This window comes from Mustela erminea, chromosome 19, assembly GCF_009829155.1.
Source record: "Mustela erminea isolate mMusErm1 chromosome 19, mMusErm1.Pri, whole genome shotgun sequence".
NCBI lineage: Eukaryota > Metazoa > Chordata > Mammalia > Carnivora > Mustelidae > Mustela > Mustela erminea.
In genome coordinates this window covers 28,523,898-28,665,719 of record NC_045632.1, presented here as the reverse complement: position 1 = coordinate 28,665,719, position 141,822 = coordinate 28,523,898, and the positions used below count along the sequence as shown (strand labels likewise).

The window sequence follows — 141,822 nt, the reverse complement described above, 5'->3', positions numbered from 1 at the left end:
GGGTGCACGTAAGCTCTAAGAGACACTGAGTTTTCCAGGTAGGGAGATAGGAGGTGGCATTTAAGACAGAAGGAGTAGCACGTGCAAGCAAAAGCAGGAAATGTGGAAAAGGAGATGAGAGATCGGGGAGGGGCCCACCGCGCGGAGCCAGGAGCCCCGCATTCTCAGTAGCTCCCTCCACTGGTAGCTGATGCGTGTGCTCAGTCCCCAACCCCCACCACTGTGTCAGTGCCCTAGGAAGTACAGAAAGGAACAAGCCACCATCCCTGCTTTTCAGGAGCATGGGTCTCACAGTGGCCAATCTGCAGGCCGGAAGTGGATGGTGCAACACACGCGTCTGCGTGTCGCAATGGAGAAACCAGCTGGGGAACGCGGGGCTATTTCAGGTTGCCGGCGGTGGGATGGCTGCAGCCGGGTTTGCGGGAACCAGAGTCTGGGTGGGCGGGGCCGGGGAGGAGGCGAGGCACAGCGCTTCCAGATTCGGACTTCCCATCCCCGACAGACCCAGTCATGTCCCCAGACCCTTGTCCCCAAAGCGCCCTGACCTGGTGCAAGGGCTGACGCGTGCCGTCCCTCCAGACGCTCCCGGCAGCCCCAGCCCCAACTCCAGCATGACCACCCGGGAGCTGCAGGAGTACTGGCGGAAGGAGAAACGCTGTTGGAGGCGCATCAAGCTGCTCTTCGAGGTCGCGTCCGCCCGCATCGAGGAGAGAAAAGTCTCCAAGTTTGTGGTAAGCTGAGATAGGGCAGGGAGGGCGAGTCTTTCACCACTTCCTTCCAGGCCCTGGGCCTCAACTTGCCGCACTGTGAAATGGGCCGATGCAGTCTGACCAACAGAATTCTAAGGAAGACAACAGTCAAAAAGCAAGATTGTGCGCGCGCTGGGTATGGTGTTAAGCATTGTGAGAACTGGAGAGCAGTGAATCACGATCCACGATCCCCGATCCCGAGAAAGAACTAGCCCAGATTTATTCCATGTCAGCCAGAACCAGCCATCTGCGTCCTTTCAACAGTTTTGATATCCCCAATCATTAATTATATATTGCATAAAATGATAGGTAATAACAATTAACCTCGTTTTCTATAAATCAGATCGCTTTCTAAAAACACGAAGTCAGTATCTTCCAAAGGGAAATCAGTATCACGTAGCACAAAGAAAAGGTAATTCTGAAAGTAAATACAAGGAAAGCTAAGTGCTGTCGGTTAGATTCTAGCTGGTTGTGCCAGGGCCCACCGCAACCTCTGGGCTTGGGGGCGCCACTCTCTGCTAAAATGGGATTTGAGCCTGCGGTGGGGGCGGTGTTCAGGTCCAAGTAGGAGCCAGGCTCAACCTTAGTTCCCCACCTGGCCCCTTAACTGGAACCAGAATGCCAACAGTGGGTGCTAAAGTGCTGACTGCAGGTTGAACCCAATCCGTCATGGGTGCCCAGTGTTAACCCATTCTATCCTCACCCAGCGAGGGAAGTGCCATGACTACCCTCTCATTTCATGGATGGGCACACTGAGGTCCCCAATGGTGCAATTACCCGCCTAAGATCGCACAGCTAGATCGCAGCAGGGCCGGAATTATAACCCAAGGAACCGAAACACTTCATCAGGATTCTCTAACTGAAAGAGACCTGAAAACCAATCATTTCCTTACCATAGAACTTCACCGCCCGCCTACGGCCCCAAACCATCTCTCACCGGTCGTTTGCTGGGGAAACACAGCTCCCCGAGTCAGAGACCCGAGGCCCCATTTTGACGATGGAAAGCCCAGAGCACCCCCCGAGGCCCCCCGTGCCACCTGCTTCGGTGCTCCTGGTCCCACAAGATGCCTCTGAGCCACTGGGTTTGTTATTCTCAGGTGGCCTCTTGTCACCGATTGCTTTTATAGCTCCGCAAATGCTGATGGCAATTTATAACAGAATTACATAGAACGATAACCCATTTTCGAGGTCTGCTTTTTTTTTTAAGATTTAATTTATTTATTTGACAGAGAGAGATCACAAGTAGACAGAGAGGCAGGCAGAGAGAGAGAAGGAAGCAGGCTCCCTGCTGAGCAGAGAGCCCGATGCGGGACTCGATCCCAGGACTCTGAGATCATGACCTTAGCAGAAGGCAGCGGCTTAACCCACTGAGCCACCCAGGTGCCCCCGAGGTCTGCTTTAAATGATGTTCATCATCATTTTTATTTGCCAGGGCTCACTCTGCCAGTGAAAAACTTCCCATTAGGATGTAGTCAAATGCTCTCTCGCTCTCTCTCTCTCTCTCGCTCTCTCTCCCCGCAACGCAGATGTACCAAATCGTCGTTATCCAGACAGGGAGTTTTGACAGCAACAAAGCCGTGCTGGAACGGCGCTATTCAGACTTCGAGATGCTCCAGAAAAACCTCCTCAAGACGTTCAGGGAAGAGATCGAAGACATCGCCTTCCCCAAGAAGCATCTGGTAGGCAACTTCACCGAGGAGATGATCTCCGAGCGCAAGCTGGCCTTCAAGGAATACCTGACCCTGCTCTATGCCATCCGCTGCGTGCGGCGCTCCCGCGAGTTCATCGACTTCCTCACGCGGCCCGAGCTCCGGGAGGCATTCGGCTGCCTGCGCGGGGGACAGTACGGCCGGGCCCTGGATATCCTGGTGCGCGTGGTGCCCCTGCAGGAGAAGCTGACGGCCCACTGCCCGGTGATGGTGGTGCCGGCTCTGTGCGCCATGCTCGTGTGCCACCGGGACCTGGAGCGCCCCGCCGAGGCCTTCGCAGCCGGGGAGAGGGCGCTGCAGTGCCTGCAGGCCCGGGAGGGCCACCGCTACTACGCCCCCCTGCTGGACGCCATGATCCGCCTGGCCTACGAGCTGGGCAAGGACTTCGTGTCACTGCAGGAGAAGCTGCAGGAGAGCCAGCTCCGCCAGCCCAGCCCCTGGGGCTTCACGCTGAAGGAGCTCACGGTCCGGGAGTATCTGTACTGAGTCCCACTGACGGGTAGGCTGGAGACTGGGGATCGTGGCCATGGCGGGGTGGTGGGGAGGGGACATGGACTGTTGGGGGGGGGTGTTTAGTGGGAGGAGCCACTTGAGGCTTGAACTTGCTGGGTGACACTTTGGACAAGCCCCTCCTCTGGTCCTCCATGTCTGCATCTGTGTGGATCCCAGGAGCGCTCGCCCTACCCCCCCCCTCCCCCGGGGTCCTCAGAAGCCTCTGCCTGTGTCCTGGGTGCCTTTGATGTCAGACTCACCTCATCTGGAAACCACAAACCCAGCTGCCAAAGTGCTGAGATCCAGCTTTCTGATGCTTTCGGGGTCGCTGGAGGGGGTGGTTTGCATTGCACGCTGTGGACAAAGTTTAAGCCCCTTCCTCCAAACAGTCTCACCAGCTGCCCTGTCTTCCTTCTCTGCTCCTCCTCCCTCGAGATTGCCTGCCAAGATCCCCACCATGGTCCTAACCATTCCAGCTCTTCCTTCTCAGTGTGTAGACCCAACTCAGATAAACAAAAGCTCACCCACGGCTCTTCGAGACCAGCTTTGTCCCTGCAGGTCACCCTTTCAAGGGTGGGAGGACCCTGGGCTAGAACATCATCCTGTCACAAGAGTCTGTGAAACAAGGCGTTGGTAGGAAGGGAATTGGCCAACAATTCTCTGGTCAGGATGCTGTAACTCGGAGTCCAAGTGGGTTTTCATTTATAAGGCACATGGCCCTTGATGAGGCTCCATGAGTTACACAGATGTGGCCCCGAGGGAGGGGAGTGATACCCAGCAGGGTGAGACTGAATGCTTAACACCTCCCCCATTTGAAGAACAATGTTCTTGGAACCTCTCCGATGGGCTGGAATGCCCTTGACTGAGGTCCGCTGTCAGGAAAGGACACCAGGAGCCCAGAGTGGAGGGGAGACCAGACCGATAACCTAGGTTCAACATTGGGCTTGAAGACGATGGTCCAGCCTGGTTTGGGGCAATGTGTGTTTGAGGCTAAAGGTCCTGAAGACCTAAACCATCTGGCTGAGCTTATGAGAGTGAAATAAAGAGGCTGTTGCTCTGCATCTTCGTGTGGGGCACCAGCTTGACCTATGTAGGGATCCAGCTGGACAAAGAGATCACTCTAGAGGTGAACAGGCATTGACCAAACTGCACCAGAATGTGTTCAACAGCGACACCATGTGGCAGCATCTGGAATGGCCCTACCAGGCTCCGCTCTGGAAGCGAGAAACCAACCTGACACTTAGGGACAAAGAAAGCTTCGGGTCTCTCAATTTATTCTGGGAGAAGGACACTTTGCATGGGAGATGTTGGACCTCTTGAGAGAGAAAGTTAAAGTGTTCTGTGGAAAAATAAAAGGCCGTGACTCTCTTTATAATGGTGAAGAAGACGCTCCTGACTATGTAAGTCATTTCATCAGATGTAAAACACCATCGATCTCAGGTGTCCCAAACAGTTGCTCAGAAGGAAAAAGTGCCCAACACAGGCAGTTTAATAGGCGTGTGATATGCGTGCATAATATATAGAGAGAAGTTTTTTTGTGTTTTTGTTTTTGTTTTTTAAAGGTTTTATTTATTTATTTGACAGAGAGAGAGAGAGAGATCACAAGTAGGCAGAGAGGCAGGCAGAGAGGAAGGGAAGCAGGCTCCCTGCTGAGCAGAGAGCACCATGTGGGGCTCGATCCCAGGACCCTGAGATCACGACCCGAGCCGAAGGCAGAGACTTTAACCCACTGAGCCACCCAGGCGCCCCTAGAGAGAAGTTTTTAAAAAGCCTATAATATGGGGTAGAAGGAACCTACAAGGTCATAAGCTCCACCCGTCTTCTCCCCACCCAGGCTTCTTCCCATCCATGTGTCCCCTCCCCAGGGAGCTCCAGGTGGGAGCACCATACCAGCCTCACCCACATCCAGGAACCCCACTCTGGGGACTCATGCCCTAAGCCTAAGGGGGCTTGTTCCCATGAAGGCCTCCTGTAGGCTGGGATCAGATTACCCGGTGAGCCCCTGTGCCTGGGATATGGGTCTCCTGCCTGACCCCAAGCCAGAATGGGAGGAGGGGCACTGCCACAGGCCACCTGTGCATGAAAACCCTGAGCCTCCCAGCACTTTCAGAGCCCAGCTGTGTGTCCCGGGCTTTCCTCATCACTGCTGGCCCAGCTCTGCTCAGGAGATATTCTTATCCCTTCTTACTGATGAAGACACAGACACCCCTGACAGGTGAAGTAACATGCCCAAGGTCCCACAGTTCACCATGGGTAGAATAGGAAATTGAACTCGGGTCAGTGTGACACTGCCCCCCGTGCCTTTCCCACTGAGCCCGACTTTGGAAGGGAGAGGGGAGAGGAGGTACTAAGGGTATGTTCCTGGTCCTCTCATCCTTAAGGGCCCTTCAAGATCATTTCACTTATCTCTGGTCCTAGGTGGAAACAGGCCTGGAGAAGGAACTCCCTCAAGGTCACACGGGAGACAGGGAGAGCTCCAGCACCAGGCCTGGGACGTCCACCTCCAAGTGACATGGTCTGGCAGGCAGGACAGACGGAATAAGGGCTGGAATTCCAAGAGGCCATTGGGGGTCACCCAGGCAGACCTGGGGGTGCTCCCAGAGTCTGGAGACTTGGGCCAGGGCCGCCTGGCCTGGAGGCTCAGTTCAGGGTGGGCTCTGGAAGTTCCTTTGGCTGTAACTCCGCCCCCATGCAGCAAACCCCGTTGCAATCCCACCTGCTAGTGGGGGAGGGGTACTTGCTCAGAGGCTCTCCAGATGCTTCCTGTCCCTCCTGCAGCAACTCAGCCAAGCGCTGCCTTCCCAGCATCCTCCGGCTCAGCCACACGCCCCCTCCCCTTGGGGCCCCACAATGCCGCCACCTGTTCCATCATCCACTTGCCGTTTTTCCTTCCAGCAGTCCCCCTTACGCTTATGGAAATTTCTTTGAAAAAGAAACTTCCGATTACCACTCTAAATGGAAAATCAGAATCACTTGCTATAATTAGAAAGGTAGCTCTAAAATTCAACACAGTGAAACCTATTGCCCTTAGTACATCTCACAGGCCTTTGTCTGCCACGGGCCTTGAACGTGAGGCTGCCAGAGGTTCTTTGTTAAAAGAAACAGAGAGACAGGTGTTAGGGACCCGTCATCACCAAGCTGAGACTTGTCTTTGATTTACTCAGAAGGACTGGAAAATACCACAAGAGGAAACAAGTTTCTGACCATGTGGACTGGATTGTTCACTGTGGTCTGTGCATTCTCCCCTCCTATCTGGGTCTTGCTCCCTGCTGCTGGGCGTGGGGCCCTGGTCCCCCACCGCCCAGCCCTGTATTCAGCCCTTCTGGCTTTCCAGCTCCTCGGTCATGGGCCTGGTTTTGACTTTGACTGACATCCTTGGCTGGCTTGCTTTCTGTCTGTCTGTCTTTCTTTTTTAAGATTTTATTTATTTATTTGACAGAGAGAGAGAGAGAACAAGCAGAGGGAGAGGGAGAAACAGACTCCCCGCTGAGCAAGGAGCCCAATTCCGGACTCCATCTCAGGACCCTGGGATCATGACCTGAGCCTAAGTAAGTGACTGAGCCACCCAGGTGCCCTGACATTCTCGGCTTTCAACACCTCACTTGGGAGGCAAAACCTACACTCCAGCTCCTGGCTTCATAACCGATTTCAGGTCAGAGCCTCCCCCTCCAACTGGAAGGAAAATTCTAGTGAACTTATAGTATGTCCTCTGGTTGGTGTCACTGCATGCCTTGTATGAGCAAGAAAACACTGCTCCCTCACAGAGGTCTTGCACAGAGCCCTACCATCATGGTCTGTACCCAGAATAGTCTCTTGGCCCGTATCCATCTCTCCGTGCATATTCTCATTTTCTCAGTAAATGGTGACTGACGACACTCCTATTATTTTGCTAGATTCTGCCAAGAACTGGGGACACAGTGGTGAATGGCACAGCCCCAGGGCTGACCTCATCGAGGTTAGAAAGGAGTCATTCACCGAGCAAACAGAAGCTGAGACAGAATCTCCCTCAGCAGCCAGGTAGTCAGGGAAGCCTTCTCAGAGGAGGAGGTGTTTAAGGGAGCCACAGGGAAGGCTAAGGGGGCGGCCACTGCAGCACGGAGAGGGGAGAATTTTAGGTAGAGGGAAAATAGAAGCACCCCCAAGGCAGGAGACCCCTCTGTCCCTGGGGACCCTTAGTGGAGGTCCAAGCCCAGAGAGGGGACAGGCCTAGGATGCCTCTTCCCTGATGTGCGCAGGCAATACCCACTGCAAGGAAGGGTTCCAAGTGTTGCCAGATATGCCTGGCAAGCTACATTATGCCATCATCCATCTCCAGTGACTGACTCGTTGCAAAGTGAGCAAGCTGGGAGCTTGTGTTTAGGGAGCACAGACCCTTTTGGTTACAAGCAACAGAAACCCAGGGGAGGAATTTATTATGGGAAAAGTCTAGGAATAGATGAGCTTCAAGCCAAGTTGGATCCGAAGAATCAAACCCTGTCATCTGGTCTCTAACTTTCACTTTCTGGCTTTCTCTGTTCTGCTTCCCTGCTTTGCCTCTTTCTCTCAACAAGCTCTCCTCCTGGTGACAAGATGGCTCTAGCAACACCAGGCTCCTAGGCTCCCTCCTGGGCAACCCCAATCGCTCCCCCTCAAGGGACTTGTGAAGCCCCTGGTCTGCAGGATATATACCGAACGCCCTCATGTCCTTTCCTGAGGGGCCAGGCCAGGCAGATCCTGCCCCCAAAGTGCAGGCACCACTGTTAACTTGACCAGCCTTCAACAGAAAGAAGTCTCAACATATCGTTTTGTAAGCCGCTTTTCAAATTTTAAAATAGACTTTGTGGCTGTTGTTGTTTTTTTTTAGATCAGTTTTCAGTTCACAGAGAAAATTGAGTGGAGGGTATAGAGCTTTCCCTCATAGCTCCTGTCCCCACACAAGCACAGCCTCCCCCATGATCACATCCTTCACCAGCATGAAACATTTGTCACAACTGATGAACCTGCATGGACACGCCATTAGCGCCCAGTGTCCATAGTTTCCATGAGGGCTCACTCTTGGTGTTTCGCTTACCCCCACTGACATGTATCCACCATGATAGTATCATACCGTGGACAATAAAATTAAAGTATGATTCGAGTTTGATTAAATTGTATCTACCATGAGCACTTTCCTGTAATATATAACAATTTCCATATTATCTTTAATTTATTTTAACCATCTTATAATGTAATTTTCCTCATTACAAGAAACACTGCAGCAAATGCCTGGAGATCCAGTGTAGGCTTTTGCTCACTGTTGTTGTACTGAAGGTTATTGAAAGGTTCTTTCTCCCCCTTTGCGTCTGGGAACTTCTGGAAGGAGGCGGGACGGAGGCCGGATCTCACCCCGCAATTTAAAAAGCGGCCGGCAGATGGCGCCGCCACACAGGCGGCTCCTCGAGCTTCCGCGCAATGCTGGAGAAGGGCGGGGGGAGCGCAGGGAAATTGAGCGTTTCTCCAAAAAGGACAAAAAAAAAAAAAAAAAGACTTTGAAAAACCGTTCGAAGGGGTTTGAAATAATACGAAGAAGAAAGTTTTGCTGGGAAGGCGCTGACGTTTCGCTGCGTCCTTTTCTGCCACCCGTCTCCCTCGCTTCCCCACCAGTGTTGGTTGAGGGTCCCCAGGCGACCCTCACTTGGGGTTCAGGACCTCACTTCCTTTTCCTGCTCCGGGGTGCTCTTTCCGCAGCACACAGACCCCAAGGGGCGGAAGGAGGCCCCCTTGTGGCCGCTCCCCGCACCTCCAGGGGCTCTCAGAAGGAAGTGAACGAAACCGCAACTGCTAACAAAATAAGGTCCCTAAAAATATAGGGTGGCCTGCCCTTGCGGTGGGACATTTAACCTGCTGGTTCCTGGGGGCGGGGCTGGAGTAAGCTTCCGCCTGTACAGCGGCAGGGCCCTTTCTCAGGTATGGGGGAGGGGCATAGGCACCCTCAGAAGCCCTACCACAAGGCTTCCCAAGAGGGAGGGTTAGGGTGCAACCTCCGACCTTCTTCGGCCGGGGCTGGTGCTGAGGGGTTCTCATGCATCTGCCTACTGAATCGGGGGAGAATAACCACACACTTTGACTTCTTTTCACCATGAATTAACCTACCCAGGGCCACCTCTAGAGGCTGTTGGTAACCAGTGGCTTGGATGGATAGGGGAATGGAAGGAGGGGAGAGAGAGAGAGGGAGGAGAAAGAAAAAAATCTACCTTGTTTGTTTGAGTGGCAGTGGGTACAAGCACTGGGAAAACCATCTGCTGAAGCTGAGCATAAACTCTTACAGGAGGACCCATCCCGTGCCCTCTTAGGAGCATGTCCTACAGATAGAGAGGCAAGCATGTTCACCAGAAGACACGAACCGGAATTTCTGAGCAGGACTACTCCCCAGGGTATCCCCCAGCTAGAAACAACCCAAATGTCCATCAACAGTGAGACCGTTCCATAGATAGGGGGTATTGACATTCATATTTGTAAGTTGGAATATTATATAGCCATGAAAACAAACTGCCACAATACACCATCTACACATCTACAGTCGAAGCTCACAAGCAAGGCCAAGTGTGAGCAGTCGGACACGAGAGAATAAAGCCTGTGGGATTCCACTGAATGAAGTTCAAGAAGAGGAGACAGGAAATGATGGTTGTTTAAGGATGCTTCCTTAGATTGCAAAACCCCTAAAGGAAAGAAAAAAGCAGAAGGGGTTAATATGAAAGTCGAGATAGCGGTTATTACTTCCAGAGAAGGGGCGATATGGGGGGAACACTGCAGATCTCAGCCTGTTCTTAGTCTTGTGCAGTGGTTACAAGGATATTTGTTTTGTAATAATGGTTCAGCTGTGCACTTGTATTTAGGGGCTGTCTGTTTGCATTATATCTGACGATAAAAATATTTCAGTAAAGGAAGGATGGATGCAGCACGTATGAATTCAGTGTTTCTTGTGCTAACTGTGACACTGTCTATAGATAGCTGTAGGGTCTGGGGCGCTTGCTGGAAGAGGGTCCTGAAAAGAGATGCCTGGGCTGGGAAGTGATCAAAGCCAGTCTGCCCACTACCCCCGCCTTTGCTGGATTCTCATCCAGGTCCCAAGCAGCCTCAACGTCACCATCGCCACTGAGGCTCCTGATGCCTAGTACGCAGAGAGCACCCCTGCCAGGCACCTGGTTTAGCCCCTTCCACTCTTACCCCACTCAACCCTTACAATAGCCCTATGGAGTAGGCGCTCTTACCACACCCCTGCTTTACAGGCAAGAAGGCTGAGGTGAAGAGGTCAGCTGGCCAGCCCAGGGTCAACTGGCTTGTAAGAGGGAGCTGAGATCTGATGTCGGACGGAGCCCACACTTTTCTCTCCTGTGCCATCCTCCTGCCCGTCCCCACCCGCTCCCCTAGGAGCGCTTCCCCAACTGCAGGACGCAGTGCCTCCGGGCTCTCAGGAAGACCACCCGCCTCCCTCTGCTTGCCTTCTCCCGATCCTTAGGGCCGCCCAGTTCCCCAGCAGGAAGATCGTGTTCAGCAGCAATCCTGTCCCAGAAGAACATAGCTCCTGTGGATAAATAAGATGCCAGCTTACAGGAAACAGCAGAGAGGACGCTTTGCAATACCTTCTAAACAGGATGGAGTGTACAGGAACAGAGTTTGTCATTCTGACAGAGAATCTGAGAGTATTTGGGTTGGAGGGGACTCCTGAGCTAATCCGGTTCAGGTTTCAAAGTCTTTTTTTGTTTTTTTGTTTTTTTTCTTTTAAAGCCACAGAGGCTTTTTCAAATGAAATTTGATACAGAAACCCAATACATGAGAAAGACCAAAGCCAAGCTCTTCAGGCTGGGAGGCCAGGGGGCTGTACCTCAGACCCTGGGGTACCCGTGGGGCTCGAAGGAGCACTGTTTGAGAACCACTCTGGTGAACCAGTCAGGTCACTTTGCTGACTGGAAAGAATCTCAAGGTCACAAAGCACTAGCCTAGAAGAGCCAAGACTTGAACTGATTTCCTGCCTCGCATCCCTGGACGTGGTCTTCTGTTCCAAGAATTCAAGAATTTAAAAAAAAAAAAAAAAAAAAAGCATTCATTCCAAAAAGAAAGGCATAAATCTTGATGTTTTTTAACATCCTTTTTTTCAAAATGGTACACTTGGCTTCTCACCTAGTCACTAGGATAGAATTGTTCAAGACCTGTTTATCACTTGGTCGTGTTTAGCTGGGGGTCCACTAGGACCCTGGGCCCTTTTCCTTGGGATCATCTCCCTTGACTCTTATCATCTCACTTTACTGAGCAGCTCTTGTGCAGCCAGCTCTTGCAGAGCAAGTACCTACTAGAGCAGCTTCTCCCTGGTGTCTTTGCAACCACAAGACAGGCTGCAGGGGTCTGCAGATGTGAGAAGATGCTCCAGAATGTTCTGCAGGGTCCAGAGGGAGCACAGAGAGGCCAGGGAAGGAGCTGAGAGTCCAGCATTGGGTGTCTCTGGGTTTTGCCCGTCTGGCTGCTTCTGGAAAACAGAAGCTGGTTATTCTCCTCTGCGGAGGTTCTCCTCCCAGATTGCAGTCCCTGTAGTTTGGGGGAGCTCGAGCGCCAGCTGTCCTCGAGCCCTGGCTGTCCTTGAGCCAGCCCTCCCCTCCACCCCATTTATTCGGCTGCAGTTTCTCTGCTTGTAAGTTGTATCCGTTTCCTCGCGCCGCACCTCACCACACACCCACACACCGGATGGCTAAAACCACAGAAATGAATTCTCTCACAGCTCTGGAGGCCGGAAGTGTGAACTTGACGTGTCAGCAGGACCACGTTCCCTCCGATGTTCCAGGGGGAACCAGCTCCGTGCCCGGCTCCTGGCTTCAGGCGGCACCCCTCCGGCTTCCTCTGTTTCTAGATACATCACTGCCATCTCTGCCTCCATCTTCACGTAGAAGTGTCCCTTCTGCGTACGTCTGTGTCCCAGTTCGCTTCTTCTCAGAAGGACGCCCGTCATTGAATTCGGACGCCTCCCAATCATAGGACCTCATCTTGACTTGATCACGGTTGCAAAGACCCGATTTCCAAACAAGGGCATGCCCCTGGGTACCACGGGTTAGGACGTGAACCTATCTTTACAGGGGACGCAATTCAGCTCCCGACATAAGAGGGTCAGGGGCATACTGGGTAGTGGCATCCCAGGATTTTGTGAAATAAATGTGCAAGGACTGAGCCAAATGACAGCTTACCAGCATCATCCCATCTCGGGCCATCACAGGATCCCACTGCACCCTGCACGGGCCCCCCAAAAGCAAGTGTCTAGTCCTTTGGCTACTCTTTTCAGTGGTGGGGATGGGTCTATCTCCTCCTTGTCCCGCCCTGGGCACCTGGGGCCACTCCTGGGGGCTGAGTGAGCAGACGACAGGCCTTGAATCCATCTGGGACTCCTTGCTGTTTGCCCTCCCCATAGGCCCTGGGCCCCACCCCTTCTCTGCCCCCCAATTCCTGCCTGACCCCAGCTCCCCTTGACAGCTCCGGCACCTGCTGGCTTTTCATGGCCTCCTCCCTTGCTCGCTCCACACTGCACTCAGAGAGAACTTTCCACGCAGAGGTGGATCATCTCACTGCCCATCTCAAAGCCCACCTCTCTGTTTGAGAGGCTCCTGATCTTCCACGTATTTCTTTAATAGCCCGGGGCCCCATGGGACATCATCTTGGGGACACTTGCTCTGGCTGTGAGGGAGTCCCTCTGGGGCACAGCTCATCAGGCACTTGCCCTGGGCACCTCGAGGAGGGTGGGGCAGGGCTGGTGTAATAGAGAGTCGACCTCAGCAATCCCACATGACCCCTCCCCAGAAGGGCCTCGGGCTGGGTGTAAGTCTCCGTTGTCACTGTTGTCACTGTCAGATTTCTCAGTACTTTGTGAACAAGGGTCCCCTATTTTCATTTTGCACCAGGCCTTCTAAGTCACATGGCCTTGCCCGGTGTCTGGTAGATAAAAGGTGCTTGAGGGATAATTACTGAATGGTGTCGCAGGCACCCCTTGTTGGAGAGGAAGCAGATCTTGTGCCCTGCCTCCCGCCCCCTCCCTGCCCACCTCCAATCTCCTTCTGAAAAACCCAGCCTAGACCCTACCCAACCTTAAACGTAGAAGCCCTTGCAGGGGAGGGGAGGGGAAAGGACGGAGCAGGGTAGGACACAAAGTGACCCTGAATCCCTGGCCTCTTTCCCTGGCTCCCTGAAGACACCTCAGAAACAGCAGTAGCAGAGCCCTGCAACCAGGAGGGGCTGTTGGTGGGGATGGGGGGTAGGAGACAAGCTGCAGGAACCTTCCAGATGTCCCCGAGACCCCTCAGGAACCTACAGGATGAACTCACTCCTTCTGCAGGGAGGACCGTTCTGCGCATGTGCATACAGCAGTAGGCGGGGCCTCCCGCTCCTGGGTCAAGTTCATCCCAGACTGGGGTGCAGCCCACCCCGTGAGCTCATTCTTTAAACCGCCTGAACCAGGCGGTGATGTCAGCCCCTTTCTCTCCTTCCTGTCATGGCCAGGAGAAAGCCTCCACCCGAAACCTACCTCCCTCTTGCCCATCCCGGATTTTTACGAAGGGAGCAGCTGTCTGTCTGTCCTCTCGGGGCTTTCCAGTGGGCAACATGACCTAGCTAGGGTTTGATGACATGAGGACATGCTCTTTTCTTGGTTATTTTTCTTTGTATGGACCAGCTATTGTTTCATCCCCCCCCCCCCATTTATGTGGGTGACAGAAATGTTCCTTATTCAATTAAAAGCATTACAGCAAAGGGAATCTTTGTAAATCATAGTAAGGTGGGGTGGATATGGGGGGGCACTTGGGGGGATCCTGAGGGAAAGGGGGCATTTCTGAACTCTGGTCCCAGCACTCATACACAGTAGACACTGAGGCTCAGAGCAGGGAGGGGACATGTCTGAAGTCCCATACAGGGTCTGTGGTGACGCCAGTGCTCTCCTCCAGCTGACAATTCAGCCTTAACATCTGTGGTTCATGACGAATCAAAGCCTGGGCTGCCATTTTGCTTCCAGAAACCCCCCTCCACCAAGTCCGACCCCCCTCCCCTGACTTCGGGGCTCCTTGGCCCATTTAAAAACCCAGGCGGCAGGCAAATCCTCCTTAGCAATCTTCAGACAAGCAAGTCTAGAGGCTGGAAATCATGTTTCTGCTTTGAAAACTGCCACTGACTGCCTTTCCCACCTTCTGCTCAGCAAATCTTCACAGGCCGTGTTTTAAATACTCTTTCTCCTTTTGCTGTGATCAAAGGACTTGCTTGTTCCCCTGATAGGTGACAAAAGATGTCAGAAAGACTAATGAGAGAATGTGGTTGCTGCCACCACCCCCCCTTCCTTTCTCCTAGAAGAAGGAGGATCAGAGGGCAGGGTTTCTTGGGCTGGGTGGCATTTAAGATTTAAGCAGGGGAGAGATAAGGCTAGAGGTTGGAGCAGGGATGGAGGAGGGGGCCTCAGGCAAGCTGATAATTTGGTGCCAGTGGCTGACATCAGTTGGTGGGCCTCCCAGCATGCATTTCCTTCTCTGGGCAGCGCATCCCAATTTTGCTTCGGAATAAACCACCATGCCTCCAGCATCATTTAATTCGGGAGGCATGGCCCCAGCCCCAGCTGTGGGCTGTGTGTGTGACTGAGACTTGCTCCAAGGTAGGTATATGACCCAATCAGAACCATGGAGAAGGAATCTTGGGGCTCTAATTGGACCCAGAGCTAGGAGAGAGGGCAGCACTTCCAACTGGTCTTGGTGGGATGGGGATGTAAGCCTGGAGCTGTTGGAGAGCTTGCCCAAGAGGGACTAAGGAAATAGAGCCAAAGAAAATGGAGGGAGAAATGGTCCACTGAGTCCTGATGATCTTGAGCACCTAGATCAAACCACACCTGTGTACGGATGCAGAAAACACCCTTTTTTTTGCTTCAACTCCTGAGGTTTTTCTTTCGTTCTAACAAAAGATGGCCATTTTTTTTTTGTTTTATTTTATTTACTTATTTGAGAGAGAGAGAGCACAAGCTGTGGGAGATGCAGAGGGAGAGAGAACCAGGCTCCCACTGAGCAGGGAGCCCAATGTGGGGCTCGATCCCAGAACCCTGAGATTATGACTTGAGCTGAAGGCAGACGCTTAACCAACTGAGCCACCAAGATGCCCCACTATCATCCTTTTGACACCTGAACATGTGACTTTAGGTGCCTCGCTCCCTACTATGATCCCTCCTTAACCCCAAGGATTTGACAAATACAATTTCTTCCATCACATTTCAGGCACAATTTCAGTTCCTTCCAGGCTCATCACACACCAATACTGCAAGAGTCTCTGTTGGATGGCACAAGTTCAGATGGGGAAACTGAGGCTCACTCAAGTGCATACCACATAGAGAGTTCCTAAGGTAAGTCACACCTCTGGAGTTCTCTCTGCCTGGATATCTTCCCACCCAAGAGACAGTCTAGAGGAATGGATCAAAAGTCCTCACAGCCCTATGACTCCCACAACCTCTATCACTTTCCCTAACTTAACTGTCCCATTTTATAGGTTCAGAGACTGAGGCAGCAGCAACAAGGAATATGTTCCTCCAACTCTCATCTCCTTATCCTGACACACACTCAGTACTTAATCTTGAAGCTAGGGGAGAGGGAGACTGAGCACTGACAACACTGATTGTGCTCCTGGATCCAGCCATGCCTGAAGGCCCTAGAACTATCTCTTGGATCTTTCAAGAGCCGATAATTCCTCCTTTAAGATTTATTTCAGGATTTTGTTACTTACATCCAAAAGAGTCCTGATTATATAGCTGCATTCAAATCTCTGAGGGGCCATATGTCTAGAACAAAGGGAACAACTCTAGTCAGCCAGCCCTAGAGTTCAGGAAGACCTGTCTTAGAAAGTTCAGGCATTCCATGGACTTCCCCAGTTATCTAGGTGGGTTAGAGCCCCCTAGAAGCAGTGGGAGGGGAGTCTGGCAATGCGGAGACTTGGTGGGAACAAGAGTTCATGGGATGGACACAAATGCCAGGGCAAGGTGACCCCGGGAGAGGGCCTGGTCTTCGAGAAACAGGGCCATAGAAGCCCAGACCAGCAGTTCTCAAAGCATGGTCTCTGGACCAGCATCAGGGTCACCTGGGAACTTGTTAGAAATGCAACCTCTCAGGTTCTGCCTCAGACCTACTGAACCAAAAACTGGGTGTTGGGCCAGCACGTTGTGATTTTCACAAGCCTTATGGGTGATTCTGATGCTGGCTTAGACATTTAGATAAATTAACTCTATGCAGTGAGGAGAGGAAAGTAATGCCTCTCCTCACTGCATAGAGTTAATTTATCTAAATGTCTAAGTGTCTAAGTGAAAGTAATTAAGAAGAGATGTGGGGACCCCAGAGCCCAGCGATTTATCTTTCTGGTTCACAAGTGTGTCAGGGACCTTCAGCAGCTCCAGAAGTTGGTACAGTGACCTCCATGCCTCCCCCATAGGCCCACACCAAGCCAGCTAGCAAGGCCAGGGACAGCCACCACCTCCACGTCCCTCCCGGCTCAGCTGTCTCAGCCCCCTTCTGGGCACGCCACTCAACAGCCTGCCAGGACTGACCCAGAGAAGAGGGAGGGCCCACAGGGTGTGAGTGAGGGCAGAGGTTGACCAGATGAAATTTAACCTGACACTCTAGGGTCATACAGCTCTCTGACTGCACCCCTGCCCTAACTCAAGTTCAGTAACTGTCTCGAGGTAGTAAGGATAAGGCTGCATTTTGCGGCAGTAACAAACTCATCTGACATCTCAGTCAGGAACTGGTGGGTAGAGGGTGGGGTGCTGGAAAATCAGGCAGATCCTCCCAAATGTTCCCCAGACCCATATTTCTATGCCACCATCCTTCCTGACTCATCAACCAAGTCTAGTCAGGTTTCAACCCTTGACAAGGCTCAGTTTTGCCATCTGTACAATGGGCATCATCAATGAACAGAAGCCATCCGATAATAATGAGAAGAGTGAGTCTCAGACTGATGATACCTCACAACCCTGTGCAGTGGGGCCAAGAGTCAAATGCCATCTGTCTGATTCCCATCTTCAGGTCCCCTGCGGGGTCCTTCCTCTTCCTCCCTGGGTGAGTGGCCCCTGCAGAGTGTCCCTCAAACTTTTTTTCTTCTTTTTAAGTAGGCTCCAGGCCCAGTGTGGGGTTCCATCCTGGGGCCCAAACTCATAATTCTGAGATCAAGACCTGAACTAAAATCAAGAGGCAGGCGCTTAACTGGCTGAGTCACCCAGGCGCCTCTAAACCTTTTAAGCTTTCTATAAGAATGAGGGGATCCGACAGCCCAGCCTCCCTGCCACAGCCAACATTAACTAGGCCTGGTCCCCTGAACATAGCTTGAGCCAGACCAGCCTGATCTCTGAGGCATCCTTGGAACTGGTTCCTGGCTCGGGTCATCCCAGGAGGACCAGAGTGGCCCACCTGACACCCAGGATTCGGACAGGGCCGCTCCAAGCCCCTCATCCTGCATCTCCCCCCTCCAGACTTAGATGTCGTTCAAAAGCTTACCACGGGACCCAGCGAGGCCACCACTGCCACCATTAGAAACCTGATCCCGAGTCGCTGATTAAAACCAGGAGGGGGTTTTAATCAGCTGGGGCCATATGCTATTTAACTGAAGATGAAAGTACCAATGATAAGCATCATCTCGGAAAGGATGTCGTTAAAGGAAGAGCAGAACAGCGAGTGGTATCTTTTATCATTACAGCAGCCCCGCGCCAAGCTCTCGTTAGGGGCTTTGAGGACCATCTGGGTCCTGTCTTTATTATGCAGCGTACAGAGTCATTGTGTTTGAGACAGCTCCCGAGCCCACGCCACGCTCAACTTCTAAATATACAATTAATGCCTATTAATTATAGTTTTCAAACCAGCAAAATGATCCTTCATTAACTTAATCGCCTCTTCTATTTTATCAGGAAATTGTACGCTCGCTTTCCATCATCCTTGCATCTGAAGCCCCCCGGGGGCGGGCGGTACGTGATGCCTGACTGGTGAGGGGAAGACCTGCCCGTCCTCTGGCGGGATTGACACCCCTCCCTGCCCTATGCCACCATCCGCCATGAGATGGGAAGCCGTGGAGCCTGGTCAAGCTGGATCCCAGGTCATCAGGAATCAGATTGCAATTAACGTGTGTACATGTGTGTGTGGCAGGGCGGGGTGAGGGGGGCGGGATAGAGAGGCTTACCTTCCTCATCTGTAAAATGGGCATGATGGAAAGCCTATTGCACAAAGTTGGCAGGAGGATCCTATGTGCAGGGTTTTGCCTACAAGGGGATTTTCACACCATGGCTTTGCAGAGTGCCCCGAGCAAGGAACGGGCTGCTTCCGCACCCAGCTCTGTGGGTCCCCAAGCCTGTCTAGACTCTCCTAAAACCCAGTTCCAGCTTTCTATACATTTAAAGCAGCTCCCCGCTTCTCTTGCTCTGTTGTGACTTCATATCCACAGCTTTATTTTAAGTTCTGTCACCTCATCTCATTTGTGCCTTAAAGTGGTTTAGAGCTAAGCAGAAAAGACAAGTAGTTGCACTCCGAGGGATGTGTGGGGAAGCCTGAGAGGGACATCTGCCCCAGGCTTGGGGGTAAGAGAGGACTTCCTGGAGAATCTGGTCTTGAAGGAGGCAGCATAGACCCACAGACCCCTGCTGTTTTGGCCTGCGGTCAGGGACAGCCCCTCAAGCACAGACTCGCCTTGCCCCCCCAGCAGAATCACTTCCCATGCTGTGCCCAGTCTTCCTGCAAGGACCTCAGGCCTTCTCCAGGCCTGTAGAGGCCTGCTTGCAAGCACACAGCCTGCCAGTGGGTGGGGTTGGGAAGCATCAGCACCCATCTGGTGGCTTCTTGGGGAGAAGCCCCCCGAGACCCAGATCAGGAGGCTAGATCGTCCCACAGGTAGACACTCTGGGAGTCCTGGGCTCTACACATCTGTAGAGTTCTGTGCCTCCTCGTGTCAGCTTGTCACCTTGCAGCTCACTCTCCTGTCCCCTCACTGCTCCTGCTGGCATCCCTCTGCCAAAACGTCATCTGCGCTCAAGCTCTTGTCTCAGGCTCCGAGGTAGGGAAGCCAGGCTAAGAGCAGGGGCAAAAGGCTCAGCAGGGAAAGGACAGCTCCCAGGACAGAAGGGGAGCAGAGGACTTGGTTGTTCGAGGACAAGGAGGTACAGTGGAGCAGGGTGGGGAGGGAGTGAGGGAAGGTGAGGCCGGAAGCAGGCAGGAGTGCCTCACGGAGGCCTGGTCGGCTGGGGTGGGAGATAGCTGGCCCCTTGACGTTTACTAAGCGTGAAACAAGTTTTGGGGTAGGATGGCAAGTTTGTTTGGGGGCACGCAGTTGGGATCCCTTGTTAACAGCCTAGAGATGGTCATCAAGGCTATGGCTGTGGATGAGATCCTAGGAAGTCAGGCCATGGAGAAGAAAGGGGGCCAGGATCAAGACTGCAACAATGCTGCCATTTTAGAAACTTTTTATTTTGCCATACTTACAGATTCTGCAGAGACAGTACAGAGAGGTCTCACGTACCCAGTTTCAATGCAGCCATTTTTAAAGGAGGATTCAGCAAAGTGGTCCAAGGTGGCCCTGCTAAATGTGGTCCAGAGGGGCTGGAGAATGTCCAACAGGGCTTGATGTCCAGAAAGTCATTTCGCTGAGAACTCAGTTTGGTTGCAAGAGAAAGTGGCTTAAACAAGTGAAAATTTGGATTTCTTCCTCATTGAATAATCTAAAGGCAGGCATCCAGGTCTGCCAGAGAAGTCCTGTTCCTCAGAAACACAGGCTTCTTCCAGCCACTCCACCCTCTCTAAGGCATTGTCCTTGTCCGCATGGTCCAAAGCGTTGGCTTTCCAGGCAGCAGAATGGAAGAGGGGATGGAGAAGAGGCACACTGGGAATAAACAAGCTAGCTCTTCAAAAAGATCCCCAGGGCTAGTCCTCCTTTGGACTAGAGTTTCGTGGAAAAAACTGAGTTGTATTAGAGTCTGAGAACCATAGCGTTTATTCTTAGAACTCAAAACCAGAGGTTCTACTACCAAGAAGAAAGGGAGCATGTACAGGGGAGCAACAAGCAGCTGGTGCACAGAGTCCATGAGTGGAGGGAGAATATGAAAGGGAGAGACCGTGGTCACCATCGTGAAACACAGCCAACAAGTCAAGAAAGGTGGCTCCTGAAATAGCCACTGGGTTTAGGAATAGAAAAGTCCATGGCAACCTGGTGAGGATAATGACAATTGTCCCTCTGACTCCAGAGCCCTTGATCCTGAGTTCTCTACTTCTCCCAGAGTTGGCTCTTGTCAGGTGGGCAGGGCCGAAAGACAGGGGTGATGGCACTGAAGGTGTTGTAGAGAGAATGGTAGCAATCCAGACCAGGGGCTACTCTAGAGCAAGCAGGAAGTGGAGACCAAGTCCAGAAAAGACACTGGTGTGCTGGGAAGAACCAAGAGGGGCTGTGAGAAGGACAGGAGGGAGGACAGAGGGAGGTGGCAGTTTTTGTGGCTTCTGAGGTGGGGCACTTCTGGGCCCACAAGGAGGCCGGGGAGGGGGGTGGCTAAAGAAGGGGGGGTGGAGGATGTTTGGGGAGAGAGCTGGAGGATACAAAATGCAGGACGTGGGTGTCCACTTGAGAGCTGAAATCCCCCAACGATGCTGCAAGATGTCAGATGAAGGCAGACACTGAGTTTCCTTGGCGTAAACCCAGGCGCCTCCAAAGCCACCCCAACACTTTCACATTCTTAAGGCCCCCGCGGACACCTGCTCCGAACCTTATGTTTGCCCGTGGGTCTCCAGGAGAAGGTCCCAACCCCACTCTTCTTCCTCAAAGACCTTCCGTGATCACTCGGCACGGACCAGACAACCCTAAGGAACAGAGGATGCTGGTGCCCTCAGTTCCCCCCCATGCAAAGCATTTCTGTGTCCGCCAGTCCATTTCCCACCTGCGGCACCTCCCAGGCTTTGCGGAAGGTCGGTCTGCACCAGAGCCTGCTCTGCCCGCCGGCGGAAGCGACCCACGAACGGCGGCGGACAGCAGTGGGTGGATAAACGCCCCGGCGCCCTTGTTGCGTGCGTGTGGAACTCTGACGGGTGTCCTACGTGGGCTCCCGGGGTTCCCAGCAGGATTAAGCCCCTACCGTCCACACGGCCCGGCGTCCCTGCCTCAACTCACTTCCCCCCTGCCGTACCGGCATTTTCCAGGATCACTTCGGAAGAAACGACTTGATCTCAAATCTTCAAATCAAGGAATTTCTCCTGAGAAAAGCCAAGCAGCTGGAGTGTCCATGTTGAGCAGCTGCCAGGTACTGCAGGAGTGATACTCAGCGACGTCCTCCGGGACCGGGGCGCTCTGTCTCTGCTCTGCGGTCTTCGATCACCCCACAAGATGGCTGCCACCATGACATCTCGCAAGCCCGCCCACAGACTTCCCTTCAGATCCCATTGGCCAGAGTAGGGTCACATGACATGTCGTGAGCCAATCATTGGCAAAGAGGATGGCTTTGCCAAGGCGGCTTGGAGAAATAGTAAAATGAATACAGAAGGTCTCCTGCTTCTCTGGAAGTGCTGAAGGAGGAGGAGAAGGAGGAAGAGAGGAGGAGAGGGAGAAGAAAAAAGAGAGCAAAAAAGAACCAAATTTCGTAATGCCCAAAGAACAACTTTAGAAGCTCAGATACTCATATTTGGCTATGTTATAAATATTAAAACGTGAAATAGGGAAAAGACATCCTTGAGCCTTCGAGCCCTCCCTCCCTCCCTTCTTTCCTTCCTTCCTTCTTTCCTTCCAGCATATATTGAGTGTTTACTATGCCCTTGGCCTCAAGGAGCTCACAGCCTACCTGCTGGGGGTCGGGGTGAGCAGACAAGGAAAGCACAGAGTGTGCAAATGACAGGGTGGCAGAGGCGTAACCTACGGATCCCCGGATTCAGCTGTTTTGTCACCTGGTACGCACCTGGCACCCTCGCAGCCATCCAGGATCATGCCTGCTCTGCATAGCCACTCTCCTCCAGGAAGCCTCCCCTGATTTCTCCGGGGTGTCCAGGATCTACCCTGTCCCTGTGCCCCCTCTGAACTTGGATGGACCAGGCGCTGGGCTGACACTGCGTTGGCTGCCTCTGAAGTATCCTTATGTCCATTTGTCCTGTCTTCCTCACTAAAGGTGAGGGCTCCAAGACTGAGGGGGCTGTCTCCCCAGAGCTGACCCACAGCCTAGGCTGACATGCCCTGCCTAGACCCCGCCCTCACACCTGCCTCTGGCCTCCTCCTCTCCCTGTCTCTCTCATCAATTTCTTATTTCATAAAAATCAATTTCTGTCCCGTTTTTGCCATGTACATAAAAGACTGTGGCATCAATTAGCCTTAGTTCTCTCTCTCTCCCCCTCTCTTTTTCCTCCTCGTCTTTTTTGGAAACCTCTTTGTAGGAAAAATCTCATATTTCAGCAATTTGCATTATCCACACACTCAGCTTTGAAGTTCTAAGTTATGGTAAGAAAAGGACCCACTTATCTGCCCATAAAAAATGTTCAAAGCTTATAAATTCCCTGAAACAGATGTACATTATCATTGGATTTGCCTTTCTTTTTGCTAGAGCATGCCTAATAGAGTTTCGGCCGCCCCCTGGCCCCCTTCCCCCGCCCCTGTTAGCATCTTGTCTCCACAGAAGCCCGCTCCCCACTGGGCCAGACTGACTTCAAAGGTCCCAGGCTGTCTGTTAGAAGCAAAGCACAAAGTGGGAACATAGGAGCCTTTTAAATCCCCCGCGTTTAAGTCAATATCATGCCTCCCTTCCTTTCCCCTCTTCTGGTGGAGGGACATAAGTCAGCCATTCCTTTTCTGCCTTCACGAGCACCAATTCAGCAATTACCCCAGAGAGAGGAAAATTGAGGCCTCTTTCTCTCTCAGCCTCCGTCTTTACCGTCTTGTTTTTCCCAACTTTACTTTCTGTTCCTTCACCCACTTAAGAAGATATTGTTCAAAAGCAAGGAAGGTATCGCTGATCCCTGGTATAGACCAACAAGGGGATCTTTAGTACTTTTGCGGGTTAAGAGTGTCACAAGCAGCTTCTGTCTGACAGGTTACCACTGTGTCCTATGATGAGAGCCTACTCTTCAGGCAACTGTTTACAATCTCCACTAAGTGACCAGACAGTCACACCCTAATTGCCCGCCCTGCCCTTGATCTCCCAACTTTTTGATGTGTCCTCACGGTAATGAGCAAACTCTCCATGGTGACCCCCCCCAAGGCCCTGCCCTCCCTGGGCCTCCATCTTGCTGTCTGTGTACAGCCTCACTGGCTTCCATCCGTTCATCTGATAGCCCACACTTTCTCCCACCTCAGGGCCTTGGCACAAGCTGTTTCCTTTAGCTTTTCACCTGGCTATTTCTTCCTTATCCTTGAGGGTCTCCATTTGAACGTGGCTTCCTGGAGAGTCCCTCTCCAACCCTGGTCTCAATCGCATCTCCTCTGTTATTCCCTCATATGTCTCCCCCAGAAAGTGATAACCATGTAATTTTTGTGTGATGGTTGCTCCCCCACTAGATTGAAAGCTCTGTGAAGGGACTGAGGGAGGATGTCTATCCTATTTGGAGCTGAGCATGGCTTCTGGCACATAAGAGTTGATCAGTAAATATTTGAGAGTACAGATGGAAAGAGGAATCTGGAGATGCATTTGGGACAGGTGTGGTCCAGGAAAAAGCCAGCCTCGTCTGAGAGGAGCCTCTCTGAACAGGGAGTACCATGTCTGGGTCCCCCTTTGCTCTGACCAGGCTCAGTTTTGGAGTGGTCAACTCCTAGAGACAGACCTGCAGTAATTAAGTCACACGGCAAGGCAAAGTGAGATACTTGAATGCCACATTCTCCACAATGAAGGAGGGAAGGAAGGAAAGAAGAAATAAGGGAGAGTGGGAGGAAATAAGGTCACGTGGACCGCACTAGACTATTCTGGTTAGGAATTTCTGAACAAATTACAATCAGACATTGCTTTTTGAGGATAGAGTCAGAGGAAATGAAATCAGGTGACCATGGCCATCTGGGGAGGATCTGGCCAAGGGACAGAGCCGCCCTAAGTCACCCAGGTCCCATGTGCCTGGACTATCCTGGGAGCCCACAGGCCAAGGCCAGAGAGAGGAGTTACCCCTCTCTCCCATGTTAGCCAAGCATTCCCAGTACATTCCTGGTTTTGAGTCTATCCAAATGCCACTACCCATCCCCCAGGGCAGAGTCAACATGGTTTTTTGTTTTTAAAGATTTTATTTATTTGACAGAGAGAAAGAGAGATCACAGAGGCAGAGAGGCAGGCAGAGAGTGGGGGGCGGGAAGAAAGCTCCCTGCTGAGCAGAGAACCCCATGCAGGTCTCGATCCCAGGACCCTGAGATCATGACCTGAGCTGAAGTCAGAGGCTTAACCCACTGAGCCACCCAAGCGTCCCCGTGTCAACATGTTAATGAACCTGAGCACAATGCTATGAGCGGAGAGGCTCCCTGCCCACTTGTCCTTTTGAATACCATCAGCAGAGAATCCTGGTGCACTAGAGAGGACCCTATGCCAGCCCAAGCCTAGGCCACGGGCCACGTAGGGAGGCCAAGAGGAACTGTCCTTCAGTGGCTCCAACAAGTGTCTATCTCTGCAGGGCCTTTGGGATTACAAAATAATCTTTGGTGAGTAAGAGCGTGCTTTGGTGGCCATGGACGTTAACTAAATAATCAGAGGCACAAACAAGTATCTAGAGCCAATTCTGATTATTCACAGTGTCTTTATTTATGAGTTTGCCTACTGTCTAAAATGCAGAGATTCGTAACCCCCAAATTGATACTCACAGCGCTTTCACAGTCAATCGTAGTTATGTGTGGAACAGGAAGAAATTTAAGCCACTTAGATGTGCGGGTTTCCGGCTGAAGTCAAACAAGGCAATGTTTTGCCTTCTTGTTTCAGCTCTTGTGCTGTGAACAAGTGTCCTTGCTGTAGTCTGTTTCACGCCCCACTTGTTGTATTTGCGTGCCCTGTGTTGGTGATTTCACCGTTTAAAATGCACCCGAATGTGGTGCCGACATGCTGTCTAGCGTTCCGAGGCACCAGAAAGCTGTGATGTGTCTTACAGAGAAAACGCGTGTTCGATCAGCCTCATTCGGGCAGCACCCTCAGAATCACGTTGCTGTTGGCCGTGAGCTCAATGTTAACGAATCAGCAACAGATCGTCAATCAGGTGTCTTCAAACAGAAACACACACACAACAAGGCGAGGTACTGACTGGTGGACGAAAATGTTACAACCAGAGGCTCACAGGAACCTAACCCTTTACATCCCCTAGGAGCGATGGTTCAGTATGTGCTAATTCACTGTTAGCAATGACGTTACAGAACGTAACAGGACTGGACTGTAATTGTGAACGTGATCAGTACCATGAGGAGGGGGACCAGCAGGGCACCGTCTTGCTGCAGCTGGGGCCTCAGGCTCGGCCAGTGGGCCCACCTCCCAGAGCTTCCCCTTCAGTCACATTTGCCCGAACTTGGCTGGGGTGACGGTAGAGGAGAGGGTAGGACTGGTCTTTGCTCATCTTTGCCCGTGTCCGAAGGCTCCTGGAAAGGGAGAGTCAGGTGGCTAACAGCTAGCCCTCTCCTCAGGTGTCACTCTGTGTGTAACCCTACCACACATTAACTGTGACCTCGGTATAAGTCACTTAGCAGAAGAATCACATGGTTGCTTCGCAAGGGTGTCCTAAGGATGTTGCAAATGCAGGCCGAGCATACAGGAGGGGCTCCACAAATGATAGGTGTGATGATTTAGACTCGTCAGTGATACCGGGGCTCAAGGCCTGAGGACAAGGAGAGTCCCAGATGCAAAGCAGCTAAGAACTGTCCCAGAGACTCCCTGTGTCCCCCACTGGTAGGGGGGGAAGGAACGGCTGGGCATGGCTCTTAGGGTACCAGTCCTACCACTGCCACATCTGGTTAGGGTCTGGAGCTGCCATTCCGAGGCCCAGCTTGTCTGAACCACAGGCAGCCTCATTATGCAAATGAGATTTAAGGCCTGATCGCTGGACGGGGGGGGGGCGGGGGTCTTGCCCAAGTTCACACTGCAGGTCAGTTCTGGAAGGAATGGAGTAACCCCACCAAATGTGGAAAAGAAAAGTAATAGGGCAGGTGGGACAGCCCTCAAGCGTGCAGCTGACCTGTGGGGGCTCTGCAGCGGACCTGGGGGCAGGGCAGCCCTCGAGACTGCACCTCCTTCCCCGGGAGTCCCGGGGGGCCAGATTCTCATAACAGCGGCTGCCATTTCTTAAGGGCCTACTGTGTGCCAGGCTCTGAGCCGAGCACTTTGTAGCCCCTGGATCATTTACTCTGATCCTTACAATACCCCAGGAAAGTGGGTTCTCTGATTAGCCCCATGTTACAGAGAAGGCAACTGAGGCATAGAGCTGTTGGGCCGCTGGGCCCATTGTGGTCCCACTGGTCACACAGTGGGGAAGTGGCAGACCCAGGTCTCAGTTAGGGCCTGCCTGACACCAAAGCCCATACCCTCAACCACCGGAGTAGAGCCCCTGAGCCTGCATTCGGGGGCCTGGCTGCTGGGTCCCGTCACCTCCTCAAATTTCATCCACCAAACCAGAGGTGCAGGCTCTGGGATGTCCCATCTAGAGGCTCTGGAGCCACAGCCTCCTGGGACTGCAGATGGGGAAGGGGTGAATGCCTAACCTGAACGGTAAGATGTAGCCCAGAGAAGCAGGAGTCATGGCCAGTGCCAGGCCTGGACAGGGCAGTGCTGGGCTTCCCCAGGGGCCCAACCTGAGAACCCATCCCTGGTCAACAGCCTTTCTGCCGCCCCCTCCAAGAGACCTGAGCCATGTGGGGATTTGCTCAGGGAATGTCATGTGTAAGAATCTCCCCTTGTATTTCTCCCCTTGCTTACACTTCCGAAGACCCTGGAGCTACAGCGAAGCAGATCCCATTGGGCCCATTCTACAGAAAAGCAAACCAAGTCTCTGAGCAGTGAAATCACAGGTCTGTGGCCAACAGCTCAAAGTAACCCCACCTGATGGAATCCAGCCAGAGTCTTTTGAGTTGGGGTTCTTCCCACCCACTCTGCCTGTTTTCACAGTGACGGGCAGGGTCTCGTGCAGGCTGGCCCGCTCTGCGGGGGCCCCCCAGCCAACCCCAACCCAGCTAAAGGAAATCTAGAACTGGCCCCAAAGATCTCCCCCAAGAACATCCTCTCATGCCTGAAACACCCCCATTAGCATCTAAAACTCTGCCTCGAACAGGCCCAGGTTTTCATGGGCATCGCTGGTCCCCAAAGGTGCTTGAGCATCTTCGGGGACATGAGCTGAGATGCTGCAGGGGCGAGCCAGGGAAGGAGCACGGCCCCCCGGCTGCAGGGGCTCTGGGACAGGGACGGGCATGCGCACCACAGAAGGGGCATCACCGTAGCTCCCGGGGATCGCTGCCATGTTGGGGAAGTAGGCCTGGTGGAATGGCTTTTTTTTTTTTTTTTTTAATCCTTATGAGAAGAGCTCAAAATCTAGATATTTGGATGACATCTTCAGATTTCAGAAATTAATTTAAAATTTTTGAAACCCAAGATGGGTCAATCATGCCATGTTGAGGGGCGTGTGTCGGGTACAGCTGGAGCGATCAGAGGGTAGAGGAGGAAGCCCGGGCAGGCTCAGACTAGGCAGGGGATGGAAAGGAAGGGAGAGTGACAAGCTCTCGGGGCGGGGGGGGGGGGGGGGGGGGGGGGTGTGTGGCTCCGAGTCCCGCACCATGTCCCCTGAGGCACCACAGATGGCTGACCACCGGACCTGCAGTGACAGGCCTCTGTCAGTCTGGCTACAGCCAAGCCTTGTCTATGCAAGCAGGGTCATCAAAATGGCCCCTGCAGAGTCCCTAGCCCGTGACTGAGGCCGTGGAAGCCTTCTCCCCAGACATCACAGAAGCCAGCCCCATCCCCACGTCCCCCAGCAGGCAGCTGAGGCCACAGACTGGAAAGGGGGCCCCGAGAGCTGGCCTGGGACTCAGCTGCAGGAAGGAGTGTCCATATGGACTGCACCTGCCTCCTCCAGACTCAGTTCTCCCATCTTTAAAATGGGGACACTAACTCCTGCCCAACCACTGTGCTGTTAAACGGCTTTTCACAAACACAATGAACATTCTGCCAAATGTTCACTGGTTTGCTGCGGTGGGGGAGGGGGTGGGACACCAACACAGTGAGGGGAGGGGTTGTTCTTTTCCAATAAAGCTCAATTTTTTTCTTTAAACAGTAAAAGACTGCAGTTTTCTTTTCTTTTCTTTTCCATTCTTACTTAACAAAATTAGAAGTCACTGATGCTGTGTTGCTTTCCCGGACTTTTATCTGAACTGTGACTGCTTTGCCCAACTCCACAGTCAAGGATTCCACGGCAGAACACCTGTAAACCCTCCAGGTGCTAAAGGATGCGCAATCCCCTCCTTCCCACCTTCCTTTCTCTGACATTCCTCCTTTTCCTTTTAGTCACCACCTACTGTGTGCATGCTCTGGGGAAGGGCAGTTACAGAAGTCCTTTCTCTGGGCACTGGCTAACTTGGTTCCAAGAACTGAGGTCTCGTTCAAGAAAAGCTAGAGCCAGCTTTGATGAACTTACCCAGAATTTTGTGATGATGAAGAGTTATTTTAGTGGAGCTGGTTCGGGGAGGGTGTAGTCAAAGCTTGGGGTGAAGTAGACAGGTGGGGGTGATAATCCTATTGCAGCGCTCACAGTCCCTTAAGGCCTTCGTCCTGCTCTGCCCCCTGAGATCTTAGTGGTGGCCCGGGGGGGTCTGGGACTGCTCACCTCCTCCAGGACCTCCTCAGACCCCGGCAGTTACTACGTGGCTGGATTCTCATACCCAGATCCTTCTAAATCTCTAATGCCTCTCTCTGCATACTTCTTCCCCCAGACATGGGGGATCAGGAAGGGCTCTCCAAAGGGTCAGCCCAGACATGGTCCCCAGAGCAGACCCTTGGAGGAGCTGGGCAGGGCACTGTAACCTTGACCATAACCAAGCCTGGGGCTACAGCGATGCAAAGAGGATCAGCTGGTGGTTGCACCAAGTCCCCACTCCCGAAGGCTGGCTTTGACCGAGGACAGGGAGCAAGGAAACCAAAATGAAGTGGGAAGACGGAGAAGAGGCCCCTTGCACTCCCTGAAGAGCCAAGGGAGGAAGGTATGTAGTCCACACACCAGGGGTCACTGTGGACTCATCCCTGCTAGAAGACACTCCTGGGACTCTCACTAGAGCTGGCTGTCCTTGGGGGCCTGTGGTTTTACCAGGGGAGGGGCGGGGCGTTATTGAGGTCTAGGTGGCAGGTCAATGAGGAAAAGAACTCGGCCTGCACCAGGAGATTTGTTACTGGATTATCCGGTTTTGCCCTCTGGTGTGGCCATGGCCACTTGCTCCAACATCAGGAGGCTTTTTAGAGGCTCACGGCTCAGTGCACTTACTCCTGAAGGGGAGGTGAGTGTTCCACCCTGCTTGCTCCTAGGCATAGGCCGCTGGGTTTCTGACAATGTGGTCCCTGGGTGCAAGTGCAACAGCACTCCCTGGGTGGGAGGCAGTCAAGGGCACTCGTGCCTGCTGCCATCACGTTCCAGACCCATATGATCTCATTCTCATGGTGGGTGGGGGGGGGGGGGCGGCTAGGTATCTGCATCTTAACATGTTCCCTGGGAGAGGCTTATAGTGCATTGAGGTTAGGGATTTCCCTCGAATGAGGTCGTCTGGAGTAAATGCAAGGCTCAGGGTTCTCAGTCTGGCTCACCGGAAGGACACTGGGAGCAGAGACCTAGCCGCCCCCCCAGGCCAGCATCATGGGAGGCAGGCGGGCCCTGGAACTGGCATTTTTAAAACTTTTAACACTCTCCCCGGGTGACTGTGAAACACTCGGGATGAGAGTTAGAGGCTGTGAACATGCCATTCTGCCCTCCCCACGGTTCCACTCCCCACCACGTGGTCTAAGCCCGAGTCATATCTGGAGGGTCTCCTGTTGAGGTAGAGGCCCTTTTGTCCCCACCAGGCTCACAGGCCGAAAGCACCAGGATTCTTCCCCTTTGGGGAGAGAAAGTGGAGGGGAAGAAAGCCCAGAGGAGGGTCAGCGGGAGTTGGGGGAATCAAGGCCAGGCCCAGGGTCATTTCCTCCTTGAGGTCAGCTTCTGCTACTAGAAATGGGTCTCACACTCATTCCCCGCCTTACTTTAAAGGAAGATGTCGAGGTCAGAAAGTCTTTTGCGGAGACAAAAGATCTGTCTTGATCTGTAAAGTCATTCAAGGGCACAATCTCCTGAGAAGAGGGTGAGGTTCAGCGGCCTTCGGGGTTGGGAGAAGGTGACAAGTCAAAAACCAGATCGGAGCCCCCAACAAGGCAGTGATGAAACTTTAATGAATGGGGATGGGTGCCCTCCGCACGGCTTTTAGGAGTCACTAAAGCGATTAGCTCTGCAAAACACAGCAGGTGCCTTATGGGAAGCCAGGCCATGCCCACGGGATGGGGGATGAAGCCAAGGCAGGGTTGGAAGGGCGGAGGTTGGGCCTGGATTGGACAAGGGCAAGGCTGCTGTGGGGTCTTTTGGGGCATGCCACCCCAGCATGTCTGCTGGGTGCAGCCCTGCTTCAATGAGCAGGTGAAGGCGTTGGAGGGTGTCATGGTCCGCTGACACTGAGCACCTCTCAGGAGTCCCCTTTCATTCCCTGGAGGGCTGAGCGGCCTCCCAGAAGCTGGGGTCATTAGTGGCTGCGACGGACAGAAACGGTATTTGATATTCAGGCAGCCTTCCCCTCCTCCCGCCACCTCCAAGGGTGCCTTCCCTCCGGCCCTATAATGATTTGACATCTAAACGCTGAGCACAAGGAAGGGGAAGCAAAAGAAACTGCTCCTGGCTGTTTCCTTTGCCAGAAAGTGTAATTGGCACGGCTGTGTGGGAAGCGCACGAGACCATCTCCAACTCAGGCTCCCCGACCCCCTACTGCTCCCCAGGAGATGAGAGCAGGGCCTGGCAGCTGCAAGCCTCACGCCTCAGCCCGGCTGGCTGCCTGACACCCCAGACATCCTTGGGACCCAGTGACAGATGAGCAGAAACGAGGCATCCTAGACCCCAGCTAGTGCCTCTGCTCCTGCGAGCACACAAAGCTGGCCAAGTTGAATCCTGTCCCCGCTATACCTTCTCCAGGCCCCAGAGGAGCTCAGAGCTCAGGGTTCTGGAGAAGCAGCCGCGGTTTCTCTGGAAAGGATGTCAGGAGATTTGCAAACAAGCCAAAACCCACCCCTAGCAGCCTGCGGGAAAGTGTGCTCAAAGCCTCACCAAGAAGTGTGGTTGACCCCTTCTAGTTTTCTTTTCTCTCCCTGCTTCTCTCCTTCCTCCCTCCCTTGCTCCTCTTCCTTTTTCTCTCTCTTCTTCCTTCAACGTCTAACTATTTGGTACAGCTTTTAGAGGTCATTTATAATCTACCAACATTGAAATCACACATGGCCTTGAACTCAGCAGCAGTTCCGTGCTGGCACTGTCCCTCTTGCTCCTGCTGGTGGGGACAATTGTACGCAAGGATCCTACATGCCACTGGGATGAGAGACCCACAGGACTGGTAGGAGGGGATGGGGCAAGTCCATGACAGCGCCTCCGAGCAAGAGAAGGCGGAACAGCTGTTGGAGAGAAGGGGGCCAAGCTCTCTAGCCACGGGGTAAGCTCTCCAAACACATGAGGTCACAGAGGAAAGGCCTGAGTATGAATACTATGTTACTCCTCGGGTAAAAATAAAAAAGTGGGGGTGGGAAAGGGATTAAGCAGCATGGCAGTGTTTTCTTTCTTAAAAATAGATCTGAAATAAATATTGTAAACTGTCAGCATGTGTCAAATCTGGGTGGTGAGTTCAGTTACTGTTACCATTTTCTGTTTCAAACCTTGTTTGAAATATTTACTAAAATAACAAAAGGGGCGGTGGAGAGAGGGATGGGTAGGACACAGAGGATTTTTAGGGCAGTGAAAATACTCTGTATGATATTATAACGACAGATACATCATGGTCTATTTGTGCAAACCCACAGAATGCCCGACACCAAGAATGAACCCTGAGCCAAACTATGGACTCTGGGTCATTACTGAGGGTCTACATAGGTTCATCCTTGGTTAAAAAAAAAAAAAAAAAAAAAAGGTACCATTCTGGTGAGACATGCTGATGATGCGGGAGGCTGTGCCCGCGTAGGGTAGAGTATGTGGGAAATCTGTATCTTTCCCTCGATTTTCTCCGAAACCCAAAGCTCCTCTGAAACAAATAAAGGTTTTTCAAAGAATTAACAAAATTTAAACATAGAGGTGTCTTACAGAAATGCATTTATTCTTGTAAGTAACGGCAGCTAACATTTTCGTGGTGCTCCTCCCGGCCAGGCCTATGTTAACTCAGTGAATTTTCCGCGACAACCCTGTGGGGTAGGTCTCTTATGATACTCCTCGACAGAGGGGAAACAGAGGCTTGAGGAGTACCGTGTACCGCTTGAAGCACAGAGCACTGAGGACTCAGAATTTGAAGCCAGGCCCCAGCGTCTGGGCTCACAACCCCCAAGCCTCACTGAATGGCCCAGGAGGGGCCCGGGAAGGTTGGAGTCAGGGATTCTGGAAGGAAGTGTACTTTCTACCGCACACCCATTCTGTACTACCTGAATCTTTAACGTGGGCACAGGTCATGATTTTTCAAAAACGGTATTTTGAATAAATCCCTAAGGAATTAATTCAGGTGCCTTAAGGAATAACTGAATCCTGGCGGGCGAGAGGCTGCGAGAGATGGCGTCGAACCCCCTTTCAGAGGCTGAGGGAACGCTCTAAAGCCACCACCGCTGGGAGACTCCCCGTCGGGACCCAATCCCTGGTTCCTTTCCACCTTGTAGCAATTCTAGCCTCGCACTCTTCCTTCCCTTCCCGCAGACTCCGCCCCCTGGCCCTGGGTTGGACACGTGACTTCAGGTGGGCCCCAGTGATTGGCCCAGGAGTGGGTACCAGAATCCTGCCCTGGACTACCCCTCGCAGAGGATCCTTTTCCATCTGGTTGCGGGGCTCAGAGGGTCCGCAGCCCCCACAGCGTGACAAAGCACTTCGAGGTGAGGTAGACATATAAACCCAGAGAGGGAGGGACAGGGCCCAGCGCCTCTCCGCTTCATCCCACCCCGGCTCCTGGCCTCTGGAGGCCGGCTCCCTCCCTCCCCTCAGTTTGAGCTGGATGCTACGGATAGAAGCCCACAGAGAAGCCCACAACTCAAAACACGGGAAGACCTGACCCAGTGGTTAAGCCCTGAAGTGGTTAGGGGGTGCTGGGGAAGACTAGAAACCCAGCTCTGCCACCTGCTGTGTGATCACTAGCGAATGAGTTAACCTCTTCTAGCCCGATGCGCATCCGCATCCAGAGCTCACTACCAAAAATAACTCCTTTCCAGCCACATCAAATCCAAATCGGAGGCTCTGGGAGAGATGCCATCTGGCAGCCAACCAGCAAGGAGGCCAGCAGCTGGCCACTCTTTGTGTCCCTCCGCTCGCTCCCTGCCTGGAAAGAGCATCCATGTGGCCCTCAACCGGCACCCTGGCCCTGTGGCTTCCTCTGGCTCCCAGGGGCTTCGACAGGAAGGAGTGGCACCAAGAGATGGATTTCCCTGTAAGGTCCCCGCAGGCTGGCCGCGTCCCTGAGGGGTGATGGTCCCTCATGGCTCCTTAGGGTAGCATCCCCCCAACCCCACAGCTCTGCCTGAAGATGACTGCCACGTCTCTGTTCCCCTGCAGGGGCAGAAGTGGCCCCACACATCACGGGCCCCGGATTCTGCACTCTTTCTGGAGGCTTTGCCTATGCTTTGTAAACATCCCCTCAGATTTCCCAGTTGGAGCACGTGTCAAGTTTTCCATGGGACCCCGACTAGTTGACAGTGGTCCTTCTCCTAGTCTCCCCAGGCTCTCATCAGACCAAGTCATGCTCTGTGGAGGACACTGCTCTGGGGCCCCAACTCTTGCCACTGTCTCCACTGCCCTCCCAGCTTCTGGACTCCAGCAGGCCTCTCCAAATCTGTCAGACCCTGAGCCCAGAAAAAGGACCTGCCAAGGAGAGGCAAGCAACCATTTGCATCTGACGGACAGTGGCCCCACCAAGAGGCACACAGGGTGACATCTGGGCTCAGGACATGTCTAGAGAAGCAAGCCACTGATTTCTGCACACCGGAAAATTTACCTGAGAGTGTATATTTATAGAAAGATACATGGAAACGGACAGATAGTGCCCAGCTATAGATACAGGAAGCTCGGGTAGAGAAGCATGTAGGTAGGTATGTATGTATTTGCCAATGGTAGAGAACATGAGGTTTCCACATCTTCCGCCATGACCGACAACACACAAATGCCCGATCTGGGAAAACCACGCTTGTTTTTGTGGTTGTGTTCCCTCTCCAGAGGTTTCCAAAATGAGAAGGCTGGTTGCAGGGGCAGTATTTAAATATGTGTGTGTGTATCTTTCTAAAAAAGAGAGAACAAGGGAAGGGAGGAGGAGACATGTGTTTCCACGTGGTACGCGGCAGAAAAGATGGGACAGGTTTTGGGCAAGGACGTGATCCCACTGGAGAGGCATGAAAGGGAACTCCAGAAAGGACAGCTAGGGTTTCTAGGTTGGGACATAAAAACACAACAGCCAGGAAGGTCACGCGTCTGCGGTCCGCTGAAATCCCTTGTAGCACATTACAATCAGTTAAGGGCCAAAGAAAATCAGAATAATACTAAGAGGTAGCAGCTGTTTATCTTCTCGGAGATTTCGAGGGTCTCTGGAAGCGGGCCAGGTAAGGGTGTTCTCCTGGAAGAGACTGGGGTAGGGCACAGTTCTGGCCGAGGGCTCCCCCAGAGCCGGGAAGGGTATGAGCCAGCCCTGCGTGGAAGCGCCACTCAGGAGCCCCAGAGAGCCTCCACCCCCAACAGGCCACTTGCAAACCCAGAGTCATTTTCTTGGATAAGTTATGCAGTCCTCACAACATATAAATAAAAGTTTAGTTCTGTGTTTCCATATATCTTCTACATGGAGGCTAGCTGAATATTAGTGGAGTAACAATAATTATTAATAACAATAATCATCATAATAACAATAATTAATAGAATAATAATGCCTTGGGGAGAGCCTGGGGAAGGGGGGGGTCCTTCATATGGCCGGGGTGGGGGCTTCCGGGGAGGGGTCTATGTCTGGTAAAAGTGGTGGTAATGGTGGTGGTGTTCGTGGTGGTGGTGATGTTCGTGTCTCTGGACCGCCTGGCCAGCCGGGCTCTCATACACCACCACGGCGGGCAGGTCCCTCGCGCGGTCCCGCCCCAAGACACTGCCGCCCACGGCCAGGGGCGCCTGCAGACCCCGGCAGGCCGGCTGGCTCTCCTTGGCTCGGTGCTTGTGCTTCTTGTGCCCGAGGGGTGCCAGCGTGGGGAGGAGGGATGGGCTGGCGGCCAGGTGGGCGGCTGGGGACACCGCAGGGATGGTGGGGCCCAGAGGGGGTTTGCTTCTCACCCCTCTGGCCACATGGCCCACACCCACGCTCTTGCCCTGGGCCTTGGGGGACCTCACAAAGTGCTTGCTCCCGTCCTGGGCGCCCCGAAGCCGCTGCTGGACCTCCGAGGCCTTGGCGAATGGGGTGTCAAGGAAGTGGAAGGAGCCCGGGTCCGCGCCTTGGGGCTTTCGGTGTGGGACGTGGATGGCTTCTGGCTCATGGGAGCGAGACCGAGTGGGGTTGGAGGTGTGGGGGGGCAGCTCTGACTTCTGGGCCACTGATGGGGAGCCTAGGAACCAATTTAACAGATATTTCATGAGCACCTACTGTGTGCTGGGGCTGCTCTGTGCCCCCAGAAGCCCCCTATGCCCCCCATGCTCCTGGACTGGTAACTGTTCTGAGAGCTCCCCTCCCTACCCTGACCACTCCTCGCTCTCTCTGGAATGGAGCTTGGCTGTCTGTGAAGGGGGAAGCTCTGTTTCTTTGTTAGGTCCTTAAAAATAAGTAACTTCCCTTCCAAGAGAGAGAGGAGAAAGAGACACCAGTCGCTGTCTGAGGTCATGGGAACAGAAATCTACAGGCATATTCCTTAACTTACGATGGTAACTAACCCAGGAATTACATGCAGAAGGAGGAAGGGGAGTAGGGAGTTGAGGGGTATGAAATTAAGTGAGCTACCTCTTCATTTATCTCAGCAGGGGGCGAACAGATATCAACATCTGAGGAAGACAGAGTGGCATTTTGCCGATGGAACAGGGAAGCAGGGTCCGGGGCCGGGGGAGGGGGATGACTGGGGTGGGGCACAGAGCAATGGTTTTCATTGCATGAGAGGCCCTGAGGTACCATTTGATTTTGTTCAACTTGGGGCATGTGCTCATTTTTAAAATGGTTTTAATGTCATCTCCTCCAAGAAGACTCTTTAACCCATCCTGTAAAACCTGCATTTTCCCCCACCCCAGGGGGGTATAATGAACACCACCCCGCATGGACAGCCCAGCCCTCCCCTTGCCCCGCCTCCCGGGTGCACAAGCTCCCTTACCAGGCCCAAACTGAGACGTGTAGTTCTCTATCCCGGCGAGATCTAAGTAGTGGTTTCTCCTCTCAATGTTCTCATCCACGCAGTGGTGGTAGCAGCCAGACTGCTCCAGACGGCTGTCACCCTGGAACCTAGGATAAGAAGGCCAGTGAGGGGGTGGGCACCCGCCCTAGCTGGGGGATAGCTCCACAGTCTCCTGGGAAGCCACCAGGACAATTCCTTCTGGACCCTTCGTTCATCTTCCGGGTCTTGGGAAGGGGCAGGGAGGGGAGGGAGTGGTCATCTCAGCCATCAGTGCCTCTAGTTCCTCTCTGATAGCAGAGATGCAGACCTCTGCTGGCTGCCCTGGGCCTTCTGGGAGGACAGGAGAGGTCCTTGAACAGGTCCAAAGAAACCATCAGAGGTACCTGGTCAAAACTTACAGAAGCCCCAAAGTCAGGCTTCAAACCATGTGCGCCCGTCGCAAACGGGAGACCTCACCCCTGGGCTCGTTCCCAGCAAATGTGGACAGCCGAAGTTGCCCACTGGAGCTGAGGGTGGCAGGCTCTGTAAGCCAAGAATGGAGCGTGCTTCGGGAGGGGGTGGGGAAAGTGGTGCCCCCAGAGGCCACCTTTTTCCCTCTGTGGGAGTCCGGACTCCCTGCCTCTCCCCTGCAAGGCTCTCTGAGCTGCCAACCCCACCCCTCTCATCCGCCCCATTCCCCAACACAGCTAGCCTATGCACCCCTCCCCACACCAAGCTGTGGCCCCTGCAGAGACTGCCTTCTGTCCTTTCCCTATGGGCGGGCGCCTGTCACAATCCGGTCCCTTCCGGTCCCTTCCTTTCCATTCCCCTGGCAGGTTGTGCCATCCAGCCCCTGACTTCCGGCCAAGGATGCTTCCTACATCCTCACGCCTCCTACTTGATCTTCCTGTTTACTCAAAGCCTTTCTTTAAACACACTCTCTTCTTTGTGTCCCTCCCTCCAGTTAAAGAAATAACAGGTGGGAGAGAATCACAGCCTACGATCCCTTAGCCTCCATTCTGAAACCCAAAAAGCCTGAAGGCAAAGATTTTTCATAACCTTTTAGGCAGCCAGGCCTGCCCGAAATGGGTGTGACAGTAGCGGTAGCCTTGGTACCACCTCGAGTGGACATTCCCACGTGTCGTGTGGACATTCCCACGTGTCCGTCAGACGTTTCAGTGTGCGAAATCGCGGGTACTGCCCGGATGCCACGCAGCATAGAGGAGAGATGCACTGGGTATCTCCCTTCTAAAACGCAGCCAATGCTGAATTCCAAAACCTGTCTGGCCCAAAGCGTTCTGGACGAGGGAATGTGGAACGACATTTAGTCCTTTTTTACAAACGGAGCTTGCTTTGTGAGCTTGTCTCCGGAAATCACCGCCCCCTGAAGCGAACACAGACTAGGGCCGCCTGCTCAAAATCCCCTGGGTAAGGGGGTCCACAGCCGGTGCTCAATATGTGTTCAAGGGTCCCGGGCTGTCGTCCATCCCCGCCTCCGCACACACAGCCACTGTACCTGAGTGGGGCTCTCTGCTTCTTCTCCCAGCTGCGCAGCTCCTCGGCAGGCTTGGTCTCTGCTCTGGGCCTCGTGCTCTGCAGGTCTGAGTCCCGCCCGAGAAACAGCCGGGTGAGCGGCGGACGCCTGTGCCCACCAGATTCCTGGCTCTGTGGAGGTTTTCCAAGCTCCCCCATCGCCATGCAGCCTTTGACAACTGGCCCACAGCCGCTCACCATGGCTCTGTGGGAAGGGTTCTCCAAGCCAAGACCACACAGAGGGGTCTCACAGCTACCTGGCCACTTACCTTCTCCCCCACAGACTCCTCATGTGCCATGTCCAAGCCCGGGCTCTGCCTACATAGGGCCTCCCACCTGTAATTCCTTTCTTATCCAAATTCTGCTCTTTCAGGGAGCTTTTCAAATTCCACCTGTCCACAAAGTCGCTCCCAGGGAAAGCCCCCCGGGACTCCCTTCCACTCCTCCCAGGTCAGTGGGGTGTGATCCTTTCTGGGAGCTGGGAGTGGACTGGCCCCTGTGGTCTGGGCGGCCCCCCAGCCTCTCACCGGGGTGATTGAGAAGGATGCCCTTCTTGGCCTGGCTTCCGTCGGGGGCCACCGTGAGCTTCACCCGCAGCGTCTTGCTTGATGTCGGCGAATGGTTGACGGAGGAGTCGACCACCTCGTAGATCGTGTGCAGTAGGCTGGTGATGTCCTGCAGGGAGGGAAGCAGAAAGCCCCCCCGGGGTTCAGCCACATACGCCCACAGCCCTGGGACTCAGAGGGCCTGGTGACACCTGAGGAAGGGAAAGCCGTTGGCTCCCCCAAAGTCAAGTCTAAGGCAGAATTGTGCACATGAGGGGTTCACTTGGGAAGGGATCCTAGGATGCAGGGAGCAGGAGATGACATGAATGAGCAGGTCTGGCCACAGGCAACTGGTTCAGTCACACTTGGGTCCTTAGAGGGACAGTGAGGACCCCACCTCAGAAAAGTCTCATCCCTCCTTAGTGGAGTTACCCTGGGGGGCTGACGCTCCATGGCCAAGGACTTCTGGTATGTCCTGCAAAGGCTGAGCCCGCTCCCACCGGGAAGGGCTCTTATGGTGGGCACTGCCCACCCCAGCAGTCAGTGTGAACTGAGGTAGGTCGGGGAGGCTGCTGGGGTCTGATGAGCTCCTTTTGAATGAAAAATGGGAAAGGAGGTATGTTGCTGAAGATAAACTATTCTGTGAGAACTTGACCCAATCTCGTCCTCTCTCTGGGCCTTAGTTAGCCCCTCAGCCGGACGGAGACGTCCAAACGCATGCTCTGTGAAGCGTTTCAGAGACTTCTGACTGAGGAACGCAGGAATCATATAGCATCTCCCTTTGTTCTGGGCATCTGCTAAGATCGTTTTTCAGAAGGGGAGGCGTCTAGCTTTAAAGGATGTAGAAGCCTCTGGAAAGGTATTTGCTCTCTGTAAGTCGGGCCCACAGATGGCCAATTATCTGGCCTGTGGCTCTTCATAAGCAGACAGACTCAGCCTTCCCTCACCCGATTTCCCCACCCGGAAGCTGCCCAGACAGAGGTGGCAGAGGGGACTCCAAGCACGGCCATGGCCAGGCAGGTAGAAGGATGAGGGACCCGGAGTGGGGAACCCACAGAGGTGGCCCCCACTTGGCACCGTGGCAATGCAGGCTAAGGGAGGGTCATCCCAGAAATCCAGAATCTTCCGCTAAGTCTTCAGAATCTCCGATATGGGAAACCCATTTAATTTTTGACAACTCCCCATCTCCCCAGCCCTGGTGACCACCATGCCACTTTCTGACTCTAGGAATCTAACTATTCCCAGTACCTCATAGAGGTGGAATCACACGGGATTGGTTTTTCCGTGGCTGGCTTGTTGCCCTTAGCGTGTGGTCCGGGAGGGTCTTCCCTATTGTGGCCTCTAGTAGGATTTCCTTTTTTTTAATGGCTAAATTATAGTGCATTGTATGTATATGTTAATCCTCTCAAACATATGTATGTATATGTATGTATATTACATATATATGTAATCCTCTCAAACAACTCCCTGAGACCCTGCTTTGGGCTATAGAGACTCAGAAGTGGGACTGCTGTGTCATGTGGCAATTCTGGGCTTAGCTTTCTGAAGACCCTCCGTGCTGTCTCTTACGGCAGCCGGCAGCCGTAGCTTGGGACATTCCCGCCCACAGCGCACAGGGCTTCTGAGGTCGCCGCTGCCTCAAGGACACTCGTCATTGTCGGTCTATGTGTGTTTTTTTTTTTAATAACAGCCATCTTAACGCATATAAGGTGGGATCCCCTGCAGTTTTGATTTGCATCTCCTGATGATGAGTACCGTTGAGCCCATTTTCATGGGCTTCTTGGCCATTAACTGGTGTATCTTCTTTGGCAAAATGATCCAGTTCTTTGCCCATTTTTTTTTTTACTTGGGTTGTTGGTTTTCCCGTTGCAGACGTGCAATTCTTTTTATATTCTGTATATTCATCTTTTTTTTTTTAAAGATTTTATTTATTTATTTGACAGACAGAGATCACAAGTAGGCAGAGAGGCAGGCAGAGAGAGAGGAAGGGAAGCAGGCTCCCTGCTGAGCAGAGAGCCCGATGTGGGGCTCAATCCCAGGACCCTGGGATCATGACCTGAGCCGAAGGCAGAGGCTTAGCCCACTGAGCCACCCAGGTGCCCCCATATATTCATCTTTGACCAGCTATGTGATTTGCAAATATTTTCTCCCATGCTGCAGGTTGCCTTCCGCTCTGCTGTTGTCCTTTGAGGCACGTTGGTTTTGAATTTTGATAGAGTCACTTCATCTATTTTTACTTTGGTTGCCTGCGATAACTTAATTTTTAACAAAACATTCTGGGGTGGGGAGGGCTGGGCCGGAACATCTCAGGGTTTACGATGGGGTCATGAAGGATGCCCGTGTGAGACCCAGTTTGCAACCCAGATCGGTCACTCAGCGATCTCAGCTCCTCCGGCCAGGCCCGCAGAGGACAGCTCTCCTCCTGGCTTCTTCCCTTGAGCTGCTCTGCACACCCACATTGGCTCCCTCCTCTTCCCATCTTGGGAAGCTCATGCCTGAGGCATCAGTATCTCCATTTCACAGATGAGAAAAGTGAGGTTCATCAGCATCATCGCCCCCAGCGTCCTATCCCAAACCAGGGCTGGGGGGGCCATGACTCAGGGTGTAGGAACAGGCACGCTCTGGCAATCCCAGCTGAGAAATCGGCTCTTGCCTGCATGGGGCGCAGCACACAGAAGTAGGTGCCTGCGAATATTTATTGCACAAATGAACAGGTACTTTCTTCTGAGTTGGGAAGTGAGCCCAGGCGCCCACTCTGGACTGTAGCTGCGTTGAGGTGGGAGCCGATCTGCCCCAGCCCACGGAAACATGCCCACCGACAGCCAGGGAGTGCGCAGGGGACTGGTATTTATAGCCAGCTTTGAGGCGTGGCCTCGGGGCTAAAAATAAACCAAGGGGAAGCACGAGGCTAGGTTCTCCCTGGACTGGAAGCCAGCCCCCTCGCTCCTGGGGGCAGGAAGACACAATCCAGGGATGGCCTTCTTGAGGCCGGACTGGGCCACCCACCTCAGGAACCCTCACTTCCCTGCTCTTCCTCTCATTACCAAGGGTAAAGAAAGGCCCAGTGCAGAACCAGACGGCAGGGTGTGCCCTGCAAGGCCTCCTCCGAGGTAGGGGGCCAGCCCTCTTACGGTCAGCAATTTTCAAAGCAGCAAGGAACGAATGCAGTGGCTCACAGGGGCAGTGGGGTCTTGGCCACCATGCAAGTCAGAAGAGAGGGCAATGCCACCCTCTGCACCCCAGCCCGGTTGTCCGTGTGGCCTTGACAGATGGCCGGGCCACCACCGTTCAGCTCAGCTAACCAAGCTCCCAGACTGCAGAGTGTTTCCCTGGGAAGATAATTACACCACAGCTGCCATTCCCAAACAGGGTGGTGAGGAGGGGCAGCGCTCACTCCAGAAAAACCATAACCTCTCACACAAAGCATCACAGCTGGAGGGGGATAGGGGTTCCTCTAAACCACCCCCTTCCCCGGCTTCCCCAAGGTCTCCAACCAAGAGGCATTTCCACTGCTTCCCAAATACCCAGGCCCCTCTCGGGGCTTTGCCTGCCCAGAACCCATTCCCCCGCCCCTTAAAAACAGTACCTTGATTTTATTTTGTGAGCTGATTACACACCCCCTCTCATTTTCACTCTTTGTGTCTCATGTATCTGGTAACATCTCTCTGCTCCTACAACCCAGAATAGGGCCATCCCAAGCATTGCAAACCCATGGCAAAAATGACACGTGAGGCGGTCAGAGCTCGAGAGATTCCATTCTGGAACTTCTGAATTGAGAGGGTTGCTGAGAGTCCCGGACAGCAGGAAAATGTCAGCCGTCACCTCACTACTGGCCAGGGGAAAGGCTGCCGGACAATGGAGGAACACAGAGGGAACAGAGCCTTGAAGATAGCTAGGCTTGAGGGCACCAAGCCTCTGGATCCAGCCATGCCTGAAGTCAGTGCCCTGGATCACAATACATTCCTTTTTTTTTTTTTTTTTTTTTTTTGTAAACCGAGAGCAGTTTTCTGGGATTCTGTCACTTCTATCCTCAAGAGTCTTGAATGATTAAAAGTCACTCACAGCTTCCCCCACCCTGTTCAAACATTCCTTAAGTCCCAGCCTGAGGAAGAGTTGCCCTTTCCTCACCCAGGCATCCCTTCCAGCAGTTTCTCCTGCACCAAGCCCCAGAAAAAAAAAATCCGTAGCTCTGAACCAGGCAGAGAGAGAAGACAGCAAAGCTTCTCTGGGGACACCCCTGACGCCCTTACGAGCGGGACATGAGGCGGGTATGCAGGCAGCCATGCTGCTCTCAGACCCCTACACCTATCTGAAAACCAGGGCCTCCTGGGGAGGGAGAGGATGTCCCAGGGGGACGGTGGGAAAAGCAGCAAGAAGGCAGAAGGGGTGCCTGGCCCAGGGAAAATGGGAGGCAGAGCTCAGTAGCTCAGACCAGGTCCTACCCCTGCTTCCACCAACCCATCAGTGGCTTCCCTGAGCCCCAGGAACTGAAGCCAGGGCCTGCCCTACCAGCTCTGGCCCTAGCCAGGTCTCCTGGGGAGCAGCCACCACGTGAGTCTCCTCCAGCACCTTAAACACCCCGAGCGCTCCTGCCCTGCGCCTGCTGGGCCTCTCTCCCTCTCAGCTCTGCATGCCATGTTCACTCGGCTCAGCTCCGCAGGGGACAGAGGTATGGCAGGAGGGCTGAGGGGAGAGATGCCAGCATTCTGAGGGAGAAGGGTGGTGACAAACAGGCCTGTGACTGGGCGCAGTGCTCTCGGGAGGCGGGGGGTGCTCCTTCCTGCCTCAGCAGAGGGCGGCCTAGCCTCTAGATGCCCGCCTGGCCCCAGGTCCTGGGCACACTGGCTGAGATGGGAAGCTGCCTGGGGTGGTCACAGCCCTTGCCCCAGCCAGAGCTCTCCAACTCCAAAGAGGAGGCAGCAGGGCAGGACTTTGGTGGGACCTGGGTCCTCCTCCAGGTGGGAGGGGGGCCCTCAGGGCTAATCCCCTGACCTCCCACCTCAGCTGAATGCAAGGGGTCCTGGGCACCCCTTCCTCTGTCCCTGCTGCCCACTCACTGGGCAGCTATAGGACACCCCTCCAGGTCTCCCTAAAGCTCCAGCAGCCTGGATCCCCTCCCTACCTCACCCCTCCTGGCCTCCACCTGGTGGGCTGCCCTGGAGAAGAGGGAGGGGGAAGGGCAGGAGGGCCCAAGGGTGTGGCCAGAGGCAGCGGGCCCTGGCAGGTGCACTCACCTCACGGGTGACCTTGCCATTGTTGTCAAAGTCGTAGAGGGTGAAGGTCCACTCCTGCCGGCTGTCCTCTTCCACGGACACGTCACATTGTAGTTCCTGGACACAGACAACCCACGGGTGTGGCTGGAGTACCCAGAGGCCAGGTCACTGGGCAGCCGCCTCCTCACTGCCCTCCCCAGGCCTTGTGTGAAGGACGATCATAATGAACAAGAGCTGAGGGGCCAGGCAGGGAGGCCAGGCCCGGCAGGGCAGGGCAGGGCAGGTCTGGCCCGGGGAGAGATGCCTGTGGGCGAGCCAGACAGCCTCTAGGTCTTTGAAGGCAAAGGAAACACCAGGGGGCTGTGAGCTGGGGGTCTGAGAGGAAGCTTCATGGCCTCAGGGAGATGGAAACTGGACCAAGGGACAAAAATTACTGGAAGACACGGGGACCAGTAATGGGAAGCTATGGCCGGATGCCCAGGATGGCCACCATATATGGAAGGCAGAAGAGGGTGAACAAGCATTATAGGGTAAAACTCCAGCTCAGGCCCAGGAGATGCCCGTAGTGGCCCTCCATGACTGTGTGACCCTGGGCGTGGCTTCTCTGGAAGTTTCCCCTCATGTAAATTACAGGAAAGGCCAGTACTGATCTCACGAGCCTGTTGGGAGCATGGACGGCCCCACGTCACGAATTCTCGGGCCAGTTCCCGACCTCCCACCTCCAGCAGCCAGCTTCTGTGCCAGAGGAAGCCCTGAAAACCGGGGACTGAATGCCTGGGGCAGCATCAGGCATTCTGCATGGTTCTCAGGGAGTGGGGGGAGGGGGTCCCAGCAAGACTGAGCCCCAGCTGCCTTGGCGCTGGTCCGCCCATTCACCCACTGGTCTTGGCTGCCCTCCTTTGCTGCTCCCTGGGATCACCTGCCAAGTCCTTGCCTTGGGCTCTGCAAAGGGGGACCTGGAAAAAGCGTGGAACTGTTTGGCACCTAGAGAAGTGCAATTAACGATAATAGCTGCCATTGTCTTCGCTGTAACGGTAACAGGATGCATGTAATGTTCACAACGACTTCATGATCATCACTCATGGGACCCGGCTGGGCACCCGAGCTGGGAAGTGATGAGCTCGGTCCTTGGCAGTGTGTACGTAGGAGCCCTTGAACACGAGATAGAAAGTTCGAGAAATGCTGGCCGTTTGGGGAAAGAGGTTTACAAGATTCTATAAAAACCAGCCAAGATGCTCCCAGGCCATTCTGTTCCACATCTTGCCCCAGTTGCCCCCTCCTTTTGCAGGAAGGCAGGCTCAGCACCCCAGAGGGGAGTGACACCCGGCCTCTGCATGCTGGCAGGGATGAGCCTGAGTGCGGCATCCCTGCCCCCAGCCTCTACAGCTCGAAGCCAGTTCCCTCCAGCAGTCCTCGGGCGGCCCACGCGGAGTTCAAAGTCAGCCTTCCCTCAGTTGTGACATGCCCGTCTGATACCTGCCAAGTGCCCGCTCTGCTCTGCGAGGCACCGTTTCATGTAGCACAGCGCTCGCCCCGCACACTTGCCCACACACACATTCATACACACGCACACAGAGTGTTTCTCTGATTCCTTCTCCCCGGCCCTTCTGCGCAGCTCCAAAGACAGCTCAGGGTTCGGTAACTATGCCCTCCCCCGCCCCAAATTCTGTCATCTGCGTCTTTAATCCCTCCACTACCACCTAGGTGTCTCAGGTGAGTCGTCCTCAGGGGCCGTGGATGAGTCCCAGACAGTCAGCCCGGCCCTTCCAGAAATTGGCCCCCTTGGGCCTCCAGGGAAGTGAGAGCTCTGAGTCCGAGCCCTCCCTCTGCTGCAGCACTCGGCCCTCAGCTCTGCCCAACCACCCCTAGAAGACACTCTGGTGGTCTCGGAGAAGCAGCTAGCAACCCCAGCTCCCCAGTGGGATGTTGCCCGCCCCCGTCACCTCCTGCATTCAAGGCCCGTTGGGACCCTATCACACCCTGTCCCGAGTCATCTCCCCGCCACCACCTGCCATCACTATGCCCTATGATGCTGCTTGTTCCCAGACAGCTCGCAACCCTGGCTGACCTCAGGGCCTTTGCTCCTGCTGTTCACTCAGTCGGAAGTGCTCTCCTTATCCCAGAGGCTTCCTGTCCTCACCTCTCCCAACTCCTACTCTGGCACTCAGAGGCTCAATGCAGACTGGTATCCGCCCCATTCTCTGCTTTCCGCCACCACAGTACACAGCATCAAGAACTACCTCCATCACCCAGCTGGCCTCCAGCCTGGCTGTGGCACCCACCTTACTGCGTGCTCCCAGACCCCCCATTACATCCTCAGCTGTGCAGTCACTAGGACTGGGTCTCTCTCCCGCCTCCCCCACTACACTGTGCTCCGGGAGGGCAGGGCCATGCGAACCTCAGCCTGCTAGAGCTCTGCCCCAGTGGTCTCAGGGAGGGAGGCAGAGAACGAAGAAGGGAGAAGGGAGAGCAGAGAGAAGCCAGTAAGCTCTGCGCCGAGAGGCCCAGGTTCTGCTCTCCTGCACCCGGCCCTGCCTGATACACAGAAGGAGCTTAACGTACTGTTTGGGATGGGGCAGGATGGACAGACTGCAAGCTCGAGGAGGACATGTTCCTTTAGTTGTTGACCACACAGGGAATCTGAGTCCCAGATAGGGCCGAGGACCTGCCTAAGGCCTTCTGCCTTGGCATCCAGTCTACCCAAGAACCCTGCCATGTTCCCTAGAACAGCCCCAGGAGTCAAAATCAGAGGCTTCTTCCAGTTACGAGGAAACCGAGGCCCAGAAGAGAAGGCAATGACCTCAGACGGTAATGGCAGCGCCAGGGCCAGCCAATCCCCAGGTCCCCGCTCAGGTCCTCCCCAGAATGCCAGGACACAGCCCAGTGGGATGGCGGTGCTGAGTCCCCGGGGCCCGTGCAGAGCTGGAGCAGCCCCAGACGGGCAGTGGGTCACACAGGAGGTGAAAGGCCTTTGCATCTGCACGGGCTTCAGCTTCCCTCCTTGAAAAGGAGGGAAGTTCTGTTCCCTCCCGCCGAGGAGACAGAAACACTTCTCTCCAGAGCCCAGCGCAGGGAAAGGGTACTTACTTCAAATTTCAGCTGCTTCTTGGAGCCTGGGCAAGATTCGCTCACCTTCTCCCTCTTCTTCTCGTCTCCGCTGGCCAGCCCGTCTGTCTTCTCAGGAGGCAGGGCCACTGCGGGGAGGGCAAGTGAGACAGCGTGAGGACGGTCCCCAGCTGGGCCTTGGGGCCTCCGCCCCCACTGGGGCTTCGTTCTGGGGACTGGACCCCTTCCTGGCCTGCCCATGCACTAAGATCAAAGTCACTTTGCTTTCTGGCCTCGGGGAATGTCCGGGGCTGCCGGAGGGACGCCCCAGAGCCCCCCCAGGTGCACCCATGCCAGCCACTCAGATGACCCCAGGGCGCCTCCAGGCTGCCATTTCCTGCCCCAACTACACAGCCCAGACAAGTAGCCTGCGGTCGGCCAGGGCACTCAGACCAGAGGCAGGTGGACGGGAAGCTCGCAGACCACGGCTACGTTCCACACAGTCTCAGTGCCTCCCCTGCTGACATGTTGGCCTCCTCAAAGGGGCCATGTGCCAGGGCCCAGCGAACGGCATGCCGGGAGTTGGTCAGGAGGCCTGAGGGAAAGCTGGAGCCTCCCTCAGGCGGCCTGAGAAGCACCCATGGTCTCTGCTTGGGTCCTCCTAACAAGCTGTGTGACCCAGGGCAAGTCGTGTAACTTCTCTAGGCATCTCAACTAGTTTGCCCAGCTGTATAACCCGAACCAGAGCAGTCCTCTGGGAGTCCTCTCCTCGGGGAGAGTGGATTCAGTGACCGAGGGCCAAGAGCCCAGGGCCAGCACACAGGGTCCCAGCGGCTGCAAGTGGGCGCAGTCAGGGGAATGAGGTCCCCTCCCCACAAAGTCTCTCGGGAATCAGCACAGTTGGTAGCCAAGTTTCCTCAAAACGGAGGCTTTGGGAATGCAAAAGGCCAGAAACACATCATATCAAACACAGGCAGCGTGGGCTGGGGAACAGGACAGGGAGGGAGATGCCAGATGGTTCACCAGGCCAGATGGGCAGGGACAGGAAGGCCAAGGCCGTAACAGACTGACCTGACTCCAGCCTCAGCTCCCCTCCCAGTGGGACCTGAGTGCCCCCTTCTTTCTCTTCACTCCAGGTACACCCAGAGGGATGCAAGACGACCCCCCCCCCGTCCCATGATGCCCCCACAGCAAGGTGACAACTCCCTTGAGCCGTCAGATATCCAGCTGGAGACCCTGTCTCAGCCAAGGACCCCAGCTCTGTCCCAGAGCTTTCACAGAATGAGGCTAATAAGGACAAACCTAAAAGAAGATCCAACTCCTCAGAGGCCCCCAGGGTGGGGAAAGGTGACTGACGCTGACCACTTTTGATCAAGGGGATAAAACCAGGTCCTGTCCTCCCTGCTCCTCCAAAGCAAACACTGCCAGAGCCAGGAGGCACGCCAGTCCAGTGCAACACTGAGTCCTGGGGCAGGACTCAGGTAGTCAATGAGCCAGTGGCCCAAGGACAGCCAAGCACGCAGCCTGGGCCACCCTGATTCCCCCACCCCAAATCTGCCAGAGTCCCACTGAGCCAGAGCAGCCACCATCATGGAACCTGACGGAGTACCAGGCCCCAAAGCAGTAGGTACTACTGCCACTCCCATTTAGAAGGCCAAAAGGTCTAGAAGCTCATTAGAGCAAGTCAGGGAGCAGGGTCTCTCCTCATGCCCGGCCCTCAGCTCTAGGGGTCCCGAACGTCTCCGGTGGGTGCAGCTGAGCTCGGCGTGAGCATCTGGTTGAGAGGACTGATACTCTGGACCCATATCGTGACCCTGCTCCTGCTGATGGGCTGGACAATGTTGGGCAAGGCACTGGGCTTCTCTGGATCTCAGTCTCCTCGTGGGGAAAGTGGGGATGAGATGGTTTCTTCCTCACAGGGTTACTGGGGTGGGGGAAGGCGATGAGGAGAGTGCCTCCTTAGCACAGTCGCCTGCGTGCAACAGGTGCTCAGTAAAAGCCGGGTTGGCCAAAGATGGAGAGGAGCCACGGTCCCAGCTGATAGCGCAGACCCAGATGGTCGCCCTCACCCCAACACCGCTCCATTGGAGAAACCGTGGTGCTTTCCTGGCCGGCACAGCCCCCCTGCAGGGGTCGGCGGGGGCGGGGGGGGGTGTGGAGAAGAAAGGAAAACAAAGCCCAGTTCCATCTTCAAAGCTGCAGCCTCCCTCCACAGAGGTCCTGGCTGGAGATGTAAGCCAGCCAGGCTTATCGAAACCAAACTTCAAGTTCAAAGAGAAGTTATCAGAAAACCACCTTCAGGTTCAACACTGCCTTTCAAGTTCCACTTGATAAAACCCAAAGAAAAGAAAGCTCTGTCCCTGCTCCCTCCTTCTCTGGAGCACCCCTCCCTACATGCAGGCCCTCCCCGCCTCCCCTCCTTCCTCCTCACCCAACAAGGTAGAAAATGCACCCTCTACCCCGGGCCAATCACCATCTTTCTGTGTCTTCTCTAAAGACCACCATAGTCTGGATTGCCTTCTCTTCACCAAGGGGGTCCCTCATGCCATCCCAGCTCAGAACGCCCACCCCCCAGACACCCATGGGGTCAGCCACAGATGGGTGGTAGGACCAGGAGCTATCCTTCCCCAGGGCCCCGGAGGCCAGGAACAAGGACAGTCAGTGCCCTCCACCCCCACCGAAGAAGGCCCTTCACCCTGTTGCTATTCCCCACCCAATGGCCAGAGGAGGTATCAGAGATGTTGGGAAAGCCTAGCAGAGCCCAGGGCCACAGGCAGGGGCTGGGACTCAGCCCTGTTTGCAAACCCACATGTGAAGCCTCTCAAACAAACATCAACCAGCACCCAGTCCTGCCATCCCTGCACAGCACAACCCCCCCGCCCCCCATCCATCCATCCTTGGGCTCATGGGCAGGCACAGGAAGGGTAAACAGTACCCACTTCGGGCTGCCAAGGTCCCACCCACCAGCAAAGAGAACGGCATTTCTGTCGAGATGAGCTTTGGCACCACATTCTGAGCCCATTCGCACCCTCCTACTCCGGCTCAGCCCAGAGATGATCTTCTGGGGGGCAAAATTTCAGAGGGACTCAACATTCTTTAATCACTCACAGTAACAACAGGAGATGCTGCTAATTTGAAAGAGAAAGGAAAGCAGGAGGAACAGCAGAAAAAGGAAGGGGAGGAATGGAGTGAAGAGGCAAGAAAAGCCTTCAAGTTCAAAGACTCATATTCTTGATTTTATATCCTACATTCACATCACTGCCTGGAACGTACCCTTAGATGACTTAGAACACAAGCTGGCAAGCTATGCCCTGTGAGCCAAACCCAGCCCACCGCACGGCCTGTTTCTGTAAATGAAGTTTTATTGGGACACAGTCACGTTCATATGCACTGTGTATAGCTGCTTCACTCTACAATGGCAAAGTTTGGTAATCACAACAGAGACTATATGGCCCACAAAGCCTAAAAGTTGTACTCTGCTGGCCCTTTTACAAAAGTTTATGAACTGCGCTTAGGTACCCTTCCCACCAGGGTACCCTAATAAACAGGGTGCAGACTGGATTTCACCAGCTGCTCACCTGCATAACTGGAAACTCTTGTGCAGTACACAACCTGCCCAACCATACACAGTAGGCATGGAAGAAAGAAAATGTCAACTCTGATTTCTTCAAACCAGTTCTCAGCTCAGATGAGTCTGGGGGCGGTGTGTAGAGCTCCTTCTCTTTGGAAACTGCTCGCTGTCCCTTCTCACACCACGGCTGCGAGGAGCCTGCTGGCTGTGTTTACCAGATGATGGCTCTCTCCCACATTAGCTCCCAACCTGGCATCTCTCCACCCCCAGCAACTGCCAGATTAAATGCATTACTTGACCATCTTCACCCGGCTCCCTTTGATGTTCCCTTCTCAAGCTTCAAAATACCTTTTGGAGGGAGATCAGACAGCATTAAACAGAATTACTAATTAATTAAGCAAAGTTAAATTTTAAACACTGTTTGTTGTGTTAGCCAAAAGCCTGAACAGAACAGACTTTTTTCCTCCACTGAGATCAAAGACAGTCTCTTCCCTGTCCCTCCCCCAGTTTAAAAAGAAGAGGGGGCTGGGGAGGAAGAGAGGGAAAGAAGAGAGTACAGAGGAGCCCCGAGGAGCAAGGAAAGACCTGAGTGAGGACGGTCGGGTTGGTCGTTGGGGGTGATCACAAGGTCTGACTCCCAGCCCTCACCTCGCACCCACAGTCCCAATGGGAGGCATCAACAGCTCATTTGGGACCACAGGCTGGGAGAGCCCCAGTCACTTCCTCCAGCCTGTTTAGCCTGGCAAATAGCAGTGACCCAGGGAGCAGGATGGCACAGCCCACCCAGCCCGAGCTGCCAACAGCCGAGAAGATGGCTATAAAGTAAAACAGATCTGCCTTTCCGCAGCCCCACCCTCCCTGGCACCCAGGCAGGACCAGCCCCTCAGGGCTCTTCCCAGGGGGGTGAGGGGGTAGACTTAGGGTCATCTGAGAGGCAGGGTGTGCACTGTACAACCCTAGGGGGCACCATTCACAGGCTGGACCTCATATGCTTGTATATTGCCAGTGACATTTTGGGGGACAGATGGCAGAAAGGTGTCTTGAGGTGGGGGTTGGAGGATGGGGGGGGAGCTCCTTTCTCTACTTTGCATGAATCCATTTGTTGCAAGCTGGGTGCGGTCTCTTCCCATCAAGCCCAGCATTTCATTCTGCACAATCTCATCTGGGATCTCCCATTCTTTCCCAGGAGCCTGCCACATCCTTGGTGGCTAGACTGCAAGTCTCCTGAGATCCGGGGTCCCGCTGGCTAGCGCCCCTGGGATGCCCACAGCAGAAGCACAGGGCAGCCAATCCATGCCAGCTGCATAACAAACACACCATAAATTCTGCCTTGATTGACATTGGGACCCTGCGCTAGAAAGGGGGGTGGCTGGAAGCGGCAGGTCTGTTCCTGAATCCCATACTTAGGCTAAAATTCAAACTCTGGATAAGAGGAGCAAACACTGGCATATTTTAACATGATCCAGAAAGGCCTGGTTGATCACAAACTTAGGAAGTAGGGACAAATCTGAAATCCCGTTACGACTATTATCAGTCCCGCCTCCCACCCCTTGAGACCAGAAATGACTAACACACGGATGGGCAGTTCTCTCCGCCCGGTTACCTGCCACATTATTCTCAGTCGTTACGACGTAAGATCTAACACAAGCCAGAGCTTCCTTGCTGGAGTCTGGACACCTGCCCTAATGTCTTCACAGGCTCTTCTCAATTGTCCACATGCAGATTATCTGCTGCAAATATTTTAGTCTCGGGGTGGCTCGCCAGGATGTTTCTGACTCCCCAGCCCTCCATCAGCAGCTGTTAGAGGGAATGCAGATGAATTTTAATATTAGCCTCTGCCAAATATAATTAGGCGGGTAAATGGACTGCCAGCAAAAAGAGAAAGATATCATATGTGCATTCCAGGCCAAATGGTTTCTCGCATCATTTGTGCAAGGCTCTCCTGCGGGAGCGAGGGTCCGAGAGACGCGCAAATCTGTTCATTCACGGGCACAGCAGTGGGCTGGTGAGGTTAGTGGGTATGTGCTTTATTCCCTTAGGGCCTGTTACGGAGACCAGGCCAGGTAAGTTCCTGTTTGTATCTTCCTAAAGAGGAAACTCACCTTAAGAAACAAAACGGATCGAGCCATGTATTTGCCGCTAAAACTGATCTGCCTGCTCCCGTCTCCCGGACCCCTCTCTCCACTGATCCGCTTTTTAGTTTCTGACCCAGCCGTGCTCTCGTGCTGTTATCCCTGCCAAGAACACTCGTCCCGGCTCGCCGGCTCCTGCTTACTCTTCGGGTCCTCAGCTTAGGCCCTCCAACTTCCGAGAAGCTGCCTACAAGCCCCCAGGGGCTAGGTTAGGGTTCCCTACTCAGTGAGTCCATTTTATTCCACATTATCATTTTTCTGTTAATTTGATCTTCCTCAAGTAGCCCCCAAGAGATGGCATAGTGCCTGTCACACCATATCTAGGCACATCAACACTGCCCACATCCTCCTCCTCACCATCATCATCAAAATGAGACAACAGTCAGTAGCACACGTGGGATTTGAACCCGGAAAGTGTAGAAACAGAAGAATGAAAATTCCCGTTTCCTGACTCCCCAGCCCCTGGTCTCTAGTAGACACCTGCTCCCGCGTGTCCTGCCACCCTGGGCCCCCTTCTGAGAAGAGCATTTTGGGTTTCCTCTGGTGGGCCACCCCTCTCCCATCTCAATCCACATAGTTTACCGAGGGCTGACCCCACCCTGGCTTTGGGGATGCACCCAGCCCCTAGCTCCAACACCATGAATTTCATCCTGATGGCCACTCGGGGGGCTCCTAGGTCAGTACCAGAGGGTGCATCCTGAAGCCAGAGATGCAGAGCCCATGGGGCCTTCACTTGCATGGGCCCTGGCCCCCTGTTCCCATAGTCATTGGGTTCTCGGATACTTTCAAAAATTAGGTATTTGAACCTCAACTGGTTACAACCACCATCTTTTTCCATTCTGATGCAAATGTCCTAATGCATCACGCAGTGTCAGGGCGAAGAGGCGTTTCTGTAATTGAGATAAGGGAAGGTTGAGTTGGAGATATATTTATTTAAATTTACCGGATGGAGCTGTCATCTGGTTCAGAGTTATCAAAGAACTGTGTAGACCAGTCAATAAATAAAAGACCCCTGTATTCTTTTCTTAAAGACAGCCCCCAAACAGGATGAAGGTCAGGGGCCATACAACCCAGATCCACCTGGCAAGAAGCAAACTTTTGCAACAAGTACTGAGACTTGGGGGCTGTCCTCCACCTGACGCAGCTGGGCTCAGATGATGGGAGTGCCCAGAGTTGGGTAGCTGCCCTTGGCCACCTTAGTGGGAGAGACAAACACAGGGGCAGAGGGAGAGGTGAGAGAGGGAAGGGGAGAGGGAGGGAGGGAGTGGATATGGGTGTGGATGACATGGTTTGAGCTCCAGGATCCAGCTGGCCCTTTTTAGGCAAGATCTATGCTAGGATTTTTCAAGATCACCAGCCAAAGCTTTGGCACATTTGAGTTGAATGTCCAAAGAACCCCAAGAATCCCAACTTAACTCTGAGCCCCTGCTTATCAAGACAAAAACCACCACCGCCCAAAGAGGAGTTGACCTAATGAGGCAGGATTCCCCAAGGTAGTTTCTGGCACTTTCTACTAGTGGGTGTCTACCCCTTCCTGATTCCAGACATGCCAGCTTGGGTTTTCCTCCTCCACGGTCTTCCCTCCCAGGCTGCATTTTACTGTAGGGAGATCTTATTTAAGGACCAGCTATGACTGAGGGGAGAAAAGAAAGGAAAAAAGAGAAAGAAAGAAAGAAAGAAAAAACCCTTCCCAACAAATAGCATTCTGGCCTTTTCCCTCATCAGAGCCTAAGGTTGATGGCCACTGTGCTTTGAGGTTTGAATCGGGTTGAAACGGAACATCTGTTCAGGGAGGGAGGGGGGAGGGCCGGCAGAGAGGGAGCAGGAAAGAGAAAAAAGCTTTTTTGGGCTAAAAATACCATGTCCCTTCTACTCCCCGCCCAAGTTAAAACATGTGATGAAATTCAACTTTTAAAATCTAACCCCGAGCTACTTGAAACTACTAAAGCCTCCTCGGTATCTGACACGAGTCAGAATTTCCACTGTTCCAGCTGAGCTTTTATGAAAAACAGACTCGAGAGAAGCCGCTGTCACCCGGGCCGCTGGGGGGACTGCCGCCGCCCAGTGGAGTCCGGCTCGCTGAAACTCGCAGGAGGACAGGCTCTGAACTGAAAGCGCATAGCCAGCAGGGTGTGGGCTGCCTGCCCTCCATGGGCAGTGTGGGGGGGGGGGGTCCTGCTGCTCCTTGGTCACCTCCTCCTCCTCTCCGACTTCCAGGGAACCACCGGCCAGCCCCAGTGATTGACAGGACTTTGCAGGGGAGATGTCCTTAGAAGTCCTCCCTCTCCCATGCTCTCGCTGTCTCCCCCCTCCCAGCTGCTCCCCGACCTCCAGACTCAGTGTCCAACCGTCTGTCTACTTGGCATCTCTCCTGGGATGTCCCACAGCCCCCCGACGGTCAGCCCTCACGGTCGCCGGACCAAAACGCCACCTCCCAAGGGGCCCCCGCCTTGCTGTTGGTCCTTAAGCCAGGAGTCCACGGTGGGGGGAGGGGGAGCCCAGGATCCCTTTCTTTCCTTCATCTACCCCCTCCCCCTCCTCCTGTCTCCCACGCCAACCCCCAGGCCCACCCACTTCTCTCCAGCCCTATGTCCGATGCCATCACCCTGGCCCACACGGCTGGAATCCGGTCATTGCCATGGCCTCCTTCCTCCTCCCGCCGCAGGGCCCATCGTTCCAAGAAGCCACAAGTTCTCTGTTAAGCACGGCTTACAAGTATCCAATGCTTTCTCTTCAAAAGCAGCCTACAAGCAGGCACGTGGTCCCCCCTTGCTGACTCGCCGACCCTGGTCCTCGGTGTCCCCTTCTGCTGCATAGGCCCCCCTTCTGTGCTTCCCCAAACCCCAGGTTCTTTCTCCCTTGGGTTTCTGCTTGCTTGCTCCTCCTGGCTGCTCTCCCTTCCCGCCCTCCATGGCTGGCGTCCTTGTGGTGCCTGCATCTCGGCTGACACATCACCTCCTCAGAGGGGGACATGCCACCCTCCACCCTTCACCGGGTTTTACCTCTTGGCCGGGCGCCACTACCAGAAACTTGCACGGCCCCTCCCGCATCCCTCGTGTGACACCCTGCCAGAGGCCTGAGTTCTGTTCTCAGTCTGCTGTGTGACCTTGGGCAGGTCACATCCCCTCTCTGGGCCTCGGTTTTCCAACTACAAATGAGGAGGACCCATGGCCTCCTGAGGGCTCCTCGGGTCTATGAGTGGTGGATACATCACACCTGGGGGCCAGGACAAAGGGACAGGGGCCAAGGGAGAGTATGTGGGACCTGCCCGGAGGGCCCAAAGGAGGGGACTGCATGACTTCAGGGACTTGGTGCTGTTGACTTCATTCTTCCAGGAGTATGTACTGAGCACGTAAAGCACGCCAGACTCTGTGTCACGCACCGGGAGGGGAAGGAGAGGTTCTAATAGGATTAGAGAAGCTTTGAAAATAGGTCTTCTTTGATCTGGACTAGTAAATAATTATAAACACCAGTTGGCTCCTCTTCAAGAAGGGACCCGTGGAACAACAAGACTCCTGCCAGCTCCCGTACGCGGGGCACTTACTCCGTACCGCGATCCTCTCCGTGCTCACGTAAGCCACCTCACCGTCCTCACAGGCACCCTGCACGAGGGCTCTGATGACCCCCAACAAGGAAAATGAAAACCAGAGGCGTGAAGCGATTCACCCAAAGTCACCCAGACAGTGCCGGTTAAAGCCAGGCCACATCCGGGTTCGGACTTGCAAATCCCCCAAGAGCCTGAATAAAGGTAGCAAGGTGCCTCTCGCAGATTCGGAGGCGGTGGTAGGGAGACAAATTTTGGGTGCCATGGGGAGACAGATGGGTCCTGAGGTCAGAGTGGGGGCTACGCAGACCCCCAGGGCCTTAGGCCCCCCCAGCACCACCACCCTGCTTGGCAGGACCCTCTATTCTAATGAATCCATCCAGGGGGCAGGGAAGTGAGGACCCCCAGGGGCCCAGTCAGGCCAAACCCAGGCTGGGGGAAGGGCCTGGGCTCCTAGGGGGAAGTGTCACCTGACTTCAAGCTCTCTGGAGTCAGCTTTCTAGAGATGCCAGACAGACAGCAATGCACCTGCTTCCAGCCCCAAGCGGGGAGGTTGGAGGGTAGGAAACAGACACGGTGTTGGGAGTCTGTGGCCAGAAACCAGAATCAAGCCTCTGGGAGGGATGGGAACATCCCTGAGTGGAAGCGAGAGAGGGGACCCAAAGAGGAGGGACTTGTGGTCATGTATAGGTCTTTCCCTTCTCAAGGGCACAGAGCAAAAGCTGCCCTGAGTGTGGGGAGGACACCCTGAGACACAGGGCTTCTGGGGTGGGGGGCATTCGGGGTAAGGAGGTCCTGCCCAGCAATTTGCACCTCAGGCCACAAGCCATGGGCTGCCACCACCTGTCCCAAACGACCAGGAGATAGGGAAGCCAGGTGGGGACCCAGTGAAGTGTGGGGTGTCCCTCCCCTGTGCTCAGACCCCTGCTGGGTCAGCAGAGGGAGGGTCCCCTCTCCCCTCCTCCCCTGCAAAGCCTACCGCGGGTCCCGCCCCTGCCACGCCCAGCCAGCTCTCGGAGCTTGGGACTTTTGATGTTTACTTTGTTCTCTCCACAGTTCAAAAGGAGCTCCGCAGCCCTCGCACCAAGCCCAGACTTAATCTGCCATCCCGCAAGCTCCCAGCTGGCCAGTTAAGGCGGTTAAGATGCTGGATTAGGGCCGGCTTTACATAACAACGCAGGAGCTAAAGCCATCCTCTCCGGGGATGGCTAAAAGACTTCTTTTTATCTTCACGCCTCAGATGGCCTTTTTTCTCCCTTCAACAGCCCTCCAGCCCGCCAAGAGGCAATGAACTTGGCCAACAGGAAGACAAAGAAGAGATTCAGGATTCGGAGTGCTCTAGCTAGGCCCGGACCACAGGGGGACATGCCCCGGGGCCAGGTGGATGCGTCTCTGTGGCCGCAGCCGTGGCCATGGGTGACCACAGAACCACAGACAGTCATGGGCCCAGCATCCCTCCCAGGAGTGTCGGAGCCGGGCAGGCCGGCCCCGGTGCAAACCTGAGCAGCCTCTCTCTTCCCACCTCATCTACTCATCGTTCTCACTTTCTAAAATCTGCCGTGAGTCTTTCAATTCATTCTTCTTGGGAAAGTTAAAACATTCATCCCCATTAACACTGCAGTCCTCTTGGAGAGCTCTTTCTGGTTTTAGTATCCTTCTGCCAGGTCTGAGAGGAGCCCCTATCTTTGCCTGTGGAGCCCTCCAGCCACACAGTAACACGCACGCGGTCTCCACTCACACACGTAGGAAACACAGAGCATCGTCTCGTGCCCCTTTTTACGTAAAACATACCGGCCAGGGCACACTGCATTTCTCTGCAGCCTGATGTTTTATGTTCTCTGCTTCTGTGTAAACTGTTGTTTGAAGAAAGAAGCCAAAAACCTGCACCACCAACAACTTAGTCCGACCCCCTAGTGGGGAAAGTGAGGCAGGAAAGTGGCTCCCAATCCCCTCCTTCCTGAGTGGTGGCACCTGGACATCATCAGGGACTGGCAAGGTGCCTGGGCCACCCTCTGAGCCTGGCATGCAGCTGGTGGGCCATGGGGTCAGACCCAGTGCGGTCAAGCTGACACCGTTTCTCCAGCAGGAGCTGGGGCACCTTGGGCACCCCACCTTCAACCCCGATCCATTGGCCAATGTTTGTAAGCGCTGCCCTCTCCCCACCGCAGGGCTTCCCTCTCCCCGCGAGGAGCTCACATCTGCGCACCCACAAAGCCCAGCTCCACGTCCCCACTCATCGGGTGACAGAGAGTGAGGAGGCCCAGAGCTGGGGGGACCTGGCCACGATCCACAGCGGGCTGTGACCAGAGCTGAGGGGAGCCCGATCTAGACGCTCCTCAGGCCAGCATTCCTTCTACCCTCGCCTCCAGAGGGAAGTAGATTCCACGGGTAGGCCATTCCGCCTCTGTTTGCAGGGAAAGACCTCTCATTTGAAGTCAATGACACGGTTGTAAACGGAGCCGCGATGGACAGAGAAGGGCCTCGTTTGGGGCAGTAATGAGGGGCTCAGTACAAGAGGGACAGACAGACGACAAGGGGAGGATGGGTCAGTGGATGAATGGATGAAGCGATAAAGGACGGGGGACGAACACTCGGGCAGAGGAGGGAGTATGGATGACTCAGAACGGCCGGGCTGGGGGGCGGGGGACAGGAGAGTAGGGACACCCATGGATGGATGGATGGGTGGGGCATGGCCAGCGGGTGGGTGGGTGGTGGGTCGGTGAGGGGTGAGGGATAGGTGAATGAAGGGACAGACGGACGGGTGGCTGGTTGGATGGGTAGCAAGTGGGGGATGGACAGAGCAGGTGGAGGGATGCATGAACAAGAGAATGAACTTGGTAATGAGTCACTATGCGAATGAGCAGGAAATGAATATATAACTGGAATGAGAAACGAAGCCCATGGAATCCATGTCTGGAGTCGCTTGAACCGCCAGGGCTTCTATCCTGCCCAACTTTACCTGACCCCCCAGATCTCAAAGCACCAACTCCTGGCATCTCTCTATGGAGCCAAAGAGGAGAGGGAAGGCTTGGCGGAGCCAAGGGGAATGACAGAAGCAAAGCAGATGCTCTGAGTGCCACCCCCAGCGCTGCAGGTGAACGGCCCGCAGCCTGCACAAAGTCTTCCGTCCACGGGACTCCCCTCAACCCTTGATTCAGGACCTGTTTGTATCTGAGCAAAGTGCGACAGATCCCTGAGTCCCAGCCTGCCTCCAACTCCTGGGCAACCGAGTGAATCTCTCGAAACAGTCTTCTTCTGCTGCTTCTCAAAGTCTAACGTGCACATGAGCTGGGGGACCTCTTTGAGGGCAGATGGCCGGGGTCGGGCAGATGGCCGGGAGCTGACAGCTCACAGGCGGCATGCGGCCACGATCCTCAGGCCTGGCCCAGGCTCCCCTCGAGAAACTCTTGGCACTGTCTGCTCTCCTCTCAAGGCCCTAGAGGGCCCCAAGGCCTAGATCCCCCTCCCCGCCAAGACTCTTGCCCTCCCCCACCCCCACCGCCGCTCTCCTGCGAGCTGCCCATCCTCACCTCCACCGCAAGGCTCCTACCAACCTAAGGCTTCCCCAGGTCAGTGATGCGCTTCCCGGAGTGCAAAATGGAAATAAATGCCATCCCACTTAGCAAATGCTGCCGTCAGTCCTTCGTACCAGCGCAGGGAGTCAAGCAGGGAGGAGGCTCTCGTTCCTACTCTCTGAACGTGGAAACCAAGGCTCTTCTAGGAAGGTGGCGCACCCTGCCTGAAGTCAAGTGACGGCGCCTGTGGCCGGCCAGCCCTCTGCTCCAGGATCCTCGTCCTTCTACAACAGGGGCCTCCCCTCGAACAAAGGCAAGAGCAAGAGCTACAGACGTGAGAGGGGAGGGGGCAGTGGGGGGCTGTTGGTAGGCAAGCTTGTGCTCCAAGTGAGTGATGCGAACTGAGAATCGGGGAAATAGGACGGCTACTTTTCATAGTGCTTACCTTATGGTCACTCCCCACAGTGGGAAAGCTGAGCTAAAACAACGTATCCAAGGTTCCCTGGCCAATACGGAGCGGCGCCAGGACGTGAGCCTCAGGAGCCCGGCTCCACTCTGGGCTTGGACCCATGAAGAGTCACACTCCCTTCTTGCTTGTCACCCTACTATCCGCACTGACAGTTGGGGTCCCGTCCTCCACCTGGTCTGCAGATTTTCCGGAGGGTGCCCAGGGCGCACGGTAGACCAGATGCCCCCTTCCCCATCTCACGGTGCCCTGGGAAGAGAGTGATGGGCTTCAGTACCTTCTAGCCGAAAGTCTTCCTCCTCCTCCTCACTGAGCGTTTCTCTGAAAACGTCACCCACAAGCTCCTAGAGGAAGACAAAGCAGGGACATTAAGTAAGTATCCAACAGAGTCAAGGAGGAACCCAGTATTGGGATGGTGTCCCGAACGTGTGCCTGGCTGGTCACAAGGAAGCAGGGGTCCTGCCCTGATTCTTCTGATGGGAATCTAGGTCAACTCTGGTGGATACTCTTGCTTGAAAAGTGGATTGTCACCATGCTTTTTAAGAAGTAGGTTTTCTCAGCCTATAGCTCACTATGGTACTGCACACTTCTCTCTCAGAAAGGAAGACAGAGACAAGATGAGAAAACGTCCTTGCTCTATCCCTCAGAGTCAATTTTGGTGGACTCAGGACCAACAAGCCTCCCCTGTGGGCCCCAGGAAGGGATCTCAGTGGGACTCCTTCCCCCAGCAGAGGGTCCCAGGCAGGCTGTCTCCATGGGTTTGCCAAGCAGGACTGGTGTGGGGGAGCCTGGGTGGCTCAGTCAGTTGGGTGTTTGCCTTCGGCTCAGGTCACAACCTTGGGATCCTGGGTTCGAGTCCCGCCTTGGGCTCTCTGATCAGTGGGCAGTCTGCTTCTCCTTCTCCCTCTGTTCCCAACTTGTGCTCACTTACACACACACACTCTCTCAAATAAGTAAATAAAATCTTAAAAAAAAAAAAAAAAAAAAAAGAGGGCCTGGTGTGCACGGGAGTGGGTCTCTACTGCCCCTAACATGGCTCCCCTGACTCTCCAGCATCACATTCAGCAAACTGCATGCTCAGCCTCCTGAGTGATCTTTGGACATGCCTGCCACCTCTTCCCAGTGCACACACCTTCTAGAACCTACCCTGGTGTTTCATAGCCTTTCCCTGTGCTCCACGTGTGAGTTCAGGATGCCCAGTGGCTGAGTCACTCCCAACCAGCCTGGTCAGGCTGTCACTCAGGCATTGTCAGGTTGACACAGGGAGTCTGGTTAGCCCATGGGCTGTGAGGTTTCTGGAATGTCCACAAAGAGGCTACCTATCTTGCCCAACCCCTGCAGGAGGACCCTAGATATATAGAAGAAGCAAGATCAGCACTTGTCAGACCGTCTTTTGCATTATTGGGATTCTGCCATTAAGAGTTCTGTGATCAAAAAAAAAAAAAGATTGTTTTCATGTCAGACTGATCCCTTACTGAAGCGTTTACTATAGTAACAGACGCTGAATATCCGCGCGGTTAACTTCTACTGCATTCCTCAAATCTACTGAGACCATGGAGTTTTGTGTCTCAAAAAGCATCACGTGGAATTCGTATTCTGAGGAACCCACTTTGGGAAAGGCTCCTCTTCCGGCAGAGAGACAAAGTTTGGGAAGATTACTCTGCCTTATCTCTTTTGATGCCACAACAACGCTCTTGGCAGTGCTTCTCGGAAAAACAAAATGACAAGCAATGAAAAAAAAAAGAAAAAAAACTCAGCAGCTGTCACCAACTTCTCTTTTTGGAAAAACAAAAACAAAAACAAAAAGTGCAAAGAGAAAGAAAAAGAGAATGCACCCTCTCTTTGAAAAATCCAAGCACCTCAGATACTTAACAGAAACACCAGTGCTTATCTTGATGAAAGAAACCAGAATCATGCTTGGTAGAGCTGATCTTATCAGCTGGACACAGCTGGAGCGAAGTCTCTTGTTTTGTTTTAAAAGGATCAACAGCTAACATTTTATGGATTAGGGCTGGTGTTCTCCATTCTACCTCTTCTTCCAAAGCACCTCCCCCCTCTGGCAGGTTGTGAAAATGTGGTCATTCAGACCCCTGAGGTCCCACTGACTTCAAAACCAGGCTCCTTGATTCCTGGAGCCCAGGCGGTTTCTCCCCCCTCCTCTGCCAATTACCATAATCACCGAACACTTCCTGGGCTTGTAAACTGGCTGTTTTTGTTAACAGCACCAGAGTTGACAGGGAAGCTGGGAGCGGGTGACAGGGAAGGCACGCGCTGGGGCGGCATCATTAGATGGCTGGGACACTCCGGCAGCCAATTAGAGCCCATCTTTCATGCCAGAGGAAGACGGATGCCGCCTCCCCCAGACAGGCTGGCAGGCAGCACTCCCTCCCAGGTGACTGGCTTTAAGGGGATCACGCTGAGGTCTTCTGGAAAGTGGAGGCTCGGCGCTGACCTTGGCCCGCCACCCTGATCGCTCCCAGTGAGTTAGGCAGGACCTGTCAGGCACCCCTTCTCGAGCGTGCATCTTCCTACCGGCACACTTGGAGGCGTTTAGAGACTCCAACGCCATCCCCAAGAAAGCAGCCGTCTGGAACCCTGATAACGATGCCTCGTGGCGTGTATCATACGTTCTGAGGACTGTCTGCAGGGAGGACCGACCTCCTTGACACAGTAAAGGCATGTCTCTGCATAGGAAAGCAGAGCTCTGGCAATTTCAGGGGTCGGTCTCTTCGGGCTAAACCCTATCCTGCTCTGTAGAACCGTAAAAGCTCCCCAGCACCAGGGTCCACTGACAAAAATCCATCTCCTCCAGGATGCCTGGGTGGGGCAGTCGGTTGAACGTCCAACTCTTGGTTTCGGCTCAGGTTGTGATCTCCTGGGTGGCGAGATCGAGTCCCGACACGGGGCTCTTGTGCTCAGTGGGGAGTCTGCTTGAGATGCTCCCCCTGCCCCTCCCACCACTTGCTTGAGCATATGCATGTGCTCTCTCACTCTCTCTCTCTAAAATAAATCTTACGGGGGCCTGGATGGCTCAGTCGTTAAGCATCTGTCTTCGGCTCAGGTCATGATCCCAGAGTCCTGAGATCAAGTCCTGCATTGGGCTCATCAGGCTCCCTGCTCAGCAAGAAACCTGCTTCTCCCACCACCCCCCCCGCCTGTGTTCCCCCTGTTGTGTCTCTCTCTGTCAAATAAATAAAATCTTTTAAAAATAAATAAATAAAATAAATCTTTAAAAAAAATTTTCATTTCATCTGCTAAACCAGACGGTCCCGGGAGTGCTATGTCTGCGGTCCTCAAGCTTTGAATCACTAAGCCAGAGGCAGCGCAGTGTTGAGCCAGACACAGGAGCACATCCTGGTTCCATGGCCTCCCTCACCCTTGGACATGGGGCCAGCCACTGCTTTCTAGGAACCTCAGTCTATCTCTCTGTAAAATGGGTACAATGATAAACCACAGTAATGACAGGGCAGTGGACCTTATCGGGCATCTCCTCAGTGCCAGGCACCATGCGGGGTGCCTTGTAAGTAAATTTATTATCTCCCTCAGTTTTCACCATTGCCCTGCACTTTCCATCTCTCCAGGAATAAACGCTCATAAAAATGATCTGTGGTTTATAAAGTGAGAGTTATAATTGTTACCCTTTATTTTTTTCTACAAAGAAAGAGTCGTCAGTCCTAAAGGGACAGAGGACACAGGAGATAAAGGGACTGAGAGCCACTCGCCTCATTTACCAAGCACTCTTGGTGCATAAGGCACTGACCGAGGGAATTCTTCCAAGAGCTTCCGGGGAACAAGGTTCCCAAAAGCCCTGTATTTAAGCGAAGAGGAGGCTCCACAAGGCCAGGTGACCTGCTCTGGATCCTCAGCAGAGCCAAGATTTCAGCCAGTTTTCTCAGATGCCCGGCCCGAGCTTGGACAGTGGAATCAGGGCTCCTGTGGGCCTGGGGATAGAGACAGCCAAGAGTCCTGGCACTTGTCAGGGACCAGGGACCACACTTACAGACATGCAAGGAGAACAGCCCAGGCTGCACCTCCGTGGGCGGGGGCCCAGCCTCCTGCTGCTGCTGCAGGTCTCAAAGGCCCCCAGCCCCTCCCCACGAGACTGGGGACTCAGCAGAACCCTGGCCGGGGATGGGGGGCCCACAAACAAGGTGTGGGGCCAGGCCCTCAGGACCATCCTATAGGAAGGCACTCAGACCCCTTGACTGCCACGAGCCCCACGTGGAGCCCCACTGCAGAAGGAGGCAGACCCCAGTTCAAGTCCCAGCTAGGCTTCATGCAAACTAAAGCATGGGGGTGAAGGAATGTTCTCAGCCTCCCATTTGTACACAAGGGACCACAGCACTCGTGACGTCTCAGGGCGGGTGTGAGGGGTAAGTAAGTCATTGCACAGAAAAGAGCTTAAAGTGACACCTAATACCATGACTGGGGCTTCGTAGACCGGTAGTTATTATTTATTACTTCTTCTACTCCAGTTGTCAAATAGCTACCAGAACATCGCTCAGAGAATCTCAAGGACTCACTAGCCCCAAGACGCCCTCAAAGACACTGAGAAACACTCTCCCGCCCAGCACACTCTTTTTAATGCTTTGTGTCTAATCCTCATGGCAATCTTTTGAGGTCATACCATTATTTTTTTTTTTAAGATTTTATTTATTTATTTGACAGAGAGAAATCACAAGTAGACGGAGAGGCAGGCAGAAAGAGAGAGAGAGGAGGAAGCAGGCTCCCCGCCGAGCAGAGAGCCCGATGCGGGACTCGATCCCAGGACCCTGAGACCATGACCCTAGCCGAAGGCAGCGGCCCAACCCACTGAGCCACCCAGGCGCCCAAGGTCATACCATTATTATCCCCACTTTGCAGATGAGCAAACTGAGGCACAGAGAGGTTAAATGACTCGCGTAAGGTCACACAGCTAGTAAGTATCAGAGCAGGGCCGGGAGGCAGATGCCTGGTTCCCCCACTGCCTTGTAGGAAACCCAAGTATGGGGCATGGGGTGAGTGACTTCCCTTCACTCTTCCTTTACTCAGCCATCACTCCGGCCCCTGGTCCCCAGCCCCCCTCCTCTAGCCTTGAGGACAGTTGGCCTCAGACTAGGCTCTAAGTTGTTATCAAAGGCCTTCCTAGATCTCCAGACTTCCTGCGGCACCCAGCCTGATGCCAGGCTGCCCCTGCCCAGTGGCCAGGCTCCATGGCCTCTCAGGCCACAGGGCCCAGGCCTCCCTTCCTCCCCCGCTCCCCGCCATGTCCCGGCACTGCAGCTCCCCTGCCCCATGCTGGGCCCCAGGAAGAGAGGCCAGCTCCTCCGGGTGCTAAGTGTGCAGCCAGCACCAACCCAGAGCCCCGAACTGCAGGCATAAGGCCTTATAAGGCCTCCGGGGACGGGAAACCACATCAAAGCAGGGCTTGGGAGCCGGCTGGAGTTCGGTTGGGGTTTTTCCTCTTTGTCTTTGAGACTCCTACTCCTGAGCTTAATATCTTCCCCCCACCGCCTGCCCAGCAGCTCTTTGTCAATGTTTCTGTTCTCTAAGAGCTAACAGATGTCGGTGCCACGGGGTTTCAAAGCGAACTCCTTGTGCCCATAGAGCACGGCACAACTTCTAGATCCCAAGAAGGTGCGGGACTGGGCCGTACTGGGGAAGAGAAGGTGGGGGCACGACCCAGCCACCCTGTAACCCTTCCACCCAAGCAGTCTGGCCTGGAGCTGCCCCAGGAAATTCCTGGCGAGCTCCGTCCGCCCGGCGCGCGGTGCAGAGGCAGGCCAGCCGGGCGTGCCTGGGGGTCCGGCGCCGCTGTGGGCAGGCCTCGCCGGGAGCAGGCTCTGGCCGTCCGGGGCAGGGATGCTCCATTCCCAGAACCCGGCCAGACCCGGGAGTCAGGGCGCCCAGCTGGCCTCAGCAGTGAGCGACAGCAGACGCCTCGGTGAACCACTCTGGGCCCCCCCGTTCTGCTCTTCTGAAACAAGGAGATTTAGATGTCAAGGGTCAGTGAGAAAATGCAGACGAAACACACGTAGTAGGAAACACTAAGTGTGGGCTTCTCTGCACCTTTCAGAGTGCCCTACTTCTGCCACACGCTCGGAATGTTCTCTCATTTTACTCCCACAAAATCCTTAGTGTCCCCACCCACCCACCCAGGACAATGTTCTCACAGGAGCAGCAGGGAGGCAACAGTTCAGGTGAATTGCTCAAGTTCACCAAGAATCTAAGACATGCTGGAAACAATGCCAGAGCCACACCACGAACGCCACACGGTGGTTCGGAAGACACGGGCAGATCCGTAAATCCCAGCATTCGGAGAGACACACCACATGGGGGGCACGCGAAGTAGAATGTGACTCATACTTCTAAGAAAACACCAGACACACACATACCACGAGGGCACCCAAACTGCCGGCCTCCCTGTGGTTACCACCAGGGAGAGAAGGCACGGGAGAGGGGTATGGGCGTGAGAAATGTCAACATCCTCAGAAGCATTCTAGTACATTCCTGGGTCACTTGGGCCACTGACTCTAGTTTCATAAAACGCCACACAGTAACCCCCTTGACAGGAGGGACCTGAGGCTCAGCCAGAGTAAGAGACTGGCCCCAGGTCACTTAAGGAGAGAAAGTGGCAGAGCGGAGTTAGAACCACCCAGGCCCTGGGCTCCTTGTCTCTAGCGTGGGGGCAGTGGGCCAGGATGATGCTTATGGTCCCCTTGAGAAGACGCTTTCGGGGGCTCCAGCCTCCTGACCCAGCAGGAATTAAAGACCGAGAATAAAGCTGGGGCCGTCCACTGTCTGGGCCCCAATGTCCCCATCACCACTGTGCACCTTAATCCGTGGACCTCTGTTACTTCCCTCCCAGTGAGTCCCTCTGCCCATGGGCATGGCAGGTCATAAAGGCAAGGAATTAACCCTTCTTTCCCCACCCATGCAACGTGCAAAGCCAGGGCTGAAAGAAAACCACTGACTAAGGGCTGGGGGAGGGGAGGCTCCTGGGGGCCCTGAGCTCCAGTGACAGGCCAGGAGAGGCTGGGGGTTCCCTCCTCTCTGGGGACTCCCAGATGTCAGCAGTACCTAGACCTTGAGGCTGCTGCCAGGAAAAAATGGCACCTCTTGGGGCGCCTGGGTGGCTCAGTGGGTTAAAGCCTCTGCTTTCAGCTCAGGTCATGATCCCAGGGTCCTGGGATAGAGCCCCGCATCAGGCTCTCCGCTCTGCAGGGAGCCTGCTTCCTCCTCTCTCTGCCTGCCTCTCTGCCTACTTGTGATCTTTGTCTGTTGAATAAATAAATAAAATCTTTAAAAAAAAATAAAAAAGAAAGAAATGGCACCTCTTCTCAAACAAGTGACACCCCTCGGAGGACACCGCAGCCCCCCAGGGCCTTATAGCCCCTAGTGAGGGCCACAGGTTCTCCCTGTCCAGCACCTGTCCCCCAGCTCAGCAAATTGGAGTCCTACCCCCAAGATCCTTTTCATGGGAATTGGAGGGAAAGAAGTCTTCTCTGGTGCCAAGGCTGTGTCCAATGTCACCTCCAGCTGCTTGAGACGGTGCACCCCAGGTGAGAGTTCACGAAGGGACAGACACAGGCCGGTGCCCGGGACAGCGCCATCATTCAAGACCTTAGGTCAGCTCATTTCTAGAAGCCAGCTCCCCAGGGTAAGGGAACTAGGTCCGTGCTGCTCTAGAACGGGCCTGATCTATAGTCAACTCTCAATAGATAGATCTCTGTCGGATGAGCCCTGGGGCCAGATCCGCTCTCATCTGCCTTAATCACAATGCAGGTTTGATCCACAATGTAATGAGGGTTGGCCTTCCACACTTACAACCAAAAGCTGTGACCTGCCCCCCACCCTGGCCCGCAGAACCTGCAGAACCAAGTCACAGTCCCCTGAAACTGCAGCCCAAGAGCCCAGGCAAGCTTGGAAGCCAGAGGGAGGAGGCTGCCACCACTAGCTGAGCGGTGGGCCCCTGCACACATGGAGAAGTGGGGGGTGGGCTGAGCAGAAGAGGGGAAGGCGGCTCTGAGGGTTTCAAGGTGCAGAGTTGGCCTGCGTGTCTGGCCTACAAGGACCGGGCCTTCGAACTCCAAAGATGTGCGGCAGTAATTAAAATTCCTTGGATTTCTCCCTGACTGTTTTTATCTGCTCAAGATGTAATCCCTCTACTCCCATGGGCACATCCCAGCATCTGCCCCCCACATCTCGGGGCTCTAGGCTGAGCTGGCTTCCTGGACTTGAGGGAATGCTTCTCAGGAAGATGGAGAGCGGGCAGGGAGTGGGATGGCATTGCCTAGCAGAGGAAGGACTTCCAACCCTGGGGTCTAACTCCGGGGCCGCACACTCCCTTCCTCTGACCCTCAGGCCCTCTACCTTATAGAGTGCAAATGACCCCCAAAGACGGCTCTGTCCAGTCCTGGAGACACAGCCAGCCAGAGGCAGCAATGGGCCAGCAGAGTCCACTTCCTGGTCTGTTGTCCCCCCCAACAAGCTGCGGGCATCCACATGCCATCGTCCCAGCTACCCGCACCACCCCCCCCAGAACTAGGTCTCACCTGGGCTCCCCTGAGTAATTCCCATTTCTCTTTAGATTGGATCTCTTTCTCTTTTTCTTTCTTTTTGAAACCTAGTCTCACCGATAAGATCAGTGAAATCGTGGGTGTGATGTCCTAGTTACTGCTGGGGTTCTGAAAAATATATTTCATCTTAAACAAATGCAGAACCATTAAAGTACAAGCTGTCTACCGCTTACCTCGAGCCCCATCCCCTCAGCAGAATGCAGATCATGCTATGGGAATGACAAGGTTTAAAGGGCGGGGAGCTGAAGTCCTCTGCCCCCTCTCCGACCCTGAACAATGGGACCGGTGGGAAGGGGTGGGGGGAGGAAGGAGGGAGACCCCAGGTAGGCGGCCAGCCCCAGCGGATCCTCCCCCATCGCTCCCCCATCCAGTCGCAGGCCCTCCTCCGGGGCTTGTTCTTTGGGAACAGGAATCCTGGGCATGGAGGAAAAACCAGCTAATGCCAAGAGGAAACAGCAAAGTTTGGCATCACCCAGAACCTGCCTTAATCTCCAGGCTTCAGGACTTGAGCGCTCTCGGGAGATGAACCAGTGCAAGGCAGGCTGTCCAGGGCTGGGCGGGACGTGGGGCCTTAGGGCTTCTCTGCTGGCGTGATGGGAATTTTCCTACTAGATGGCAGTTCAAAGGAGTTTCTACAGTGGAAACCAGGATCCGATGGGCTTGTCGGGGCGTGGGAGGAACTGAGGTCACAAACATAAAGGACTCAGTGATAATAATTACCAGCATTTCTTTTGCAAGCGGCTGGCACGGGCCAAGTGCTCTGTTCAGCACGTTGTTGGTGCCTAGCTCAGCGCTCCGAGCGGCCTGTGAGCTGGGGTGTCGTTGTCGCCCCCTGTAGGGGGAACTGAGGCTTAGGGGAGTGAGGTGACTCCCTTGAGGGTTCAAACCCGAGCCCTGGATCCTCTGCTTGATACTGTGTGACCTAGTACCAGTGATTTCCCTGTCTGTGCCTCAGTTTCTTCACCTGAGTGCACGAGTGACAACAGCCGCCTGGAAAGACCACTTTGAAGGAGAAGGGTGATTGTGTGGGGAAAGCGCTCAGCACACCCACCAAGCAGTCAGCGGGCCATAAGACAGCCGTTCCCTCTCTGTTCTCCGGGGAGATGGAGGGGGGGGTCCCTCTCCTTCCTTCTCCACCCTCCTCTCTCTCACCTACCCCCACTGCCTTCAGGGAGGCCTCACAGCTGATCAAAGACGGACCCAGGAGCACCCCAGCAGGCTGCCAGCCCTCCGCGTCTCCCCCGCTGCCCTCTCGCCTGCCCCCTACCCCACCCCCGGCCAGCCACACCACCAATCCCACTACACCACGGACACGCCACACCACTGACCTGCCACGCCGCCGGCCTGCGGGGCCACATAGCCGAGTGCTGAGAACAGGAGCGGCCAAAGGGGCCTCTGATCCCCGGGCAGCTGGGGCAGCCTCTGCCAGCAGCTCCTGGCCCGGGGACAGGCCGTGGGTCTGCTGCCAGGGTCCCGCGGGTGTGCCCTGCTGAGCGGGGTGGCCGGGAGCCAGGCTGCTCATGCCTCACACGGCTGTCATCTGTCTACCACAGAATGGTTTAGAGAGCCGGGGCCACCTTATCCCAGGGAGAGACTGAGCACCCTGCCCCGGGCACAGGCTGGCAGGGTTGGGGGCCAGGCGTGACCTGGGGACCTGGGGAAGCATGAAGTCTCCCTCAGCCTTGGGAGTAAGGGACTTGGGCTTCCAGCATGTCCTCACTTAAATAAATGGAGGGAACGAGGTCGTCTCATTTTGTACATCTAAGGACACTTCATTTTCATCAGAGAACAAGAGAACAGTGGTTTGAGCCACACCCTGGGACCCTCCTGCTAGACACATACATACACACATGCACGTGTACACACACGAACACACACACACACGTGTGCATACTCAGTCCACCCCATCTGGCCCTAAAGCACTTGCAAAAGTCATCTTCCTGGCCCTCTGATGCCTCTCCGTGCCAGCCCTCCCTCTGTCCTGGCCTCCTCCCCCACTGCCCCACAGCCCAGCACCTACGGCCTCTCCCCTCCCCCACCACCCCCACTGCTGACTGCCTGCTGGTGAAGTCTGGTCCCCCGCTCCCTAGCAATGTGACCGCCGACTCCCAACGTCCCCACCTCACTGCATTTGGGCAGCATCAAGAGTGGGACATCCGAACTCCCAGAGGCCTCCGTGCATTCGGAATCTTAGCTGTTTCTGTGCCACCAGATCTACGGCTGTAAGGCTCAGTGTCCACACCCATGAAATGGGCCTGTGACACAGGCATGCCTGGAGGGTCCCATAAGAAGGCGACCATGAAAGAACAGAAGGGTTAGCAGCACTGCTAGGGAACGGAGGCTCCCGCGTTCCCAGGTGCTGGCAGTGGGGAGAGCAGGTGAGGACGGCCTGGAGCCCAATCCCACTGGGCTCATAAACAAAAGAACGTTTCTGGAAGGACATGCTACCCATCGATAATAGAGGCTCCCTTGGGCAGTGGGGAGCTGCCCCCTGCAGCCGCCAGCTTTTCCAGACAATCTGGATTTGTGCTATCTCTTCTCCCCTCCCTTCCCTCTCTTTCTCTCAGTCTTTTTTAACCAAGAACATGCGATGCTTTTGTACTCAAAAGACACTAGGTTTTCTAAAGCACTGTTCCATTAAATAGACGGCTGTGGCTCCCCGCCCACCGGCCATGTGCACGGAGCTGCTCAACGGGCCCCTGTGACTTCACATGCCCAACATGACTCCCGACTGCCCTAAACCCTTCCTCCCAGATTGTCTCCCTGCACCCGACCAGGACCGCTCCCCTCATCCTGCTACTCAGGCCAGCAACCCGGGAGTTGGTCTGCTGCTGCCCTTCCAACCCTTCCAACCAATGCCCACTATATCCTGTTGGCTCTATCTCCAAAATGTACCTGGAACCCAGCACGTCCTCACCTCCCCCACACCCATGGTGCACTCCAGGCCATGCAGAGTGGTCATCCTCTTCATTGGGTGACGGCCACCAATGGACCCCCCTCAGCTATTCTCCAAAGTCCTACAAGTGCCCTACCAAGCCCCACCTGGCCTGTCTGCCCCTTTGTCTACCTGCCCACTGTTACTCTCCTGCATGCACTCTGCCTTGGCCGCCCTCGCCTCCTACTCCCCTCCCAGCTGCAAACACATTCCTACCTCAGGGCCTTTGTATGTGCCATTCCCGCTGCCTGAAACTCTTTCTCCACATAGTTCAGCTCCCCGACCATGTTTCAGGCTTTGGCTCACCTCGTCCCCTGGGTGAGGTCTTCCAAACCCCTCTATTTAAACTGCAGTGCTCTCCCCTTCACCCCTTCTCTGCCTCAGTTGCCTCTGGGGCATTCACCACCACCTGACATACCACATACTGCCTGACAGAGGAGGCGATCAACGAATGTGTGTTCCACAACTAAATGCGGCTCTGACTAAATTTACCGACTCAGAAAAACATTCCCCGCATTTTCCTCCAAGAGAAAAGCAGTCACCAAAGTGCAGAGAGGAGTGATGGCATCTGCTAAAATTATCGACACGTGTTTCCATGTGCCTTGGTCCGAGAGGCCGATCTGGACTCCCAGAGGTGGTGCCTGGGTGCTGGAGTTGAGGCTGTCAGATGGCTTGCCGGGAACCTGCACACTGGCTTTGACCACCAGAAATCACAGTGAAGCATTTGGAAGAAAACACGTTAAAACACATGGCAACAGGCCACATTGTTTGAGAAGCACTCACCCACAGAAGTCAGCTAGAAGGGTCCTGGGCCGAGCAGGGGGTGTGGTCTGCCCTTCCAAGTGAAATGGGGTGGTTTGGGATCCCACCTAGGAGGGACAGGGGGGCAAGGGGCCTCTCTGTACCCCAGACCCCACTTTTCCCTCCCCACACAGCCCACGAAGAGAACCCACCAGGAACCCACCTGCTCCCCATTGAGCTTGGCTGTGGGTGCAGAGGAAGCCGGGCGGGGTCAGGCTGCTGGGGGGTGGGGGCGGCGCTGGCAAGACCTTCTTTGTGGTCATGTAATGCAGACAGGCTTTGATTCCAGAAATGGCATGAGGCCAGCTGAGCACGTGAACCGGGGCTCTCACTGGGAGCGGGGGAGGGTGGCAGCTTTCTCTCCAGACCTCCCAAATTCTACTCTTTTCATTCTCAGGCAAGCCAAAACCTTTGGGGGTTTTTGTTCATTTGTTTGTTTGTTTAGAGAGGGGGGGTGTAGGAATATGAAAGGCAGCTGCTCACCCCTACAGGTCACCACAGTGGTCCACTGTTGCCACAGAGGTCCCCCAGGAAGCCTACGGTGGCCAAGGAGATGCTATGTGGCCAGCGTCCAAGTTGGAGGATGCCCTTGGGTCCCGGGGCAAGAAGGCACTCTCAACAGGGCCTGCACCTGTGACACCTTGTCCCACAGCAGCCCCTGGGTTGTCAGACTCACCCACAACCCTAAGAGGTCAAGGAGCCCTCACCCCCTCTTACATAAGGAGACAGAGGTTCTGGATGGGGAAGCAGAAGCACACAATGCAGGTGGGAGGGACCGATACCCCTCGAGAAGAAAGCTGGAGGCTCCTGAGCCATGAACCCGTGTGTTTACGGATGTCGAGGAAGAAACACACAGATACGCATGTGCAGTCTCTCAGACCACAGGCGTCAGAGCCAGACCAGCAGAGCTTCTGACCTGAAGAAAGGTCCAGACTCCCCTGAGAAGGTCCCCCTGGACTTCTGAAGCAGAAGTCATGCTCCAGAGCTTCCTGCAGCAGGTCCCTCCCTTCCTTCCCAGTCTGCCCTGGAGCTCGTTCTTCATGATAACTTGCGCATGACCCTTGTCTCAGGCTCTGCTTCTATGATACACCTGATGGCTTGCCACCTGATTCATCGTTGGAGGAATCTGACACATTTGGTAAATTCCCATGGAGCAGATAGGTGACCAGCAAGCTGGTTAGTCTCAGACAAAGGTATGGGTCACCCCAAGGCCAGTCCCGAAAGGTGATGGGCTGGGAACCCTGTACCAGGGCTCAGGCCAATTGGCAGAGAGAAATGGGCATTTTCTCCCACCCACCACTCACCCCACCTCCATTTCAATATATGCCCCTCCCCATTGCTGGGGCCTAGTTCAAGTACAGAGAACACTTCCTGAGCCACCTCCTCTTCCAGGGACTTCCTTCCTTGAATATCCATAGCTCTCAGGGCTGACTTCAGGAGGAATCCAAGGCTGAAAGAAAGCTTTTTATCCCTCTCTTTGCCTCTGTAGTGGGCATCTCCTGTGATTTGGACAAAAGACTTCCCACCTCCCAGCATTCATTCCTCCTTCTTCTTATCAACACTTTGATTTTCCCTGGAGAGCCACCCCTCACAAGCTGGCCAGACTTCACAAAGAAAAACACAGGCCACTCAATTAAACGTGAATCTCAGATTTAGTCATTGTTTAATATAAGTATGTCTCATGAGGTATTTGGGATATACTTATATAAAAAATGTTATTTACATAAGTAAAACTGGATGTCCTGTATAATATCTGGAAACCCTAGCCCTCCACCACTTTCATCCATAAGGCATAGACAGGGCTGATCTCTCCCCATCATCACAAGGGTGGGTACATGATCCAGGCCTGACCAATGAGAACTTTGTACATCCCTGGCCATAGGAATTGGTCAAGGTTGGGCACATGATCCAAGCTTGGGTCAAAGAGATGCAATCCCAGGGTATCTGCTCTTTTTCTGCTGATATTAATGAAATGTGACACTGAAGAAAAACATTGTACCTCTTTACAGGGAGATTCTTTCAAAGAAAAAAGGCAACATGAAGGAAAACAGATGCAGGAGTTGAAACAATAGAAAATGGGTCCCAATAATACTGAGTGTCTGGATCAAACTATGCCTGAAGCTAGCACTTCCCCTAGACTTTTCAACAACATGAACCAATAAATCGCCCCTTTTTACTTAGACCAATTTGAGCTTGTTTTCTGTCACGGGCCACTGAACCAGTGCTGCTCAATCCAGCCTCCCCTGACCCTATGCAGCCCTGGTACAAAGCTGTGCAGAGTCATGCTCAGGGAATATTCAAGTTCCATATGTCTCTGACTTTACACTTTACTAGGAAAGGTGGCGCAGGGTTATGGGAAAGCCTGAGCTTTCACGTCAGAGAGGCCTGGTTCCCATCGCAGGTCCATTCCCATGCTCTTTCCAGGGCCTGGCCCAACTGACTCGAGTCTCTGTGACCCTCAGTTTCCTCATGGGTAAAATGAAAACACTAGTATCTAGATTCTGGGGTGCCTGTATAATTTTACTGCCCAAACCAGGTCACTTTTGAGAATGGAAGGGGCAGCCATTAGGAGCTGGGCCAGGCCAACAGGAGTTGAATGGCAGTCATGGGTCAATGGGCCCCTGGTAGACCCACCTGCAACCAGACTCGCCCACCACACCACGTCCCCACGGTAGGTGCCTTCCACACTGTCCACCACCTTCTCTCTCCAACTCTGCCCTCTGCCGAGGCCATTCTCACCTTGCTGCCACCTGATTCCTTTGCCCAGAGCAGCTGTCATGTTCCTTCCTGGAGAAGCCGGCCCAGGACCCCACAGACTCAGCATGGCCGCTACTCTGTGCTCCCCCCAGCTCCGACGGCCTCCCTGTGGTCCTTCGTGCCCTGTAGGACTACTCCTTGTGGATGGCAGTCTCCCCTCTAGGCTCCATAAACTCATGGAGGACAGGGACCATACATTTCTTGCTCATTACCAAAGGCCCTGCAGACCTGGCACAGAGCCTAGAGCGCATAAAACAGCAGCCAAAAAAGTAAACAGCTAACCCTCCTCTGCCTCCTCTCCACAGGTCTTGTGTTTGCTCCGTGTGTTGACAGATCCATCCTAGGGGAGATGTCAGGCGGGAACGAATGGGGCAATGAATCACGGAGTAGTGGGGCGGGGGTGGAACCCACCCTTGGCGGGTGGGGACGCGCTGATCGATGTTCTCTGAGCCAGGGACCCTGGGGAGCCCCCGCCCGGGGAGGCCCCGCCCATCTCAGCGGCCCACAGGCGGCGGCAATGCGCTGGCCCTATGACAGTTTTCATTGATCAGGGGCCAACGGGGACTGGACCTGGGCCCGCTGTCTGTTCCAGAATCCAGCCCTGGCTCCTGCTCAAAACACAGGCCTGGCGTCTCCCCGCAGCCTCCGCCAGCTCTCTCCTCGGCGGCAGCCAAGTCACTGCCCAGAATGCAAACTGGGCAGGTGCAAGGGGCCTCTCCAACCCAAAACCAAGGCCATGACATCCCACACACAGCCCGGGCTATTCCACTCGTGAGCAGACAGACTCCCCTTGGGTTGCCTGGCACCCCTCCCACACAGCTCCTCTGGCCCACCCTGGGGCAGCCTCACCTACCTGATTTCTTAGTTCATCCAGGCTCCTAGGCTGAGGTCAGCTACCTGGAAAATGCTTTGCCGGCCAGATCCTTGGCTCACACCCCAATCCAGATGACACACTACTCCTTTATTTCCACAGGCTCCCTCCCCTGCTCTGCAGCCCTCAATGGCTCCCTATTTCCAACCAACTCCGATCCCTCTGGAGGCTTGTCTTACCTTCCCAGTCCTGCTCACCAGGAGACAAATGGTTATGGCGGGGAGTGGGAGGGAAACGCTGGCCTGGAAACCTCACATTCTGCCTCAGTTTCCCCATTTGTATAAAGGGAGGAGGCAAGAGGCCTTGCTGTCCCAACAGGCCATGATTCCATGGGCTCGCAGGAGAGTTGATTCAGCCAGGCCCTGACTTCCACCCTTCCTCTGCTGTCTTCAGGCCACCTCACAGGACCATCAGCCATTCACAAAGCCACCCATGTTAAATACCCCAGGAAGGAGCCTAGCAACCTCAGCCTGACAACACGCACCTCCGAAGATAACAATTATCAGGTTAATTTTACCATAGGTTGAGTCCTAACAGCTGTGAGCTCATGAGGGCACCACCAGGAGTTTGCAGCGTCGCCAAGTGGGGTGCGACCCAGATTCTGCCCCAGACCACCTGGGGTTTGGGTCTCGGTTCTGTCGCCTTCCAGCTTCGAGATATTAACTTCCCTGTGCCTCAGTTTCCCCCTTCATATCACAGGGAAATGATAGTATCTACTTCACAGAGTTGTCGTGGTGATTAAAGTGATATTTGCAAAGCACGCAACGCCAGGCTTATCGGAAGCTCTACCTAAATGTTTGTTTCGTAAATAAAAACAAAGGTTCCTATGAAGTGCATAAAGACATACTTAGAAAGGCAGGAGGAGAGGTCGTCCTACAAAAAGGGTACTGTTCATGAAAGTCTTCTCGGGACCATCTGCTGGATCTGACACTTGGGAGGGGAGGGAGGCATGTGGGTGTTTCTGCTTCTCAGTCTTCAATAGGAATTGATGTGTTCCCGGATTCTCTGTGCAAGGACGGGAGGACCGATAAGGGCAGACGGAGTTGAGCCCAGCAGTGCTGGAAAGGATAGGGCCTCTTTCGAGGCTAGACTGGCAGGAGAGGTCAGTATAATGCCAGGGTCAAAAGAGCACCTGATAGAGGGTTCCCACGTGATCTGTTTGCCTGACACCATCATAGGAGAGCAGGAACCCCTCAGTCGTGAGCCACATCCTCTTCCAAGAAGGAACCACACTCCAGGGGCATCCCTCTACTCATAGGATAGTGAAGCAAGGCACAGCCCTGTCTTAAAGCGCCCCCAACCGGGCTGATTTTTCATGAGAGGCCAGGGGAGCGAGCTGGGAGCGCGGGCCACACGGGGCTTCCACGTGGAGCACGCTGGACCACAGAAACCCAAACCGAAATGAAACCTCCAAGTTTCTGGTACACAGCACATCAATGGGTTGTGGTGGTTGTTGTTGTTTTAAATCCATTTAGTCACTCTGTCTTTTGATGGGGGAGTTTCTTTACATTGAAAGGAATTATCGACAGGGAAGGATTCACTATGACCATATTTTTCATTCTTCTCTTTCGAAGAGTTTTTTGGTCCACCTTTCCCTCTCTTGCTGTCTTCCTCTACGTTGTTGATTCTTTGTAGGACTGATGCACTTTGATTCTTTTCTCTTTCTCTTTTGCATAATTTTACAGTTTTCTCTGTGGTAGCCATGGGGCTTACATAAAACATCTCACAGTTCTGGGGCACCCGGGTGGTTCCATCGGCCAAGCCTCCAATGCTTGATTTCAGCTCAGCTCATGATCTCAGGGTTTGGAGATGGAGCCCCCTGTTGGGCTCCATGCTGGGCATGGAGCCTGCTTGAGATTCTCTCTCTCCCTCTGCCCCTGCCCCTCCCCTGCTCTGTCAATGGATAGATAGATAGATAGATAGATAAAAATATCTTAGTTCTAACATCATCCAGCATTTAAGCTGCATACAGAAACTCAACTTCTCCCCCTCCAGCCACAGATTATGTGATTGCTGTTGCAATTTACATTTGTATTGTGTATCTATTAACACATTTTTCTAGTTGTTTTTCGTATTTTTGTCTTGTAATTTTTATAGCAGAATTAAAGGGATTTGCCCACTGCCATTGCAGTATTCTGTATTTGTATATTTGGAGCTTTATGCTTTCTTATGCTATTGCATTGCTACTGAAAGCAACTTGAAGAAGTACCCTCTGTGTTCTTGTAAGGTGGGTCTGATGTTCCCCATCTTAGCTGTTGTTTGTCTGGAAAAGTCTGCATCTCTCCTTTGTTTCTGAAGGATAGTCTTGCTCGGTATAGTAATCTTGGTTGGCAGTTTTCTTCTTCAAGCACTCTGAATGTATCAGGATCTTGGAGATATATTCCATGTTCTTCCATGTTCACTACAACACTGTGCCAATAGCCAAATATGGAAACAACATAAATTCCCATCAATAAATGAATGGATTGGGGCACCGGGGTGGCTCAGTTGGTTGGGCATCTGCCTTCAGACCAGGTCATGATCTCAGGGTCCTGGGATCGAGTCCCACATTGGGCTCCCTGCTCAGCAGGAAGCCTGCTTCTCCCTCTGCCTGCTGCTCCCTCTGTGTGTCCTCTCTCTCTCTCTGACAAATAAATAAATAAATTCTTTTAAAAAAAGAAAAGAGAAGAAAATGTGGTGTAGACATACAAGAGAATATTATTCAGCCTTAAAAAGGAGGGATATTCTGTAGTATCCAGCAACAGGCATGACCTTTGAGGACATGATGCTATGTCAGATAAGCCAGTCACAGAAGGACAAACACTGCATGGTTCCCCTTATATGAGGTAGTGAAAACAGGCAAATTCATGGAATCAAAGAGCAAAATAGTGGTTGCCAGGGACTGGGGAAAGAAGTTATAGGAAGCTGGTACTCAACCAGCATCAAGTGTTAGTCAAACCAGATGAATGGACTTAAAGATCTGCTGTACAACACGGACCGATAATCAACGATACTGCATTGTACACAAGAAAATTTGTTAAGAGGCCATCATCTCATATTCAGTGTTCTTACCACAATAAAATGAAAAGAAAAAGATTTTTCTAAGTCCAAGTAAATAAGTAAGAAAACCTGTGAGGATGACATAGTCTTAAAAAAAAAAAAGCTCTATTATCCCAGAAATAAAGTTTAATACTTAAAAAAAAAAAAAAAGTAAGTCAAGAAAAAAATAAGTAGAAATCAAGAAAGCAGACTGGTTGTTGTGTCTGGGTGATTGCTTGAAGGGGATTCATTTCCATATTCTCTCTAGTTTTGGGTAGAACTGAAATTTTCTACAGTAAATATTTTTAAAGTGGTGGGGATAGGGAGGTGTGCAGCAGGGGGAGGGCAGCTTAGCCAGAAGAAAAAGAGCTTGACTTTCAATCATCTCGGCAAAAGCAGCCAGGTCCAAGACTCACCCAGGATAAGCTGGTCAACAGCCAGGATCTTGTAAGGCCAGGTCATGGGAAGAGGCTTGATTCCTTTCAGCCACGGTGAGATCACAACGTACCAAGAAAGGGCCAAATCTCGTGTGGCACAGTGGGCCGGACACCCTCTCTGGCACCTAGTGTTCATGAACTCATTTCATGATGATGATGACCATGGGGTAGACATTCCTATTGCTCCCATTCTACAGATGAGTAAACTGAGGCACAAGGCAGTTAAGAAATTTGACCAAGTGGCTCTGGGATTTAAGACAAGCTCCCTGGGGGTGCCTGGGTGGCTTAGTGGGTTAAGGCCTCTGCCTTCAGCTCAGGTCATGATCCCAGCGTCCTGGGATCAAGGCTCTCTGCTCAGTGGGGAGGCTGCTTCCTCCTCTCTCTCTGCCTGCCTTTCTGCCTACTTGTGATCTCTGCCTGTCAAATAAATAAATAAAATCTTAAAAAAAAAAAAAAAAAAAAAAGACAAGCTCCCTGGTCCCAGGGATGGGAGGGGTGTCCTGTTCTGGACCACAATGCTGAGCGGCCACTCCCTTTCGGCCCAGAGCAGGTGACAACCCAGCAGAATCAGATAAGGAACAGAAACACTGGTTAAGGCTACAGCATCATGGCAGCTTTGGAATGGGTTGCATCTGAAGTGCACTGATAAGTCCATAACGATTGCGCTCTTGTCAGCGGGTTTGTTCTGTCATTCTTAAGTTGTCCACTCTGTCCCACTGTTTTCCAGGAATGCAACTGGAACTGGCATTTAGATCCTTAAGAAAAATCAGTTTTTCTATTATGTAAGTTGAACGAACCAAGCCCTGAATGGCAAACAGGTGTCGGTGGTCTTCTCCACGTGCAGCAGTCCCCGGGACACGAGGGGGTCCCACTAGCAGCAGGGCACCAGCCCACCACCCACAGCAGGGTGCTTCACTTACTAGCTGCCCGTGGCGGCCACACCTGTCGTGAGGAACTCCACTCCACAGGACCCAGAGGGACTCCCCTCACTGACTTAGCTTTGGGGAGTCACAGGAAACACCCCAGACTCAGGAGCAGAGGGAATCCCAGAGGCAAGGCATGTCCCTCAGAGATCCGCACGTACTTTCGGACCCATGAAGTCTATACACAACCTACAAGACAATTTCTCCATCAATCCCTGGTTCAGACTCATAAGCCAGAGGACAGAAGTTACCCTGACACCCAAGATTATACTTCTCTCCCCTTCAAGTAATGCAATTTTAGCCTGTGTTATTATAAGTATTGTATTTTCTATCAGGGGATGCGATGATTCTACCATCACCAGAACAGAAGAGCCTGTCCCTGGCAAATGAAGTTTCCTTTGTAAAGAAAGACATGGCTACGCTAGCTCACTATTCAAAATGTGGGCTGAGCACCCCCAGTCTCCACACAGCCTGGGAAGTCATTAGACCTGCAGAGTCTTGGGCCTCACCCGATCTACTAAACCAGAGTAGGCATATTTACATGAAATCCATGTAATTCATACACACATTTAAATCTGAAAAGCCAGGGCACCTGGGTGGCTCAGTGGGTTAAAGCCTCTGCCTTCGGCTCAGGTCATGATCTCAGGGTCCTGGGATCGAGCCCTACTTCGGGCTCTCTGCTCAGCGGAGAGCCTGCTTCCTCCTCTCTCTGCCTGACTCTTTGCCTACTTGTGATCTCTGTCAAGTAAATAAATAAAATCTTTTAAAAAAAAATCTGAAAATCCTTGGTCTGGGGATGACCAGAAAGATGACAACAGAGTTAGAGCTGATACATATTTACTTAGCAAGCCCCATTTGAAGGACTTTATTAGCATTAATTCATCTAACCCTCCCTCATAAGAAGTCTGAGCTAAGGACTGTGGCTCTCTCCATTTTATAGTATAATGAAATGACTCAAACTGAGACATAGACTCAGATTCAGAGAGGCTAAGTAACTTGCTCCAGGGCACAGTGTACAGCCTGATGTGGTAAAACTGATAGAGTGGTAGAACTGATAACACAATGGGAAAGGATGGGAACTTGGAGGGTGGAAGAGGCTGGCTTCCTGCCTTCACATGCTTCAGGAGACGAAGAAGGCCAATTCGGGGTGTCTCTTGAAGGCACAGAAGGACTCATGGCAGGAAGGGCCAATATTCTCTATCCTCTGGGAGCTGAAGCCACCCAACAAAGGAAGAGGCCACTTAGAAGAGTGAGCTCCTTGTCACAGGAGGTATTCAAGCAGGGGCTGGGTGGCCTTCCATAGGGGATGTACTGGAAAGGATTCCCACTTGAAAGAGTCAGCCTTGATAGGTGGGACTCAGGGTTCTGGGGAGACCAGGGAGTGAGAATGCCCCCCTTTCCTACCAAGGGCTGGCTGAGGATAACAATGCCCCACGGGATCCTAGGAAGTCTCTCTGGCCTTAAGAGTCTGAACAGAGAATGGGGCCTCTTTTTAACCCTCCAGCCAAAACATCTTCATTCTGGATTGCCGGTAGTCCAGCGCCAGCCAGCAGAGCTAACTGACTCCTGGCTGGGGATGGGTGGGGAGGTGGCCAGACACCCTTTCTCACTCCTTCTGAAGCAAGGAGACACCTCTGCGCCTCTGTGACCCAAGCTTTCACAAGCAGGAGAAACCCCTTGAAGAAGATCCTCATTCATTCACCCAACAGCCCACACCTTGACCAAACCCTACATGCTGTCGTCTTTAAGTAACTATAATTTCCACCCGGCTCACAGAACAGGGTGCAGATGGAAAACTCTGACGGGGACCTGCCTTCTAAAATGTCAGACCATGGGGGTGCCTGGGTGGCTCGGTCCATTACGCGTCTGACTTTTGATTTCAGTTCAGGTCATGATCTCGGGGTCCTGGGATCAAGCCCCACATCAGTCTGAACACTGGGCAGTGGAGAATCTCACTGCTTGAGATTCTCCCTCTCCCTCTGCCCCTCCCTACGAGCCCCCTGCCCACCCCTCCTTCCCACTCACATGCTCTCTCTCTAAAATAAACAAACAAATCTTTAAAAGAGAAAAATCAGGCCACAGACATCTTTCAGAGCGACCCAGCACATCTGAGGGGCAGAGCCTGCCCAGTGTACCTAGAACAGTGAACCCAGGCACACAGTGAGCACATCTGAGGAGCACACACAGTCCAAAGAAGGGAGAGCCTTACTGGTGAGATTCACTAAGTGGCACAAAGATGCCACGAAATAATAAGCGTGGCATGCTCGGCCTGTCTGTGGCTCATGGACTCTCAGTAAACGGTCATGGACATCCCTGCCGATCCTGCCATCATCGCTCTGGTTACTACGATCAGGTTCGAACTGGAGAGGAGAGGAAAATCAGCCCCCGCCACACCGTGCAGCCCGGGGCGGGGGGCTGCTGAGGCGCAGAGGGAGGCTGGGGAAGGCTGAGAGGGCGGCGTGGGGAGGAGGGGAAGGCCCTGCCTGGGTAAACGCTTGGCGGCTGGATCTTGGAGGCAGCGAGGCCTCTGGGGAGCCAACTCCACAAGCCTCAGAAGTCAGGCCAGCTTTCAGTTCCCGGCATTCCGGCCCCAAGTCCCCCATCGGGCCCGCTGCCCAGGGCACTCAGATTCTTCCAGGGCCTGGGATGTGCTTCCAAAGCGGCCTCATCTCCGACTCAGCCCCAAAATTCCTTGGCCAGCAGGGACCTTGTCTCCGCGAGGCTGACAGAGCCCAGCTGCCGGGGCGCTTTCTCCTCCACTCCCACCAAGGCCCCGTCCAGCTCCTGAGGGGACAAAATGGGAACTGCCAGTGTCCCCAGGCCCTGCGCCAGTCACAGCTTTGCTACACACGCCGGCGAGGGGCTGCGGCCACCCCTCTTGGACCCTTGGTGCCTGAGCGGTGGCAGGTACCATGTGGTCAAACCATGAATCTAATGGCAAGTTTCCCCTGGAACGAAATGCCAACACGGGCCAAATTTTAAGGAGAATGAAACAAAGAGGACCCTCTCCTCTCTCCTGGGCAGCACATCCTGAATCTACCAGTGTCCCTGATGTTCCAGGGAGCCAGCAGGGGGTGAGAGGGGTGGTATTGCCACTGCCTGGGCCCCCTTGTTCCTGGAATCCAGGACTTGCCACCATCTGCAGGCAACAGGCTGGAGCCTTGGGGCCACAGGTGATACAGGATAGGTGCTGGGGTGTCACCAGGCCCTGCCGCCCCCAGTCAGGGGGAGATGGGCTCAGCAGGGGCCATCTAGATGGAACAGACCCCTTGTTTATCCACGGAGGCCAAAGAAGAGAAACCAACCAGCCCCGGAAGCTCCCAGTCACCACGTGCCTGTGACGTAGGGTCGCTCATACATTGGCTGGTAATTCTAGTCGCTGATATTCACCAAGTGCTTACTCTGTGCCAGGCACAGTACCACCCGCTTTACACTTCTCTTCCTTCAAAACCTTTCCACCAGTCCTTCTATTCGTATGCCCACTGTATGGATGGGAAAACCAAGGCACAGGCTGAATAAGGACTAAATCACTCATGTGGAAAGTCACAACCCTGGGACCAAAGGGCAGGAAACAGACCCCTCAGCCCAGTTGTAACAAGCCGACTGTATCAGTGGCCCTGATTTGTCCCCACTTCCCTGTGCCCACGATGCTTTGCTGGTATCCTCCTACACGGATTGGGGGCTTAGCCATGAGACTTGTTTCAGCCAATGGGACTGTAGCCAATGGGAGGCAAGTGGAGACTTGATTCGGCACCTGGCATTTCCACTTCCTCTCTGGGACATCCACCTCTAGGATGAGAGGCGCCCAGGCTCACTCACAGGAGGGAAGTGAAATGCATGTGGAGGAGACTCACCTTGTCCCAGCCAATTCTTCTCCAGACCAGGCAGTTGCCACCAGTCGAACCGCCCACGGTCCTCGGAAGCACAGGTGGGGGAACCCAACCCAGATCAGCCCAGCCTGGCTCGGGTCAGTAAAACTGCTCCCACCAAACCGTACGTGTGTGACAAATAACTAATGGTTAAGCCACTAAGTCCTAGGATAGTTTGTTACACAGCACAAGCTAACTGTAGACATGCGGTTATACGTACATACACTGTTACAGTTCTACACAGGAGATAGGTAGTTATGGGTACACATATAGTTTTATATTAAAATTGTATGTATATATAGATACACTTTTGACATAGCAAATAAGCCTCCTGAAATTGACAGGGTGAAGAGTAATACTATTTTGAATGAGAAACCCATTAAATCAAGGGCTTTGCTTTAAATGAGGGATTCTTGAAGTGTTTCTGTATTTAGAGGAGGCTTTGAATCCCAGAATTCTTCACGACTCCGGGAAGGGATAGAGCCATACCTGTGGTCCTGACCTTGGTCCCTCCGCCATACCTGTGCCCTGTGTCCCTCCAGGGAGACCGTTGTTTGCACTGCCCTTCTCTCTTTGATCCTTCGGAGGCGATGCTCCGCCACGTGCGGGGGGACACGTCTTCTTTCTTCCTTGCAAGCTGACATCAAGCCATCCCTCTGTTTTGATTTTCTGCTGTTGTGTAGCAAACCACCTCCGAACTTAGCGGCTTCAAACTACCACCTTCTAAGCTCTCATGATGCTGCAGATTGACTGGGCTCAGCCGGACAGCTCTGCTGCCTGCCCCCAGGTCACTCATGCAGCTGCTGGAGGCCGGGGCTGCAGTCATAGAGAGCAGGTCCGGGCCAGAACGCCCAAAACAGTTCAGCCCAGATATGATTCTGAGACAAACACCAAGGTCAAAGCAGCAGCCTGGGGACCCCAGGATCCCTGCTGGGTCACCCGAAGACCCTGAGGCCCCTTCCAGAGTGAATGCATGAAACAACTAGTGAGTGGCTCTGCTGCTATTCCTGCACCTACACAGGGATGTCTGGAAGGTGGGAGGCCATCATGCTCCTTGCAAAGAGCCCAGTGTGGAGATGATCACCTGTGAGATCTAGCCTCCCTTGGATCCTGGGAGGGAGGTTCTCTCCTGGGACAAAAAAAAAAAGATCTCATTTTGGCAAGAGCTCTAAGCAGATACCTGTGGGACTGCTAAAGGGAGGGCAGCCCTGGGAGAGCCCTTAATCGTTTAACTAAAATCACATTCGAGGCATAATTAGCAGACAGCTCCAAATTCATGATCTGAGGCCCATCGGCTCTAATGGACTAATTAGTTGAGACATCCTTGGGCAGGCAGCACACTCTCTGGCCTTCTCAGAAGCATCCCAGGGAGCTCAGCAGATCAAGGCTGGCATCTGGTCCAGGAGCTGCCTTACTATGCCCAGGCAAAGAAACAAAGGTGTTACTGGGCAAGAAGTTACACCTTAAGGCACACGTAGTTCAGGGAGATGGAACAGGCAATCTCCCTCCACATGATTCCACCATCCTCAGAGCCCACTCATCAAGCCCTTGTAGACTCACAGCGACTGGGAGCTGTTGCCAAAGAGCCCAGCATCATCCTGGATCAGAAAACAAGTCACCAGCTCTGTGGAAGCCCACAAAGTACCCAGAGCCACAAGCTGACCACAGAGAGCGGGCACTGGCTGTTCAGCCAGCTGTCTCAATCCAAGTCACTTGTAAGCAAGTGGCAGGGGCCCCACACAGCAAGGAACACTGGAAATCTCCTTGGGGATTTGGCAGAAGACAGCTTCGCAGAAGCAAGGTTTTGCATCTTTGGGAGGCCCTCGGGCATCTAGCATAAGAGCAGGTACTTGCAGGGGATGCCGTATGCAGGCCGGGTGAGTGGGAGAGACGGCACTTAACAGTGTGAGAGCACTCAGACCCTACAGATCTGCTTCCCAAAGGGCTCCCTGAGGCAGAGAACATTGGCAAAAACTGGCCACCAAATTGAAAGAACACCAAGTTATACTAAAACCCCATTTTGAGATTCATAGTGTACCTTGGCACAATAAAGGCACTGAGAATTCCTGCAGTAAGGAAACTTATTAATCTGATCATTAAATCTACTGTTTCCCAAACCTATTTTAGCATAGAATCTTTACCCCCCCCCCCAACTCCTAGTGGGATCCTATATTTCGGAAATACTTTCCTATGGGAAGGAATACATCAGTGTAGGGCAGAGGTGACATGTTCCAAACCTATTGGAGCAAGGTTATATTTTTTTAATATTTTAATAATTTATTTGACAGACAGAGATCACAAGCGGGCAGAGAGGCAGGCAGAGAGAGAGATGAGGAAGCAGGCTCCCCGCTGAGCAGAGAGCCCGATGCGGGGCTTGATCCCAGGACACTGGGATCATGGCTTGAGCCGAAGGCAGAGGCTTTAACCCACTGAGCCACCTAGGCGCCCCTAAGCGAGGTTATTTAAATGAAGGAAGTGGACCATGTTTAATATTCACATAAGAAACATACAGAACATTTCTACACCATGAAGAAATACGCTCTCGTTTTTCTTAAAACGAAGAACCATCTTGGTTCATCTCTCCCTGTCCACCTTTAATAGTAATTTTTTTTTCTTCACAAGAACTAGAAAAACTTACTAAAAAGAAACATATCTCAGAGGGCCTGCATGGCTCAGTCATCTGGGCCTCTGACTCTAGGTTTCAGCTCAGGTCATGATCTCATAGGTGGAGGGACGGAGCCCCACTTCGGTCTGCAAGGAGTCTGCTTAAAGATTCTCTCATTCTGCCCCTCCCCCCATGCTCTCACCCTCAAAAATAAATAAATAGATTTTTTTTTTTTTAATTTGACAGACAAAAATCACAAGCAGGCAGAGAGGCAGGCAGAGAGAGAGGAGGAAGCAGGCTCCCCGAGGAGCAGAGAGCCCGATGCGAGGCTCGATCCCAGGACCCTGGGATCATGACCCGAGCCGAAGGCAGAGGCTTTAACCCACTGAGCCACCCAGGCACCCCAATAAATAGATTTTTTAAAAAGAGAGAGAGTAAGGAGACGCACATCTCTATAGGAAAACGTGCAAGAATAATGATGAAGCGAGAGAGAAACAGAGAAACCGGACTGGTGGGCGCCATGGGCCTATGGGAGGCGTACATCGTGTCCAAAGGCCCAGCCGCACTCAGCCCCCACCGAATGTTGTTGGCCTACAAAATTCATGCCAGAATTACCAGCTTTTCCAATTTTCAAAAAGGAGTCAGAAATCTGGAATTCTAAGTGAAATCCTCCATTTTTAAGCACTGATTTTTTTTTTTTGGCAATTAAATCCGTCAAATAAAACATGCGAACGGCTAGATTCCGTCCACCCATCTGCAATTTCTGGCAAAAGGAAGGGAGTAAAACACACTAACAAAACTGATGCTGTCAGCTTTTCCGAATCTTCTCTGGCCAGGGACCCCTCGGGAAGCGGAGCTGCAGGGGGGTGAGCCCTCTGGCTATGTCGGGTGCTCCACCCACCCAAGCCCGCACACCACCTTCCCTGCATGTACCAGTGCCCAGGCCCAATGCAGTGAGGGCCTCCCAAAGACGCAGGCTTTGCCTTGGCAAAGGCGCCCCCTCAAGCTCTAGGCTCCATCCTCCCCTTGGACTCGCCCTGGCACACGCGGGAAGGGGCGAGCTACAAGCCCACACACGAAGAGAGGTCAAGGCCATCAAGAGAACCTGTCATAGGGCTGTAACACTCAAGTTACTTTAAAAAAAGAAAAAACAAAGTGAGATCTGTTCTCAAACTGAAAATAAAAGCAGAAAACCAACCTGAAGCGTCCTACAAAGGCAGGTGCAGCCCATAGGACAGACGAATGTGTGTGTGTCAGGTTAGACTGCACAGTGAGGATGCCGGGGACTCTCAGGATAGCCATGGCTTTACCAGAGCACATGTTTGACTTTTACAGATGGGGCTGATGGACAGAAAGTCACTTTTCCAGGATGACACAGTGACACTCCCAGAGACGAAAACCATCCCTAATAGGATGAGGCATCATGAAAGCAACGAGCCAGTCCCAGCCCAGCCCTGCAGCCCAACCAGCTCCCAGGCTACCCAGGGGGACCACAGACCTGCTAGATAGAGGCCTGCTGGAGGGCTCCTGGGCCTTTTCAGAACCCTGATGGATGGCTGTCGGAATCTGACAGCCAGCCACAGCAGTGGGAGAAGTCCATGCAGTATGGGCATCCAGTCAGAACCTGGGTGTGAATCTCCCCACAAAGCACCAGCAGCCCCCCAGGGGCTATGCCACTCCATATGGGAACAGAAGCATAAGCTTCTGGAATGTGGAGCTAGACATGGCCAGCTGAGAAAACCAGCAGGAAAGGAGGCCTGGGCTACCAAGAGACCCTGCAAAGGACACAAGGATGCAAGCAGGGGCTGTGACAGAGATAGACACCTGCCCCCAAAAAGTCATGCTTCCCCTCCCCTGGTATGGGGTTGCCACTGGGAGGCGTCTACCCAGACAGAACTACATTTCCCAGGACCCCTTGCATTGAGGTGGGGTCATGTGATCTCACAGTCAGAGATCTTAAGGAGTGAGTAGTTTTCTAGTTCTTTCATTCCCCTTTTGCCAGCTGGAAGCTGAAGGTTTGGAGGACCTGAGCTACAAGATGGAAGGAGCCTGGGCTGCTGAATCACTGCCTGGGCAAGTCATCTTCTAAGCCAGATACCTGTTTTATACTGGCACATGAGCGATAAATAAAATTCTATCATCATGAGCCAATCCAACATCAAGGTTTATGTGTTCCAACACTAAGGTCACCCCACCTAAAACAGGAGAAGAAAGAAAGCAAAATGTCGTGGGTCAGGAAAACAGGTCCTCACCAGAGCAAGCAGCTCAAGGCAAAACCAAAACAGGAAAGACTCACCTTGCTAAGTCAGAGCACCTGCCACCTCCTACATGCAGCCCACCTAAATGGCCCCAGATACAGGAGAACTTTAAGACCCCTAGACACTCAGTTATGCCTACTACCATGACCAAGAAGGGCTTAGGAAAACTTATTTTGCAAAAAAAACAACAACAACAACAACAAAAAAAAAACGTTTTCTGCCCACTCAACAACCTGCTAGAAAGTTAGTCCCGCTATGTCCATTGACAAGTGAGGGGAACACGGGATCAAGAAATTTAGTGACTTGTCCAAGATCATGCAGGTGGGAGGGGCAGACTAGGTTTTGATTTAAGCTCCTGTCCAGCTCTGGAATATTTTACATCTTTTCCCACGAATCACTTTCCATACCTCCCGCTACACTGGGTTCTTCCTGAAGCGGGTACAGAGCCAGCCTCTCTGCAGCCCACAGAGCCCAGCTGCAGACCCTTAACTCAAACTGTAGGGAGTTGTCAATATTTAGCCAAGAATCTCTACCACTGAGGGGTCTGCCTCTTCTTTGCTGCCTGTGGAAAGGATGGACAGGGGAGGGGAAGGGAGGGAAGGGGAGGGGAAAGGAGGGAAGGGGAGGGGAGGGAGAAGAGGCGGGGCCAAATGCCCTCCTATAATATGGTGGGAGGGGAAGCTACTCCTATAAGGTCTGTTGTGGGGCACATCTAGCGGTCAGTGCACACAGTCCCAGCTTTGAACAAAAGGCGGGAATAAGCCCAGCAGCTAGCAGCCAATCTTGGGAACTCAGAACCTCCACCATAGCAGGATCTGTCCACCTTGGTGCTGCTGGGGCCAGATAATTCCTTGTGGTGAGGCTGTCTGGTCCACGCAGCATCCTGGTCTCTACCCACCAGATGACCCTGGCACCGGTCCCCCGACCAAAAGTCTCTGCTTCCATGAGAAGCCCTTGCTCTAAAGGGGACAACCAGTGGTGACCACACCAACATTTAGGCCTGCTGTTTTGAGGGCACAACCCCCTTCCCATCGCTGCAGCCCCTGAGCTCCCTAAGAGCCAAACTCAGGCCCCACAGCCCTGGGCAGGTGCCCCTCAGACAAGAGATTCAGACCACCGAGGCAAAGCAGATCAGGAACCCGCCTTATTCCTTAGGGAATATTATCATGACACGGCTGTCTTTCCAAATGCCCCCTCCCAGACATAGAGGTTGGCAAACCCGTTCCCAGAAGTCCAGACCAGACTCCCTCTGCAGGAACACTGATCAACCCCAGCCACATCCCACCCCGTACACTTCACCCCCTTCTCCCTCAAACACAGTTACCCTCCTGCGATTCTCCTAATGCCCGGCCCTGAGCGGTTCGAGTCTGTGAAGCGCCAGCCTGTGAACCCAGCCAGCCTCTGGGCACGGGAGGACTATTTCAGTGCCCGAGTCCCCCCCCAGAGGACTGGTCTCTGCGTCTTCCAGCCCCTAGTTAGAGAACTTGTTCTGAGCAAGTTTCCTTCACTTCTAGCAAAAATCTGGGTTACTAGGGGGAGGGCAGTAGAGAATCTAATAAATCTTAGAATATACTTCTTGGCTAGAGGCGGAAAAAAAAAAAAAAAGCCCATGACTGGTGTCATGAAACACCTTTCCTGCTCTCTGAAGAGAGCCCTGTTCAGAAGTTACTATTGTATTCAAGCTGTATTAAATCAAGCTGTGAGCGGCACCAAGGTTATGCTTTTAAAGAATGCCCTGAGCCAATTCTGATGTTTAAAGGGAAAAGGAAAAGTTTCCAAGGCTTCCATAAATTCCAGCGAGAGGAAGTTTCAAACTTGGGTGTTCACCGTCCGTGCCCCCACGTGGAAACAGCTTGGTTTCATGTATTTGGTTTTACTGTTCAAACTTGAGGGTCTTTTAACTTTTTATTTTTACAGGGCTCAGAAGAAAAGGGAGAGGGAGCCATTTGCTCAATGTGCCAAAGAAAACCCCAGAGCCTCCCTCCAGAGGGCCTCTGCCTGGGGCGGCAGCGAGCAGGGGCGCAGGGCGGGGACCCCCTGGCTCCTGGCACCCCCCCCCCCCGCCCCCCAGCACCGCTCCTCCTGCCCGCTGGAGGCCAGGCCTGCAGGACCGGCTGCTAATTAACTCCGACAAGATCAATTCAGGCCAGAGCGTGAGTGGAGAGCAAGCGGGCAGGACAGTCGTTTGGCTGGGGCCGGGCTCCGGCCGCCCGCAGGCAGCAGGAGGAACAAAATGGAGACTTTCCAAAAACAAGAGGAGGCCCAGCCAAGAGCCGAGGAATCCTAAATTTAGTCCCTGGGGGGAGACGGCTGTGTCTGCTCAGCCAGGGCACCAGTGAGGCCCAGCATCTCTCGGAAATGTCAACCAAACCAAACAGGCCCTCCCAGGCCACCTCAGCCCCAAGCCCTGATTCCAAGGAGCTCACCCCTCAGTCGGGTGGGGTGACTCACACTCTCTCTCTCTCTCTCTCTCTCTCTCACACACACACACACACACACACACACACACACACACGGGCTCCCAACTCTCATTCTCGCTCTCCAAGTGCTATCTACCCAGGAGTTGGTCAGGACAAGTAGAGTGCACCCATTCGACAGGCAGGAACACTGAGTCCTAAGAGAAGCTGTGGTGAGGCAGGATGAGCACAACAGTCTTGAGTTTGGATATCAGGCTCCATTGCTCAATATTGACTGGAAGAAGGGACCCTGTCACTTGGAACCTCAGTTTTACCATCTGGAAAATGGGAATGAGAATGCCTACTTCAAACAAAAATCTAGAAAGGTACGTGTATCAAGATGCATGTATTATACCCACACACCTATGTGTGTGTGTTTTAAAAAAAGGACTCCTGGGCTGCCCCCCAGACATACAGTCAACTCATGGAGCTGGGCACCCCTCCCCCATCTGTGGTGACAGCACCCTGATACTCCTTGGGTCACCGCCCCTCCCGTCTCTCAGCCCCTGTGGCTGCTATAGGCCTGTTTCCACAAGGGTTCTTGTACCTACTGACTCAGACTCGCTGGGGGTTGAACCCAGTTACTTACTTCATTTTTCCAGGGCTCAGAGGTGATGCTCGGAGAGGGTGTTAATCCCCCCAGGTAGTGGCACATCTACAGGGGGTCTTAGATTCCAAGGGGCTATGAGGACAGGACCCTCTCCCAGACCGGAGCCAAGATGAGCTTCCAAGATGGCCGGTCCCATGGGGCAGAGAGCAGGCAGCATGCTGATCTGACCCCAGAGATTACTGGCTGTTCCCACCAACCGCCTTCGCGCTACAAGGCAGGTCAAGGGGACTGGAGGTCCAGAGTCTCCAAACCTCACTGCTCCTTGTCCTCTTGACCATCACCCTCAGGCCCTGGTCAGGGTTCACAGGGCTGTCCATCCAGGCATGGGGCAATTTCAGCATAAGGGGGTCTCCATAGCAGCCCTCCCCCTGGAGTCATTAATGAGTCACCTGGTGACCAGACAGGGTACAGGGGGACAATGGAGGGACGGGGACAGGGTGAGGGTTTTCCAACAAGGAAGGAAATAACAAAGACATTTCCATGGGGTAAAGAAAGTTCCAGAAAGACTTTTCCTTCTTGTTTCCTTCTCCCTGACAAGAAGCGATTTTTAAAGGGCGTAAGTATTAGTCATAAGAAAAGCAGGTTTACTGAGCACCTGGCCTACACCAGGCCACAGAGGTTCAAGTGCAAGATCTTATGAACTCATACACCAACTCCAAGGGGGAGGTTCAGCCAGTAATTCCATTTTATAGATGAGGAGACTGAGGCCTCAGAAAAATCAGGAACGATGCATGAGGCCACCTAACTGGTAGGAAACAGGCTCAGGATTCCAGTGCCTCAGATCCCAGAACCCAGTCTCCTACCCTCTTCCGAACAGCCCGTCAGCAACCCTTCTAACCTCCTCATGCTCTGGGCTGGGCAGAGACTGGCTTTGGGGGCAGTTCTGCCTTGACTCAGAGGTTTGCTCAAGCCCAAGGTCACGCTGCCTCCAGGCTGATTAAAAACCCCAGTGGTAGTGGGGAGCACCCATTTTTACCAATGAGCTAGCTGGCACACAGAAGAGTACCCTCTTTCCCAGGGTCCCACAGTAGACCCCATGAGCCCTGGCCTGGCTAGAGCACAAAGGAAGAAGGCGGGGCACATGACCACACCCAGCCTTCCAGCCAGCCCCAACTACCATACAGGGTGGAAGAAAGACCACTGGTTAATTTCAAAAACTATCCAAGATGGAAGTGACTTAGAAGCCTCTGAGTCTGGCTACCCCCACCCATTATTTACAGATGTGGCAGCTGAAGCCCAGAGGGGAAGGAATGTGTCCAAAGCACACAGCAAAGCAATTCCATTCTGCAAGGTTGTTTTTTGGGTTTTTTGATTTGCTTTGTTTTTTAAGGTGGACTCCACCCCGACCATGGGGCTTGAACTAAGGACCCTGAGCTCAAGACCTGAGCTGAGATCAAGAGTCAGATGCTAACTGACTGAGCCACCCATGCGCCCCCCATTCTTCACTGGGGCAGGCCTGGAGGTGCAGGGGTAAATAACGGCATCTGCCCCAGACACCACGGAGCTGGCATTCCCTGGGAGGCGAGCAGTAACTCAGTCACCACGTGAATAAATTGCTAATCCCCAATGGTGACAAGCACCCCCAAGAAGTTGAAGGAGCTGGGTGTTAGGAGAAGAAACAGCAGCAAGGAAGGAAACTCACGGTGAGTGGGGCTTCGGGGAAGGCTGCTTTGAGGCACTGATGTGGAAGTTGAGTCCTGAAGGGTGAGTAAAGAAGAACCAGGCAAAGAGTATCAGGAAGAAAATCACAAGCAGGGGGAGGAGCATGTGCAAAGGCCCTGAGGTTGGAGCCAGATGCGTATGTTCAAAAGGGACAAGAGTGGCTGGGAATGAGGGAGTGAGGGGAAGGCTGTGGGAGACAAGAGGTGGGAAAGGGGCCAATCGTACTCAGTCTTGCAGACTACAGAAAGGATTCGACATTCTTCTAAAGGCGGCAGAAAGGCACAGTAGGGATTTAAAGAGGGGCATGATTCTGTAAAATCCCAGTGTGTCCTGTAAGGTCAGCCTTGCTGAACTACAGAAGGTAACATCAGAGGCTTTGGAATCCTCCAGGAGGGATGTGATGGTGGCCTTGACCAGACAGGGACAGCGAGGAGCGGCAGACAAATCCGAGAGGCGTTTAGTCGCAGAATTAACAAAAGTTGTCCATCTGCCAGCTACGCAGTTGAGGGTTGAGAGGAAGAGTCGGGAATGCCCTCCAACTTCCAAATGGAGCCACAGCTGAGTGGAAGGCCGGTCATGGGTTTCCCAGGAAGACAGAGGGAGAGAGTCGTTTGGGAGAGGTTATGTTTGGGTGTGTTTTGGCTTCAAGAGCAAGGGTGAAGCACTCGGCCCCCAAGGTCTCTGCGTTCCCTGAAACTCTCAAAGCCCCTACTCGTGCCCCCCCCACCCCAAAGCCATCATGTATGTGGAGACTCTGGGGTGGGAAGAAGGGTGGTCGAGGGGGCTGAGTCTAGCTGTGCGGCCGAGCAGCCTCACTCACCCCCTCACACAGAAGGCACAGCCCCAGCATCTGTGCCTCTCAACCTGATCTCAGAAGAGGGAATTTGGTTTTATTAGTAAAAGGCAGCAGTCCCCTGTCCCCAGGCCAGGGTCCCCGTCACTAACAATTTCCAAGGCCTTGAAAGAGACCTTTAATCCAATTGTCTGTGTCGGGCAGTCAGTGGGGCAGCCCCTCCTTCCCCCTCCACCTTCCTGCCGGCTCTCCCTTTGAAGGCAGCCCCAGGGAGGAGATACCCAGCACAGCCTCAGCCCGGCCCTGACAGCTGGACGCCCGCCTGGTCAGGAGGGGCTACCCTGAGCCTCTGCCACGAGCCTGGCCAAGACCACCGAGGGCCAGCCCTCAGGGTGGAATCCCCCCACTCCCCACCCCAGTGCCCAGCATGCTGCTGTTATGACTGGGATGAGACATCCAGTGCTCACATACCCTCCAGCCACCTCCTGTGATCAGTAGAAAGTGCCTTCCATATGTTAAGGTCTTCTTGGCAACACCTTTCCAGATGGAAAATCAGGTGAAGACATTCTGGTCACTGTGTAAGTTCTGGAAGTGGAAGGCCCCCCTCTTGTGCCTCCAGAGGCCTCTCGCTGATCACATACGGAGTAAGAACTGTCGATATCAACCGCCCTATTCATCTGAGCAAAGTGCTTCGCCTTTAAACTACACAACAGATCTGTAGGATAAGGACCATTTCTCCTCCCATTTTACAGATAAGGAAATAGGCACAGAGTGGTTAAGGAACTCACCCGAGGTCACACAGCTAATATGAGGCAGAGCCAGCATGTGACTCAGGTCTGTCTGTCCCTGGAGCAGCGTTTCTCAGGCCTTGTTATCTGGCCCCACACAGGGCTTTCTTAAACTTTTTTTTCCTAATCACTTGAAATTTTAATACCACAAATATACTGTGTAACTATTTATGTACATCAATACGTATATTTGTGCTTTGTATCTAAAATGAATAAGAACTTTTTGCCCCTGCCTCCCCACCCCCGACAGCCTCAAGAACCAACTTTTGCCAACTTGGGGACAATATCACCATCGTGAATGGTCTAGAATCTAGACCAAACCTGCTCAGTAGGAACCAAATGGAACCCATATACATAGTTTTCAATTTTCTAGCAGCCACACTAAAGAGAAAGACACGGATGAAACTCATTTTAATCATGTAATTTAGCCGATGCATCTAAAATATTGCCCTTTCAAAGTATTATCATTACACATCATCAATGGAAAAAATAATTCATGAGAAATTCTACATCCCGTGTTATCATACAAAGCCTTTGAAATGTGTGCAGTAGTCACAACCCAGCCCAGCCATATTTCCAATGCTCAACAGCTGTGTGAAGCTTGTGGCAACCACAGTGGGCAGCGTTCTAACCACCCTGCTGAAGCAGTATTGTTTCTCTTCCCAGAACCTTGAAAATCAAGCTCTGAGAGATTTTCTCCATCCAAGGAACCCTTGGGAGAGCCCCTACCCCTCCTAGCCAGTGGGTTCCACTTACTATGTTCTCAGGGGCTACTGTGGATGACACATAGGCCAAGACACTTTCAAGGAGCCACAGAGAGGGATAAGAACTGGCTTCTACTCGAGCAGCTTATAGTCTAACTTGGGGAGCGGAGGGGAGTGAAAAATGTGCCAGCTTCGGCACACCAGGCCTTGAGGCTTCCCAGAGAGGGGAGGGTGGGTCTTATGATTTCCAGCCCATTTTACAGATGAAGAAACTGAGGCTAGAAGGCATATGGATCTTGCCCAGGGCCCACCCATGTGACTAGGCTAACCCGGGTTTGGATACAGGAGATGTCGGCAAAGCGACAGGAAGGCTTTTAGGGAGGAAGAGGGGCAGACTTGGAGAATAGCTTTTGGGGGTGAATGAATGATGGGAGGTACACGGGAAAGAAGGACACGAGGGTGCCAAGGGTAAAGAAGGACCGGCTGTGTTTGCAGGCAGTCAAGAAGCAATCGGAGGATTCCCGGCAGAAGGCACAGCACCTGGGACCTCTAAGAGGCAGGGATTCTGGGCGCCGAGATGCCTCAGCACGGAGCCAGTGTGCATGGCACCGTATGAGAAGGGTCCAAGCCCGATCATCGAGCTATGCAAAAGCACCCAATGCCCCAAGCCCCGGCCCATAATGCCAGTGGAATCCAACTTCCCAAAATATTTACCAGAAGGCTCTGGGCACCAGACTCCATGCTGTAAACTTGGATGCCATTCCAAAGCTGAACCGATAGATCTCCCGGAGAACAAGATAAACTCTCCCTCGCATTCTAAATAATGCACAGGAGGCGAGGAAGAGAACAGCATCGATCAACCCTCTCCAACCGGCCGACTTAAAAGGGATGATGGTCAGCGGCAAGGAAGGGGCAAGCATGCCGAGTCCTTATCGGACACACGGCTGCTCCGGCCCCAAACAAAGCTCTTGGCAGGCATTCTTCTTCCACCAAGGGCGGGGAAAGGGGAGGGCAAGGTCTCGATCCACAAAGGTCAAACCCATCCTCCTTGAGGATGATCAAGCCAGTATCGTTTGTCCTGATTTCCAGGCGGGAACAGTCCCTTCCATGAACTGAAATGCAGACCGGCTCAAGAAACGAGGCCCATAGATCTCCAACAGGCTGGGGTGGCCCAGATCTCAAATCCCTCACGATGGCACTATCCGACCAGAAGTCTCCCTTCGGGACTCGGGGAAAAGGCCCGCTGCCTTCGAGAGCACCAGCAAAGGAAGCGGCACAGGGAGTGGCTTCTGGACGGTGGACTGAAGGCAGGCAGGTCTCCCTGTCTCCCGTCCTCACCGCGGACTCTATGGATCGGGTACCCAAGGAAATGCTGGGTATTTACTCCCAAGCCCGAGTTACCCACCGCCCCAATGGCTTCGGGCCCTGAGTCACACACCTGGCCAGTGGCACAGACGGCTCTAACCTGGGCCGGCTGTCTCTCCAACCAGGGGCCTCACCCACCAGCAGGCCACCCCAGTGTCTCCCCCTCTCTGCCCCGTGCCCCCAGGCCCCAAACCCAGCTCAGACCACCGCCCTTCCTGGCTTGGTGACCTTAAGCGTCCTTCTGCCTGTGTAACAAGCCCAGAATCCTAGGGGGAAGGTGGGTCCCTGCCCGGGAGCCCCCGGGGCCCCCGCACCATCTCTGTCGCCCACTCCCAATTCCAGAAATGCGGCCCAGCCTCTCACACGGTCTGTCCGAGAAGCGGGCTTCCTAGCATAATATTTTCCTCCCACAGAACGTGAGAATAAAGGGCTCTTTGCTTGTCTCCTCAAATAACTGGCTCTCACCATAAAGCAATCTTCTGCCCAGTAAAAATATTTCTGTAAACCTGGGTAACTCTATCTGTGGTTCCTTTTCTGAAAGTCAAAAATCTTGGAGAGTGAAACATGGCAGAGGCAGACTGTAGGACAAGCTCATGAAGTCATGTCTACCCAGACAGCCCCTCCTTAATACTGTGATTAATTTGCTGTTAACCACAGGGACTTTGTGTCTTAATACTCTCAAAGCAGAGCACCAGTTCCCCCTTCTGCAGGACAATATCCACCCCTCCCAAACCTGGAGTCCAGGCAGGCAGGGGAGCCCCTGGCTGGGGCTTTGCTGAGATGGGGGAACTCCTTCAACCCCCGAAACACACAGGTGAGTGGTCACCTGGGGCTGGTTCTTGGCCAGGCAGGAGACAAGTGAGGGGTGTCCTAAGATCAGAATGTAAAGGTACCCACAATCACCCCCACACTAACCCTGAGACACCTGGATAAGTCACGGAAGCCTCCCTGGCTTTAGTTTTCCCAAAAGAAAATACAGATGAATGGAAATAGAATGGAAATAGACCTGAATCACCCCAACAACTTCTCGGCAAATGAAGATGGTCTCTCTGAACCCCTTTGTCCACCAGACAGCAACCAAGCCCCTTCTGGGTGCTGTGTTGGGCCCCCAGAGAGATGGAGTGGGTTTCCCAGGAATCCTCCAGAACTTACCAGCAGCTCTGGACGCCTTGCTGAGCTCTGAAGCATGTTTACTGAGTGCTTACTGCAGGCTAAGCCGTAAGTCGATCCATGCATTATTTCCTTTAATTCTCAAAACAACTCCAAGAGATGGGAACTTCTGTCTTCTCAATTTACAAGAGAGGAAATTAAGACCCAGTATCTATACAGTCAACATAGTTCCCTATAAACCCAGATCCAAAGGCCAGGTCCAAAGTTCTGTGGCCTGTGGAATTAGAAGATCTACATGAGAAATAATAATAATGATAATAGTAATCATAAAGCTAAAAACAAAAAAGCCATAGAAAATAAGGCCAAGGTTCTTAAATAGAAGGCTATGGGTGCCCTAAAGTTGGAGTTAAAGGTGTGAGAGCCTTTATTTGAAGAGAATGACATCATCAGATTTAGCAGATTCCCAAAGGGGTCTTAATGTCTCCTTGAAGGTTAAGATCATCATCACTAGAATTGAGGAGCTTTAAAGAGGGCTGTGACCCACGTGGGCTCCCTGGAGGAGATGACAAACTACCACGGCTCTTCTGAAATCCAATGGCAGAGAATCAGCTAATTGCTCTGGCCACACCCCCACTCTCCAGCTGCTGACAGAAGCAGCAGTTCAGAGAGCTGTACTCTAGGGGCCAGACAAGACACAGAAGCTGGCCCCCTCCCTCCAGGGTGCCTTCTGCAGCTTTCTCCTCCCAGGTGTTTTTTCTCTGGGGAACCACCCACCCATCTCGCCTTTGGCCCTTGAGGTTTGGGACTGATCCCAGCAGCACTCCAGGATGACCATGTTGACCCAGGACTCTTGGAGACGGAGGGATTGGCTCTGTGATGGGCATGCCAGCCAAGTCAAAAACAATGGCAGCCCAGCCTGGGATCTGGCTAACCCACTCTCTTCCGGCCTGGAACAGCAGCCTGGACTGGGTGCCAAGCAGCCACCACCTGGGGAGAGTCTGTACCTGAAAATGAAGCTAACCACTAACAGCAGAGCTGAAGGTACAGACCACCGGCCTGGGGCAGAGTTGGAGCTGTGGGATCCAGGGTCCCCGAATTCGATTCACCCTCTGAACTTCCCAGGCACACAGGCCAATAACATGCCTTTCATCAAACAGCAGAGATGTCTGAACAAACCCAAGGGATCCTAACTGACCCACACCAAGGAAGGTTGCACTCACTTAACCTGCAGCCCTCCTGAATTCTAAAGACACCAGGCCAGGGGAGACGCTCTGGCTTTGCCAGAAAAGCAGAAGAGCCAGCCCTGGAGTGATCAGGGAGTGTGGTGTGGGTGTCAGAGCAGGGGTGTGTGCAGGAGTAGAGTTATAGGAATCCATGCCATCCATCCAGGTAGACTACAGACATGAGCCCCGAAGTCACCTAGCTGCCCGATAGGGAATCAGTGCAATTAATTACTGTCCATCCTTAGAATGGAAGGCTTGAGAGCCACAAAGAGCAAGAAGATTCAATGTACTGATAAGGTCTGATTTCCAAGATGCACTATTAACAAAGCAAGGTGCAGAACCAGATTATGACTGGTCAACTGAAAGGAACACAAGGTCTTTATCAATTTTTCATGATTCCCCACCTCAAATCCATTTTTCAATTAACCTAAAAATACTAGTCTTATTGGCCAAGAAGGCTTCCGCTGTCTGGGCAGGGATAAGGGTGCACACATGCACACAGTAAGGTGGGAAGCACGCCGAGGAACTGGAAGAGGAACCAGAAATGGCAGGTGCCTGGAGAGAGGGGTGCTGGGAGGCCAGCGGCAGAGGTGGCAAGGAGGCTTCTTTTTCATTACATAAGCTTTAGTGCTATTTTGAATGTCTTTATTTTTGTTTTTTACCATGTGCGTTACTTCATTTAGGTGGGGAGGTGGAGAGACAGGACCTGACTTCCTGCTCCTCTGGGGTCACGCTCCCACGGACCAAACTCCTGGCGCTTCCAAGCCTCAGCCACCCAGCAAGTGTTCCTTAAGCACCAGCCATGTGCCAAGCTGGGCAAAGGGCCCCGAGGATGCAGCGGTGAGCCCTGCAGAACCAGCTCCTTAGACTCTGCCTTCTGGCTTCTGACACCCCATCCTATTAGTGCTGACCCTGGCCCCCTTTCGTGTAAGTATTAAATGCCTGACCAATGGCTGGGAGGAGGTCTTTGCAGACCATAAAGCTCTAGCTCTTCCTCCTGGAGAAAAGCTGGCCCCTCTCTGCCCTGCCCCAGGAGCAGGTTGTGCCTCCCAGCTGCACAAACCAGGACCAAAGGGACAGGTCCTCACCCAAGAAGCCCAGAAGCAAGACAGCAAGCAGCCGCACTCCCCTCCGCCTGAGGTTAAGAAGGCAGGGAAGGCCTGACCTATGAACCAGAAGAAGGTGCTCCAAGCCATCCACCTGGAAGAACCCTAGAATCCTTCCCCTCACTGACGTAGCAGTGGCCAATGGGGCTGCCGCCTCCAAGCTGGAGGGAAGCCAGGCCTCAGAGGAGCGAGGTCTGGAAGGACCCCAAGAAGGGCTTTGCCAGGGCTGTCTGGGGGCAGAGCTCTCTGCCCACCAGCAACTGCCTCAGATAACTCCTTTGACCGCCCTCAGGATAGGGGTTAGCCTAATGCTCTGCAGCCCTGGATCCTTCTCGATGGTCCAGAGCTATGCACTCCAGGAGCCGCTAGCTGCATGAGGCTATTGAAATGAATTCGAATACAATATATTGGAAATCCAGGTCCCCAGTCCCAGAAGCCACATCCCAAGTGCTCAGGAGCCACAGGCAGTTAACGATACCCCTACTGGACGTGTGGACACAGAGCTTTGTCATCATCACAGAAAGTTCTATCAGACAGCGCTCATCTCGAGGTCCTTTTAACTCTCCTTCCTTCCAGTTATAAAACGAGGGTCCTGACAGGTCTGGAAAGAAAGGCCAGGTATCCACAGCTGTCCCTAGAATCGAAACACTTGTAGAAGCTGCAGCCACGGGGAAATGCACAGAAGGAGACAGGACCGTTGACTGAGCTGGTCGTGACTCAGGGACGGTGCCCCCCAGGATCCCTAAAGCTCTACAGGTGGGCCGTGCCTTCCCTGACTCAGCCCTCCTCCCCCTCCGGCCCCTCCCCAGTGCCTTTCCTACAGGGTCCACGAAGGACAGGTGTCACCCAATACAGAGAGGCTCTGATTCAGAGAGCATCCGGGGGGAAGGGGGGTCCCCAAGGGCTCTGCGTCCAAGACAGCACGCGGGAGGTCGCCGTCCGCGTGGACCTCGCTGCACCCTGCGCCCCTCCCCACCCCACGTCTCTCTCCCGCCACTGTCTTCTCTCTCCACCCCCCAGCAAAGTCTCTCCATAAATCTCCTGCACACGTGATCCCCTTCTCACGTCTCATTCTCTTCTAAAATCTATGGGCTTTTTGAAAAATACAAAAGTATCCACACTCCTTGGACGGGGGCGGGGGGGGGGCGGGGGGAGTCAAACAATGTAGAAACATCTAATGTGAAAAGTGAAACTCCTTCTCTCCTCACTGCCTCCCACCATTCTAGTCCTTGGGGAAGCAGCCTTTGTCAGTGTATCCTTCCAGATCTTTCCCTGCACACCTGCAAATATATAGACACGGGCCTGAATAGACTTTTGTGTCCTGCAAAAAAAAAAACGGGACCACATCATGCTTCTGTTTTGCTCTCACTTTGCTCATTCAATGGCATTTCAGGGGCCTCCTTCCCGTCAGCCCGCTGCCCACCCTCACTCGCCCTGGTTTCACAAGGCGCGGAAAGATCCGTGACACAGCCGCCCCGTGTTTGTTAGCTGTCTCCTAGTGACCGATATTAGAGTTGCTGCACATTTTTCATCCTTCCGAATAAGGAGCCATAGATGTTCTTGTGCTCTGCTCACGTGCAAGGTTCCCTCAGCCCCCTCCTGACCCAGGCCCAGCCTGCCTCCGCTGTCATCCCACCAAGACCACTCCTGCCACCCACAGCGGCACGCACCAGGATCCCAGATCCATCGGGGGACACCTGGCAGTCCCCTTCCTGACCCAGCCTCCGGACAGGTTCTCTCCCAGGGGACCATCCTCTCTGCTAGACTACCTTGACGGCCCCCTGTAAATGCCATCTCCCAGTAATTACGCCCCCCGTGTAGTCCCTTCCCCTGAACCTGGCCTCGATCTGTGACCTGCTTTAACAAAGAGAATGCAGCACTGCCAATTCCGGGCCTGCGCCTTCGGGAGGCCTGGCAGTTTCCGCTTCGGCACCCCCAGGAAGGCAGCCACCAGGCAGGGGGTCAGCTTACCCCGAGACCACCATACCATGAGGAAGCCCACGTTAAGCACGTGGTGAGGCCACATGGAAGAGGACCAAGGCCCCGGGTGGGGGACCCAAGTGGAACAGTTGGCCCCTGGCTGTTCGAGCCGCCCCATCTATGCCACGTGGACCCACATAGAAGCTGCACCTGCCAAGCCCAGACACAAATAGCGTAATGTTAATCAACTCACGAAAGGATTAAATCACTAAATTTTGGAGTAATTTGTTACACAGCAAAAGAGAACCCAAACACCCTCCCTTTCTTCAGCACACTTGGAGATGCAGAGATAAAGGCCAGCAGCGGTGACATTAGCTACCTGATAGCCAAGCTGGGGCCACCCCCAGCGCCCCCCCCCACCCCCCCGCTCAGGATTCCCAGCACAGTACTCTGTCCAGTCCCCAAAGATTCAGCCACGTGTTCTTTCAGGAGGCAGCTGCAGCTCAGAGGTTGGTTCTCGAGTGAGAGGACTTGGGGACCCACAAAAGACTCCCCATTCTCTTATTCCCGGAGCAAAGGGAGTAGGTGGGCAAGAAATCACTCCCAGTCATCCTGGGAGAATCTGTTGTGACCATATTGTCAACAGACCAAAAGGCCCTGATGTTAAGAAAGGAAACATTGGCACAGAGAGGTTACGGAACTTGCCCAAGGTCACACAGCTAGTGAGAAGGGGAGCTGGGGCTCGAAACTAAGCATTCGGGCTCAGAGCCTGCACCAGGGAGCAAACATCAGTATTTTCCAACACTTTTACCTGCAGTAAGAATTACATTTTAGAATGGGCCTCTCTGTATATGGATTTGGGTATAGATGTGTGGGTAGATATCCACAGATCTAGATGGATCTGTCTATCTATAGACATGCCTATAAATTTTTCTCATTCTAGAAGGCCTATAAATTTTTTAAAAAGTCACACAAAGCAATATTTCCTCTTGTTTTAGGCAATGTTCTCTCTCATTTCTATTCTTACTTTCTTTCTTTCTTTCTGTTTTTAATGCTGGTCGCTAAATGGATTTCATGAGCCACGAATGGGATTGTAACATATGGTTGATGGGGGGTTGGGGTGGGAATCTCATCTATGATGATGGAAGACAGCTCTAAGATCAGATTAACCTGAACTGGAATCTTGCTGGAAGATTCCACTCCCAAGTCAAGTGACTTTGGGCAAGGAGGTAGACTCCTTTAGCGCTCAGTTTCTCCAGTGGTAAAACAAAGACAGGAATGGGCTGTCTCTGACACTCTGACCTGCCTTCTCACGGTGCTGCGAGTGTTGAGTGGTACGGACCACACATGGCTCAGGGCCGGCATGCCGTGGATGGCCCGGTGTGGGGCATGGGACAGAGTGGACCCCTTGTAGCCATATTGAGGCTGCAGCCAAAGAACACTGTACAGCAATGCACGGACGAGACCCATCAAGGCACCAGGCTCCTTTGAATTCCCAGGCAGGGGGACAAGGGCGTCTCCCCAGGGGCCACTGAAAACACAGTTCTGTTCCTGGTCTGTAGCACTTTCTCCTCATCTTTTTGCTTTTGAAGTCTCTCTGATCACTGGGGGAAAGATGCGTAAAGTAATAGGGTCAAGGTCAAAAAGTGCCCCGCAACAAGTCTCCCTCAGGAAGCCAGATCGGGCATGGCCATGGCACCCCGAAGCAGCACCCCCAAACCCACTCGCTGGGGCCACCACAAGCCCCAGCCTCTATGTGAGGGGCCTGCCAGCCTGCGTGGCCTTCTAGAATGAGAAAAACACCCTTGGGCCTGAGCCCATTGGGGAGGCTCTGGTCTTCCCCAGCCCTCACCTGTGGCCCGAGGGTGGCCAAGCCAGCCCTGCTAACAGGGCCCCTTTATGCTGTGCCCCTGCCTCTCTGGGGCCCCAGAGCAGTGCTCACAGCCAGGGGGCTCGGGCAGCACACAGCAGGCCAGCCAGTCAGCTCCACGCCTTCCCCCCTACCTCCCATCCAGCCAGAAAGGAGAGCAGCCAGCGTGGGCAGACATCAATAAAAAATCAAATCACCTGCAGTGGGGGGACCAGGACCCTGGTGGGTTATAACATAGAACAAACTCCCCCCTCCCCTCCCAACCCCAGGCAATGTCGACCCTCCTCTGCTGGAAAGAGCGTTTCTGTCCTAACATCTCAGAGCCTGGAGTCTGGTCCTGCGTCAGACAGGAGGGAGCTGAAGATTCCCTACCCTCATCATGGCCTTTGCACTTCCCTCTGTCTGAGATGCCCCCTTTCCTCCCCCGGCTGTTTATTCTTTGGATCCAAGGTTGGACCCCCCCCCCCACTTCCTGTCCCACCACAGCCTGCTCTTTCCTCATCACGTTTCCTCACCAGTTCATCACGCACCTGAGTGATCATTAGCTTTAAGAGGAGAGACCTCCCTTTTACTCTCCCTGTTTGGCCGAGAGGAACTCGTGTCGCTCTTAGAACCACGCCATGAGCTAGAAACCAGGCTTCTACCCATCCCACGGATATAGAAACTGAGGATCAGAGATGAGCACCCCCTCAAGAGATGTGCAGCTGGGCGTCGGGAGTCAGACCCAGGAAGTCGGATTCCGCCAGTCATGTCTGGGACACCTGCTCTGTGCGCACACCGGGAGCCTCGGTACAAGGTGGCCTGAACCCGAAGGTGGGTCTAATGGAAGTTAAGAGAACCAATGCAAGACGCTAGATGGAAGTTTGCAGTATGGACGAGTGCTGTCCCCAAAGTGGCCCAAGCCACATCTCTCCATGCTGACCCCCACCTGGCCCTCCCGTAGTGCTCTGCCAAACGGAAACAAGCTGTCCCCAGCTTCCCAGCCCCCAGCCTCTGCTGGGCCTCCACCCCCTGCTCGGTGGCAACCTGAGTCCCGCTCTCCCTAGCTGGGCCTGACACTTCCATCCACTGTGCCCGTCTCTCATCTGCACAACATGGGGGAACAAGACACTGGAAAAACCACACTTAAAGCACGAGGTGGCTTTCACACTCAAGCGTCTGCACTATTACCACCAACACACTTGTCCCCCACCAAAACCTCATCTCCCAAGCCAGGGAACAACAGGCCAAATCCAGCTGCCTGGGTCCACCCAAAGAAACTATTTTCTAAAAACATTATTTGGTTGATGGGGTTTTGTTTTTGTTTTTGTTTTTTAATTAGAATGACTTCACATGAAAATCCAGATGGCTAGATTCTCTTAATGACCCGATGTGGCAACACCAGGGCCGCATTCGCACATGGCAACCACTGGCAGGGGCTAAGCGGTGCTGCACACTTGAGACAGGACGTGTGCCCCTGGGGGACCCCAGTCCCCACTCCTCCTGCATGTCTCCCACCCAGCCCACGATGTCCTTGATATGACTTCTCTGGCCCTTTAAACTCTGACCATCCTTCAGAGCTCCTCACACGCCACCTCCTTCAGGAAGTCCTCCCCAAATCTCCATAGCCTGGTGTCTCTTGCGGCTTTATAACCCTAATAGCTCACATGGACTGGGCACACACTTCTGTGCCCGGCAGTTACAACCCTTCTACCGTCGGAGTCCTGACAACCAGCTTGTGAAGCGGATTCCATTACCATACCCACCTTACAGAGGAGGGAACCGAGGCCCAGACTTGATTCTTCTACTGGCCTCCCCACCCCCATCCATTCCCCACCCCTCTCTATGCTGCTCTGTGCCCCCGGGGAAGCTGACCTCCTTAGACCAATTTGCTGAAGCTTCCTGGTCTCTGGCTCCTGGCTTTGGACAATGGGAGGTCCTGGCAGGAAACCTGAGGACACAAGGAGAGGTTGGGGTATTTCTCCCCACCCCCCAGTCCCTCTGTCCCAGTCTCTATGGTTCATCTTCCACATATAGAGCTCTTGCCTGGCTTTTCCACTTCCTCAGCAGTGTTTCCTGTAGGGATCCAAATCCAAAATATCCAACATTTCCTCCCCTGCCCTTTCTGCCCTGGGACAGTGATATCTCCTTGCATTTTGCCAGGGGCCAAGTACTCTGGGTGCCTCAATACCCCGTGAAGTTTCACTTAATCCTTCCCACATCTTTAGAAGTTAGTATCTGCTAGCACCCAGGATATCGGGCTCCAGAGTGCTCGCTCTTTAACCATCACCTATACAGCCTCAAGCCCTATTCTCCTTCTCCTGGTCCTTCCCCTGCTGGTGGTCTCAAGGGTCCCCTGGATGAGCCCCAAGAGCCAAAGGCTGTGCCCAGGTCAATGCAGACATTCCAGAATCTCTGCCTGAGCCAAGAAGATAGAGTCACTTGGTTCCTCTTTATACTCCAAATTATTTTTACAACCGAGAGCCTGTCCTCACATTCCTTCTTCCCAGCCACAAGAGCTCCCCCACTTCTGCCCTGCTGGATCCTCACACAGGGCCTGCCATTCGTCTTCTCTCTAGACAAAGACCAAGGTCCACAACTCGCCTGAGCAGGCTGCCTTGCCTAGACTGTGGTCCCTCCTCAGCCAAATGAACTTCAATCAGCGTCTCAAACAAACTGGGGGCTTTCTCACACACTACTGGCCCATCTAGCAGACACTCAGAGCGCTATTACATGACACCCCACCTTGCTCCCCACCACCCCTTCCCCGATTCACCCTTGAGCTGAGATCAATGGCTCCTCCAAGACCACCTGACCCAAGGCCAGTTGGCACCCCCTGCTCTAGACCCTCAGAGCCCCCAGAGTGTCCTCCAACATTCCCCTAACACTATCTTCATTGTTCAGTATCCACTACCCAAACCATGAGCCAATCTAATGGCACTATTGATGCAAAAATCCCAAGTGAAAAATAAGCAGATCAAATACAGCATTTTAGAACAGCCATGTGTCATGATGAAGAAGGATTACGTTTGGGAATACAAAGGAAGTTGAACACTAGGAAATCTAGTGAGGTAAATCTGTACATAGTCATTTGTTACAATCGCAAAGGTTGACAACACCCCAATAGCACTGGACAGAATTCAATAATAATTCCTGGTTTCAAAAATATTAGCAAGCCAGGGGTTAAAGAAAGCTTTCTTAACTAGATAAGCAACAAACTGTTATTAGATAGTATGGAAGATTCTAACCAATGCAATAAGATAAGAAAAACGGATGAGAGGCAAAGATGAACGTTCAGGTCCACTAAACTCTAAGCTCAGTGGGGTAGGAGCTATGCCGTATGCTTCATAGTTTCCATACCACCCTAAACACACCCAAATATCTGTGGAAGGCACAGCCACCCAGATGAGGGCTGAGCCCCATTCAATGTTCTCAAAGCACCCAGTACTCCTCCTCTGAGATACCCATCACAACTTAAATTGTGTCATTTGTTTTTAAAAATACTTCTCTTTGTTGGAGGGGATGTGAGAAAGGGGAACCCTCTTACACTGTTGGTGGGAATGCAAGTTGGTGCAGCCACTTTGGAAAACAGTGTGGAAATGCCTCAAAAAATTAAAAATCGAGCTACCCTATGATCCTGCAATTGCACTACTGGGTATTTACCCCAAAGATATAGATGTAGTGAAAAGAAGGGTCATCTGTACCCCAATGTTCATAGCAGCAATGGCCACAGTTGCAAAACTGTGGAAGAAGGCAAGATGCACTTCAAGAGACAAATGGATAAAGACGATGTGGTCCATGTATACAATGGAATATTATGCAGCCATGAGAAAGGATGAATACCCAACTTTTGTATCAACATGAACAAGTCTGGAGGAGATTATGCAGAGTGAAATAAGCCAAGCAGAGAAAGTCAATTATCCCATGGCTTCACTTACTTATGGAGCATAAGGAATAACATGGAGAACATTGGGAGAAGGAGAGAAGTGAGTTGGGGGAAATCAGAGGGGGAAACGAAACCTGAGAACTGGACTCTGAGAAACAACCTGAGGGTTTTGGAGGCGAGGGGGATGGGAGGTTAGGTGAGCCAGGTGGTGGGTACTAAGGAGGGCACGTGTTGCATGGAGCACTGGGTGTGGTGCATAAACAATGAATTTTGGAACACTGAAAAAAAATTAAATTACAAAAAAAATACTTCTCTTTTCCTACTAGAGTATAAACTCCATGAACACAAGTGCCATGCTTCGCGGGCGAAGCGAATGTTTACCAGGCCCAAAGTAGGTACACTACGTCCACTCCACGGAGAGGAAGGACTATCTGTGGATGACTAAAATGCGTTCGTGGTTGCTAAGTTATAATAAATGATTTTATCCTACTTCATAGCTGGAAAACCCCAGGCCCAGAGAAGGGAGGTGACGCCATGCCACCATGGCCTCCTCTGTGGGTCCTCTGAAAGGCACGAGCCCCCCACCAGGCCACGCATACAGGGCGCTGCCCATGTGGCTCAACGAGTTCAGAAAGTGAAGCCCAGACCCATCCCTCCAAACGAATGCACAACCAGGGCACCCCCAGGTGGCCACAGCCACCTCTCTGGGGCCAGGGCTGACCCGTAGCGGGACCCAAACTTTCCTCACAAAGCCTCGTGATGGTTGTCCCCACGGACAAACAGCCCCCCACTGCTTCCCCCCATGAAGTTATCAAAGAATTACTTATGTCTCTGCAAGTGCTTGTTTGGAAAAGCTTCTCCGCCCCACCTGGGCTTGGCAGGAGGGGCAGCATCCTTGGGCCCGCCCTTCGGGGAGTGATCCGGCTTTTCCTCCAGCCCCTGAAGGCTCTCGGCCATTCTTCATGTGGAGAGTCTGAGGCCAGCCATAAAGAAGCAGGCAGCCTCCCAGGATAAACGGAGCACGGTGACATCAAAGACCGCCTTCCAGATTAAACAACTGAGGCCTTCAGCTCTCTCTGGCGTTTCTTCCAGGATATTCTGGGCTCCTGCCTCAGTTCTCCCTCAGATGGAATGGCAGACATTTTGTTTGTGAGAGTCTGAATTTTTTCCTTCCTCAGGGGCGAGGGGGAGAGGGAGGAGGCGCGGGGGAAGGCAGGGTGGGGAGGGAGAGAGCGAGAGGAAGAGAAAGAATGTCTGTGAGAGACAAGAGCCACAAAAAAGAACATGTGTGAGCGAAAAAGAAAGGGAAGTCAGGGAGGCAGCCGGAAGCGCCTGCTTTGGAATCCAACAAGCAACCTAAAAATTCCAAAAGTTTCTAAACCAAAGCACACTGCGAACCCACAGCCAGGGAGGGAGGCAATAAGAGCCCCCAAGCTGGGATCTGTGGCTGCCTGGCTCTCCAAGGCTAGCAGATCCCTTTGTGGGCCGGGGCACCGGCCCCTTCACCAGAGGGTCCCTTGGCACTCCTCTTTCTCAGACACATCAGGTAAACCAAGGCAAGGGACCCTCTTCCCTCAGGAACCGTCCCTGTGGTTGGCTTGTTACCGCCTCTTATCCTCTCGCCCTTGGGGTGCCTCTCTCTGCCTTGAGTACAATCCAATCCCACACCGCAGGCCCCCCATATCCTACCACCGCTGGGCTTGTGGCCCTTCAGCCGACCCTCCTCTCCATGCAGGGTAGCAGGGCCCACCCACCCATCCATCCCAACACCTGGAGTAATACCCCCGAGTACCCAAGTCCATGATGCTCTCCATTCAGCAGCTCCATGAGCATGCTGCTGGCTGGGGCAGCAGGCTGAACACCCGCCCCGTCCCTCCACCTGTCTCGAGGACAGGGAGCTCGCATGTGCCAGGGGCCAGTAACACACAGGACTTTTCAGAAAGCCTGAGCGACAGGAGAGCTCTGCGGGCCCCACACGCTGTAAGCCACTTGAAGTCCGCTCTCCCAACACAAGCAGCACCGAGTTCCCAGGGACAATGTCGAATCCTGGGCCTCCCACAGGTACTCTGTGCATGATTACCAACTTTCTCCTCCCACACCCTCTTCCTCAGGGCCTCTCAGCTCTCTATTTAAATGCCACCTTCACTCAGCTTCCCCCAAGTACTCCTGTCTGTTGATGTCCTGATTCCTTCGTCTCCTTTAAATCAGACTAGAAGCCATGGGAGGGCAGGGACCACAGCTCGTTTATGTACCCTGTATCCTCAATGCCTGGCCCAGCTAGGGATTTCATAACAAATAACAATTCATTATTGATCATGACTAATAGATGAGTGCCTGACAACAAAGGTCTGGTCCCACTCTTCCTTCTGCCTGAGGAAGAGGATCTGGAAGCGAATGAGGCAGGGATGGTGCCCTAATCGATCTTCATTCATTCATTCATTCATCCAGCAAAGACATCATGAGTCCCCACCACGTGCCCTCGGGCTAACGCAAGGAAGATGTATTCCCGTGAAAGTAATTCTTTCCTTGCTGACTTTCCGTAGACTTTTTTTTTTTTTAAGATTTTATTTTTTTAATGTATTTGACAGACAGAGATCACAAGTAGGCAGAGAGGCAGGCCGAGAGAGAGGAGAAAGCAGGCTCCCTGCTGAGCAGAGAGCCCGATGTGGGGCTCGATCCCAGAACCCTGGGATTATGACCTGAGCCGAAGGCAGAGACTTTAACCCAATGAGCCACCCAGGTTCCCCTCTGTAGACTGTTTTAAGCCCTCATAGGGATGGTTGGGTCCCTGTGGGTCCCTACTGGAGCTTCTTGGCGCAAGGAGGAGTCCTCTCTGCCCACCCGGGGCCCACCCTCTCTCCTCACGTTGGCCATCCCCACTGGGTGAGGGGAAGCACCATTCCCCCGAGTTCTAGGACCTGGGAGACATGCCAAGCCTGCTTCCTGGTTCAGCCTCTCCCTGGGTTTATTACAGTTTGTACGAAATGTGAAAGTGCAGGGGCTGTTCCTGAATTCAAGGGACTAGAACATGCATGGGCCTGACTCGGGAGAACTTCTTTCCCAAAGAGAAGTTCCGAAGGCAGGATGAGATGCTCCTCGAAGTCTCCCAGAGACCACATCACAGAGATTTATTAAAGCCTTGCCCACCACCCGCCCTCCAGAGGGACCCGGCCTTATTGAAAGCCAGAAGCCCCAGCTGGCGCTTTGCCCAGCTCGGGCCTCCCCAGTCTCTCCCCGAACCCCCACCCCCGGGGTAAAGAAAGCTGCCAGGTGGGGCTACAGAGCTGATCCTGGGTGCCACAGGCAGAGGAAACCCTCCTGGAGAACCCAAAGATGCCTCCACCAACCTCAAAGCAAATCATCTTCTAATTCTGAAAACACCAAATATTTAATTTATGCTTTACCTCAAATGTCAAGTCTACCTCCCGGCACATAGCTTTGAAACCACGTAAGGAGGCCTAACGCTTTCCATATGGTGAAGACATGGGGCCTTTTAATTGTGCCAACTGGTATCATTCAAGGGTGATTCCCCTGGAATCTGGCAACTGGGGCAGCAGCTGGGCCAACAGCCAGGCTCCAACCCCATCACCCAGCCCTGCATGGCCTCGCGGGCTCCGACACAGCCTGCGCCCTCCCAATCTTCCCCAAACATCAAAATGCACTAGGTGCCCCGTAATTAAATTACCAACCTGCAGGACAGCCACCTTCAACCCCGAAGCAGGTTTGCCAGGCCCGCAGCTCTCCGCCCCATTCCTAAGGCAGCTCTGCTAAAAGAGCAAAAGGGCCAAACCCGGGGTTAGGGGCAGGTGGGGGGATGGGGGGTGGGCGGGGCATGGCCTTAAACCTGGTCTTACACATTCACATCGGTGCCCACAGGTACATAGCTCGGAGCACAGGGCCCCCAGGTTCTCCTTGTCCAGGCACGCTGCCATCAGCTTCTCCACGTCCCCTACACGACTCCATCCCTCTACCAACATTTTCCAATTCACCCATTATATTCTAGGACATTTTCCAGACCCGGTATTCCCGATTGGTGTTCTCTCGTAACTGCCTGTTACAGCTTTGTGTTTACCACTCCTTCTTTATCTCTTTGAGATTATTAGGCTTATCGAAACTTCGAAGTGTCTATTGCATTGCTGTCCGGCATAGAAATCGTTCACTTCATTGTTCGAGGCTCAGAGTACTTGGACCTGTCCCCATCCCTCATTATTTTTCTCCTCTGAGCTCCTGAGTCCTTGAAGCCCCACCCTCAGTCCAGCCCGCCCTCAGTCCGTGTCCATCCAAGTGCATCTACAGTGGATGGTGGGGCAGGGGAGAGGGGAAGCCTCTGGATTCATCATCTGGGCTCCCATCTCTGCCCAACCTGTGCCTCAGCAAACCTCCTAGTATCTTTCTCCCTTTTGAATTCATTTTGAAGGGTCACTTGCCATAACCTCGCCAGGGCTGAGGATATTATTACACCCATTTAGCAGATGGGCTTAGATAAAATGGCTTATAGGAGATGGTGAGCTCTAGTGGCAGAGCCTGGCCTCATTTATTTTCATGCTCGGGATGGCAGGCTTAGGTTAGTGCCAGCAAAGTCACCCTCTCCCGCCCCAGGACCTTCCAAGCAACTGGGACCTACCCTAAACATTGACTAAGCTACTCAGACCGGGTCAGGAAGGAAGAGGGCCAGCAGGTGCCCCTCCTGCTCCTGCCGGCCCACCACCCGCCTCTTCCCAAAGTACTCAGCAGCTGGTCAGAATGCCGCTCTCTGGAAATGAGTAAGGGAAGAACCCTCTGGGCATGCGTTCTAGCACAGACCTTTGCCACACATGGCCCGTTTCTCTAGAAAGTGCTTCCGAAGGAGAGAGAAAGACAGAGTCCCCATCAGCCGGCTAGCAACTTTATAGGGTTAGGAAGAGGAGTGAGACAATGTAAGCAAAGTGCCTGACATCCACAGGAACTTAATAAATAGTGACGTTCATTGCAGTAATAATAATGCGAGTTGAATGAACCACTAATGGGCCTCCAGCCACTTCAGTGAAAGGCAGGCAGAGTGGAGACAGAGACCGTCCATACGCCAGGCCTGGGGCTGCCGGAGGGATCCAGCAGACCTTGGAGCCCACACCCTACCTCCTGACGATCTAATGGAAGAGCCTATACAGCCACCCTTTTTGCCCCACTGGGAATCATGGAAATTAACCTCGGCGGGAGGCTGCCCACTGCTGTCTCATTCAGTGTTTCTCCTAAACTTCGGGCATTCCGTTTCCACAGTCACAGTTTTGACCACTTGTACTTAATAGTGTGCTCGGAATCAACTTTCAACGCTGTCTTTCAATTTAGCTTCATCCTAAGTGATAATATCATGGGTTTGATGTCCTAGTTATTATCTTTTCCGGCAACAGAAACGCTTGACTATTAAGATAACAAACATTCCTTCAGGCACCACCTGAAATCAGTGCACACGCCCCCCCCACTGCGCAGCCTCCCACCTTGGGCTTCCCCTGACCTCTCCCAGGGTGGGCTCGTCATCCCCACCCCAGCAGATCTGGTGGCTGGGCCAGGGCTGGTAGGAACCCCGGTGTCCAGGTCCCAGTCACCAAAGCAGAACTCCCCAGGAAGCAGAGTCTCCCTCCCCCTAGTATCTTGGATGAGGCCCGCCCTCCACCACCCAACATATGTCACACGGATGGCTCTGCCTCTCACATCTTCAAACATGTTCTGAACAAACATTAATGACCCCTCAGTGTTTCTCTGAGAGAGGGCGTGAGGAAGGGAGAGGGAGCAAGCACCACCCCATGCTGTCCTCAGCTGGGGGAAGAAAACAGGCAACAAAATTCCGTGACTTCACCAAAGCCACAGACTTCAGCTGGGGCCCCCTCCCCACCCTCCCTCATCTCCCCCAATGGCAACTTTTACTGGTTCACATTCCTCTTGCTGGGAATACTACTATTTAATTAAAAACGACAGACTTTTGTTTTCCTCTCCTTCCTTCCTCCTCCCTCCCATCCTCCAGGACTGGATGCCAAGGAGACCCACCAAAAACATGCGGGTAACATTTGTTATGGCTTTGAAGATAAAAGTCAATTGAAGTAAGCCCTCGCTGTATTTCAAGTTTCCCCTAAAGCATGGAGCAAGCTGCCTGGCAGTTGAGGAAAGGAAAAAAAAAAAAAAAAAGAAAGAAAAGAAAAGAAAAAGGGGGACTGAAAATAAATGTCATTCTGCAGGAATACTTTGTAAAAATAAACAGGCTGAAAAAACCCAAAACTTGATTAATGGAAATCCACTCAGTTGGCCTCTGTCTTGAGCTGCAAATGCATTTGTTCGTATAGCTAAATCGGATCATTTTCACCAGGCTTTAAATAAGTAAGTAGATCAAAAACTATAAACGGTGGGGGAAGAAAGGGAAGTTTGTAGTTCTGTTTCTAAAAGGCCCCAACCACGGTGCCCCCCACCCAGCTAGTTTTGACCTTTCCTGGGGGACAGCAGCTCCAGTGCCAGCCCAGCCAGAAGAGGAAGAAAAAAGGAAGAAGAGAAAGCCCCCCAGCTAAGCGAGGCAATGGGAAGAGGTGCGATGGAGGCTTCTTCCAGATGCAGAAATTATTCCATACATGCACAAGCATGGACTTTATCGCCAGGTTCATCTCCCAGCACCAGCCCCTGCAACTAAGCGACCAGCCCAGGTGCCACGGCCCCAGTACCAGAAAACGTACACACACACACACACACACACATCTGAATCTGAAACCTCCACAGGCCCCTCCCCAGCCCATGGACAAGACCAAAGAACTAACCAGACCTGAACTCAGTCTGTTCCCCTCTAAGTTTAAAAAAAAAAAAAATTAAATGTCACATCAAAAAGTTGATTCATCCTTTGATCCTTGGCTTGCTCGAGTTCCACGCAGACCATCTGAAAGCCCCGTGCAGAGTTCCCGAGCTCCGAGGACATCTGTGAGCACCAGTCCCAGGCCAAGAGCTGGGGCTGGACTCACTCACTCCCCTGTCTCATCCACCGCTCCCCCAGGAACAGCTCCAACCCCAGCAACCTACTGGGGGGGAAGGCTCAGGGTGGGCCCTGGCGACAGCAGCAGGAGAGCCGCTCTCTCCGTGTGGGCCAAGTGAAGGGGTACCAGGTCTCAGTGCCCCCCAGGCTCTGCTACCCAGATCACAGCCTCTTCTACTGGGCTTCCTGACTGAGCAGATGGAGTGATGAAAGCCACAGACACTTGGAACACATTTGGAGGCCAGCACAGTCTCGTCCTCCACCCAGATGCCTTCCCTGTCTTCCTAGCAAGCACACCCCCTCTAAATCCACCTTTGAATACTGGCCACAGAAACAAGGTAGAGAGGTCAGTGCAGGCCCCCAAACCCCTCCAGCACACACAAGCTTCCCCACATACCAGACCTGCACCACCTCCTCACCTAGGACTTTTCCCTCCCCAGACAGCCCTCCACCGCCAGCTGGAGGGGAGACCGACACCCCAGCCACCTCTAAGGTTCCCCAAGACATGTTGGTGGGGCAGAGGCAGCTGCAAAGGGACTTCTGGACTTAGAAGCTGTGCCGAGAGGGTGCCAGAAGTTGGGGTTGGTTGGCTAAGGAGACCCGTCTCGGGCTGAAAGGTAGGTGAGGATCGTACCCGGGTTCCTCTGCCAACCGTGTCAGCCGCGCGCAGCTGTCGGGGTCCAGAGCTACCGCCGGGGCAGCGCTGCCTCCCGATCCACTCCTCGATGCCTTTCCGAGCCCAGGCGGCGCTCACGGCGAAGCTGTCACCTGGGGCGGGGAAGACACGAAGCCCCTGAGTCTGGCCCCTGGGCCGAAAGTTACCAGACACAGAGTGGGCGCGGCAGAGACAGCGGGGACAAGATGGGGGGTGAGCGCCGGGGCACCATCCGGGAGAGAGGGACGCAGGTAATCGGAAGAAAGGGGTTCAGCTAAGCCTCAGGGGGCAGAGACCCAGATGGGATCCTAAAGGGGGAGCAGCACCCTGGAGAAAAGGTGTGGGGATCAGAAGAGACAGCGATAGAGGCAGGACTGCTGAGGAGCTGGGCGAGGGTCGGGTGCAGTGAGCACGGGACGGGTGCAGGGAGGACGAGTGCACGGAGCACGGGATGAGGGGAAGAGGGAAACTGGGGGTGAGAAGAGGGGCGCAGTGGGCGCAAGAGCCCAGCTCTCGGGAGGAGGGACTGAGGGCCCGAAGGAGAGGGGCAGGATCTTGGGGGAAGGGGCTTAGGAGTCTGAAGAGAGGGCTCAGAGAGCGCGGAGGGCGAGGACCGCAAAAGGAGGGGTTGGGGGTCAGAAGAGAGAGCACAGGACGGCGGTGGGGCAGAAAGGGGGGCGCGAGGACTGCTCCCGGAGCGGGTCTGTGGGAGCCGCGGCCAGAGCTGGGGGTGGGGGTGGCCCTGGTAATAAGATCCCGCGGGCTAGGCCATTCCGCCGCGGTTCGCGGTGCTTCCCCGTCCATCCCCCCAGTCCGTGCCCCGCGCGCCCCTACCTTCCGGACTCTCCCTGCGCTTGCACACGGCGGCTGCAGGCACATCGCGCGCGGCGGCGGCGGCGGCGGCGGCGGGAGCCGGAAAGAAAGGAGAGGCAGAGAGTTAGCAATCGCGGAGGTGAGGGCGGCCGGGGCCAGGGGGCCGGCGCGCGGGCGGGGACACTGACCCGGCTTGGAGTGAAGTTTCCCCATGCTGGGGGCGCGGCGGGCGGGGGCGTCCCTAAGCCATGCGCTCGGCCCGCGGGGCCGGCGGCTCGCCGCGCCGCGCCTCGCTCTCCTCCTCCCGGAGCAACCCCGAGCCGAGCGGAGCCCGAGGCGGCACCGGGACCCGCTCCTGCCGCCGTCGCTGCGGCCCGACTGACGCCCGGGCGCGCCGAGCCCCCAGCCCGCCGCCGCGGCCCGCGCCTCCCCGCGCGCCCATTGGCCGGGCGCGGCTCATCAAAGGCGAGGCGGGCCGGGGAGAGGGCGGGCTGGGGGCGGGCTGGGGGCGGGCCGGGGGCGGGCCGGGAGGGGCGGGCCGGCGGGCCGGGGCGGGGCCAGTCGCCGCGGGGCCGACACAGCGCCCCCCTCCAGGCTGAGGTCTTCAGCTGGGCGCGGGGGGCGGCGGGGCGGACAGGTCCAGGAACCTGCACCCGGAGACCCGGGGACCCGGGTGGGGGAAGGGCCTCTGTCCAATAGGCGTAAACGTATTGGGACAAACACCCTCCCGAGTCCTGTCTTCTCTAGAACAACCGCTGCCCCTCGCTAACAGTACCGTGCCTGCCCTCCGCTCTATTTTTCCTCGAAGAGGGCCAGGCAGGAATCGTGTGGCTCCAATTTACAGGTGATGTAACTGAGGTCGGGAGAGGAGACGCGGCTGCTGCGCTGCCCCTTCCCGATCTTAGCACGACCTGATTTTTGCAGAAAGTGCTCGCGGATTACTCGCCCCATGCTCCCACTCCGCCCCTCTAAGTTTTGATCTGGGATCCAAGAGGAGCTCCCACCGCGCCTCGAGCCGGTTGTGGGCCCAGCCCACTCCTGGCAGCTGCAAGTGTCCGAAAGCCACGAGTTGCCAACCAATCGCTCGGATGCCTCATGCCGGGGGCCCGTGGGTGCCCTCCCGGGGTCGAGGCTCGCTGCCAGCTGCGCGGCCCGGAAGGGGGTAACCGCTGGGTCTTTGATCCTCCTCGGTTTCCGCTCCCTGCCGCAGCTCGCCAGACCCAAGGGCTTGTTTGTTTTGTCTGGGGAAGTCTCTGCGGAGGGGAGAGCGACATCAAGGGGTTCCACCCCACCTTTGTGGTTCTCAGGGAGAATGACTGCCCCGCTGGGGACACCGCGGGCTTGTTAAGTTCGGCCTGGTACAGGGCGGCCTGGGCGTGGGAAAAGAAAACCCTGTGCTAAGTAGTGAGGATCCCGGCTCTGCCCCTGGGACTGACTTCACTGCGTGAGCCTCAGTTTTCTGATCTGTAAAATGGAGGCTCAAGTCTTCCCTTTTTGCCAGCTCCATGGAGCGGCGGTTGCCCAAGAAAGATAATGTAAGCAACATGTGTAAAGTTGAATTTTCTAGTAGCCACATTTTCTTTTTAAGTGAAAAGAAACAGGGATTAAAATCAGCACTTACAACGATGAGCACTGAGTGAGGAACAGAATTGCTGAATCACCGTATTGCACACCTGAAACTAATAGAGCACTGTATGTTAATTACACTTCAATAAAGAATTTAAAATAAAAGGAAAAAATTTTAGAAGCTTGTTGAGAACACCAAAAGAAAAACATACAGGCTATCTCGCTCATCAACATAGAAGAAAGGTAAAAAGAAACTTGAATGAGATTAACTTGAATAATACATTTTGTCTAACCCAATACCCCCCAAAATATTATACTTGCAACATATAATGAGATGTTTTACATTCTTTGTTTGGCTATTTGAAATCTGATGTGTTTTACACTTAGAGCACATCCCCCACCCAGACTCACCACATCGCAAGAGATCAATAGCCACGTGTGGCTGGTGGCTGCTGTGTTGGGCATCACAGTTCTGGATGTCTCAAAAGGACACTGGGACCTGCGGGGGCCTCGGAGTCATAAATCTCTTAAAATGTCTCACCCCACAGTGTCTCATCAATGTCTTAACTTCCACCGTCCTAACTTCATATTTCACACACCCTCGTTGGTGAAAATGAAAGCTAATCTTATAAGCAGGTATATTAATGCTGTTGCGGGCTGGTTTCATTGGAGGAGCACTGGGACTCCCGACAATAGTGTTTCTGGTCATTTTATAGCACGCTTCTTTACCCAGACCTGCTACATGCCCATCATCCAAAGTCATGGCTAGCCCTCCCAACGACTCTCTGCTCCGACATGGGCCTGGACTTGTTTTTACAAAGAAAGGAAATCACTAGGCACAGAGAGGTGAAGTCACTTGTCCAAGGTCACACAGTGAGCCAGCGACTGTGTTCACTCCACGAGGCTGGCCCAACATAGTCTCAACCTTGCATCCCATAGTTAGAGAGTCCTTCATCTGGAAACATACTGAGGAAGTGTCAGGTCGGTCCAGACAATGTGAGGATACTTCAGGGAACATTCCGAGACATTTGACCATGCCTGAGGGCACCTAGCAACTAGACAGATGTCGCTAAATATCCCACAGGGCACAGAATAGCCCTCCAAAACAAAACACTATCCGGCCCCAAACGTCAATATTGCCAACATGAGACCCCTCTACCCCCCAAGCTGTAGGAAAACAAAAAAGCAGAGCAGGATAACGGAAGTCAAGAGTAGGAGGGAGGTGGGGGGTTCGAGCGTTTGATTCAGAGAGCGGGAGCTCTCCTGCAAACCCCTCCAGAGGAAACCGCATTCTGTTGGGGTTGCTGACAGACTCTCTCACCCCCCCACCCCCCACCCCCATGCCAGGGTGCATCGAAATCAAAGCAGGAACCCTTGTGCGTTCTTTCTCACAGTGCTCAAAAAGTTGGTTACTTCCTTAAACCGGTCATGGCTTTCTTCTTTCATGAGAAAAAAGTATCCCCTCTCCCCTTTGGGAATTTCTTTTTACAGTTCAAAAAGAGATAAAAGCAAGAACTAAAACTCCGCAGTTACCAGTTTGAGTCTTGAGGGAAGTAAATCCCAAATGTCCAGCCCAGACACAAAGGCCTCCCCTCCACCTTCAGCCTGGCCCTTCCCAGCCGGGCAGGCGCCGGGGACTTGCTGCTGCTGCTGGAATCGTGACACCAACCCCCCCCCCCCACCACCACCACCTAGCTGGCCCTGGGGCAAGAAACCAGAGAGGTGGGCCTCGTGGTGAAACCTTAGCCAGTCCAGGACTCCGGGGAGGGGCTCCCTGGACGCCACCAGACCACCGTCCACCTGGGGCAGCTTTTCGGCCTGCGCCGGCTCCCCACCCCACAACTCACTGTCTTTTTATGTGTTTTAATAATTTATCTGGCCCACTTCTTGGGCTGAATACTTACAGTGACACATCTTTTTCTTTGAAGATTTCCTATCCTTTGGGGGAGGAGAATGAGAAAGGATGGGAAGGAAGAGATAAGAGGGAGAGATTATAACAGAAACGGGTTTCATGGGGCTTGAGATTTAGCAAGGCTGGTTTAGGTGAAATCTGTTAGACGTGGAGCCAGGAGGGTTTTTTTTTGTTTTTTTTTTCCCCCTTTTAAAAACCACATCACCCTGGTTGGCCACCCCCACGCCTGTCCCCAGGTTAAAGCCGTCGTCTCTGGCTCCCTTCAAAGGCCACCTCCTAGAGAAGTCCTCCTGACCTTCCAACCTGAAGAGCTCTGACCACTCTGAATAGCCCAGCTCCTCTCCCCTGCCTCTGGGCTTGGCACTCCTTATTTTATGATGAGGGCCCCTGCTGCTCCTACTTAGGAGTCTGGGGTCCTTCAAAGACCAGGTCTTGCCTGACATCTCAGAATGCTGTACCCAATACTACCTATAGGAGGTGCTCTAGACAGAATGAGAGGAACCCATTCAGTCCCAGCGGTGGGGGCCGAGTGGGGGGGGGGCAGGTAGGCGTTGACCCTGAGAGGATGGGGCGCTGCCAAGAATATGCTCTGAGATGTTCTGAAGAAAAATTAATGTCCAACTCTGCTGATGCCCCCTTGGTCCCTGGGATGCTTCGTTCCACAACCCCCACTGAGACGTGGCGTTGCTAAGGAGCCTGGAAACTGAGTTTGGGGTGAGGAAGGGTGAGTTGAACTAGTCTGCATGAGAAAGTCACAGGAATTTGGGAGATGGCAACCAGGAAAGGGAAGAAACATGTGTCCAGGGGACCAGAGAGTATGGGAGAAGGACACTAAATCTGGGCCTTAAGAAGGGGCAATCCAGGGGCACCTGGGTGGCTCAGTGGGTTAAAGCCTCTGCCTTCGGCTCAGGTCATGATCTCAGGGTCCTGGGATCGAGCCCTGCATCAGGCTCTCTGCTCAGCTGGAAGCCTGCTTCCTCCTCTCTCTCTGCCTCTCTGCCTACTTGTGATCTCTGTCTGTCAAATAAATAAATAAAATCTTAAGAAAAAAAAAAAAAGAAGAAGAAGAAGGGGCATTCCAGGAAGATCAATTACTTTTCAGGACAGTGAGGTCTAATGTGCAATTGACAGTGGTCACCGGCCCGGCTCTAGGTTGGGATCGTCCTTCGTTACTCCAAACTGTGAAATCCTAACCACATGTGTGGCTTCGTGGCACAGGCCAGAAATGAAGGAATGAGCCCAGCATAGATCATTAGAGGGCAACAGGCTACAGGGCATGGAAATGTTCATCGGGAGGGAAAGATGGGAGACGGATGCAGCCAGGAGGAACACCAGCTCCAGCATCAGTTCCCGGAGACGAGGCAGAAGAGGCTGGCCTTCCCCCAGAACAAGGCGTGAGGTCCCCAAGCCATTCTATTCAAGTCTTACAGGAGGCACAGTCCCCAAAGATGGCTACGCTGCTTGAGCCTAAGTGTTGGTTGAACTGAATTGAATTCTTATGCCACCAGCTTCTCCCAGATCCGGGGTGTTTTATTTTTATTTGTTGGAGGGGGGGATGGGAGAGAGAGAGCATGAGCAGGGTAAGGCACAGATGGAGAAGCAGATTCCCAGCTGAGCAGGGAGCCCGATGAGGTGCTCAACTCCAGGACTTCAGGATCATGACCTGAGCCAACAGCAGAGGACTGAGTCTCCCAGGCATCCTTGGGGTGTTTTAGCAAGTTCAGAGCACAGGCTTCCCCTGGAGGGAATGTGAGAGGGATAGAGCCAGCCTGGCCCCACCATGCTGCTCCTTGGTGAGACCCTGCTCTCTCTCCTGCGAATCCCTACCTCTCAGCCTTCCACTTTGGACTGCCCTGGCTTAGCTGAAGGGTGACAAGCTCCTTTTCTGCAGGACTTGTCAGAAACTTCAGTGAGCATCTAAGCTTTCTGATTCTTCCAGAGGAAGACATCCTAAGCGGTGGTTCTCAAACTCACCGACCTGGGGAACCCATTTTAGGAAGTTGGAATGCAAACGCGTGTTCGTGGCATACCCTTTGGGAAATGTCAGACTAGACGGCTTCTAAGGTTCCTTCCAACCTGAGATTCCAAGTCCTGATCCAGGGAGCTTGCCTAAGATGGTGGCAGGAGGGGAAGTCCGTGAGGACAGAGCCTGTGTGGGATGATCTACGCACCCACATATGTCTATGGTGTGCACTTAGCATGTCCCAGGATGTATGCGTCCATGACTAGGCCCCTGAGCCATCGGATACCCGTTCCACATGAGGCCCCACAGCCTCGGTTTGAGGCCAGAAGGAAGAGTGTCACTGTAGATAAGCTCGTGGTCAGTTTGCCTGGCTCACTGGCCTTCTCTTCTAGCTAGTTTCTTCCCCCTCCTCCCCCTCGTCCCCCTCCTTCTCCTTCTCCCCACCCCTTCCCCCTCCATTGCCTTTGCCACCACTGCCACCTTCGCCTTCCATCCCACAGAGCACAGCTTCCGCGGGACCCTGCTGCCCCAGAAGTACCACACGACCCCTTCGCTCCTCGGCCACAGCTGGCTGGCCACCCGACGCATAAGCCAGCTCAGTCAGGACTCTTTGTGGGATTTGAATAGAGAGGCCCAGGGTCTGGGGTCCTCTGGCTGGTGGTCTCCAAAATCCAAGAGCTCCATAGTTCCCGGGGGCGGCAGCAGCTGCCTGAGGTCCACGTGGGCTAAGGAACAGGCAAAATGAAGCCGAACTCAGAGCAGAGAGAAGCAGAGAATAGAGGGACCCACGGACAGACTCTCTCAGTCCCTCAGACAGCCTGTTCCCGGCTCCTAACCTTGTTGCTTCGGCCTGTGTGTTCTGACCTTGGGTCCCTGACAGACCCTGGGTCCCCACCCCTTTCCTGCAGCGGGGTCAAACAGCCTAGAGGAGGGTTCCTTGGAATTTATCATGCTTATGATTTCCCTGAGATTGTGGGAAAACGCAGTCTGGGGTGGGACCTGAGAATCTGCATTTCTAACAAGCTCCCAGAGGAGGCTGCTGCCACCGGTCTGTAGACCACATTCAAAGCTCAGGGAAGTTACGCGTTCTCAGCAACTGCCAAGGTTTATGACTTGCTTCGTCACTAAGTAGCAGTACTTGGAAGGAAAGAGGGGCAGAAGTCAGGGAGAAGGAGCCCGAGAAATAAAGGTGTTTTTCTTTTATGAATAAAATCATTCAACAAAGATCTGTTGAAGGTCTAATTTATACCAGGCTCTTATGTTAACCAAACAGACGAAAACAAATCCACGAAATAATAGATGGTGTGTCTATGGGGGAAAAAATCAAGTGGGAAAGAGGGAGAGAAAGTACCAAGGGAGGGGTTGCAATTTTAGGTAGAGGGATTGGAGGGTAGTCTTTGAATAAAGACTTGGAAGCAAAGAAGGGAACCATAGAGATGCATAAGGAAGCCACAGGGTAAGCAGGTAGGTGCAGGTGGGGAAAGAGCAAGTGCCAAGGTCCTGAGGCAGGGACATGACATGAATGTTTCAGGAACAAGGTAGGCTGTGGCTCTGAAGCATGGGGGAATGGGAACGGGCTGTGCAAGGGGGAGAAGATGAGTTTGGAAGGTGACAAGGATCATCATGAGAACCTTGTGGGCTTTGCCAAGGGCTTCAGCCTTACCTGAAGGAAATGGTAGTCATTAGAGACCTATGACCAGGAGGGCTCAGGCTGCTGCCTTGTGAGCAGAATGTGGATTAGGAAGCAGCAACAGGAGACCTGGCAAGAAGGAAGGAGACCAGTAACAAGGTGACTGCAGCCTCGTTGTTGTGACAAGATGGAGGCTTACACCTGAGTGATAGCAGCCAAGGAGGTGAGAAGTCAGCTGTGACCATATCTGGAAGTCAGAGACAAGGAGGTTAACTAACACAGTGGACATGGGTTGGGAGAGAAAGAGGAGTTATGGAAGATGCCAGAGTTTTTGACTTGATCCACAGGAAGGAGGCAACCTACAGGGGCAGCTGTGTGCGGAGCAGGGAAACTCCCAGGCTCAGTCTGAGCACGTTGCTCTGAGAGGCCTATTGCACAGCCAAGTGGCAAGGTCAAGTCGACAGGTGGATCCATGAGCCTGGGGGTCAGAAGCAAGCTGCAGACTGCAGAGATACACCTGGGCCTCATGAGCACATAGACAGAACGTAAAGCCTGACATTAGAAGGGATCCCCTGGGGAGTGAGTGTAGACGGAGAACAGAATTGAGTCCTGGGACCCTGCCAAGTTTAGGGGTCGGCAAGCGTCTCCTTAGAATCCAGCACCGCCTTGACCTCTTCACCTCCATTCAGTCCTTGCGGGCTCCCCTCCCTTCTCTCAGTGTAATCCTTCTCATACCTGCTCACCCCTGCCTGTGCGGCCCCCCAAGCTGGCAGATTCCTGGCTCAGCCTCTGAACTCTCAAAGCACTTCTTTGTTCCAACCAGCCCCAGAGATAAATGAGACAATGTGTGTGAACCGCTTAAGGCATCCAGCAGGGACCCCACCCGGCGGATGCCACCTCTCCCTGAGTGGCGGTCACCACACGGCACCACGCCCTCCACGCCGGGGCCTGGCCCTACGTCGGTCGTGTCTGGGCCAGCCTCACCACCACACCCGGCACACAGTAGGGGCTTTAGAAATGTTTGCTGTAGGCAGGAATGACAGCACAGGGACCCATCTGACCAGGGGTGACACTGTCCTCCACGGCCTCTCCGGGCCCTTCTCCGAGCCCCTCCCACATCATTTTTATTTCTTCTGACTCTGTGCCCAAGAGGTCACTTCCCCCCCCACCACTACCCCCTCCCCCCCCCCCCGCCACCTCCCATCACTCCAAGCAGCTTCCACTCCCAGCCGGGGCAGGGGGACAGATGGAGTCTGCCACTGGGGCACGGGCCACCATGGTCCCTCCCCTCTGAAACCACAGGGATGAAGGCTTTCTCCCCATTTGCATCTTCCCACAGCGGCTGGGGCTACATCCTCCACCTGGCGCCTCTTTTAACATCATGATCTGCGGACTTCTCTGGGTGACAGGGGTCTTTGTGCTGGGCGCCCCTCCCCAGCCCCTCCCTCTGTCCCTGGGTTCCGACTCTGGCCGGCTTCCGTCTGCACAAAGGGACCATTGAGAGGCAGGCGGTGGGACGCCGCCTTTGATCTGGGGTTCTAATAACGCGTGTATGTTTGAGTCCCTAAACAATGCAGCAACCTCGCAGGATGGACGGAGGCAGGGGAAGGACAAGAAGGTCCACAGGACGGTGACCCTGGAGGCTGGCTTGTGAGCCTTGGCCAGCACATTTGAGAACATCTCTGTAGATTGTCCCCAGTAAGGTACACCCATCACACAGAGGAAGGCCTTGGTACCTTTTCGTATGGCAAGCCAAGCTCTGCGAGGTCATGGGCACAGCAACAGGGGTGGCATAGAACCAGGACTCACAGGGTCACCAGGAGAAGGTGGAAATCTAAGGGCAGGGCTTGGGCCAGGGAGGCCCAGTGCCATCAGGCCAGCCTAAAGGAATGGCTATAGCTCAACCCCAACTCCTTCCCAAGGTCCCAGGATTGCTCGATCTTTGGATTTTTCAAGAGTAGCTGGAAAGTCAAGTTTCTAAACAAAATCTTCCCCCTCTTTTTAAGTTGGCAATTAACTTTTTAAAAATTTTCAGTATGGCTGCAGGCGTTATGAAACAGGCCTGCCTGCTGGAACCCAGCACTGGAGACAGGGAAGGTGTCTGGTGGGAAGGCAAGCACTCAGACCAGGCCCCAGGCTCTCTCTAAAAGGGAAAAATTGTAGGGAGGCCAGTCTGGCGCCTGCTGCTGATCAGTGTCCCCCAGATACCCTCATGGTCCTTAATGTTAGTCCTCCAGTTCCCTGGCAAATGAGTAGCAAGTTCCTCCAATGTGCCTGGACTGGGCTTGGCAGGAAGGATGCAGAAATTCTTCAGAAAGGCCTCCTGCCTGCCCTCAAGTCCAGGCCAGGAGAAAAGTGTGAGAAGCAAAACTGTACTGAGGACCCACAGTTGCCAGGCCCTTTGTGAAGGGCTCTATGCATTTTGTTATCTCACATCTTCCTTACACACCCCCTGGAAATGAAGGGACTGTGATGATCATTTCCACTTTATGGATGAAGAAGTGGACTCAAGGAGACTAGCAGAGCTTCTCAACCAAGTTCAAGAGACTCGATCCCCCACTGCCTGCTAGCCAAGCCTTTACATGTGGCCACACTGTACCCTGTCTCATGGGCTGCAAGATGGGTCCCCCAGGTTTATGCCACATACCACCTGGAGTTGTGCAGTGTATAAACTGGGCAACTGTACATGCCAACCAAGTAAGCATTCATCAAGGTATATGTAAAGCCCTGGGGCTCAGCCAAGGAAAGTTGAGTCTGGGGACAACCCCCCGCCCTGCCTTTTGAGATCCTTCTTCCTGGCACAAATCTAGCTTCTGATAAAGAAACAAGTTCCTCCTTTGCCCAGATCTTCTGCCTTCCAGGGGTACCAGAGAAAAACAAAGACCATGCAGAACATTAGCGCTTCCTGTCTCCCATATCCACCCTCACTTCTCTCATCTGTAAATGGGGCATGCAGCTTGGAAACGAACACACCAGAAACAACTGGAGAGGGGCTCTAGGTTACCCGTGGTGGCTCTGCCTTCCTCAACTGCCATTTGGGTGACCTTGGCCAGCTACTTGTCCTCACTTTCTCCCTCTGTAAAAGGGTATACAGTACCTGGCTCAGTGTGGGCTCTCCATGGGCACTGGCCATCACTAAAGCTTGTCATCGTGACCATCATCTCTAGGACCCCCTCCCTCCACCATGGAACCATGCTCGGGGGGAGGGGGCCAGTCTTCCCTCCTACACAGGGACTTCCGTGACTCCCCTTTCACTTGGCATCAGGCCAACTTCCAAGAACCCACGAAGCTGCACATCACAGCGGACATTTCGTGTTTGCAACAGAGGGTCAAGGTGACCGAGCTCCCACACTGTGTGAAGAGAGATGGAGCTGTGGCCGCTATCCTTAGATGCTGTGCCCCAAGAGCAAGGGGCCAGGGGCAAGAGCCAAGCCTCCTCCATCCATCGCCGCCGTGTCTCCAGGGAGGGCCCTAGCCATAACCTGTTACCCAAGGCTAGACGTTCAGGCCCTGGGAGAATGGAGCGGACCCAGCAAGAAAAGTGGAGAAGAAGGAGGGGCTGAGAACGGGGCCGGGAGCCCCTGACCCCTCTTCTTCCTGCCCGTCCCCTAAACATGAACTGCCTTTGTAAGAGCCGGCTCTCAGGCACCCAGATGGTCCAGGAGGACATACGGAGGACTAGCCAACTTGCAAAAAGTTCTTTGGCCCCACAGAAAACAATGGGAACAAAAGAGCGGTAAGTAAAGGTTTTACACAGAGGAAAGCTGTGGGCCCTCTCAAAACCAGCACAAAATAATAATAATAATAAATAATAATAATAATAAAATAAAAACCAGAGCCCCTGCCACTCAAGTTAGTGTCCTAATGCACATATAACATTCTGGATATCCCTAACTCCAGGCAAAAATAATCCAAATTTAGGGACGCCTGGGTGGCTCAGTCAGTTAAGTGTGTGCCTTCAGCTTAAGTCATGATCCCAAGCTCCTGGGATCGAGTCCCGCAATGGGCTCCTTGCTCAGTGGGGAGTCTGCTTCTCCCTCTGCCTCTGCTGCTCCCCCTGCTTGTGCTCTTGCTCCCTCTGTCTCTGGCAAATAAATAAAATAAGATCTTTAAAAATAATAATAATTATTATTATTATTCTAACTTGAAAAAATTGTTAATGCCAATTAAAATGCCAGGTTTTCTGCTCTTAAAAATTAGCAACCTGGGCTGGCATCTGGAGGGCCAGTGTCGGGGTGTCTGCTCTCTCCCTGACCTCCCATCCAGACCCCCTTGAGCGCTACCATCGGGCCAGTTCCATGGGGAACTATAGGGTTTCAGGGGGCCTCGGGGGGCTGTGATCTCTCTTTACTATTCTGCTCCCTACTGTCTCCACTCCAGGCTCCTGCTAAGCCTTCGATGCTGGCCTAGGTGTCCCTTCCTCCTCCGTAAGCCAGCCTCCAGCCTCCACATTAACCCCCAGCTGGAACCCTGGGGAGGCCTCACCTCTAGCCCCAGTGAAACAGATAGTTCTAGAGGAATTCTGGAACCAGCTGTCAACATACTAATAGGGAAAGAGGCAAGGAGACGGGTTTTTGCATGATGAGCTGGAGCGGGATCCTTCCCGTTTTCAGGCGGCCTCCTCCCACAGATCAGTCCCCAAGCAACTTCTGGCCAGAGGACCAACCCCATGTGGCCAGCGGAATCTGTGTGGCAACAGACTGTCTACACTGACCACACCCTTCATCTCACGCTACATGCTAAGTCCAAGGTGTCCCACTGCGGGGCTGGCATCAGACTGCCCTACGCCTCGCGGGGGCAAGGTACCACCAGACAGACCCAGTGTCAGGGAGATGAGGTACATGGGAAGTGTCACCGTGCACGCAAACAACCACAGACCAAGGTGAATCGTGAGCCAGCTTGTGGAAACACTTGGCCGAGAGCCTGGCAAAGAGACATGTGATAAAAGGGGCTCTCATTATTATTAATATTATGAAAGCACTAAAAAATAATGTTTTCTTTAGCACTTTTCAGTTATAAATGGCAGTGACAAAGCCCACCTGAAACTAGCCCAAGCAGAAAGGAATTTTATGGGCTCCTGTAACCCAGGTACTGGGAGAACAGATCACAAGTACCTTCAGACTCATGACCAAACAACCTTGTGTCGAGTGTGAAAACAGAATTGTTTTTCCCCAGCTCAGGAGGGAAAAATCCCAGGGAAGGACTCTGATTGGTCCAGCATGGGTCATGTGCACATTTCTGAACCAATCATTACAGGAGTTTGGTTGGTCCAACCCTGTGGCCCAATGGAGTTGATTGGCAGACCCAGCCCTGACCACACTGCAATATTGGATGGGAAGGAACAAGTCCCCCAAAGGAAACGGGGCAACAGGGAGTCATTATCTCACTTGAGGAAGGCAGAATGTCCTTATAACTCAACCCTCTGATGTGCAAAACTCAGCGTCTGTCAGAAAAGTATTGCCCCCACTTTATGGATGGGAAAAGTGAGTCTCAAATCTGTACAAAACTTGCCCTAGGTCATGTCATCTATAAGTGGTGGCCCTGGGACTCAGTCTAGTAGTGTCTGCCTCCATAGTGTTCCTTCTATCTATTCCCTATGCAACTGACATAAGGAGGAGAAAGACCTTGGTGGCACAGGTGACATGGAGACCAGAAGCCACAGGTCTGAAGGAAAGCTGGTTTGGAGAGGGAGTCAGATGATGAAAAAAGAAAAGAAAAATCTGTAACATTCTCTGACCCAGGTTCCCCTCCAAGGCTTGGCCTCAGTGTTCAGGAAGAGGATTTTTGGATTTTTCTACTGGTGAGGAGAACCATAAGACATCCTTCTCCACATGGCCCTGGGCCTCCAAACACAGAGGGAAACTGTGATGGGGGCATTGCCATCAGGACTGGCCCCCTGGAGCAGTGGGCACCACGGGGAAGAGGCCAGTGCTGCCCTTGAGGGAAAGTCATTCCATCTCCGACAACACCTGCAAGATCTTCAATCCTCAGGATAATGACAGGCCTTCCATCTCCTGGGCCTGCCCCTGCTACATCCTTGTCTGGCTTCTAAAGCTCTCCTCTTCCAGGAGCATCCAGCATTTCTCTTTTCTCCCCTTCTCTGCTACCCAAACTCACCTGTCCTGTGTCCTCTTCATTTGGGGGCTCTGTGAGAAGCCCAGCTCATCAGACTGATGGATGCCTGCCAGAGTGATTGGGGGTGTCCCAAGCAAAGACACCAATCACCTTTGGCTCCCAGGGAATCCATTTAATGCATGATGGTGAGGCCACTCCATGTGATGACCCCAGAGCTGACTCCAGGGTTCATAGGGGCCACCCTGACAAGCCTTTAGGGCAAGGCTTTCTGGGCACCTCAGTTCTTCCTTCCATGACCAAAAAGGTGCCAAGTCCTGACAATTCTTCCTAAATGTCTCTTTCATCTGTGTCCCCTCCCTCCACACTGCCCCTGCCCAGGTGCGATTGATTAAGATGGACAGACTTGTCACAGACTACTTATTTTCCTGCTGAGTCTGGGCTGGCCTGTGACCATTGAACCAACAGAGTCTGGTAGAAAGATTCTGTACAAGTTTTTGTTTTCTCCCACTTAGAATGTCCCAGAACATCCCACTTCCAGAGCATTCCTTCTCAGAACCTAGCTGCAATGTTGGAAGCCCATGCCACCCAGAGTGGTCCTGTATGTGTGTCCATAGACAGCCCTCGCTGAGCTTCTGGGGAGAGTCAGGAACAACTGCCATTTTTGACGTCTAACATAAGAGAGTCCCCAGGCGACTGAGGTCCCTGTCTCCATCGCACAGAGCAGAACTACCCCGCTGAGCCCAGTCAATCCCCTAAATCACAAGAGACCATTTAAACGATGACTGTGTGGAGCCGCTGAGTTATATGGTGGCTTGTGACCCCACAGAGAGACCTGAACACCATCCTCAAGCTTTCCTGATCTCTTCTGGTTCAGTAGCAACCAGATGCTCCCTGACTGATCTCCTGGCCTCCATGTCCATCTGTCACTCAAAGCTGTTTTCCAAGTGCAGGACTGGTGATGTCCTGCTTCTGCTCAAAGCCTTCCATGGCCTCTCATTGTCCCGAGCAGGAGGACTTTCCCCTGGGAGTGCACACGAGAAGGATCAGCGCAGCTTTTTCCAAATATTTCACAACAAAGGCTTGGAATCAGGGCTTCAGACTGTGGAAACACTCCTGGTGTGGTAGATGAAATGATTTGTCCCCAGTTCTCCCCTGTCCACTTTCACATGATTCATGGTGAACAAATGAGGCTCTCCCATACCCAGGAGGTTGGACTCGGCTGCGTCATTCATTTTGCCCAACTGAATATGGGCTGGGCTGACACGGGGCCTGTTCCAAGCCAAGGCCTTCAGAAGCATTTCATATTTCCACTCCTCCTCCTCACACTTCTACGATCCACCATGAAAGAGTTTGCCCCAGAGAGCCTTTCAGCCTGGGTCCCATAATGAGAGACATGCAGAACGGATACAAACCCCATCCCCAGCCTGGCTCAGCCCATCCTAGTCAAATCCATCAGTGTCGCACCAGCTGTAGGGAAAAAAATAAATCTTTGTTGTGTGATCTCGTGTAGCATACAGATAATGAACACATCAGATGATTCAGAAGCTCATCCCTGATTAAGAACCATGGGCCTAAAGGATAAAGTCACAAATGCTTAGCCTGGCGTTCAAGATCTTCCTCAATCAGTCTCCCATCTCTCCCTGACCTCATCGCCTCACTTCCTCTTCCGGATCAGTTGAGACTCTTGAGTGTTAAAACAGAGTCTAACCATGACTAATCCTAACAGAAAAGGGACTCACAGGTAGCTATAAAATCAGACTGAGAAAATAGGCAGAAAGCAAGTAATGTCAGGCAGCTGGGACCAGTGCCAGAAGATGCATCACTGGGGAACAGACGGCCACTGGCTCCCTGGACTCTGGGCACGGGATCCTCAGGCCACAGCTTTGCAGGGTGGGAACATTTGGCTCCCCCTGCTTCTTTGAAGAGGAAAGCATCCCATTGGATGCTATACACTAGCCATTAGATGAGAAAGAACAGATAAATGAAGCCTAAAGAAGATAGAGTCAAATGCGAGGCAGCCCCAATCCCCCCCCCTTAAATCTTCATACTCTTTACAAATATGTAAACTCTTGAACTTGTTCTAGTACATAGGAAGTGCCATGTGAATGTTTCTCAAGAAATATTAAAATATTCTAGAAGATTCTAGAACATTCCAAAACCTTCTTCTAGGCCATGAACTAACTCAGGCCCTTTTGATTTCCCTTTCCTGATATGGTAAGTTCAGATCCTTTCTAGGTTGGCTCAAAACCTACCCCTTCCCTGAGGGGCCTTCCCTGATCTCCAGGTGGAAGTGGCATCTCATGCCTCAGCACTCCAACATGCATGGTCTGCCCATCTTTTCTGATGCTGAGCAGCACCTGGAGTCACCTGTGAATCTGTGAGGCCTGAGGTCTTCCCAGTGCTGAGGCCGGCGCCTGGTGCCTGGTAGGTGCTTAGGAGGCACTTGGAAGACACCTGGGCAAGAGGCCTTTTGCCACTTGTGTAACTCTACACCCTCAAAACGCGAGCAGTGGGAATACCGCTTGACCTTGGGCCAGTGCATCTGTGCAGCCTGGCCCAGCTCAGAGCCTCCTGGTGAACTGCCGCAGTGCAAAGGGCCTCTGCATCAAAATCCCTCATTCCTCAGGCTGGGATTTCAAATAACCACTCCCAGATTCTGAGCAGAGCACCCTGATTCTCCTATTCAGAAGCGCTTTGCAAATTGGCAGTTCCAAGAGGAGCATCCTGGAACCAGACTAGGTGAGCTCTGACCCAGAGAACAGAGGCTGCTGGGCCCACCCCTGTCCCTTCTCCAACTCATCCATTAAAATCATTTCCAGCTTCAAGTCTTCTGTGCGAGTATGAAAGAGCCTGCTGAGGACGGGGGTCCACTCGCATCCCTTCAGACCCCATTACCTGACCCCTGGTGTGCTCTGACTCCCGATAGCCAGCACCTGTGTCTCATGGCGGGCGAGCTACCTTCAAGTGACTAGAGAATTCGGCCAATACCCAGCAGAATGAGGAAGTCACTCTCCCAGCTCTTTTGCTCCTCTGTAATTCTGAGGCATGACTCACACATCTCCAGAGCACCCATGGGTTGGGGTGGGGGGAGCCTGCATGAGCCTCGGGCGTCTTTGCTTGGTAGCTCATCCTTGCTGGGGAAGGAAGCTACAGTGATGAATGTCACCCCCATTGACTGAAGGCCACACTACCTCATCTCTGTCATCCTCTCCACAGCGAGGAATTTGTACCCCCATTTTAAAGGCAAAGAAATGGAATCTCAGAGAAGGTAAATCACTTGCTCACGGGTACTCAGCGCTGGGCCAAGACTTTCTCACTACTATGTGTACCACCTCCCATTAGAAAGATGCACCAGGGGGATGCCTGGGTGGCTCAGTTGGTTAAGCAGCTGTCTTCAGCTCAGGTCATGGTCCCGGCGTCCTGGGATCGAGTCCTGCATCGGGCTACTTGCTCCGCAGGGAGCCTGCTTCTCCCTCTGACTCTGCCTGCCACTCTGTCTGCCTGTGCTCACTCTCACTCACTCTCTCTCTGACAAATAAATAAATAAAATCTAAAAAAAAAAAAAAAGAAAGAAAGAAAGAAAGAAAGAAAGAAAGAAAGAAAGAAAGAAAGAAAGAAAGAAAGAAAGATGCACCAGTAAGGTCTACACACATATCTGTAAGTTAAAACTTGAGAATAAAAGCCATGAACAACCCATGAAATAAACACAGGGAATGACAGCATTCATCCATGGGGGAGATTGAAGGGGAGCTAGTGAGGTTTTTGTCCTTCAGGCATAAGTCCCCCTCTTTGCCCCATCAGCCTCTGGTATCAGACGGGGTGGGCATGCAATCCAACTTTCTTTCCCCAGACCTGGCCCTTGAACTTAGGAGGTGGAAGTTGGCTGCCACCAAAGTATCAGGTGACAGATATGTATGTCTCTGTGTAAGCCGGCTTGCGTGGGATTTTTGCCCCTACCGCCTCAAGGATCTTAAGAGATGCATAAACGAGAAGGGAGGGTAAAACCCCTCCCCAGATGAGCTTCCTTCATGTATCTCCTTCTGTTCGTTCTTCTCCCGGACAAGTTTGCTGAATTTCTTTCCTATGTCAAGTCCACCAGCGCTTTCCCAGGTGACACAGGAGGAGGAGCTGGGTGGTCAGCTCGGGTAGGGGTCCCCTGGCATATCCAGGGGCAAGCAGGCTGGGTGCCGTGGGCTGGGGGAGGAGAGCCCCTTCTGGGGCCACTCCTGACTCCCCATGTGCCCTTGGGTAAGAGTCCTCCCTCTCTGGGGCCTGGTCCCCTCGCAGAGAATGAGGGGGCCTCTCTAAGGTCCCTTTCAGATCTAACAGGTTCAGGTGTTTGGGGTAAACACGAGGGCCCGTGGCCCAGATCACGTGTACAGACCGACCCGCGGGGAAGAGGCAGCCATGCCAGAGTAATGAGGCCACGTGAGCGTCTCTGGACTTTCTCCTCAGGATCTCCTGGAGGGTGGGAGCCCAGAGATGCCACATTTTCCTCTCCTGTGCCTGCATCACACCCACCGGGGCAGAAATGGTGATCGGAGCCCCAGCATCTCTGCCCATATTTGTTTAAGGACTAGAACAGCCATGGGGCTAGAGACTCGGTGGTCCAGCCTCCCTTGCCACTCAGGGTGGCCGTGCGTGCCGGGGAGGTGAGCAGAGAAGACGTGGGCCTGCCCTTCACCATGTCCTCCCTGAGGGTGGAGGGCTAGGGCACGAACAGGGCATCCAGATCCGGCTTCAGCCACTGGGGGTGGGCAGAGAACCCGATGGAATTTGCTTGGGCCCCAGACCCACTTTTTTTTGTTTTTACAAGCATGTAAACATACATGTCCGTGTGCACGAGCCCACACACTCAGCGGCTGGCACTGGATTTTCAAAAGGGCATTTAAGTATCAAAAAGAAAAAGGACATCCTCTCAGCAGAAAGGAAAACCCATTACACGGAATGCATTTAGACTTATGAACAACCCACGGCATTGTCCTTCCTTTTCGGGTCCTGCCAAGGCCCGGGGGCCGATGTTGGCAGGGAAGACTGATGTGTGGAAACAGCCTCCAGCCTGACACACCCCTTTCCTGTATAAATGAGAGCAATTCGGACCCAAAGGCCTGGGCGCTAGTGGAGGGCACATGGCTAGAAATGGTTCAAGGAAGCTGGGCCCCGGCTTCTCCTTCAGACAGGGCACCAATGGGCAGGAGCACATCCGGTGAGCTCTCACAGCCATGGCCCCTCCCTGGAGAACTGGGAGCAGACAGAGCAGCCCCTGTGCCAGCCTCCTGGGGACATGTGCTTGGAAGTGGGCTGGGTCAGAAGCAGGTGCAGAGCTCAATCCCCTGATGAGGTTCCTGGGGAATCCGTTTTCTTCTTCAGCTAGGCAACACTGCCTGGCCCCTGCCCAGCTCCCTTTTCCCCCCACCACCTCCCCCCACATGCACCCTCCCGCGTCCACTGTCTGGTGTGCTTTGTAGAAGCCACGCCTACTCACATCCCTCTCGTGTGTGCAGCACACCCGTATGTGTGTGACAGATATGGGTGTGCAAGCATTTTGAAGGCCACACATCCCAGCAGCCCAGGTGAGCAGGGGCCGGTCATGGGGTACAGGTAGCTGGGACCCAGGATAGATTGTGTCATTAAGGGAGGAAGTGTGGAAGGGGTCATGGACCCAAGCGGGGTGTGTGGGTTGTGCGGCTTCGGGGGTTCCAGGGCTCACCAGCCGGGAGGGCAAGACTGGAGTGGAGTCAGTGTTACCCAGGAAAGACCCTCCCGTGGCCCAGAGAGTAGCTTAGGACTTTCTACAGCACAGACCTTCCCCCCCAGGACGCCACACTGGGGAGCAGAGGGGCCGATCGCCACCTCTTCTTCAAGGACTTGGCTTCTGTGGGATGTGACGATGGGGAATTTTATGTGTCCGTTTGGTTCAGCCACAGACTGCCTAGACACTGGGTCCAACACTAGCCAGGGAATGTCTATGAAGGTGTTTCTGGATGAAATTAGTATTGGTATCCTTCCCATCAGTAGACTGAGTAAAGCAGATCGCCCTTCCTAAGCCAGGTGGGAAAGCCAGCGACCTTGCCAACAAAGGAGCCTTAAGCCCCCCAGAATTCTACAAAGGGCAGGGACCCTCTATGATGTGTTTCAGACCCCAGTGGGATTTGTATTCGGCAACATGGTCCGCCCGTTCATGGGGCAGGTGGATGACTTTGTGACTTAAACTCAAAAGTTTCGAAAGCTTGATGGATTTGAAGTCTGTGGCCCTGTCTTGGATCCCTCTTGCTTGGAATCACCAGGATACTGGGGGGCTACTGCCTCACTGGGCGCTTTCTTGTCTTCTTAAAAAGTCACTGCATACACGGGAACCAGGTTAATGTCCCCCTGACGTCTACTAGCTAGCTGGTCATTCAGAAGCTACACCTAATGCATCAAAACTACGAATTAGAAACAGAAAAATATACAATAAAATAAAAGCTAAAAGGATGCCATGTCAAGGAAAGAACTGTTCTCTATTGTAGAGCTGGAAGACAAATCCAGACAGTCCTCGAGCAGATTCCCCTGAGAAGCAGGAGCCCCTTGCCCGGAGGAAGGGAGAGCGAGAAGGGACGGTTGGGAGTGGGGAGGGAGGGCCGTGATTTCTGCTGCTCAGCATGGAGCAGGGAGAGGTGGGCTGGACAATGTGGGTTCCAAGAAGGAGGAAGACCCCGTTGCCCCAGGAAATTGCTGCTCAGGGATCCCTGCCACGTGCCAGGGACCAGTGTGGTCAGGGACAGAATTAATATTCTACCCTCAGGCTTTCTCGGATGAACAGAACCACCAATTTAGAAGGGGAGAGAAACCACAAGTGACCAGAAATGGGGCCATGATGATGACAAGATAGCATAGTGGGAGCACCCCGCTCCTTGATTTCAAATACCCACAACCCCCGGGGCGTCTGGGCGGCTCAGTGGGTTAAGCGTCTGACTCTTGATTTTGGCTCAGATCATGATCTCAGGGTCATGAGATGGAGCTCCATGGCTTAGCACAGAGACTGCTTGGGATTCTCTCTCTCCCTCTGCTGCTCCCCTGCTCACTCACACTCTCTCTCTCTCTCTTTAAAACACACACACACACACACACACACACACACCAAACACTCACAACTCTGCTTACTAAATGTCTTTGGGCAAGCGACTTCCAGTTTACCCTCTGCCTCAGCTTCCTCATTTGTAGAGTGGAGATGATAATCACACTACCACCTTATCAGGATGCAGGATTCAGGGAGTTAATAAAGATTTAGCCCTCAGAGAGTGCCTACTGAATACCTATCCCAGGCTGTCACCTTCAATGTCATATCCTGATATGGTAACACAGAGGCTTCATGGACCAACAGGACCCATGTTCCCAGCTTACTTATCTTGCCTAGAGAGTATCATGCAACCTCCTCAGCCTCAATTTCCTCATCTGAGAACCAAAAAGACTGCCTTGGGTATTATCACTAAGAAAGAAAGAATTATGGAAATAGTTACTGCCTAACTATAAAGGGTATCCCATAGGGTTGTGCAGTTCACAACCTGAACAACCGTCCCTAGCAGTCCCAATGATGAACGTAAAGCAGTTGACACACTGGAGATACCAACCCTGGGCTTCTGTCTGTATAAGCTCACATATCAAACCACTGACCCTAGTGGATTCTTTTCCATGCACCTTCCTCCATACTGGTGGACATCAATGCTAAGTACTGCCACCCCCGATTGGCAGGTGCCTTTGCCCTCAAGGAACAAAAGTTGCTAACAAGAAATAGTCTAAGCCAGGCTATATCTCTCAGGACCAGACTCCATGGATCAGGCTCCAGAGGGTGAAACAACCCACGGCAGGGCAAGAGGAACAAAGGCCAAGACAGCAGGGGCTCCTTCCCTGTAGGAAGGTCACTGGGGAAGGTCTTGAGTCACATGTCTTGAATGAAGGAAGGTGGTCACTCCTGGGCGACAGTGGCAATGTCTGCAAAGGTGAAGAAGGGCATGCTTCTGAAAATAGGGTCATGCTGTCTCTCCTGGTGGCCCTTCTCTGTGCCCCCAGAGTGGGGGTGAAGGCGAAGGCTGGGAGAGGCTTGCGGATGGAACCCCCCACCCCCATCCCCAGACCAGTCAGTTAATCCACTTCAAATAGGACAGCTCAGAAGGAATCCTGAGTGACACCATTTTTCTATTATCCTTCATTACCACCACTTAGATCTTTTATTTTATTACAAACATTCTTTAGCCCAGGCACGGGCTGATCTCCTAATTGGAGCTGCTCCCTCCACCCCCAGCCAGATCAAAGCTGCCCTGTTTGTTTGTGGAGGACCAAGGATGAACCGTCTTGCCGGCCTTTGAACATGAAGGCCTCTTTGTCTTCAGCTGAAGTCATCCCTGGCCCCAGGCGGAGAGGAGGCTGGGGGGAGGTGGTGTCCGTAGTCTGGCCAGAGGCTTGGACCCAAGCTGGAGTAGGGGAAAGTTTTCACAGGAAGGTCCCCCCAAACCGCCCTGCCTGCCTCCAAGGAGAGGTCTCAAATAGGCAGCCCCACGGTGTGTCTTATTTGACCCCTGTGGTGATTCTTTATATGAATACTAATTCAACTACTAAATGATTTTTAAAATATATCAGACACTTAAGTACTTCTTAAAGAAACTGAGTATTTCTCTTCTAATTTCTCCTTAAAAATTAGATTATCTGGCAATACTGGGCTTCTGTAAAGGAAATGAGATACCCAGTTTTCTGAAGGTTTTTCCTGAACCTTAGAGCATAGGAGTTTTCAATCTATTCAGATATCTTAAAAAAAAAAAAAAAAAAATCTGTTGCTGTAAACTATTGACTCCCCTGAAGTTCCTTCTTGTGTATCGCTGGACCCACCAGAACCTCTGCCTCGGTGTTGGAGATTATAGGAAGGTGGTGGGGAAATTATTGTGCCCATTTTGCAGGTGAGAAAGCTAAGGGTCTGTAGCATTCATATAACCAGTCTGAGGTCACCCAGAGGTTAAAAATCGACCCCAGAAGTAAGAATTGCAAGACAAAAGGAATCAGCAATTATCCGTCCTCTCCTATTTTGATATTATGGTCAATAAGGCTATTTTGGAAAAGAAAGAGGAACTAAGGTGCCTTCCTGTATACATAAGGATGCCTGATGTTAACATTAAAGGTCTATTGTGTGCAAGGAGCTAGACATTATCTACTCTTCTTCGCAACAATCCTATGAGATGAGTTACACTTTCTACATTTTACAATTGAGAAAATCCAGGCTTGCGGGGAGGGGGTTCGATGGCGTGCCTGGATTTACACAGTGGGGCCAAGAGTTCCACCCAGGTCTGCCTGGCTTAAAACCCAACTAAGCAGTGTCATGTCGGGTTCATCATGAGCTGGGTGATTGCTTCTCAGAGCCTTGGGTTTTCCTACATGACAAAGGGGTCACCTGCTCAGAGGACCCCTGTTCTGCCCAGGGCCGGACCTCCCAACCTTCTCTGCCCCATGCCTTCCCTTGAAACAGCCAGTTGAACCAGTGGGGGACACCTGCCCCAAGCTGGGCCCACTAGATCCTTCCTGCTGGGGAGTGGGATCCAGTCTGTTAAATTGTGTTGGGGAATGACCAGAACGGGACCGCAGGCAAGCCCGATGATGAAGCGTTCCAAAGGAAAGAAGGATGAAACTGATGTGCAGAGAGAAATAGACACACAGGCCAGATGGTCCCAGGGAGCCAGGGGAGAAGCCTTCTAAGGTCCAATCTGCAACCAGTCTTTGCCCTCTACTGTCACCTGTATCCTTCCTGTGGCTCACCATGTTAGTTTATGATGATTTGAAAGATTATCTGTTCTTACAGTCATATGATCTACCACGTAAATAGTAAAATAGATCTGGGTTCTAATCCTGTCTTTGCCCCTGGCTATATGTTTTTATCACCCCTGTAGCTATTATTGTTATTGTTATTGTTATTAAACAGCTTTAGTGATAGGGAGAGCAAGCAGTCATTTTAACCACCTCTTGACTTTTCCACTTTGCAGATTATTTACAAACTGATTTTCATCATCCACGGATTTTTTTTCCATCGGTTTCTACATGTTTAGGAAAGACAGAATTATTTTATCTTTGGCTAAAACCCCTGCAACTGTGAGGCACTAACAACAAAAATCATGGATGGGGGTATGAATTTTACTATGTGAACTAGAAGTGTAAAATAAAGTCCTTATTTTATTTTTCTAAAATCAAATTAAACAAGACTCCAAGCACTCTCCCAGCAGCCTGGCTAAGAATGTGCTCCTCTCCACCCCAAGGCAGAGCTGGACAATGACACCAGACCCCCGGTCCCTCCGAGGCTGCAGCTCTGAGGCCTCCAGCCTCACTTGGGCCTGGGACCTTTGCAAAGGCCTGGGGTCTCTGTCCACCCACCCCAGGTGTAGCCATTCCCCTCAGAAGGGCTGTCATCCCCCATTTCCCAGTTCTGTCTCCTAGGGACCCAAAAATCCCACACACCCTTTTCCTCTCAGGGAATTTCATTTTCTTCTCATTACCTCCTCTCCCTAAATCAACCTCTCCTCCTCAGAATCAATCTTCTCTCTTCTCTCTCTCTTTCCTTCTGAAACGATCTAGAACCGTGTTTCCCAAACCAGGTTCCTGGATCAATGGCATCTGCATCACCTGGTAATTTGTTAGAAATGCAAATTCTTGAGCCCTTTGCCATAAGACCTAGTAATCAAATGCTCTGAGTGGAGCTTGGCAATCCATGTTTTAGCAAGCCTTCCAAATGATTCTAGTACATGCCAAATTTGGAAGACCAGTCCCGTATAATCCTCAAGTGAATTTATAAGTTTAAAAACAAAGGCCAAGAATGTAAGGTGTCGAGACAACTTCAGGTTCTGGTCTCTGCTGCATAGCATCCTCTCACGTGGTGAGGAAACAATAAACACCCAAGCCCTGGCTAGGGAGGGACAAAGGTCTCCCCTAGCATGTATGGCCATGTGGGTTGTGCACTGCACAACTCTGGGGGGCACCAACCACATATACCACCACATGAATGGTGGTGGCCAGTGGGGGAACATCAAGGAACCAAGGACCATACAGAGGGGTCTTGTGGTCTTTTGAAAAAGTGAGTTTTGGGGATTCAGTCCCAGACAAGGGGTCCCTGGGAAGATGGGAAGAAAAACGGTGCAAAACCTGAACTCAGCCCTAGGGGGCGCTGTCTATGTGGACAACCCACATCACAGGGCAAACATTAAACATATTATTCAGAAGGTCTCAAACTCCAATGCTTGCAGGAGTGAGGCTGGTGTATAAACCCGCAAGGGGCTGGAGAAGGGGACCGACATAAAGAGGCAGGGGCTACCCAGCTTCAGCCACTGTTGCCATGTGGGATGGCTCAACCTTGCCAGATCTTCCCCCTTTTTTTTTAACCAGAAACCCAACTTGTACATGAAATCTCTTGGCATCTCTAAATATTATAAACAGATTCTGATTTTTAAAACCATTTTATATTGTATCCAGAACACAGAAATGACTCTTGAAACCTAATTAAAAACAAACTAAACAAAAGATTTGGACACATCACCAAAGAAGGTATACAGATGGGGAAAAAAAAAAAAAAAAAGAAGGTATACAGGTGGTAAATAAGCACATGAAAAGATGTGCAACATCATTAGTCATTAGGGAAATGCAAATTAAAACCACACTAAGATAACACTATGCACCTATTAGAATGACTAAATTCAT

The 141,822-nt window shown here is 53.3% G+C and overlaps 2 protein-coding genes and 1 long non-coding RNA gene across 8 annotated transcripts in view; 1 reads left to right on the top strand and 2 right to left on the bottom strand.

Annotated features, from left to right (window-relative positions):
• SNX20 (sorting nexin 20) overlaps positions 1–4,327 on the top strand; it is an 8,850-nt gene extending 4,523 nt beyond the window's left edge. For 2 of the 6 annotated variants that reach the window (XM_032325561.1, XM_032325560.1), the window contains exons 2-4: positions 278–386; positions 580–731; positions 2,276–4,327. In XM_032325561.1, coding sequence (XP_032181452.1) covers positions 320–386; positions 580–731; positions 2,276–2,944 — 888 coding nt within the window. In that variant the 5' untranslated portion in view covers positions 278–319 and the 3' untranslated portion in view covers positions 2,945–4,327. Of the gene's footprint in view, positions 1–277; positions 387–502; positions 732–2,275 lie in introns of all 6 variants that reach the window. The other 4 variants (XM_032325558.1, XM_032325557.1, XM_032325559.1 and 1 more) reach the window with 2 other exon arrangements.
• A 6,082-nt stretch (positions 4,328–10,409) lies between these two features.
• Positions 10,410–12,664, bottom strand: LOC116580205. The gene is made up of 3 exons (XR_004281549.1): positions 12,434–12,664; positions 12,142–12,298; positions 10,410–10,493 (listed from the first exon to the last, which is right to left on the bottom strand). It is a non-coding gene; the product is annotated as an uncharacterized LOC116580205 (long non-coding RNA).
• Positions 12,665–32,594: 19,930 nt separating this feature from the next.
• On the bottom strand, positions 32,595–117,375 carry NKD1 (NKD inhibitor of WNT signaling pathway 1). Its single transcript, XM_032323845.1, has 10 exons — positions 117,159–117,375; positions 116,992–117,024; positions 116,137–116,270; positions 60,291–60,357; positions 46,828–46,934; positions 43,762–43,857; positions 38,510–38,657; positions 37,966–38,050; positions 36,450–36,577; positions 32,595–35,699 (listed from the first exon to the last, which is right to left on the bottom strand). Exons 1-10 carry the CDS (start codon positions 117,181–117,183, stop codon positions 35,110–35,112), a joined length of 1,413 nt encoding a protein of 470 aa, XP_032179736.1. The 5' UTR covers positions 117,184–117,375; the 3' UTR covers positions 32,595–35,109.
• Positions 117,376–141,822: the final 24,447 nt, after the last annotated feature.

Bases quoted from the DNA above. Each gene is read 5' to 3' on its own strand.
- NKD1 (XM_032323845.1), bottom strand. From the start codon at position 117,183: ATGGGGAAACTTCACTCCAAGCCGG. The intron at 116,271-116,991 runs GTAGGGGCGCGC...TCCCCGCCCCAG, and splicing joins GCGCAGGGAGAGTCCGGAAG to GTGACAGCTTCGCCGTGAGC. The intron at 38,051-38,509 runs GTGAGAGGCTGG...GGCGGGACTCAG, and splicing joins CATCCTTCTCAATCACCCCG to ACCTGCAGAGCACGAGGCCC.